At 43.5% G+C, this 144,179-nt stretch overlaps 1 protein-coding gene and 1 non-coding gene across 2 annotated transcripts; one reads left to right on the forward strand and one right to left on the reverse strand.

Moving 5' to 3' along the window:
• Positions 1–65,477: 65,477 nt before the first annotated feature.
• TNFAIP8L3 (TNF alpha induced protein 8 like 3) lies at positions 65,478–119,535 on the forward strand. Its single transcript, XM_058290175.2, has 2 exons — positions 65,478–65,732; positions 107,993–119,535. The coding sequence occupies exons 1-2, from the start codon at positions 65,681–65,683 to the stop codon at positions 108,553–108,555; spliced, it is 615 nt and encodes a 204-aa protein (XP_058146158.2). The 5' UTR covers positions 65,478–65,680; the 3' UTR covers positions 108,556–119,535.
• On the reverse strand, positions 98,207–98,370 carry LOC111767365 (U1 spliceosomal RNA). Its single transcript, XR_002799203.2, has one exon. It is a non-coding gene; the product is annotated as a U1 spliceosomal RNA (small nuclear RNA).
• Positions 119,536–144,179: the final 24,644 nt, after the last annotated feature.

The raw sequence follows: 144,179 nt of genomic DNA on the forward strand, positions 1-144,179 counted from the left end.
GTTGAAGGGGCTTGTGAGTCAGACAGACCTGGCCAAGGCTGATGCTTCCCGGTTCTGCAAACTTTACCATGTTATGGAAACGTGAGCCTATTAATAAAAAGAGGGTCAGTTACATGAGATGAGATGCATAAGACACCCAAGATAGTCCTGGTATCTAGCAGGTGCTCAACAAACATTGTTTCCTGTTCACTCTCACTCCATTTCTTTCTTCTGTATCAGGATTCCAAGCTGGGACCAATCTCAGATTTGGACACCCTTCACGTTTGGTGTTAGATGATGCATCCAACCAGCTAGTTGATTTGATTTACATGGACCTGAAGATTCTCAAGAGGAAAGAACCAGCCATGTAAACAATTGAGGTTCCAACTTATAGGGTCAATGAGAGGGGCACGGAAATTCATGGTGTGGGGGGAAGGATCCTAATTTTGAGGCAGCAGAGGCCTAGAGTCACATCAGATATCCTCAGAAATGCCCCAAAATTGGGAAGCAGACTTGGCCCAATGGATAGGGCATCTGCCTACCACATGGGAAGTCTGCCTTTCAAACCCCAGGCCTCCTTGACCCATATGGAGCTGGCCCATGCGCAGTGCTGATGTGCACAAGGAGTGCCGTGCCACGCAGGGGTGTCCCCCGCATAGGGGAGCCCCACGCGCAAGGAGTGCACCCGTAAGGAGAGCCGCCCAACGTGAAAGAAAGTGCAGCCTGCCCAGGAATGCTGCCACACACACGGAGAGCTGACACAACAACAAGATGACGTAACAAAAAGAAACACAGATTCCCGGTGCCGCTGATAAGGATGGAAGCAGTCACAGAAGAACACACAGTGAATGGACACAGAGAGCAGACAACTGGTGGTGGTGGGGGGGGGGGGGGTATAAATAAATAAATGTTTAAAAAAAAAAAAAGATGCTCAGAAATTCACGAGAGAAGAAACTTTGGAAGGGGTGCTAAGGCCCTGAGGTCAAGCAGGTAGAGACTAATGAAACAGTGAAATATAGAAGTTGCCATTAAAGTGGTCTCATGCATAGCCCAGCTGCTGAGGCCCGTAATTGCCCCCCACCTCCCACGCACCACCACGAGGACACCCAGAAGGTTGCTCAGAGTGAGGGACTGAAGGTGTTCTGATGTGAAGGGCAGGCAACCGACCATCACCAAAGCTGCTGCCCTCCTGGCTCCCTGAGGGAAGGCCCACGCTGCCCTCCTCACCTGCTGGCAGTAACCTTCAACCACAGCGCACAGAGCTCTGCCCGTCTGTAGCTCTGCTGCATAACCAGGGGCTCTCACAGAGCCACTTCTGACCGCCTGCTTGCCTGGGCAGCCTTCCCAGACTGCTCACCCTCCTCCTCCTCACCCCGTCTTTCCTAGCCCAGCTTGGCCTCCCTCTCTGTCTGGACATACAGATGACATTTCCCTGTAGTGACAACATCAGGGTGCTGGGGTCTAAAGGAACATACTTCATACACATCCCTAGTAGTGGACATTTGGGAGACTGGGGAGTGTTCCTTCTTCCTCAAGAGCTGGCACCTTGGGGAATGCGAATTCAGCCCGTGTGAGAGGCAAAGTAGTTCATCCTCGAGCTGAAGTCAGGCAGACACGCCTTCCCATTCCAGTTCTGCTACTCACCAGGTCCATCCCGTAGGCAAGCTCCTATGCCTCCCTAAACCTGTTTCCTCATCTGTCAAATGGCTGGAGTAGCAATCCCTGCTAAGGAGGAGTGACCAAGAGCCTGCAGGCCTGCAGCTGCCCTTGTAACCCCCGGGCTCATGCTCTAGCCCCTCAGGGCAGCTGGCCTGCAATATGACAAAGGCTCCTTATGCTTGGCTCCATCCAGCCTTAAGTAGCTTCCTGAACTTGGTTGATCCTTTGGAAATCCTCAGTGCCTCCCCATTGCCCACAGGGAATATACAGACTTCTGGCCCTGATGCTCAAACCCTCCAGGTGTGATGGACCCGTTCCCATCCCAGGTCATAGCTCCCCTGGCCCCCACTGTTCTATGTGAGTTTCACTCACTCCTACTGACTCTCAGCTTAGAAACACTTTCGTCCCCACTCTCAGTGCCCCTCCTTTGGTAAGCTCTTCCCCAGCCCATCCATGGGAACGGGTCACCCCTCTGTGGTCCATCAGCACTAGCCTGGGCCTCTCTCCCAGATCAGGCCGCTTTCCAGGGCTCGTGGTCCAGGCCCATCTCCCCATACAGACCTGAAGCAAGGAACGCTGTCCTGGTCATCTCTGTCCCCTCCCCAGTGCCGGACACAGCTTGTGGGGTCAATTAAATGGAATCACCACACAACTGCCTAATTATTCCATGCCTGTGCCAGTCCCCGCCCTCTTCATTTCAGAACCAACATTTTAGAAAAGGAGGGAAAGACCCCAGAATCACACATTGCTGTGCCCAGGTGAGCATTTTAGAAGTAACCAGAGGCCAGCTGTGCCCCTCCCTGTCCCTGGCTCTGGCCACACCAAACAGAATGTGCAGACTGCAGAACCTCACTGGTTTCCACCAGAGAGAATCACACCAGCATTTCCCTTTGTTTGCAGTTTTTCTGATGGCTTATGGGGTCATAAGGAGGGTCACACCACACAGCTCTCAGCATTTCCCTGGGAAATCCGCCCTTGGGCCCAGGGTCATCAGCTCCTGCCCGCTCACCACTTGCTGATCTCCCCACCTTCGGTAGCCCTCGCCCCACCCAGGGCGAGCCTCACCGCCCTCTGCTTCCTCTTCATTTCTGCTGGCTCTTGGTGCTTCCCACCCCTTCATTATATTCAGCTATCCCCTCCATTCCACAGGTTCTTGCCTCTGAACCTGTATATCCAAACGACTGGGCTCTCTGCAGCACAAAACCCATCGGAGATCCTAGCAGAGTATGCAAAGAACGTTTAGAAATATGCACAGCAAGGACAAGAACTGGATTCCGGAGAGTGGTCACTTCTGGTGAGGAGGAAGGGAGCAGTGGGGCTTTACCTTATTCATACTGTTTTCTTTCTTTAAAGCAAAAGGCAGGGAGCAGATGTGGCTCAAGCAGTTGAGCATCTGCTTCCCACTTGGGAGGTCCCTGGTTTGGTTCCCTAGTGCCTTCTAAAAACAAAAACAAAACAAACAAAAAAAGAAAACAAGGGAAGCAGATGTGGCTCAAGTGATAGGGCCTCTGCCTACCCTATGTGAGGACCGGGGTTCAATCCCAGGGGCCTCCTGGTGAAAAAGAAGAAGAGAAAGCATGCCTACACAGTAGGCCAGTGCCCATGCGGTGAGCCAAGTGCCCTCACAGCAAGCAAGTGCCTATGTGGCTGCCCATGTGGTGAGCCAAGTGCCCACGTGGGTGCCCATGTGGCAAGCCAAGTGCCCACGTGAGTGCCCGTGTGGTGAGCCAGTGGCCCTGTGAGTGCCCACATGGCAAGGCGAGTGCCCACACAGCAAGCTGAGTGCCTACGCAGTGAGCCAGTGCCCGCATGGTGAGCTGAGTACCCACACAGCAAGCCAAGTGCCCGCGTGGTGAGCCAGTGCCCACGCAAGTGAGTCACACAGCAAGATGATGACACAACAAAGAGAGACAAAGGGGAGAGTCAAGGTGAAGCACAGCAGAGACCAGGAACTGAGGTGGCGCAATTGACAGGAATCCTCTGTCCCACATCAGAGGTCCCCAGGATTGAATCCCGGTGAATCCTAGAGGAGAAAGACAAGAAGAGAAGACAAAAAGAGAAACAGATAAAGATCACACAGCGAATAGACACAGACAGCAAAAGCAGCAGCTTGGGGGAGGGGAAGAAAAAAATTTTTTTTTAAAAGAAAGCAAAAAAAGCAAATAACCAAAAAATGAACTCAGGGAAGCCAATGTGGCCCAGTAGTTGGGCCCTGGCTCCCCACAAATGAGGTCCTGGGTTTTGCAGCCCTGGTACCTCAAATAATAAATAAATAAATAAATAAGCAAAAGGCAGAGAGCTCTAAAGTCAATGTGGCACATGGGAAGTAGTGCGTGGTTGGCTATAATATTATTTATCTACATATGGCTGTATATATATATATATATATACATATATATCATAATTTTAAAATTTGAAGGTAAAGAAAAGAAAGAAAACCCTTGGGGATATAAATGCAACACATCTTGGTAACTAAGCCAGCGGTGGGACCCTGGGGCTTCTGTTCATTCTGGGGAGGATGGTTCCCACCTCAACCTGTTCCCCAAATCACCCCTCCAGGGAGGGCCTCCCCTCCCAGCTTTTCCGCGGTCTGCCCTGAGCCCTGCGCTCCTGCATTCCTGGCCTCCCGGAGCCCAAGCATCTCCCCTTCCAAGACTGTGCATGGCCCAGCCAGACCACGCACTCCCTGGACGTCTTCACAAGGGCCCAAGGGCCCCTCAAACTTAGTACTGCTGGACCACAGAGTCCACGAAAAAATAAAGCAAACAAAGGGAACTCTTACTGAAGCCGCAAACATTCTTTCATAGCTCATAGGAAGACTCACCCCTGATGCTCCCTGGAATATAACTTGGGCCCACTCTTCTCTGTCACAGAGATTTCATTTGAGCTTCTGGTTTCTGGATTCTGCCTGGCCAGCCTTTTAAATTCCTGGGCTGCTGCGCCTGAATCTCACCCCTCAGCCTGGGAATAGAAGGTGAGGAGGAGCCGTGGGTGCTGTCCCCTGGGCCTCTGTCTGCCTCCCCCATAAAGAAAGTTCCTCCAGAGCGCAAATCCCAAGCCAGGGGTGTGCTCTGCTTTCTCCTCTCGGCCCTGCTTGGCAAGATCCCCCTCTTCCTTTTCATTCATCTTCTTCTGCCTTCTTTTAATGAATTAAAATGTTAATCATTCCCCATTTTGTTGGCACCAAATGAAGTTGTGACCGCATAATGGAAGGAAGGGCTTTAAAAATAATAATAATAATAATAAACTTTTAATGAAGAATGACATAAAAAGTATACATATCATATGTGTTTGGCTCAATGGATTTTCACAGTGAACATAGTTGTGAAGCAAGTCCCCAATTCAAGAACCAGAAAACAAACTACCCCCCAGAAGCCCTGCTCCTGGCCTCTTCCAGGCATGATCTCCCCACCTAAAAGGAACCACTGTCCTGACTTCTGATAGCACAGACTAGTTTTGCCTGCTTCCGTACTTACTTAAATGGAATCTTATAGTGTGAATTTTGTGCCTGGCTTCTTTCCCTCAACCTTAAGTTTGCAAGTTTTAGACAAAGTGTTTCTTATAGGTGTGGTTCTTTATCCTCATTGTTGCACAGTATTCCATTGTGAAACTAGGGTTATATTGTATTTATCCCCTCCTGCTGACAGGCACTAAGTTTGTAGTTGGGGCTCTTATGAACTGTACTGCTATGCAGGGAGGGCTTTTCAAGGGCAGAGGCCTGTGTCCTCACAAAGCTTTTTCCCTCCATTAAGCCTGAGAAGATGATAGAAGAGGCCACAGAAGCTTGTAAAGGATTCTGGAAGGCCTGGCCATTTGGTGTCATGTGGAAGGGGGACATAGAGCCCACTGCCATAATCCCTCTCTCCCCCGAACTATGGCTTTGATACAGGGCTCCAAATTCCCAGTATACTAAAGTTACTCTTTTGGGTTAAACAGTTTCTCTAAGGTCACAGCTAATACTTATATAAGGTGGGAACTAGACTGAAATCTATCTGACTGGATTACTATTCTTCTCACTTTTTCTGTTGTGTTAGGAGGTCTGCCTCCCAAGGTCCTTATTAAAAGGAATCTATTATCAACACTAGAAATAGGTAATACCCATTAATACCCCAATATGGATTAGAAAAGGGAGCTCCAAGACTGACTCAATATTGATGTGATTGGGGTAGAGAACAGTGGGAGCTAGAATTGGGGCCAAGAGGGTACCGGCCTCTGGGAACAAAGGAAAGACATTGGAGGCCCCTGGGCAAGGGGTGGGAGTAAGAGAGCTGATGGGGGCTGTGTAGGTTTGGATTTCTATGACTTTTGTTATGTTCTAGTGCCAACCATACTATTATTGACCTCAGCTTTTCTATAAATAAATATATTAGAAAAGGAAGCTTTATATCCCTAATTTAAATCCCTACCAGAATCATTTGCCATAAATAGAATGGAACTGTAGAAAATAAATGCAATGAAAATAATAGCATGCTGTTAAATTCTAACTCAATAGTTGTATGCCAAAGGATGTGAGCCTGGGGCCTATTTTCTCTTTTAGAAGAAGAGATTAGCATAAATCAGGGAGGTATGCAAAACATTACTAACAAGTAAAATTTCTCCTTCACACAATTAGAAAGATTAGGAAACAATCAAAAAGGGAACAACTTTCACAACCTATGATTCAAAGTTATTTTATGTACCTAAAATTACCTCCCACACCACCAGTGGAACATGTCCTTAGGTAAAGAACTTCTGATGTAGAGAATCAGGGTTTGTCCTATTTTTCATTGTTTTCTTTTAAAATATTTTTTTATTTTTTTAATTTATTTCTACACACACACACACATACCCGCCCCGTTCCCCCGTTGTCTACTTTCTGTGTCTGTTCGCTGTGTGTTCTTCTGTATCTACTTGTGTTCTCATTAGGTGGCTCCAGGAACTGATGCTGGGACCTTCCGGAGTGGGAGAGAGGCAATTACTCTTTTGCACCACCCCAGCTCCCTGTTCTGCTACATATTCTTATTTTCTCTCCTCTTTGTCTCTTGTTGTATCATCTTGCTGCACCAGCTCTCCACGTTGGCCGGCACTCCTGCGCGGGGCCGCTTTCCTGCATGGACCAGCACTCTGCAGGGGCCAGCTTGCCCTCACCAGGAGGCCCTGGCATAGAATCCTGGACCTCCTATATGGTAGAGGGGAGCCCAATTGGTTGAGCCACATCCATTTCCCTGTCCTGTTTTTGTGAAGAAAATAAAAGCCCAAAACTCCAGCCCAGAGAAGCTATGAGAAATGGGAGTTGTGGCTGAGAAGCAAATCTGGAACATTTCTGGGAAAATAACAGCAAGTAGGGCCTATAGGGTGAGTAGGGAGAGTAGCCTGAGAAAAACAAGCATCTTCAGTCCCTGTGATTAGCTTTTTGAGATTAATTTTTTGAGATTAGACCTATTGAGAAAGCAAGAGTCATTTATAAGTTAGAGACAGAAAGAGAGCTAGCAGGTTCTGCTAATAGTTCCATCCTCTCTTCTCTTCTCTCTTCTTTTCTTTTCCTTTCCCAACCCTTCCCTTCCCTTCCTTTCCCGTCTTTCTCTTACTCTCTCCTTCTGCTTCTTTCTCTACCATTTTTGGTTGTAATCTGCCTACTAATGGGCATGAAGTACTTAAATAGGAACTATGAGCAGACAGAGGTCAAGGACGGCAACTAGTTATGGGAAATAATCAAAACCTAGAAGCCAGAATTAAAGACTGAAAATTTGACTCCCTAAAATTAAAAACCTCTTTCTATACAACTACAGCACCATTAAACAACATTTGAAAACAAACAAACAAAAAAAACTGCTGGAAAATGGTTACAATAGGGGCAACAATCCTGAGGTTAATACTCCTACCATTCAAAAAGAATGCCTAGAAATTAATATAAAGACAAGCAACTCAACAGAAGAAAGGACAAAATATATGGACAAGAAATTTTCAGAGTAAGAAATGCAAATACTTATCACATATATGAAAAGGTGATCAACCTCTCAGGTTATTGGAGAAATTCAAATTAAAACAAGAAGTTGTGTTTGACCAATTGTTTTGGTAAAATCTAAAGGTCTGATAATATCAAGGGATAGGCTTAAAGAAAAGGACGTTTTCCTCCATTGTTATTGAAAATGGGGTTTATTTTTACTTCTTTGGAAATCAATCTGATAAAGTCTATCAACATTTCAAATGTTCATCCCTTTTGATACAGAGATTCACCTTTAGGAATCTACCTTATGAAAACACAACACATTCAAGGATATTTGTACAAAAATATTTATTCCAACATTATTGATAATAGTACAAAATTAGAGGCATTCTTAATGACTACCAATAGATAAATGGTTATAGAAAATTCACACTATGGACTACTATACATTCAATTAAAAGGATGAGATAGGTTTGGACATACTGTGAATATTTTTGAGTAAAATCAGCAAGTTACAGATCATTATGAATATATTCATATATATAGATATATATTTATATTACATAGGTATATTTAGGTATATATACCTAAAAAGAGATCAAAGTGTTTAGAGAATGATGGGCTAAATACATTTATTTACTAATCAATGCTTACATGGTTAATATTTTTCAACTTATTTACCTTTGCATATTCATGCTGTTCTGGCCTTTCTAGTGCCTGTTAAAATATTACTTTAATGTTGCCTTTTGAAATTGCCTTCAAACGACCTGTCATGCAGGACTTGATAACTTTGATGGTGTCAAAGCCTCTCCTTCATGGTTTGTTTCCATCCGGAAAATAGCCAGAAGTCCCACAGTGACAAGCTGGCCATAAACGTTGATTTTAGTACATTTCTTTATGTTTCATCTCCAAAAATTGCTGTGTGGCAAGTGATGTACTAACTTGTATCCAGCTCAAAAGGCAACGTTCTCACACAATAACAGAGGTCAAGGCAAATTAAGCTCACTCACTGTGTCCTGTGGTGAGAGGTTCCCGTAATAAGCCTGACCTATGGACACCTTCCATCCCAGATATCTGTCAGTAGTGGTGCCACTCACCAGTCAATTTTAGCTTGCTTCCTGCATGTAGGAAAAGGTAGGTGGGAAGCCACCAAAATGTGGGGGCTTGATAAGGACTTTATTTCACATATAAACTTTCATATTATTTACATTTTTCAGCAAATATATACCAACTCAATTAAAAACATTCCCACGGATTAAACAATAATCAAAAGGAATAACTCATGGTGGCCATGTTTCTGTCTAATGGAGATGTTTTCTGCCTAGACACAATATAGAAGTTACTCTTTTTACCAAAGAAGCTAAGTTCAAAGCCACTACTACATCAGGCACAGAACACAGGGTGTTCGGTGTAAACATGCAAAAGAAGCAAAACTGCACAAGTTTAAAAAGAGAGTCAACTGGGGAATAATAAATAGCTAGTAGCAAGCATGCACAAAAAGGGTATTCAAAGTTACAATCCTTTTTATTTTTGTTTTTTTTTAAATTTATTTCTCTCCACCTTCCCCCCTGCCCCCATTGTCTGCTCTCTGTGTCCATTCACTGTGTGTTCTTCTGTGTCCACTTGCATTCTTGTCAGGCAGCACTGGGAATCTGTGTCTCTTTTTGTTGCATCATCTTGCTACGTCAGCTCTGTGTGTGTGTGGCACCACTCCTGGGTGGGCTGCACTTTTCACGCGGGGCAGCACTCCTCGTGAGGCACACTCCTTGAGTGTGTGGCACCCCTATGCGGGAACACCCCTGCATGGCATGGCACTCCTCGTGTGCAGCAGCACTGCGCATGGGCCAGCTTGCCACACAGGCCAGAAGTCCCTGGGTATTGAACTCTGGATCTCCTATATGGTAGGCGGACGCTCTATCAGTTGAGCCACATCCGATTCTCATAATTGATTTTAATTACCAATGATGGTGACTGCTCTGAGAGAGAATTTTGATCAAATTAAAAGCAAATCACTTTTAAAAGAATTTTGAAAGTAGTTTCTATCACTAGCTCTATAGTCACTCCTTGTTTGCCTTTACATGGTACTTTCGGCAATTTGAAATTGTTTTAACTATTTGTTTATTTTTCATTTGTTTATCTCCCCCACAGAATAAAAGTCCACAGGAGCAGGGAACTTATCTGTAAATCACAGTCTCTGGCAAAAAATAGGTGCTCAAATAAATTCGTTGGCTGAATGGATAGATGAATGAAAATAATAATAAAGACACGTATACAAAATTCATTAGAGATCAAAAAGTGCTGCAGGACACAAGAAGAGAAATTTGGACCAGAGAGTAGAGAGAATACTGGCTAAGAGTTTTCACTAGTTCCTTTGGAAAAAGAAATTGCAAATTATCACCTTAACGAAATCTATACTAAAAACTTATAAATTTCTGGGTATATTCATGCCCAAGTTAATACTGTGTAGATTTTTCTACTAATAATGTGAGCCTAGTATTTGGAAAGAGCATGGGTTTAGGGTCAGACCAATCTGGGTGTGGATCCCAGCTCCACCTCCATGGAGGAGTGTGTGGTCTTGATTCACACAGAGAAGGTTGTGAACACTGATAGAAAGTTGATGATTTTAGGGAATTGTTCATTTGGATGGGTGGTGATAACAGTACTTGGCTACATTTTATTTTTTGAGGATTGAACCTGGGGCCTTGCATGTGGGAAGTCCACACTCAACCACTGAGCCATGTCAGCTTCCCTGAGTTGATTTTATCATTTGTTTTGCTTGTTGTTTTTTCAGAGTACTGGCACCTCCCGTGTGGAAGGCAGGAGCTCAATTGCTTGAGCCACATCCACTTTCCTGTGGCTACTTTTAAAGTTCTTTTCTATGGAGATGGATGCCTTGTGGATGAAATGCTGTGATGTCTGGGATTTACTCTGGAATAACTAGGGTGGGGGATAGCTAGAGAATGGGATACAACAAGACTGACCATGAGTTTATCAAACATCATTTCATTCCCTCTAATTTTATACAAATTTGAAAACTTTTTCATTATTCAAAGTTTTCTAAAAAATCACAGTATGTATATATAGGTTAGAGTAACACACTAGCTGAGTGACTCTGGGTAAGTTTCAAACCCTCTCTGTGCTTCAGTTTCCTCACCTCTAAAATTAGAATAATAGTAATAGCTACCTATGGATTGCCATGAGGTTTAAATAATATAATATAGATGTAAAAGTTAGAACCATGCTTAGCATATAATAAGGACTCAGAAATTTAGCAATCATCAATATTATTCGGGAAGGAGAGAGCATAGATAAAGTCTGGATGCACATGTATCAAAATGTTAACAATCTAGTTGGAGGAATTATGGATGATCTTAGAATTATTTCTTTTGTTTAGTTGTATTTCTAACTGAATATTTATTTCATGTATAATAAGAATTAAGTTAGAATGTCTCAAATCCTTTTATGAATGAAATTAAATTATTAACCTAGTGAAAGTTTGATGGGCATGATATTGAATTAATCATTCCTTGAAAGCTAGCAAGAATCAAGGGAGGAAGAAACCACAGGATGAGTGGATGGTGGTGGCTCCAGGCCTGGAGAGTGAATACGGCTGGGAAGCATCAGCCAGTCCTTCTGAGAGAGGACAGAGGCCTCAGATAGCCCACCTGGGACACCTTGCCTTGCACTGCAGTCCTTTCTGCTTTCTGGCTCTTTCCTTCCATTACAAAAGCTCAGTTCTCACTTGGCTTTTTATTCTCAACATATTTCTTCCTTAGAAGAAAGTATCCTCTTTAACAGCCTCAAATGTTTTGTTCCAAGGACAGATCCCAAACACACATCTTCATTTTCTCCTGCTCAGGCTGTCTCCCAGCTGCCTACAGAGCAACTTCAACTTAGTATCCCTCTATTCACCTTAAATGTCCATAAATCTACAATGGTATGAATATTTTCCCAACCCCCAGTTACACTTATTTACCACCTTTCCAATTCTGCTAAGCCTCCAGTCTCCAGAGTAAAAACCTTCCTGTTCTTCTGCCCTCATATTTGATTCTATTTGACATCTATCTAGTAGCCTATCTTGTGCCAAGAACTGGGGTTAGAGAGAAGGAAATATGTGAGCTCTGCTCTCTGGAGTCAAGTGGTCATGCCAATCTTCCTGCCCAGAGTGTCCTTTGATAATTTTCCTTCATTGAACTCCTATTCACTATTCAATGCCCAGTCAAATGTTACTTCCTTTGTGATACCGTCTCCAACTTCTTCCTTTGGGACCTCTGCTTGGCACTTGTTACCTTGTATCATGATTACTTGCTGTGAAAGAGGCTTCTAATTGTCCACCAATATTTATTATCCTCTTCTCTTTCAAGGCAGTAGAGTCCCTAAAGTTTAACCTAAGATGTGGCCTCCCAGAATAAAGACTACATTTCCCATACTCCTTTGCACTTAGATGTGGTCATGTGATGTGGTCAAGTTCCAGTCAATGGGATGTAAAAGTGAGGAATACAATTTCTAGGCAGAAACTTTGAAGGGAAAGCGTATAGTTTTCTTTCACACTTCCTCTATCCTTCTTTAGAACAGAGATGTAGTGGTAAGCCGTCTTGGTTGAGGCAGATGAGGAAATGCTCTAGGGATGACAAAGCAATTTCCACTCATACCCACCATACAAACCTGGGGATGCCTATCTCCAGTTTGCTAAGTATAATAGAATTAAACCATTTTATTTAAGCCACTGTTATTCTGTGTCTTTGCAACATGCAACTAACCCTGTTTCTTAAATAATTTACTTGCCTATCTCTGATCCCCTCCCAAAGTTTACATAATTATTGAAGGCATTACATATATGTAATTGGAGTCTCAGAAGGAGAGGAGGAAAAGCATGAGGCAGAAGATATATTTGGAGACATAATAGATGAGAATTCTTAAAGACTAATAAAAATTCCTCAAAACACAGATTCAAGATGCTAGGGGAACTCCAAGGAGGGTAAATACAAGGAAAACCATATCAGGCACTGTATTAGTCAGCCAAAGGGGTGCTGATACAAAATACCAGAAATCTGCTGGGTGGTTTTTATAAAGGGTATTTATTTGGGGTAGGCGCTTACAGATACCAGGCCATAAAGCATAAGTTACTTCCCTCACCAAAATCTATTTGGAGCAAGATGGCTGCTGACATCTGCAACGGTTCAGGCTTCCTGGGTTCCTATGTTCCTGGGGTTTACTTTACTTTGGCTTAAAGGTTCCTTCCTTCCTGGGGCTGGCTTCTCTTTCCTCTGCATGCCAACTTCCCAGGGCTCCAGCTTAAGTGTTCACTATCAAACTCCAAAATCAAAACTCCAACATTAAAATCCCCCAACTCTGTTCTTCCCCATGCCTTTTATCTGTGAGTCTCCACCCACCAAGGGGCAGGAAATCAACACCCTACTGACACAAGTACTTAATTAAGTAAATCCCTTACTCCAGTATAATCTCATATGCCCAGAGGAAAAGAGGAGTCTATAAACATAATCCAATATTTGTTTTTGGAATTCAACAATAATATCAAACTGCTACAGGCACCTTACAATAAAACTCCTGAAAAGAAAAGACGAAAAGAAACTCTTGAACGCAGACAGGAAAAAAAAGACACTTTTAGAATTTACTTGTCCAGGGCTTTGCACAGAGCAAATCCTTGAAAACTATTTGTTGAATTAATAAATGGATGAATACATGAATAAACGAATGAGTGAATAATAGCTTGGATCAGTGTTTGACAGACTAAAATTACTCTGTAGCCCAGGACGCTGTGGTAGAAACAATAATAACGGAATGGGTTTCAGGAGATGTGAGTTCTAATTCCAGCTCTGCCTTAATTAGAAAGGTGAAATGAGACTAGCAACTTTCCCTTTCCAGACCTGTTTCTTTGCTGAAAATGAGGAAGTCAGATTTCTGCTCCTGATAATGGCAAAGTAGCTTGTTGCAGACCTGCCCTCCCACCAAGAAAAGCTAAACAAGATGCAGAAAACCAAAAAAAAAAAAAGCTAAAAGGTATTGGAAAAATGCCTTGGCAGCCAGGACTTGAGGAGACAAGGTCTCACAGAGAAAGGAACCACAATGCACTGAGTCCAGCAATCTGCTAGCACTTTTTCATACAAGGTATTTCCTGACTAATAAGCAGTTCTGGGAAAATAAATAAGAAGTCAATCCAAATATAGTGGCTAAGAGGTTAGGAGGTTGATCTTAGCTTTCAGCAGCTTCACAGGGTTTAGGAGACAAAAATTGGCATTTGGAGCCCACAAAGGGAGGGGTCTTTATAAACAGTTCAGACTTCTAGTTAGAACTGTAGAAGAGCTAAACTCCAGTAGTAAGAGAAAAATGGAAATAGTTTAGCTCTCTGAAAAAGTTAAAACCCAGGACTGAATTAGCTCAAGTCCAGGTACAATTAAACCCATCTGACCTTACTCTAACTCTCTGTAAGTAAATAAGTAAGTAAATAAATAGATAGATAAATAACTAAGTAAATAAATAAAATCATTTCTGGAGGAAGAAAATATCAGCCAGGGACCTAAATTATCTCGATAAGCCTTCATACACAATCTAACATATAATAAAAAATTATTAAATGTGCCAAGAGCCAGGATCAATAACTGAACACCACGGGCAAAAAAGCAGGCAGTGGAAATAAAGGCACAGGTGATATAAATAGTGGGATTATCAGATGTGGACTTTAAAATAACTATGATTAGTTTAAAAAAAAAAATCAATGATAACATAGAGAAATTTGCCAGACAACTTGGGACTGTGATATAGAATCAAATGGAAATTCTAGAACTGAGAAATGTAATAACTGAAATTGGGAACTCTGTGGATCAATTTAATAGTAGTTGGCACAGCAGAAGAGAAGATTATTTAGTTGTAAAACAGCAAATCTTCAAAGTGACAAAAAAGGATGAAAAATACAGAAAAAAGCATAAGACATACAAAACAAGGATACAAAAAAAATTGAATACACATGTAAGTGGACACTTAGAAGGAGAAGAGAAAGAACAAGAAGCAGAAGGAATATTTGAAGACATAATAGTTGGGAACTTTTCAAAACTAACAAAAAACCCAAGTCACAGATTCAAGGAGCTGTATGAATTCCAAGCAGGATAATTACAAAGAAAACCACACCTAGGCACATTATAATAAATGTTCTGAAAACCAAAACAAAGAGAAAATATTGAAAGCAGCCAGAGAAAAAGACCTATTTTCCCTTCTGAAGCAACAGTGAGATTGACAATCAATGTAGTAGTTCCTAAGGCTGTCCAAACAAATGACCACAAACAAGGTAATCGTAAACAATAGAAATTTAGTCTCTCTCAGTTCTGGAGCCTCTAAGTCTGAAATCAAGGTGTTGGCAGAGCTGTGTTTCCTCCAAAGGCTCTAGGGAAGACTCCTTGCTTGCCTCTTCTTAGCTTCTGGTGGTGACTAGCAATCCTTGGCATTCTATGATTTGTAGCTACATAACTCCAGTCCTGTCTCTGTCTTCACATGGCCTTCTCCCCAGTGTGTCTCTTTTTTTTTCTCCCATTCTTCTTATAAGATCAAGTTGGATTAAGGACCCACTCTTACTCCAATACTGCATTTTAACTACTTACATCTGCAATGACACTATTTCCAAGTACTGTACTATTTTGAATTAAGTGTTAGGAGTTAGGACTTGGACATACCTTTTTGGGGGACACAATTCAACCCATAACAACCAACTGGTTTTCTGATTCCACTGTATCTGCTATTTTGTCTTATTAGATTTAACTCTTTGTTGTAATTTTTCATAGTTGCTTTAGGGATTTACAGTATACATATTTAACTGATCACTGTCTACCTTTAAGTGACATTATACCACTCCACCTATAGTAAAAGACTCTTACAATGGTATACGTCCATATCTCCCCTCCAGGCATCTGTACAATTATTATAACTTTTAGTTCTACATTTATAGTAAATTCCACAATACATTTTTATTATTTGGGATTTAGCAGCCAGGTATCTTTTAAATAAATTTAAACAAGAAAAAAGTATTTTTTATTTACCTATATGTTATCATTTCCATTGCTCTTCATTCCTTTGTGTAGATCCAGATTTCCACCTGGTTTCTTTTTCCTTCTGCCTTATGAAGGACTTCTTCCAACATATCTTTGTGGTGCAGGTCTGCTGTTGATGAATTCCTTCAGCTTTTGTATATTTAAAAACCAGTCTCAAATGATTGGGCTTCCATCTACCATATGGGAGGACCCAGGTTCAATCCCTGGGGCCTCCTGGTAAATTCAGGCCCACGTGGTGAGCCACACAACAAGATGATGATGCGACAAAGAGAGACAAAGGGGAGAGTCAAGGCGAGACTCAACAGAAACCAGGAACTGAGGTGGCACAAGTGATAGGGAACCTCTCCACATTGGAGGTCCCTGGGATTGAATCCGAGTGAATCCTAGAGGAGAAAACAAGAAGAGAAGACAAAAAGAAACAGACACAGAAGATCACACAGCAAATAGACACAAACAGCAAAATAGTAGAGGGGGAGGGGGAAAATAAAAAATAAAAAAAAACAGTCTTGGAGTGGATATGACTCAAGCAGTTTAGCACCCACCTCCCACATGGGAGGTCCCTGCTTCAGTTCCCGGTGCCTCCTGAAAAAACAAAAACAAACAAGCAAAACAAATGAAAAAATCAACTTGGGGAAGCCAATGTGGCTCAGAAGGTTGAACGCTGGCTTCCCACATGCGAGGTCCTGGATTCAATCTCTGATCCCCAATACCTCAAAAAAAAAAAAAATAGAAAAGAGAGAAAGAGAGGGAGGAAGGAAGGAAGGAAGGAAGGAAGGAAGGGAGGGAGGGAGGGAGGGAGAGAGGGAGGGAGGGAGGGAGGGGGGGAGGGAAGGAGGAAGGGAAGGAAGAAAAGTCAGTTTTTATTTCACTTGTCATTGAATAATACCTTTACTGAGTGAGGAATTCTTGGTTGACATTTCTTCACCTCAGTACTCTAAAGATATAACTCCACCATCTTCTTCTGGCTTGCAGAACTTTGCTGTTATTTTTATCTTTGTTTCTCTGTGCCTTTTTGGTTTTCAACAAGTTGATTATACTGTGCCTTGGTGTCATTTTCTTCATGTTTTTATGCTTAGAGTTTGCTTAATTAGGAGCCATCTAGGAGGATACTGGAAAGATAAAGAAGCCAAAGGAAAACGATGAGTTGCTCACCTCTGTGACTGGCAATGGCACACATGCCCTGCCCTCAGGGCAAGTAGTCTTAGTGGAGTTCCAGGCTCTCTGCTCCCAATGGAGTGGGAAGGGGCATTCCCTGGGAGGAAGAGGGGTCTGGGAAAGTGGAGAGTGTTTTTTTGTGGTGAGTTTGGCTAGCTGAGCCTTCTTTGAACCTTGGAAGGACCCCTGACCTGACTGGGAGAGGGGAGAGGGATCCTCTCAGGTAGGTTGTCATGCCCAACTGCACAGGGAAAGAGAACTAGATCAGAGAGGGGCCAGGGACAGGAACCTAATCAGTAAGACTCTAACAAACTGAAAAAGTCTAAATGAGAGTTCCATTCACCAGCCATGTGGGATCAAAGTCCCCTCTCAGTTGAGAGGTATAGTGGGCATCACCACCCCAGGGTCCTCAGGATGGAGGAATAAAATATGGATTAGAGTGGACCTACTGGTATTCTACTATAGAATTATTGTGACACTAGCAATGGAAGAAATTGTATCATTGATATGGAGACAGTGGCCATGGGCATTGCTGAAGGCAGGAAGAGGGAAAAGGAGGTGTGATAAGGGGGCATTTTCAGGACTTGGAGTTGTCCTGAATGATATTACAGGGACAGATGCAGGACATTATATAACCTGCCAAAATCCACTCTATGGACTGGGAGACAGTGTAAACTATAATGTAAACTATAATCCATGCTGTGTAGCAGTGCTCCAAAATGCATTCACCAAATGCAATGAATGTGCCACACTAATGAAAGAAGTTGTTGATGAGGTAAAAGTGGGGGGTGTGGGAAGTGGGCATATGGGAACCTTCTATATTTTTTAATGTAACATTTTGTGTGAGCTATGTATCTTTTAAAAATAAATTTAAAATAAAATAAGACAAGGCAAGCACAAAATAAAACAAAAGCAAAAATAAAATACCTGAGGGAAAGGGGTCAGATAGCTTTCTGAAGGCTAATTAGCCTAAGGAGGCAATTTAGCTCAGTGGAGGAATTCCCACCTCACATATATGAGGTCCCTGGTTTGATTCCCAGAGATTGATCCACTGGGTTGTCAGGCTGGTACATTATGACAGGGAACATAAAGACATTCCTTTTGTTTTAGTTTTCCTTGGATATGTTATTTATTTTTATAGGTTCCTTCTCCCCCTCCCCCCCATTTTACCCTCTGAAACACAGTATATCACCTACAGAGGGCAGACTGCCAGGTGATTGATTGGTGAACACCAGCAACCTGAGAAGCTCCTTTGGGGCTTAAGCGGGAAGGCTGTTTTCCCTTGGTCCTTGTTTTTTGTTTTTCTAGTTGCTGCTGTCTTGTTTCTTGTTTGTTGTTTCCCCCTTTCTTTGTTTCCTTTTTTTTTCTTTTACCATTTTATTCTTCCTACATTATTTCATCTCTTCCCTTCATTTTTCTATCTTCTGTTTTCATTCCACCTTTTTTTTAGTTTGGTCTTCAATCTCTCTCTCTCCTCTCTCTCTCTCTCTCTCTCTCTCTCTCCCTTTCTCTTTGCTCTTCTTCTTTTTTTTACTTTTTTCTTTTATCTTATCCTCTCTTTTCATCATTCTTGCCTTTTAATTCATCTATATATTTTTCTCTATTTTGTTTCTCATTTCATTGTTTCTATAGAGTTTGCTTAATTCTTGGTTATGTAGGTTTATAGTTTTCATCAAATTTCAAAAAATTTTTGCCTTTTTTCTACAAACGTTTTTCTTTCATTCCCACCTCATCCTCTTCTTTAGGAACTCCAATTACACCTATGTTAGGTCACTATAAGCTGTCCCACAACTCACTGAGCTCTGTTCATGTTTGTTTCAGTCTTTTCTCTCTATGTGTTTCATTTTAGATAGTTTTCTACTGTTATGGTTTTTTAAATTTTACTTTTTTAAAAAATTTCTCTCCCCTTCCCCCCCCCCCCCCCACCAGTTGACTGTTCTCTGTATCCATTTGCTGTGTGTTCTTTTTTGTCTGCTTCTGTTGTTGTCAGCAGCATGGGGATCTGTGTCTCTTTTTGTTGCGTCATCTTGCTGCGTCAACTCTCCGTGTGTGCAGTGCCATTCCTGGGCAGGCTGCACTTTCTTTTGCATTGGGTGGTTCTCCTTACGGGGTGCACTCCTTGCGCGTGGGGCTCCCCTATGCGGGGGGCACCCCTGCATGGCACGGCACTCCTTGCGCGCATTAGCACTGCGCATGGGTCAGCTCCACATGGGTCAAGGAGGCCCAGGGTTCGAACCGCGGACCTCCCATGTGGTAGACAGATGCCCTATCCACTGGGCCAAGTCCGCTTCCCTACTGTTATGTTTTTGAGATTGCCAATCTTTTTTTTTCTGCAATGTTGACTCTGCTGCTAATCCCATCCAGTGTACTGTTCATATCAGACATTATACTTTTCATTTCTAGAGTTTGATTTGGGTCTTTTTTTAAACACATTTTATGTTTTTATCTAATATGCTCAACCTTCTAGTTTCTTGAACATACGGAATAGTTAAAATAACTATTTTAATGTCTTTGTCTACTGATTATATAATTTGTTTTATTTCCAGGTTGGTTTCAATTGATTGATTTTTCTCCTAAGAATGGCTTGTATTATCTTGCTTTTACACATGCCTGGCAATGTTTTATTGAATGCCAGACATTATGAATTTTAAATTGTTGAGTGCTAGATATTTTTATAGTCCTATAAATATTCTTGAACTTTGTTCCGGGATGCAATTAAGTTACCTGGGAATAGTGTGATCCTTTCAGGTCTTGCTTTTAAACTTCTTTAGGCAGGATCAAAGCAGTTAATTTTTCCCCCTGCTGAGGCAAAACCCTTGTGAGTACTCAACCTGATACCCCATGACTTATGAGGTTTTCTACTCTTTGGGGACATGAACTATTCTTGGCTCTGAAGATTGTTCACTCTGATCCTTTCAGGTGGTTCTTTTCCTAGCCTCTGGTAGATTCCTCTTACGTATTCAGTCAGCTGTCTGTAGATCTCCAGAGTGCATTCTCTCTCTCTATGCAACAATCTCTTCTCTGGTACTCTGTCCTATTAATTCTAGCTACACTGGTCTTCTCAGACTTCCAGCTCCATTTTGTCAACTTAGAGAGCTCATTAGGCTCTGTTTGGCTTCCCCCTCCCTGGAATTTTTCTTCAGGCAGCAAGTTGGGATAATCACTGGACTTACTTTCTTTATTTCCTCTTTCTCAGGGAGCACTGTCCTTTGCTGCCTGATGTCCAGTGTCTTGAAAATCACTGTTTTACATATTTTGTCTGTTTTTTTAGTTGTTTCAGACACAAGGATAGATCTGATCCCTTTACTCTACCTTGGACAAAAGTAGAATGGTAACCAACTTTTCAACAGAAATTATAAAAATCTAAATGAAATGACATTTTTAAATATGAAAGAAAATAACTGTCTACCTACAATTCTCTATCCAGCAAAAAGAAACACTAAAGGGAATTGTTTAAGTGGAAGTTAAATAATTCCAGATGAAAGCATGGAAATGCAGGAATGAATGAAGAAAAATAAAAAGGATAAATAAGTGAGTACATATATATTAGCAGTATCTATATATGACAATAGTAATAATATATAGTAGAGTTAAAACTATATGTAGAATTTAAGTACTGATAACCATAACACAAAAGGGGCAAAGTGAAGTAAGTTCTAAAATACTTCCCTTGCCGTGGAAGCAATAAAAGTACCAATTCATAGTAAAATCTAGTAAGTCTAGGATGTGTGTTATAATCTCTGGGTAACCACCCAAAGAAGAATAAAATAATGTATAATTATATAACAAGATAAAAGAGAGGGAAATGAAATGATAAGTATTTATTTTATCCAAAAGTAAATAAGAAGAGAAAAAGAACACAGAACAGGTGGGACAAAAGAAAATAAGAAGAGTAAGATGGTAGAATTAAACCCAATGTATCAATAGTAATATTAAATGCAAATGGTCTTAATATGCCAATAGAAAGAAAGAGATTGTCATAAAATCCAACTATATTCTGCTTATAAAAAGGACAAACTTGAAATATCAGGACACAGGAAGGTCATATAAAGAAAGGAAAAAGATACACTATACAAACTCTGACCTAAGGAAAGCTGTGCAGTTGAACTAATATCAAACAAAGTAGATTTTTGAGGTAAGAAGCAGATAAAGAGGAACAATTTATAATGACAAAAATTCTCATCTACAAGGAAGATATAATAATTCTAAATTTGGGTGCACCTAATAACACAGCTTCAAAAACATGAAGTGAAACTTGTCAGAACTTAAAAAAGAAAGAGACAATCCAGAGTCATGCCTCTCCCAGCAACCGATAGAACAAGGAGGAAAAAAAATCATAAAAATATTGAAGATTTGAATATCACAATAAACAAATGTAACCTAATTGACATTAAAGAACTTTGAACCCACCAACTGTAAGATACACATTTTTTTGAAGTTCATATGGAATATTTACCAAAATTGATCATATGCAGGCCATAAAGCAAGCCTCAACACAATTCGAAGGACTGAAATCACACAGAGTATATTCTCTGACCACAGTAGAATTACATTAGAAATCAATAACAAAAAGAAAAGAAAATGCCCAACTGTTTGGAAATAAAGCTACACTTCTAAAATGAGAAGATAGGCTCTCCAGGGTCCCTGCAGAGCTGATGGCTTCTGAGTCTGAGAGTCTCATTTGCCAACTTTCCACTTCACGCTGAGTGGTGCAGGCCTAATGGCCATCTTTTCCTCTTATCTTCAGAGGCTAATGGGATTGTCAGCCTTTACCACATTCCTTCTGAAAGGGAGAGAGAGAAATTCCCTCGGCAGAGTGGGATGAGTTCCTACTTGCCTCTCCTCCCTCCCTTTGCCTCCCTGCGTTCTGCAGGGATAATCACAGTCCCCAATAACCACTTTTCCCAATTCAGGGACTATGTCACATCACCAGGAAAGACTCACCAGGCCTTCCAGATTCCTGTGAGGCACTGGGAGCCCAATGGCAGCAGCCATTCTGTTTCCAAGGCCGATCAAAGAGGACAGAGGCAGCGACCTGGAAGGGGATGCTTCGGCTATGTGCAGACTCCTCAGGTCAGGGACCCAGGGAGACCATGAGCCTGGGGGCTGTCATTCTTCCCCCGAGCTCCCTGAGCTGGGCCACTGAGACCACCTTGCCTGAGCTCCTCATGGTAGCTGCAAGCAAGTCTCACAAAACTGGCATCCCTCTGATTGGGTAGGGGTTGGCAGGGGCCAGCTCACAAAACTGACAAGAGCTCTCCTCAGGTACCCTGTCCAGCCTTGCCATCAGCTTATTTATTGGGAAAGATTGGATACGCTTGTACACTATGGTAAACATGACTGACAGCACTTTAACAGGCATCTGACTCTCCTTCGTTCAAGATACATTATTAAGCTCCTATTCCTTGCCAGGCATTAGATAGACACTGGGGTTACAAAGAGGGATCGTAAAGATTTGTCACTAAGAGAATTAAGCCTTAAGATGTTGGGGGAAGTGTTTTCAGGATATCCATTGGGGCTATTCCAAGGGTCTGAAATATAGCAACTTCCTGAAATCAAAGCCTGAGCTATGGACAATCCTGGAGCCTAGGTGGGTTTAGATCTCATAGCTCCAAAGTGAAAACCAAGGAGGCCCCCCTCCCCCTAACACCAATCCCACGTCCAGTGCCCCTGCATCCCGAATTAAAGCCTGGGTTTGCTGGAGATCCCAGCAAAGCAGACACATCAATGTGGGGACACACTGGCAAAGCCATTCTAACCACAAACTCATCTTGGTGTCACAAAAGAGCCTCCTGGGACTAGGGCTGATGCTGAAGCCTGGAGAGGGCTCATGTGTCCTTCTCGGGTGCATTACACTTGCTTTTTCACAAGTGGAAAAAATGAGCAGAAGATGTGGTTCCTTGTGGGAGGAGGAGGCCTGGTGGCTTTGGGGACTGGGAAGAGGCGCCAGGGTTAATCTCAGTGGTCCAGCTGGGATAGGCAGTGAGGGACCACTAGCCCTCCCTGGAGGGTCTTCTGGGCCAGCTATGCACCTGTCCACAGGCTGCTGCTACCGCAGGCTTCACCTGGTTGCCCCTTGGTAGCTGTCTACCTGAACCCGCCTCTCCTCCAGCTCCCAGCACACCTGTGCTGGGTCAGACTGACCTCTCACTCTGGAGCCCAGCTGCTCCTGCAGGCCACAAAGCTGACCCACAACTCTGCCGCCCAGATGAAGTGACCGGAGGCTGGCTGAGAGCACATCCCATGGGCATCACTGAACTGAAGCGGAAGAGGTTGATCCTCCCATGGCCAGGTGAGGAGCAGGAACAGGGGTCTCCTGGCCTCCCCATCAGACTTTCCCATCAGTCTTTCCTCCTCTCTTTCCCTGTCCTCCACCTTATAGGTTCCCTGTGGAGCTGTGAGAAAACACACACACACACAGGCACACACATGCATGCACGTACACACACACAAAGGTGGCACACACACATGCAGGAGAACGCACCAGATGCAGAGCCGAGCCCTGACCCCAGGCGGGCAGTTCTGGGCCTTGCCCACGTGACAGTGCTCACTACCTGTTGGACTTTCCCCAGCCCAGGATAGAGAGCACATGGCCCTGGGTCCAGGGAGGGGAGGGGCCACAGGCTTCCCCTCCACACAGGTGGACCTGGGGCTCCCCCAGGGACCAGCAGCCAGTTCAAACAGAGGCAGGGAGAGAAGATGGGCTCCTTTCCAGCACCTTCTGTTCATCTGTGGGAATCTCTCAACGCCACTCTCACCCTGACGGCCAAATCTGACCTCTCAGTACCAACTGCCACCCCCTAATCCCAACACAAAGGGTGAGTAACAACTTTCTAAAATGGAAAATGAGTATGCCCTGCCCTACAAGAAGAAATCCTTTGGGAACAGCAAAAAGAAATTAGCCTTTACTAAATTTTTGCTGTCCATTTTCACCTATGATCTCATAGTGAGTCAGTAATAGTCCCCATTTTACAGTAAGGAAAACTGATGCCCACAGATATTAATTAAGCAAATTGCCCAAAGTCTCAGCATTAGTGAAGGATCTGGGTGAAATTCTAGCTCAGGTCTCCCTGGACTGGCAGAAAAAAACACCTCCAAGGTTAAGTTGTGACTTGAGAAAAAGACAGAATGTGCAAAGGGCAGAACTGAGTGGAAAAAGAAACACAAGGCATTCAAGTCTATAAAAATTTTTGAATTTTTGAATTTTTAAAAGAACAGAATGTATATATGGGATATGTGATATTGCTGGAAAGTTTCCAAAATATAATAGATTCCTGCCCTCTGCAGAGGGTTTTTAATAGAAGAGTGAATCCATCTCCAAAGTCCAAAGACCTGAGCCCATGATGGAATTGCTGTGTAACTTTGGACGAGCCCCTTAATTCTTTGGAAAGAAATCTGGTTGGAAACAGCCCAGAGTGAGTTGGCTGAGGAGGAAACCAGAGGCTGTGGGTGTGAATGACAAATTCTAGCAACATGGATGTGGAAGAACAGAAGGAAATGTGGCATCTGGAAAAAGTGGTGAGAGCTGATGGCGGACAGGTAGACGGAGTGATCATGGCTGAGCTAGGGGCACCTTGGAGCGGGTCAAGGAGTAGCCACCCATGAAGTCTTGGGTGGGGGTTCTGGGGAAGGATGGGAAAGGGCACCAAATTATTATAGTCTCCACGCTGTCGGAGACCTTGTTTGATTCTTTCATTGCCCCTAACAGGGCCTGGGGCATGGGAGGTGTTCAACGATGAGTTAAGAAAGAACAGATGGGAAATGACACTTTTGCTCAAATGGAGTAGGTAGGATTCTAAGAGGTTCCTGAAAGGCTAGTGTCTGAGGGCCCAACACAGTCCTGGCACAGAATAGATGCTCAATATATATTTGTTAAATTATAACAAATATTAATTTGTTATAATATTAATTTGATAATTAAGACATCAGGATATCTACTTTCTGACCCGACTCAGCTGCTCTGTGAACAGACAACTCAATTTACTCCCTCTGGATCTCATTTTCCTCATCTGAAAATTGAGGTGCTTGGGCCTGCCAACCTCCAGGTCAGGCACACTAAGGCTCCAGAGCTGAGGGGCCCACTGGCAGGAGCACACCCTGCATAGTTCTGGCTCTCCTCGCGAAGGGGAGAGTGGGGTCAGTGCCAGCGGACCACAGAGCCTGTGGATCAGAAGCCAGCCCAGGAGTCAAGAATCTTCTTCGAGGATTAGTCATTAGTGACCTCTGGGCTGGAACACAGGAGAGAGTACAGAAAATCTATTCTCTCTCTCTCTCTCTCTCTCTCTCTCTCTCTCTCTCACACACACACACACACACACACACACACACACGCTGCTACTTCTTTCCTTTTTCATCCTCCACACCAGCCTATCAACCGAGTAAAAGTTTCAGCCTGATGTGCCAGCTCAGAAAAGTCTAATCCCTGGCTCCCCAACAACACAAAGACTCCCACACATGTGACCCTGTATTATGTCAAGTGTGAGAATTATTTCCAGTCTGTTTTCTTCCTGCATCCCTCCTTCATCTTATGTGTCCTCATCAAGCCTCCTACAAGTGTCCAGGGCAACAGGCACTGATCCCAGAGTCAGGAAGTCCTGGGCTTGAACCCCAGTTCCATTACACAGTAGCTGGTTGACTTTGAGCATATCATCTAACTACTCTGGCTCCAGTCCCCTCATTTATGAAATTAGGCAATAATACCTATCAGCAGGCTTTTTGGAAAAATTAAATGAGTGCACAAATGAAAAAAAACCCTGCCCACTGTCTGGGGTTCAACAATATTAATTTCCTTTCTTGTCTCAGCTCTCCACAGATCTCCATCTCAACAGTCACTTTAGGAAATCAAAGATCACCTTTCCATTCTCTTGCCAGATTCACCTCTAAACAAAATTCTCAGATTATTCCCTTGCCCTTCCAGTCAGGTAAATCTTCCATTATGTTTCCTTGACTCAGACACCCTCAGTGCCACAAATCTCCCAGCACAGCCTCCCTCCAAGTTCAAAAAAGCTGTGTTCATTCATGAAAGCTCTATGGACCCCACAAAAGAGAACCTCAGAACCTCAGCACAACAGGAGAACATGCTGAGAGTGAAGCTTGATGCAGCAATATAAAATGGACCACATCAGCTGACTACTGAAAAACCCTCGCCTTAGAGATAGCACAAGGATGTCTGCCAAGTCTCCATCAAGGAGATGTACTATCACTACTCTCCTTCATGAAGCTGTTACGATTTTATAACAAAGGGAGCGTGTGTCTCCCTCGTAGACTCCTCTAGACGTTCCATCACAGCTTGGAACGATCATCAACCTTCATGTTAGTTGAAGCAGACCTGGAGACAAGGATTCAAGGGAAAGTAGTTTATCTGGGAGGTGATCCCAGGAAATATGAGAAGGGGAGTGGAGAATGAGACATGGAGGGTAAGGACATAAAGAATGTGCGACCAAAGCAAGTGACCACAAGACAATAAAGCTCCCTCCCACTGGGGGACTCTTGGAGAGAGTGGAGAACACACCTCAGAGTTATCCTAACCAAGAGGTTACTTGATTAGTTGGTTGAGGGCTGCCTCTAGGAGCTATGATTCTCAACACTGCTGGCTTGCCCTGTGTACAGGCCGAAGGGGGTCCTGTGGCTAGAAAGAGCTAAGAAACAGGTGTTTTCAACAGGCAGTCATCAAGGGTGTGGAGGTGCATGTTGGGCTTGTGAGCAGGGTGCCCACAGCTGTGCTGCGCTTTCTTGGGTATGCTCCCTGCTCACCACGCTGCCTTCAGATTATTGATCCAGTCTGCCAGGAAATCTGACATTGAAAGTGGGATCCTGGAGCGCAGTCAGAAGTCTTCTGGTACCTAGAAGGTATTTTTTTTTTTTAAAGATTTATTTATTTTGTATTTCTCTTTCTTTCCCCCTTCTCGCCCCCCCCCCCCCGACCCCAGTTATCTGCTCTCTGTGTCCATTCACTGTGTGTTCTTTTGTGTCTGCTTCTATTCTTGTCAGCAGCATGGGTATCTATGTCTCTTTTTGTTGCGTTATCTAGCTGCATCAGCTCTCCATGTGCGTGGTGCCACTCCTGGGCAGGCCTCACTTTCTTTCACACTGGGTGGCTCTCTTTATGGGGTGCACTCCTTGTGCATGGGGCTCCCCTACATGGGGACACCCCTGCGTGGCACGGCACTCCTTGCGCGCATCAGCACTGTGCATGGGCCAGCTCCACACGGGTCAAGGAGGCCTGGGGTTTGAACCGCGGACTCCCATGTGGTAGGCGGACACTCTATCCATTGAGCCAAGTCCACTTCCCCCTAGAAGGTATTTCACCCACTGTGAATTAACTAATTCACAACCTAGTTTGTAGATCTGACTCTTGCGAGTGATTAGATTCATTTCGCCAGAGCCTGACAAATAGCAACTCTTTTTAGGGTGCCAACCTATTCCAGGCTTTCAACATCTATTATCTCAAATCATCAGAAGTCCCCGAAAAAGAAGGTTTTGTTATCTCTAATTTACAGAGAAATTGAGGGTTAGAGAGACTGACTTGACCAAGGTCCATAGCTAGTAAGAACCAGAATCAGAATGCAGGTATATGTGAAACAGGGATATTTATGACGACAAAAACCGCCATTGCCTCCTTTACTCCTGGATGCACTTCTGAACCCACAAAATTGGGGTGAGATTCTGGACCCATGGGGATCCCACCAAATTGCAGATACCATTGAGGCTCCTCTCATGGCTGTGATGGCAGCCAGCCCCAACTTCACACACAGGTCTCTGTCTCACTCTAACCCTACTTAAAATTCCCACCAGGTTCTCAGCAATCCTTCCAAACTCCCCCAGCTCCTCAGTCTCAATGACACTATCCTCTCCTGCCACAATGGTCCTGCTAACAGTTATCAAGTCAGGCATGGGGCCTTAAGGGTCTGAGTCCTCTAAATAACCCTGAGAGGTGGGCACCAGTATCATCATCCTTGTTTCACTGAGAAGAAAATGGGGCCCTCACAGGCTAAGCAGTTTCCACTAGTCAATGGCAGAGCTGGGATTTGGGCCCTGAAATTCTGGCTCCAAAGCCCATAAGCTTTTACCAAGGAAGTGGAGCTCTCATACCTCATACTTTATAACAGACCATCCCTTCACATCCTTAATAGTTAATTTAGAGCCTGGAGAGATATGCCATTGTAATAGACGCTCCAAAATGTGATTTGCCCAACAAAAACATTGGTACACAAAAGGAGAAACCAGAACGGATTTCTGCATTAGTTTCTATTTTTGTTGTATTCTGCTTTTGTTTAATAATAAGGGGGAGGAGGCTGAGCTTGAGCACTCATCTGCAGCAAGAATTTTTTATTACCAGGCCCTGGAAAACAAAATGAGTTTTAATCTCTTCCAATTTTATTTCAACTTTGCCAGTGGACATCTGTGCTTGTGGGCTTGGAAGCCATAATACACGGCTAACACTTTCCAACAATTTTCTTTTGATAATTCCTCTGACAGTGAAGAAAAGGGCCTGAGCATGGATTAAACATCACATGACAATTCTTTCCCAATTTTATGTGGCAAACTGATACTTTTTTTATATATCAAGACAATAGGAGGGAAAAAAATGATTTATCAGAGTGGAAAAAGTGACAGAAACTCAGGCTCTCGGCCTAGCTCTGCTTTGACTATTTGTATGACTGGGGCAGACAGCTCTACCTCTCTGGGTCTATTTCTACAACTCAGACTACATGATCTCCAAAGTCTCCTCCAACTCCAAAATCTCCTGAGTCTCTGATACAAAATGATGCCAGATGACCTTCAAAGAATCAGCATCTTGGTATTAGACCTAGTTTGAGTTAACTTGGCTCACTGGGTGACATAAAAAATGAGCAGCCACAATTAATTGTGTACCTTAATGAGCATAAAAAAGGCAACATTTATGTCAGGGATCCCAAACAACAGGTGGCACAAGTGGGGGAGATGGGATGATCAGGGAAACAATAGGGAGCAGCGGGGACAGGGGTGAACTCTGAGATGTCAGCTCATGGTATCTCAGACGGGGGCAGCTGATTCTCAGTGCCCTCTACTGGCTGCCCTGTAGAAGTGCAGGCCCCATTGACCAGTGTCTCTGGCTTTTTAAGAAAAGCTATAATTCTAGATTTTAATGTGCAATTTCCCAATTTTTAAAATACTGTTGGAGCACACAGTCTGAGCCCACCTGGTATTAGGTAGATGGTCACCAAGAAGTTAAACCCCTTTGTGACCTGGACCATTGCAAGAACCACAGATGTCATTTCAATGCTCCCTCACACATGCATGGGAAGATCATGACATGGAGCTGCAACAGAAGTACAATGTCCACTCCATGTCCATCCACGAGGATGACAAGATCCAGGTGGTTGGAGGACATGACAAAGTTTAGCAAATTGGCAAGGTAGTTCAGATGTACAGAAAGACATATTTCATCTACACCAAAGGGGTGCAGTGTGAGAAGGCTGATGGAACCACATGGACATTCACCTGAGCAGAATGGTCATCGGCAGCTAAAACTGGACAGAGATCAAGGAAAGATTCTTGAATGCAAAGCCAGACTGTGACAATGTGGAAAAGAGAAAGGCAAATATAAGGGAAACTTATTGAGAAAATGCAGGAATAAATACAAGTAGTTGTACAATGACAGTTTAACTGTAGATTTTTTCCTAATCTGTGTTCTTTTGGAATTTTCAAGATGTTTCTGGAATGTTTCACCTCCCTCTTGTGTTTTTGGTACACAACTTTGTAAGTCTACTTTTGCAATTCTGATTAGTAATTTTATGAGTAAAATTTGAAATTATTTCTTAAAAATAAACAAACACACACTGTTGGGACCAATCATACTTGAGGTTCCACCAGGTAGCAACCCTGAGTTCTGTGCCCTGTCTCCATGCTCTTTTCTTTGTACCCAGAGCCCTCTGTGCTTTCTCTGTCAGGATAGGGCATTCATACTATTTATTCATCTGTCTCCCCACTGGACTCAGAGCACCCTGAGGGTCATGGGCTCTATTTCTGTCTTGAGGCAGCACTCAATGGAATGAAGGAATCTTAATTATTCACAACTTGTGGCAGTTTGATATTATTTATGAACTTCAAAAAGAGATATTGATTATGTTTGTAAATTGGTCTGTTCCTCTGGGCATAATACCCTTGGTTTAAATTCAAAGGCTCTACATTTGCTTTGATTGAATCAAGATTAGGGCTTTGATTTGACCACATCATTAGGGCATGCAGGGTTGAGTCCCTGCCCCGTTGGTGGGCTATAGAAATGGACACTCAATCAAGAACACAGAAGTAGATACACAGAGAAGATAAAGAATTTGGTACTGTGAAGTGGTGTGGTACTTTCGCAATTACCAAAATGCTAGAAAGGTTTCATAAATGGGTAAAAGGTGTTTTTTGGAGGAATTGTGAGATGCTTGATAAAAAAGGCCTTGATTGCTTTGAAGAGACTATTGGTAAGAATATGGGCACTAAAGAGACTTTTGATGACGCCCTAGAAGTAAATGATGAAACTATTATTGGAAACTGGAGGAAAGGCAATCGGTGTTTTAAAGTTACACAGAACTTAGCAAGATTGACTCCTGATGTTGTATGGAAGGCAGAATTTGAAAACTACAAGCTTGGACATTTAGTCAAGGAGATTTCCAAACTAAATGTGGAAAATGCAGCCTGGCTTCTCTTTGCATCTTATAGCAAAATGTTAGAGGAAAGAGATAAGCTGATAACTGAATTGTTGGGCACAAAGTAAACAGAAATTGATTCCAGAAATTCCAAGCCTCTGGAAATCAAGCCCCCAGATGATAGTGCCCCATTTGAGGAATTAACTAAACTTGGAACTTGTTAGTCAGAATTCAAAATGCAGTTATCCAGGAAAGACTTGTGGAAAGTCTTACTGTCTGATGGCTTGGGCCCCTGCTTCCTGCATTCTAAACCAACAAGTTTTTTGAGACAGCAGATGAACAAAATCACTGTCAGCCAGGGCTAAAAGGGACATGAAGGGGAGAGATGGAAGGGAAACTGGGGAAGTGGATTTGGCTCAATGGATAGAGCATCTGCCTACCACATGGGAGATCCATGGTTCAAACCCAGGGCCTCCTGACCCATGTGATGAGCTGGCCCACATGCAGTGCTGATGCACACAAGGAGTGCATGCCATGCAAGAGTGTCCCTTGCATAGGGGGGAGCCCCACGCACAAGGAGTGCGCCCCATAAGGAGAGCCACCCAGCATGAAAAAAGTGCGGCCTGCCCAGGAGTGGCACCACACACACACAGAAAGCTGATGCAGCAAAAAGAGACACAGATTCCTGGTGCTGCTGACAAGAATATAATCAGACACAGAAGAACACACAGCAAATGGAAACAGAGAGCAGACAACTGGTGAGGAAGGGAAAAGAAATAAATAAAAAATAAATCTTAAAAAAAAAAAAAAAAAGGGAAAGGAAAATGACTTAAAGAGGAAAACCATGGTAGCTGAGGTCTGGAATTATGAAATCTCCTTGGGCCAAGAGAAGGACACCACCATGTGTACAGGGAGGGTAAATTTGTCCAGGCATTTGAAGAGGGTAGCTGTTCCAGCCTGCTGTTCAGGGAGAGTTTTGCTGCCCCAGGCTACAGAAAAGGCAAAGCACATTCCCCAAGGGTTGGGGACAGTGAGGTCAACATCTCAGTGCTCTGAGAGGGGTGGACTTGTTCTCCATAGGTCAGGGAAAGTGTGACCAAAATCCGAATGTTCTTGGAGATGGAGGTCTGGAGCTCAGGCTCCACCCAGATACTTGATGAGGGTGAGAAAATGGCCACGGGGCAAGCCCGTGGAAAGGGTGGGTCCCCATGTGGCCTCAGGAAGAAGAATGACTATCAGACTTTGAAATCTAATGAAGTATGCCATGCATGTTTCCAGAACTGTAGGGGACCCATGACTAATGTTTCCCTCTCAATTTCTCCTTACAGTAATGCAAATGTTTATCATTTGTCCCTTTCTATATTGGAAGCAGATAAATTGTTTTGTAAGTTTCACAGATCTCAACCAGAGAGGACTTTGCCCCAAGACAAACCATATTTCTATAAACTTACAGTGATATAATTTTGTACTTAGCATTGTTACTGATTTAAGGTTGTTGTTATTTTTTAATATTGTAATGTCTTTTTGGAATTCAGAGGGTGGAGTGTGAATTCCAAAAAGAGATACTATGTTTTTAAACTGGTCTGCTCCTCTGGACATGATACCCTTTGATTGATTTAAATGCAAAGACTTTACGTTTACTTCATTAAATCAAGATTAAGGCTTTGATTTGATCATGTCATTAGGGCATGCAGGGTTGAGTTCCCACTCCCTTGTGGGGCTATCTAAACAGATGCTCAATAAAGAACACAGAAATAGATACACAGAGGAAGAGAGACAGTTCCTTAGACACAGCAGAGGCCCCAGGAAGAGAGATGAGCCATTCTCCTGATAGTTTACAGCTGGCCTTGTGAAAAGACCAGAGCAGCTGAGCCAGGAAAGAAATGAGCCCCGAGAAGAGAGACAAGCCCTATGCCAGCCTACAGATGAGACTGGAAGAAGCTGGACCCACGGAGCCTTAAGAGGGAAGAGAAAGACTGAACCCTCACAGACATTGCCCACCATCTTCCGTCAACATGTGGCAACAGAGTTTGGTAAGGAAGTAACCTTGAGTTGGACTCTTTAGGGTCTTGTAACTATAAGCTTTTACCCAAATAAATACCCTTTATAAAAGCCAACAGACTTCTGGTACTTTGCATCAGCACTCCTTTGGCTGACTAATACACAACTAAAGCCTCTTAGTCTCAATTCACAAGAACTTACCAAAGGGTGAACAGGAAGGAGGGAAACGACAGAAAGCTTGGTTCAGAAGGTAAGGGCATCAGGAGACCCCATGCTTCTCCCCACTCCTTGCGCTTCTGATGCTCCTCATTCATGCTCCATTACCCATTGAGCCAAACAATGATACCCACCAGGACCAGGACCCTGAGCTTTCCTTCAAGCTGCTATACAAGACAAAACTGACCCTGCCATTTTCAGCATCCACATGCATTGTTTACCTTTCTTACATCCTTTTTTTTTTTTTAAAGATTTATTTATTTATTTAATTCCCCCTCTCCCCCGGTTGTCTGTTCTCTGTGTCTGTTTGCTGCGTCTTGTTTCTTTGTCGGCTTCTGTTGTCGTCAGCGGCACAGGAAGTGTGTGCGGTGCCATTCCTGGGCAGGCTGCACTTTCTCTCGCGCTGGGCGGCTCTTCTTACGGGGCGCTCCCCTTGCGCATGGGGCTCCCCTACACGGGGGACACCCCTGCGTGGCAGGGCACTCCTTGCGCACATCAGCACTGCACATGGGCCAGCTCCACACAAGTCAGGGAGGCTCGGGGTTTGAACCACGGACCTCCCATGTAGTAGGCGGACACCCTAACCACTGGGCCAAGTCCGTTTCCCTATACATAGTTCTTATAAGGTCTTATCATGCTCCTTTTTCATTATTAATGCAATATTTTTGTTTTGTTTTGTTTTTTAAGCAGTTTATTGAGATATATTCACATTCTTAATGCAATATTCAGGGGAGTAACTTCTTCCTTCTCTGTCCCCTTCCACCCATACTCTGGCCAATGTCACCAACACTAAAAACCTCACTCTATATTCTTCAATTATACATAGATACATAGACAGGCAGAGATTGATGATTAGATAGATAGGTATCGAAAGATATTGTTAGATGATTGATGATATTTTAGCTACATATAGATAGATGATAGATGTATAAATGATAGGTAGATAGGTGATAGAGATAGAGATATAGATGATTATAGAGATACATAGCGATGAGATAGATACAGATTAGATAGATAAATAGATATTGTTACATGATTGATGAAAGATACAGAGATAGAGATAGGCAGTAGGTGATTGATAGATGATATATGATAGAGGATAGAGAAAGATAGATATAAATAAATAGATATAGGTAGATACATAGATACAAATTATAGATATAATAGAGATAGATATAGATAGATGATAGATTAGGATAGGTGGATATAGGTGGCAGATAGATGATAGATGATATATAGAGAAAGATAGATAGATATTGGTAGGTAGAGACTACACTTTGATTTACATTTTTTACAGGCGTCATTTTATGTACATTTCACTGATTCTTGATTCTCTCATTTAATAATATTTCATGAGAATACCTCCCAGTCAACTGTTTTAAAGCTGCAAATTATTCAACTATGTCCCTACTGATGGGAACTTTATGACTTATTTTTGTCACTATCAACAATGTAGCAATAAATATCCTAGGACATATCTATCCATACATACTACTTTTATTTCTGTGAGAGTGATTCCCTGTCATAGGATTGCAGGTTGAAAGGATGTATGTTTTAATTTTAATTCCTAATGCCTGATTGTTTTCCAAAATGCTGTGACATCTACATTTCTATCAGGAGTATATGAGTGTACTCTTTCCTGCTTCCCATGAGCTGTAGGTGTTACCACTCTTCAATTTCTGTCAATTTGATGGGTGGAAAGTGATAGCCCATTGTTACTTTTTCTCCTCCTCCTCCTCCACCTCCTCCTTCTTTTTTTACATTTTCCTATCTACCAGGGAGCTTGAACATCTTTTAATGTTTATTAGCCATTTGGATTTGTGCTTCTGTGACCAGTCTGTCATTATCCTTTGCCCATTTTTACTTGGAATATTTGCCTTTTGGTTATCAATTTGTAAATTATTAATCCTTTGTGATAGAAATAGGCTAGCAGTTCCCCAAACCTCTTTCTTCATCCTCCTTCTCCTAGGCACAGCTAGACTGTATGTTCCAGCCTCTCTTGGGCTTAGATATATCCATAGGACTGAGTTTTAGCCAACAAAGTATAGGTGGAAGAGACATGTGCCACTTCCAAGCCTGGTACATAAAACTGCCCACTAATGTCCCTCCACAGTAACCTGGGAAGCCATGTGTTCAGGATGGAGGTGCACAGAATGGAAGGAGCCTGGGTTCCCAAATCTCTACCTGGAGAGGAACTACCTGCCAAACAGGATCACTCACTGTGGACTCTCATGAGTGAGAAATTCTTTTCTATGTGTTAACCCAGAGAGAGTGATCAGTTTATAATTCACAGCAGTTAGTGGTATTCTAACCAATAAACCTCCCACCTGTCATACGTGTTACAACTATTTTTACCAAACTATCATTTCTTTATTGACTTTGTTTGTAGTAAAACTTAGATTTTAAAAGGCCTATCTTTTCTTCCACTAATGTGTTTTACAGCTTCTCTATTACTGGTCTGAAATGGTCTCTTGGGAGCTTTTTAGAAATATAGATTCCTAAAATCTATCTCAGAAAATTCTGCTGTAGGCAATCTGGAGTGGACCCAGGAAATCTAGATATTTTCAAAACTCCCTGGGTGAATACACTGCTTTCCCATGACTGGAAGGAATCACTTTAGCTGCTGCCACGATGGAAGTAACTCTGGGGGGTAATGACCAGACTTGTCACCCATGAATGTCTCTAAGAATAAGCTTACCTGTCTTCTAAAAGAAAGTTCCTTGAGGCATCTGGAAAGAGCCTAACTTGAAGCCATGTGTTAGCCCATCATCACGAGAAGGTCCTGCATTCAAATCCTGACCTCTCCACCTTCTAGTGTGTACCCTTCTGCAAGTTACTTAATTTCTCCAGACTTCCTTTTCCCTCTCCTACAAATTAGGGTCACAATAATTCCCTCTTTGTGATGTAATATCTACTTAATTTTCCGGGTCAACACAAAGAAAAAGAAACATGTAAATATATTTCATCCTAAACTTGGTGCATGGGTGGGGTCCAAGAAATCAGCTAATACAAGCTGGCCTAATTTTCAGTTTTGTCTGCAGATAGTTCTGTTGGACGTCTTCAGGCACTAAGTCTTTTTGGTAAAAGAAATACAAATTAGACATATTCATCATGCTAAAAAAAAAAGTATATGATTAGAGAACAGTTAGCTTTGCAAATACAAAAATATTTCAGGACTTCTCTGAATCTCTCCAAGCATACTTAATTCTGTGTGGGGATGGAGTTTGTAATATGTTGATGTACTTGTGTTTCTGTATGTGTATGAAGTGTGGTGAGTTGGCATATTTGTGTACGTGTGTAAAAAAGTATTAGATTAAGTGTAAAGATCATGAGCTCTTGAAAAAAGGTTTGGTTGCTGTGACAGTGACTCATGAATAACTGCTCAGAGCGATTCATGATGAATCCTCAGAAGAACAACTTAGGGAGCTGAAATTTATCGAGGGCCTGCCCTGTGCCAAACACTGAGCTAATGGAGTCACCTGCTATCTCATTCAACCCTTAAATAAGCCTATGAAATAGTGTGTAACTATTCCACCTTCAAGAAGGAAAAACTGAGCTCATAGAGTCTAATTCGCCCACAGTTACACAGCTATGAAAGGGTGGTATCAGAATGTGCACCCAGGTACAAGGTTTCTTTCGGGGTTGATGAAAATGTTCTAAAATTAGATTATGGTAATGGCCGCACAACTCTGTGAATATACCTAAAAATCATTGGATTATACACTTTAAACAGGTGAACTTTATGGTATGTAAATTATATCCCAATAAATCTGTTTAAAAAAAGAAAGGAACCCAGGTCTACCTGACTCCAAAACTGGACTTGTGTAAAATGCTTTCCAATTCAGAAAGTGCCTTCACTTCATTGTCGTCCAAACCACCGTCACCACCACCATCCCTCACAACCACCCAGGGGCTGGCCCCAGCAGGGTGGAATTCTCACAGGGCTGCAGGGAGGGGCAGGAAGGAGGCAAAGCCAAAACTATTGTATGGCCTCTCAGGCCAGATGGTCAGCAAAACCACAGGGGCCAGAGGTGGGTATCAAAGCTGGGACTTAGATTCGGGACCGTGTAGTGGAGGCGGCAGCCAGCCAGCTGGCGCACTTGAATACTCACCGTGACCTCCACGAAAACCTCAAGTCCACTCGCACAGTGGGCTCACTAGTCTTTGTTATAATCCACATCTGATGTGGACCCCCTAGAACCCCTCAGCAGTTTGCCTTTGGCTTTAGGGTTACAAGCAAAGGCTTTTGCAGGAAACTCAAATCCCTCAAGACCCAGGGCCTCTAGCCACGCTCAAAACGGCACAGTCTCCAGAATGTAACCTGATCTCCTCACACTTCTGCCATACATTGCTCCTTCTCTGCCTGGAAGGATCCTAGGCAGCACGGGATTCAACTTTAACATATTCTCTGTGTGCCCCCCTCCTCTCTCTCTTCCCCAGAGTCCCCATCTCGCCCTCCACTTACATTTCCTGTGTATCTCTTTTAGCATTTTTCAGACTACACTCTCACTTGTTTCCGGCCTTCTTCCCCTCTCTCCACAGCCCCATCACTCTAGCTCCACAACACCCACCTAGCTTATCATCGCTCGCCTGGACTCCCCACACACATTCTTGTCCCCTCCAATCTTTCTCCACACAGCAGCCACAATGACGTTACTGAAAACGAGCTCTAACGGTGTACCCTCAGCCCTGCTTAAAATGCCTCCCGGTCTCCCACTGCTCTCAGGATAAAGATAAACCTCCTTCCCACCACCCACCTGGGCTTATGTGGCCTGCTCCTACCTAGTCCTCCAGCCACGATGGGTACCACCCTCTGTCTCACTCTGGACTCCAGCTACTCTTTAACCCATTTCTTGGGTCCTTGAAGATGCCATCCTCCCTCCCGCCACAGAACCCTGTACAAACAGTTCCTTTGCCAACTTTTAACCCTCCCAGGCTCCCGCTCACAGAGTTACCTCCTGAAGACGGTGTCTTCAGAGAAGCCCTCCCTGACCTGGCCAGTTCTCCCCAGCTGATGCTCTCCTGGCATCATATCCCTCTACTATGGTATCAGTCCAAATTATGTTCAGCTGCATATCAAAGAAACCCACCTAAAGCAGCTTCAACAACAGAGATGTCAAGAAATCAGAAGCCCAGGCCTGATATGGCAGCTCCACTTGGTCATGAGGGGCCCAGGCTCCCTGTTGCTTCCCATTCCATCATCCTAAGAGGAGGCTTCCAGCCACCTGCTGGCTCAAGGCCTGCTGAAGCCCTAACTATCACACCGTTCTAAGCATTAGGAAGGAAGCTATGCCAAAAAGATGCACGCCTCTCCATTTAAAGAGACTTTGGATGTCACATTATGACAGTTCCATTCATAGCTCAATGGCCAGAACTTAGCCACAGGGCCATGCCTACCTAAAAGGGAATATGCAGAATATACCTTTTACACAGGTGATAATGTGGCCATCTAAAAATTGGGATTGTGCTACCAAGAAATGGAAAATGGATATTTGAGGCAATTATCATTATCATAATTATATGTTTATTTGGGTGACTCTTAGCTTGGTATCTGTCTCCTCAGTAGACTATTAGAAGCATGTGGGCAAAAAATTTTTTTCTGCTTTTGCTCAATATAATATGCATAGGGCTCAGTAAATAAGTGTGAATGAATGGATGGATGAATGAGTGGCCCTAGTCACACCTTTGCTTCCTTACCTGATAAATGCACATAATAATAGTTCCTATCTCATAGAATTGTTATGTGGATTAAATTAAATAATAGGGAAACGGACTTTGGCCCAGTGGTTAGGGCGTCCGTCTACCACATGGGAGGTCCGCGGTTCAAACCCCGGGCCTCCCTGACCCGTGTAGAGCTGGCCCATGCGCAGTGCTGATGCGCGCAAGGAGTGCCGTGCCACGCAGGGGTGTCCCCTGTGTAGGGGAGCCCCACCAGCAAGGAGTGCGCCCCATAAGGAGAGCTGCCCAGTGGGAAAAAAGTGCAGCCTGCCCGGGAATGGCACTGCACACATGGAGAGCTGATGCAGCAAGATGATGCAACAAAAACGAGACACAGATTCCAGGTGCCGCTGACACAAGCGGACAGAGAAGAACACACAGCGAATGAACACAGAGAGCAGACAACTGGGGAGGGGGACAGGGAAGGGGAGAGAAATAAATTAAAAATAAATTAAAAAAAAAAAGAACAAGTGACTTATAAAGGGGGAAAATCCAATTATCATCAGTCCATTCAACATTTGATTCTAGAAGAAAATGGAGTAACATGTTTAAGATATTGAAAATTTTTGTATCTAGCCAAACTCATCTTCATGTATTAAGGATACAGATAAACTATTATAAATATATATGAATTCAAAATATTCCTATGAGCAATCACTTTCTAAGTAAACCTCTAGAGTTCAGAAGTAAAAAGATTAGAAAGGTATCGATGTAAAGATTGAAGTTGAGCATTAAATATAGACTCACTTGTAGAATTAAGACCAAATAAGGATTTAATGCAGGGGTTCTTAACTGGGGATTCACAGATTTCAGGGGTTCATGAGCTTGAATTGAAAAAAATCAACTTCTCTTTATATTCTCTGACCTCTAATTGAAATCTAGCACTTCCTTCACTTAATGAATGCATGCAATAAATAAATTACAGTAGTATTTCTTTCACCTGACTGGCAAAGGGGTCCATGGACTAAAAATGGTTAAGAACTCCTGGTTTAAAGGGAGCGTGGTGGATACTGTGATACTCTTCCTTTAGGACTGAAGGTCTTATTTCCCCAGGTGCTTGGGAGTGCTGCACCTGCCTAGCCAGAAGAGAGTCATCTTATCCTAGGTCACGCTCTTTTCCTGAGGCACCCCAGAAGAACAAAGGCCTGAGGAGCAGGTGTGGCTCCACAACTGAGCACCTGCACCCCACCTGGGAGGTCCCAGATTTGGTTCTCCGTGCCTTCTAAAAACAACACAAAATTTAAAACACACACACACAAATATAAAAACCAACTCAGGGAAGCCATTGTGGCTCAAGCTGAGCACGGGCTTCCCACATTCGAGGTCCTGAGTTCAATCCCCGACAGTGGTACCTAAAAAAATTAATAAAGGCCTGACCTTGTCCCAACTGAGGACAATTCTGAAAGCCCACCCCAGCTTTGAAACTCCTTGTGGGGTAGATTGAAGTCTTTACTGAGAGTGCAACGCAGCCCATCTTTTTCCTCTGCCCAGTCCTTCTTCCTTTGGTTCCCTTACACAGGTATTAACCTTAGAAGCATGCTTTGATAAACTTGCTGAATACTAATCTCAATCTCAAAATCTGCTTCCTGGACACCCAATCTGTGAAGGGGAGAGAGTATAATATATAATGGTATTATGATCTGACAGTGTAAATATAGTACAATCATTTCTTAGAGGGACAATTAGGAGAGCTTGTGCAAAAAAGTCCAAATAAACAAACAAAAAACATTTAGGTCTTATCAATAATCACTAATGTTGGTAGGATTAGTGTAGTTATCCTGAGATGGTTATGCATGTAATACAGGATAAAGAAAACAACCACTTATGAGATAGTCTAAATCTATCATCTCCAATGATTGGAGTTATAGATGTATTATAAAAAAGGTAAACAAAAAATCTGATAACAGAGACAAATATTCTGTACAGAAGAATTCCAAATAATTTATGTAGATACTACCTCCTGAGGATGGGCTGTGCTTAGTGACTTGTTTCCAAAGTATAGAGTCTGGAAAGGTGGGAGAGGTGATCAAAGTTAAATATCAATAATACTTCAGCTCCTACACTCTGATTTATTGGACTTACTCCACTCAGCTAACATGGAGTTGAAGAATGTCAACCACCACACCATGGAGCCTAGAGTGCCTACAACTGAAAGCAGGAGGATTGCATCCAATATCCATGTGGAATCTAAACCCCCTCTTAACATAGATGTGGAATGGACACAACCAAGCCAAGGTCCACAGGAAGGAGGAATACAGTAAGGATCAGAGTGGATTTAATGATATTCTATTCATGAACTATTGTGGTTAATAATCGAGAAAATGTGGCATTGATGTGGAAAAAGTGGTCATGGTGGCTGCTGGGTGCGGGGAAGGGGAGGAAGAGAAGAGTTGTGGAGGCATTCTCGGGACTTGGAGTTGTCATGGGTGGTGCCCCAGGGACAACTGCTGGATGTTGTATGTCCTCTCGTGGCCCACTGGAGGGAAAGTGTGGGCTATGGTGTGGAACACAGGACATGGGGTGCAGCAATGCCCGGAGATGTACTCACCAGACGTAATGGATGTGACATGATGATGGGGGAGAGTGTTACTGGGGGTGGAGTGGTGGGGTGGGAGCGGTGGGGGCGAATGGGGACCTCATATTTTTTTAATGTAATATCTTTTTAAAAAAATGAATAAATTGAGTAGAATTTGGAAAAAATAAAATAAACAAAACAAAACAAAAAAAATATGAATAATAGAGCATGTTGATAGCAAGTACCCTTGTTATGATATGACCACTTCACCTCTGTGGTCTTCCTGCAAAAAACCTCTAACCCTAGTCTAAGCATGAGCAAAACATCAGACAAATCCAAATCAAGGGACATCACACAAAACACCTAACCAGTATTCCCCAAAACCAATCAACGTCCTCAAAATCAAGGAACGTTCACCTTATAACAATTCACTAAGCTCTATTTATAATTTGTTTTGTGAAGTTTTTTTTTCATTTGTGTTTTGCTTTACAATGAAAGGGTTAAAAATGAGCAAAAGAAATGTTTTTCATTAAGAGATATTGCAATCTTCAGTTAAGAAGGATGCCAGAACATCTAAAAGGCCAAGAAAGTACCGACTATGATCAAAGAAATAACTGCAGAAATTGTTCCAAATCTGAAGATGCTCACAACAAGGCATAAAGGAGTAACCCGTTCAGAAAACAGTTTCTATAAGTCCTTTTGACTAAGAAGGCAGTGAGCTGAAGCCATTGCCAGGGAGTTGCTCGTGGCTACTCAGCCTAAGCCAAGAAAAGCAGTTTCCTTTAAAGAGGAGGGGTCTCCCCGCAGTAGCCAAAGTAACCCTGCAGAGTCAGGGAACCCGAGTTCCCATGTTAGCCCAGCCATTGCCTCCTGTGTGACCCGGGGTGAGTCATCTAAGCTCAGTCTCTTATCAGCAAAATGGAGAGGGGGTGTTGAATGAGGTAATCTTGAGTCCCTTCCAGCTCTATCTTTATATAATTTTATGGTTCTAAAGCAGGTTCTTTCAGAGTGTGATCTGCCAACCACCTGTATTAGAATCACTGCTTGATTGAAAAGGCAGATCCTTGGCCTCTCCCTAAACCACTGAATCAGATGTTCTGGGGATGAGGCGGTAGGATCTGATTTTATACTAAAAGGACCTCATGTGATTCCTACACTAGTTTGAGGGCCACTGTTCTAAGGTACTTTCAGCTGGAGACAGGGAGAAGGACCTCGCTTCTCTTTAACTCTTCACTAATAGAGAGATGATTAATTCTTTTTATCTTCAGAACCACCTAGTGAGGGTGGTATCCCTGTTTTACAGGTGGAAAGGAGGCTCAGAGAGTCTTATTCACAGACCTAGCAAGTGACAGATCAGTCTGAATTGGAGGGCTTCTTCACAAAAACTTGGGCATGGAGGGAGGGAACTAAATTCACTGAGAAAGCTTCCCAGAATTGGAAAGATCCTAGCTGGGTGGCCCATTCTGCGTTCAGCACAGGCATACTGTAGAAAACACTTTCTACCTTTCCTGTGATATTATAAAGAAAAGACGGTGGGGGTGGGGAACAGGGTACTTCTGGGGAGGGATGGTCTGGAGATCTAGAAGAGCAAATAAGATCTTTCCTTTGATGAATGTGGAAGCAGTCAGAAGACATTCAAACACTTGTGGTTTCCTGGGCAGAGAAATAAGCAGTCCAGGATCGTTTTAAAGCCAAGCAACCTAAATATGGGCTTCCAGGAAAGTGAGTTCACAAGAAAAGAGACTCTTAGCTGGGCTCTGAATGGATGGGAGGCACAGAGCATGCATGCCGATGGCAGCGTGGGAGGACAGTGAGCCTGCCAGTTGTTGGATGGAGTGTTGGGAAGGGCCAGGCCAAGGATGGCGGTAGAGGCTTGAAGAGCAAGAGTCAAGGGCTTGCACGTTAACTTATAAGTGATAGGTAGCTACTGAAAGGTTCTGGATAACATAAGCCTTATAAATCACAGATCTCTGTGTCTAGTGTCTATTGTTTTAAAAATCACAGCCCAAACCATCAAAATTTACAAAAACAGAATTCCAACTTCTTACTTCCATCTCTCCAATTCATAACCCTCAGCAATGCCTCTCAAATCCCTTTTTGTTCCGAACATTCTACCCCAGAGCCTCTTATTTGCTATTTATTTGCCACCACATTTCTCTCTGTTCCTCCTCTCTCCCCACTCTTTATTATACAGATCAACTTCAGTTCTCTGGCCAAGGCCTTCTCCCTCTCCAGCCACTCTGCTCCAATCTTTCTACATCACCAAGCCCAGGAACCCCTCTGACAAATGGAAACTCTCCTCACTGTGGGAGCGGAGGCTGGGCAGACAGGGAGCAAAAGCCAGGGTGTGAAGACAGCACTGTCCTAATCAAGAGGAGAGACGGGGAGACTGAGAATCTTCAAGTCTAAATATATTTTATCCTATCACTGCAAGGTCGAGTGATGAGGACAAAGCGGGGTTTTAGGAAAACATCTACAACTATTAAGCTGACCCTCAAATGTTGACTGTTGCCAAAGATCCTAACTGTGATGAGTCACAAGAGAGAACCCTACCCAGATAAATGCAAAGTGGTGGTCAGGTAGATGGGATGTGACACAGTGTTGTGATGTTTGTGAGCCAGGGGATGGACAGACAAATTCAACCAGAAAAGGACAGGTGAGGGCGGGAGCAGTGAACCGACAGATTATGTGTCATTAGGGCTGGACACAAAGGATGGTGAATGATCAGTAACAATGACAAAGAAGACTAAATTTTTGTGATTTTTCTAAAGGTTAATGAGTCATGAGTCAACCACTTCAAAAAAAAATTGAAAGCTGTGATGTCTAGATCTTACAAAAATGAGGGCTTACAAATGTATTCTCATTGAAATGTTTTGAATTTTGAAATAATTTCAGACTTACAGAAAAGGCTTACAAGAATAACTATTTTGTCGAATATCCCTTAATTTGGGCTTGTCTGCTGTTCCATCATCATTAGATTCAGACTATGCACTTTTACGTGCAGGGAGGCCACCTAAGTGCCGCTCAGTTCCCAGGATCTCATGTCAGGAGGCAATATAGTTTCATTTGAAAATAAAATACAAACCTATTAGATAGCATGTTTGTTCTGAGGATGATTCTGTGGAAATTATGCTTAGATATAAAAACAAGAACACATAACTCCTAAAGGAACCCTAGCTGGAACAATTGTGAACTAAGGAGTTGTTTTCCAAGATGACACCAGAGCCTGGGGCTGTTTCCTTTCTATCTTAAGAAATTTTCCACATATTTATTCCTGAGTGCATTTAGCACTATTCAGCCTTTAAAACGTCAAAAATCCTATAATTTAAGGAACCAAAGTCCTTAGTAACATCTTTGGGATCCAGTGGTGGCTTTTATCCTTTTGTCTCCTTGTAGACCCCTCTGCAGCATTTGACGTCTGCAAGGGCCTCCCGGAGACACCCTCTCTCCCTGGCTTTTGTGAGCCTGCAGCCCCCACCCTCCTCCCTCCTTTCTGATTGCTAATCTCCAGACCCTCCCGAGGGGGCTGGTCTCCAAGACCCTGCCCGGGCCTTCCACGCTGCTCTTGCACTGTTCATGCTCTTTCCCTGGATAGTCTCCCCTGCCCCAGGGACTCATGAGCATCCCCCCAAACCTCCAAGACCCCTCATGCTGCTTTCAGCACCTAGTCCTGGCACACTGGCTAGACTTCGTTGGCCTTTGTCATTTCCCCATCCTTTGAATTGCCGAGTCCAAGGACTTGTACCTCTGAAGTCCCTGGTCCCTCTTGCCCCCACCCCACTGCCCCTGCCCTCGTTCAAGCCTCGCCTTTGCTTGCCTGAATTGTGACAAAAACCTCCCCACTGGGCTCCCTGGATCCAATCACTTGCCTTTACAAACTAACCCTCAAGATGTCACCAGAAACCCCTTCCTGAAAGACAGGCCTTATCATTCCTCTGCTGAAAACCAAACTTCAGATTTCCCAAAGGTCATTCCAGAAGACACTTGTTCTATGGGGTGTTACTAGCTGATAGGACAAAATAGGAAAAGCAGGGGAACTGATGGCCCAGACAAGTTTGAATTACTGAAAAACATTAGGTTAAATGAAGTTTATCAGGTTTCTTTCCTGCATATGCTGAAGGGTCCTTTTGAAACTCCAAGAGAGAGGTCCTATGCGCATCATTTCTCAAACTTATTTGACCCTGGAATTCTCCGATTTTTCACAGGGCATTTATACTTCAGGTAATGCTGCCTTAAAGGCCTACAATAAAGTCCCGAACACTTAGCTTCTTTTTTTTTTTTTTTTTTAAGATACCGGGGGCTGGGAATTGAAACCAGGACCTCATATATAGGAAGCTGGTGCTCAACCACTGAGTCACATCGGCATGCCTGAATTGGCTTTTTCATTTGTTTTGCTTGTTGTTTGTTTTTCCAGAAGGCTGCAAGAACTGAACCCAGGGCCTCCCATGTGGGAGGCGGGCACTCAATCACTTGATACACATCTGTTCCCTCAGGTCTTAACTTAATATTAGTCTTTTTATCTAGGTCAGTGGTACTCAACCAGGGGCAATTTTGCCCCAGAGAACATTTGGCAATATCTGTGGACATTTTTGCTTGTTACAACTGGGAAGGTACGCCTGGCTCTAGCTGGTAGAGGCTGAGGATGCTGCCCCCCATAACAAAGAATTATCCAGCCCAAAATGTCATATTGCCAAGGCTGAGAAACCTTCACCTAGACATTTTATATATTTTATCAAAAGAGTTCAAATGTCCAGAAGAAATCTACTCTGTTTGGAATAATAAGCATGCTTGAAAATCTCTACTTTGTGATTTAATACCTACAAGAGCAGGAAAGACAGTGGCCAATGAGTGGCTTTTTGTGCTCAGAGATATTGGGCCTGAACCACTTTTGAAGGGTGTCCAGCCCAAAGAAGACTAGCCATGGGTAAAGAATTCAGTTTGGCAGGACCTCAGGGACAATGTATGGGGGTAGAATGGAAATTCCTCTTGAGAAAGCTCCAAACCTCTTTGGTTTCCTAGCAACAGAATTTTCCTGAGATTTTTCTGATATTTGAATTTGCAACATCCTTATACCTATTTTAAATCGAGGCAACAAAAGAAATTAAAAAAATAAAAAGTGACGTAATAGAATCACAGCTTCTTGGGGAAGGAAGGAAACTGAAAGGACATCTGGTCCACCTCCAACCTACCCCTTCTGGTGCGTGGTGCCCCTGCTCCAACATCTTATGACTGCAGGGCAGAGATGTCACGATCACAATGATCTCATTTCTTTCTCCCTTTCCAGACTGTTCTGTTAGAAAGTTCTCTCTCCCAAGGACTGTACTCTCTGCTTTTTGCCCCTAATTCAACCCACTGCAGTAGTGCGGGGTGGGAGGTGGTTAGGGAAGGAGGCAGGTATGGAGAGGACGAGGGGATATGGAAACTGCTCTTCATCAAGAGCTTACAGGGCCCAGGCACTGTGCTTGGTGCTTCACACATATTATTTCTAACGTGCAAACCATCTCTCACAGCAACCTCAGCTGAGGGCCATGCATTGCCTCCCTGCCCCTGCCTGTTGTCTCAGCCCCAAGATCTATGTTCATATGGAAATATTTCTTTGGCACCCTTGTCCATTCATTCATTCACTCCTTCACTCAGCATGCATTTACTGAGTACCTATGGTGTGCTAGACCTGTGCCCAACACGGGGGAGACAACGGTGGGCAAAATGGCCTCTCAGGACAGGTCAGGGATGCCACACGTCAGCCAGGAAACCTTCCATCTGGTTGGCTATTGTTATTATCTGCAGCAAAATATCCCCAGGCTACTGCCCTGTAAGGTAGCCTCCGAAATCAGGAACACATCTCAGAGGAAGTGATGTCCAAGCCAGGTGGCTAAGCTGCGGCACAGAGAGGTACACCAGATGAATGGGAGACGCAGAGGATGACAGGCAGAGGGTGCAGCCTGTGTGGAACCCACGGGAGCACTCCAGGCATGGAATCTGGGCCCAAGGGCCGGAAGGAAGAGCATGAACCTGGGAGCGGGTCCTGGCGGGGTGGGCCTTGCTGGTCCGTGAAGGATCGGGGTCTTCAGCCAAAGGACAACGAGGAGTCACTGAAGCTAGGAAACAACATGATCGGATTCAAATTTCAGAAAGTCAGTCCTGAAGGCCAAGGAGAATGATGGGGAGGAGCAGAGAGGCTGGGAGCGAGGGTGGGAGGCCGCTGCAGTCCTCCAGTGGGGGTGCTGCTGGCAGTGGGGAGAAGTAACCGGGCGGTGGAGGGGCTGGGGAAATGCAGCCATCCCCATAAGCTTCACCAACTCTCTCCCCAAAATCACCCCAAATAAACAGTCAGATTTAAAACAGGATGTTTGCTCTGCACCCACATTAGGACATGTTTACAATTATCAGCAGGTTATTCCTTAAGCTCCCTATTATGGGTTGAATTGTGTCCCCCCAAAAGATTCGTTAAAGTCCTAACCCCCAGCACCTCAAAATAGGAACTTACTTGGAAATAAGGTCATTGCAGATGTAATTAAGGAAAACGAAGCCAGAATGGAGTAGGGTGAGTCCTTAATCCAACATGCCTGGTATTCTTAGAAGAAAAGGAGAAGAAACGCAGAGAGGAGAACACCACGTGCAGATGGAGGCACCCAGGGAAGAAGGCCCGTGTAGACAGAGGCAGAGAGTGGGGTTCTGCAGCTGCGAGGATTGCCCGCCACCACCAGAAGCCAGCGAGAGGCAAGGACGCCTCCTCCCTAGAGCCACTGGAGAGAGCAGGGCCCGCTGGTTTCGGACTTCTGGCCTCCAGAACTGTGAGAGAATAAATTTCTATTGTTTTAATCCCCTGAGTTTGTGGTCATTTGTAACAGCAATCTTAGGAAATGAATCCACCCCCCACCCCCTATATTGAAATTCTGTTTCCAGGCTGGGGAAATGTGGACATTTAGATTAGGCGGGACTTGGTACATGGCTATGAGGCACAAGAGAGAGGGAGGAGGCAAAGACAATTCTGGTCTCTGCCGTGAGCAGCCAGGAGATGATGGAGCCTCTCAGGGGCCACACGAGGGAATATGGTTAGTGGGCGATGAGCCGTTCAGCTGTGCCCAGGAGGAGCAGGGGGCGATTGCAGGTAGTCCAAGGGCAAGGAGAAGACTTCGGAGCCCCAGGAGTAATAGGGTGTGGGGAAACAACAGAAAGAAAAAGGGATGAGCTTGATAACAGATAACTCCTGTGACCCCCACAGAATCTTCAGGGACGTCTGCAAAACTCACAGAACGCTTGCCCTGATGGGTGTCCTGTGGAAACTGGAGTGTGGCTGAGTTTTGAGAGAAAATGGGATGTAGGAATCAGAAGCTGAGGGGACCACAAGACTGCCAGGCTGTGGAAATAGGTCGGCTAGGGAGGGAATTTCACCTAGAACGCAAGGAGAGGGACATCCCTAATTCACATCCGGGTTACATACATCCTGGATTTTGGTACAAGAGTTCACCTACAAAAAGGGATCCGTTGACCTGCCATCATCCTCCTTCCCCCCAAAAGTTTGAGAACAATTTCATCGAAGGTGCAAATTCAAAGGTAGAATTTTAGGCACGGGGGCAGGGTGTTGGGACAACCCTTGGGAGCAGAGGCGGCATTTGGGCACCTTGCCCAGCCCATGCCCCACAGGCAGCCGACTCCTCCCTTGTGCTCTGCGGCTGCCCCTTGAGAGAATGGTTTCCCAGCAGGGTCTGTAGATAACTCTGGGGACAGCTAGACCCTCACCAAGCTTGTCCGGGGCTTCACCAACTCTCCCTGCAATGAGGCATGAGGAGGTGAAAGGCCTGAGAGAAAGAGCAATAGAAAACAAATTATACTCTTCTGAGCTTTTCTAGAGGAACTGAGGGACACTGTGTACAGTTCTATGTTTTTGCCATTACTCCTGGAAAAATGGGTGTTGACTTTCCCTATGAGTTTTACATCTGGAGACAGAAAGAAAACAGATTTAAACACTTGCATAGGCACTTCCTAATGCGGAAAAATCTTGAAAAACCTTACAAGATCAATGTGGACATTTTTCACAAACATTCAAATAGTTTACTGAAAAATAATTTGCATTTTGAATGTCATATAAAAAGATTTTTATATCATTTACATTTTCATTTCAGGCTGAACTTGTTGAAATAGTGCTGTTTCATTTAATTTTGTTTTGTTTTTAAGTACAGCACTAAGCAAGAACAGGCCTATGTTGTACCTCCTGGATTTTTGGGGTACTTGCCTTGCACACACGTGCACACACACATGTGCGCACACCCCTTTAGGCTGAGAGAGGCTCATTTCTCACTGTAACCTCAATAGGCCTGAGACCAGACTGGTCCTTTGGTCCCCTATCCTGGGAGGGCCCGTGATGGCGAGGACCAGGCTGTACTTAGCTTTGTGCTCTAGACCTCAGTATCCAGAAGGTACCCAGCAAAGGTTTGAGGTAGGCCACGCAGCAGGGCCAAGAAAAAAGCATGTATACTTTGGGGAAATACTACAAATGCAGGCTTTTTTCTCTTTGGAATCTGGGAACTCCAGGCCAGGGAGCAGCACCGGTTTGGATGCTGGCTTCGTGGAGCCATCACGGGTGGAGGATGGTGGGAGAGTTCCTGGGACCTCCATTCCTGGTGGGTGAACCATGAGGCAGGATGCACAGATCAACTCTTTCCTGGAACCACATGCCTGGAACCACTGAACCTTCTGTGACAATCCTCAGTCCAGAACATCTTTCTACATACATCTAACTGTTAACTTTTTCTGGGAGTGGCCTTGTGACCCATCCAGAGGTTCAAAGCACAGGTTTTGGGGAAATTTGGGTTTCAAATAAAATTTCACAACTTACCCGTTGTATGACCTTGGGCAGATGACAACCTTTCAGAGTCTCCACTTCCTCATCTATAAAATGGGCATGATAATTGGTGATGCCTAGCTCATTGGGAAGTTGGGAAGATTAAATGAAATCTTGACATATGTAAAGCAGAGTGCCCAGCACAAACCAAATGCTCAATCAATTTCTTAAAGAGAGGAGAGGCTTAACCAGGGTGGGTCCTGGCCAAACCAGTTCCTTTCCCCTCCAGCAGCTCCATGTACAAACCAAACCAGTCAAACTTCAGGCATGGGGTGAGAGGATGGCTGAGGGAATGGGGCAACAGAGGTGTGCGGTACGGAAGCTGGGATGGGGCAGGGCTGGCGTCAGGAGAACTAACCTGCCAGGTAATTTGCTCCCACCTGGGGTGGGGCTGGGTGGGGCTAAGTGAAGCCTTTTGGGTCACCTCTGGTACAAAGGGAGGGTCCCAGGGCAGGAGCCTGTAGTAGGGAAGGTCCTTGCTGATGCAGAGCAGAGCGCCGGAGTTACAGTTCTGAGGAAATTGGCCGGGGATTTCCAGAGTCTCGTCTAGGTATACTGGGGCTCTGGATGGAGCCCCCTTTCCCTCTGGGAGAGAGAGTCCAGCTTGGAAGGTGCTTATCTGTCAGGGTTTATTCCAAGTCTTCCAGGCACTTGGGTTGGGGAGTGGAGAAATAACATGTGCTATCCACTCCACCTCCCAGACTTCTCACCCACCATCCCCTCCCTGTCCCCACCCAGCTGCCCAGGCCTCCTTGCTGCTCCTCAAACACACCTGTTGCTCAGACCCTTTGTGCTGGCTGCACCCTCTGCCTGGGAAGCTCCACCCATGGAGCGGGCTCACCCACAGTTTACAACTCTGCCAATTGTCACCTTAACCCGGACCACTTCCCTGCCCACCCTGTATAAAATATCGCACACATCTTCCCCATCCCTCCCACTCTCCAGCCCCCTCACCCTGCTTTGTTTTTCTTCACAGCCCTGACCACCATCAGACCCATTACACATTTACTGGTGAATTTGTTATTGTCTTTAGCTCCATGAGGCAGACACTTTGCTCATTCCTGTATCCGAGGGGCCTAATCATATTCCTGACACCTGACACAGTGGTGCTTGATAAATATTTATTGAATGAATGAATGAACTGCCAAACCCTCCCTTCTGGTAGGTAAAGGACACTAACTTTCTGAATTGCTCCAGAGCCAGCTAGGACAGAACCAGCATCTTATAAGGTTAATATATACTAGGTGCTGGTGGCCAGGTTGGGGTGGGGGAAGGGTGATTGCTGAGGTTAGAGAAAGCAACAGCTCACATGGCTCCTATGTACCTGCTTCCAGTATCCTCCCAGGGATATTTTTACTGGGGGACTCCTGTATAATAAAAAATTACTTTTGATTCAGTGGCATGAATTACACATGGTAGAACTTCAGGAACCATAGCCAACCAGGGAGGTGTTGAGCTGTTTGGCTCATCTCAAATCATATCCCTTTGTGCCCACTTATAAGACTAATAGTAACCAAAAATTCATTTAAGCAGGCAAGTCATCAGGGAAATTTGAGAGTTTAAATCAGAGTCTAGTGGTATGACATAGACAAATGACGGCTTGCAGTTAGAGTTTGGATGGAGCTCTTGCCCACATGTTGGGGTTTCTTCTCTCTGGTGCTTGAAATCACTGCCTGGTAGAGGACACAGCAAGCAGGGTATCATTGGAGTGAACAGTCCATGACATGAAATGCAAGTATGTCACAGCCCCACCCAAAAGCCCATGGAACTGATGCTTGCCCCATCTGTTCATGACTGAATCCATTGAGATGAATTATTTCAGTACCAGAACACATTTCTCTACTTCCCATCCATATGTGGGGCGAAATGTCAAACGCCTTGCACAGGCACTGGTGAGTGTGACGGAAACCTCCCCCACAGCCGTGGCCAACAGCCGAGCGGTTTTCCTGGGAGCCTACTTAAAGAACATGGTATTTTGTAGAGGACGGTGGGGCATGGTGCTGATAATATGCAAAGGGGGAAAGAAAACAAAACAGCCCTGACCAGATTCTGGAACTGTGAGCTCAGAAAGCAGGATTGTGTAAGGGGCCATCTCCTGCGGGCACGTCACTGTTCCCTCTCCTGTGGCCCCAGCCTTGCCTGCTTGCTGCACCCCAGGGCACTGAATCTCTCCTCAGCCCTGATGAGTTATAACAAAACCACATCCCTGTGGAAGGTTTTCATCTGCACAGCGCTCACATGGACAGGATTTGATCTAAGCTTGGGGAAGTATTTTAACTTAAGTGAGCCTCAAAGTTGGCATCAACACCCACCAAAACTGGAAAGTGAATGGGGTTTGAATCTCAACTCTGCCACGTAGCTGTGTGACCCCTGCACAAGTTTATTAACCATTCTGAGCCTCAGCTTCTTCATTTGCAAAAAATGACATTACTGTATACCCATGAAGCTGTTTTATCAGGATCAAATGAGATTAAATAAAATTGTGTACATCAAGGACCTTGAAAATACCTGGAAGATAGTAATACTTGCTCAATATTACTCTTCCTGCATAAGTGCCTCACTGTTTTGTATACTAAAGGATATATTAACCTAAGAGTGATTATTACTTCTCTTGACTTTGGTCTAGACCTCTCCCGTTAGCTGCTTGTATTTTTGTTTTAGAGAATGTGCAGGTGTTTGGTTTTTAGTTCTAATAAAATTACATATTGGCACTACTTCCGTTTAGTAATACTTTCAAATGCTAGAGTGGTTGGAAAGGAATTCATGTCTTCATTAATTCATTTATACTCACCTTGTTCCAAAAATAATTTGAGAGGACTTACAAAAATAAATACAACAGGTTACAAGGAGATAAGGTTAGTTGGTACTAGTTGGTCCTGAACTTCCTAGAAGCCAAAGCAAAGGAGGAAAGCTGAGCAGTGACAAGATGCACAGTGTTTGCAAGATGCCAGTTGCTTCGAGGAAACACATTTTTTCCTGTACTAAGGTCTAAGTGGACTCTGTCCCATCCTCAACAATATCCCTACAAAATAGTTGCCTTGTTTCCTGCCCATCGGTACAAACCAGGGCACTACACCTGAAGGCTGCTCAGTAAAAGATCCAAGCATGGTGGGTTTCTTCTGGTCTTACTTGTTTCAGGGGTGGGTTTTTATTCACAAGAGGAATCAATAAAATGTACAGCCATTCCAGTTACTATTGCTGCATAACAACCCCAAAACGTAGTAACTTAAAACAAGCATTTTATTTATTATTTTATTTTCATTTATTTTTTTAATTTTTGTATATTGTAATTTTTTTGAAGATATATACATCACACAAAAAAATGTTACACTAAAAAATATAAGAGGTTCGTGTATACTCCCCCCCCCCCCAACCTCCCACCCCCATTTTGTGGGCCAGGAATTCACACAGGGTACAGCAGGGATGGCTTCTCTCTGTTCCATGACATCTGAGGCCTGACCTGGGGTGACTCCAAAGCTAGGAGCACCATAGCTGGGGCTGTGGAGAGCTCTTACCTGACCCTGTGGTCAGGTATTCCTTGCTGCATGGAAGCCTCAGGGCAGTCAAAATTCTTATATGATGACTCAGAGCTCCAAAAGTCAGTGTCCCCATGAGCCAGGCAGAAGCTACATGCTACATGGCCTCTTCTGACTCTAGTCTCCGAAGTTATGCAGAGTCCCTTTCACCTCATTCATTTGGCTTCAAATAAGTCACAGACTCACCCAGATTCAAGGGGAAGGGACACAGACTCTCCTTCTAGATAAAAGGCGAGTCCAAGTCACATTGTAGATAAGTATGTGGGATGGGAGGTACTTTTGCAGCCACCTTTGGAAAATGCAGTCTGCCACAACATCCTTTAGGCAATCACCAATAAATATCATATCTTTTAACCAAACTTTAGAACAGACCTAAGGGGCTTTGACAGGTGCCAAAGACCATGTGAGGAGTCTTGGCTTGGTCCAAATGGGTATACGGAGGTTTGAGAGTCACAGTGACCATAAACCAAATGGATCAAGAGAATCCGCATCGAGATGGTTACGGGCATGCAGGCATTCAGTGAAAAGTGGCATCAATCCCTGAACACATCTGAGTATCAAGTAGGCAAATCACCCCCACACACGAATTTTCCACTTTCTTTCCAACTTCGTCTTATAGCTAAAACTCAAGCCAGAGACTGTGACCCAGATATAAATAGCCCCAGAGCATCATTATATGTAATTTGGGAAGGGTTTCACTGGTGTACATCTGTAAGCAATTCAGGAACACTTTCAAGCTGTGTTTACATGATATCAAACATCTGGATAAAAACTGAAAAAATAATCAATTTGGATTGGAAACAAAACAGAAGCACAAATTTCAGTGCATTGGCACTTGGAATGCTCAATTCAGAGCTGGTCCCCACGCCCCATGGATGAGATAATAGAGCACAGGAAGGGCCACTGAAACGGCCAAGGTGAGAAAAGGGGCTTCCGTGGGAAGGCAAACTTTAAAAAGGAACTCCATTATACAAACATGGGACGGGAAGGGATGAAATCAAAGACTGGAAAACATGATGGTATAAATCTTAAAGAACCAAAATGCTGGATCCAGGAGCTTTGAAGCGTGAAGGCAATGATTTTCGTTTAACTGAAAATCCACTAAATCTTTACTATCGGGGAAAGAGGCATTCAGAACACTCAAGTTCCCAGATAGCCAAGGAATTATTCCTTTAAGTATTGCAACCTATTGCCACTCTTTCAGGTAGAAACCTTTCTAAAATATGTTACTAATTTCCTAGCCCTCTTAAATGGTACACGCTATACCCAGACCACTGCTAGGGCCATCAGTATGAACCGTAATTATGCCACACCCTGCTAAGCGACCCTGGGCCCTGAGTTCTGGTCTCTGCTTTTCCAGTATTCTGGTTTCTCTCCTTCCATCATTCCTCAATTCCTCATTCTTGTGGCATGTCTTAGGATAGGTTCCCCAGGAACGGCTTTGAGTGCAAGTTGTCTCTCCGGAGGGAATTCCAGGAAGCACCTGTTGGGGGGCTAGGGAATGAGGCAGGGAAGGGAAGGAGGCCATTTCCGGCATATTAAAGCACAAGTTAACACCGTGGGCCGGGGGTCTCCGTCCCACTGGGACCTCCACAAGACGGTGCAGACCTGCCCCACACAAGGGGCAGGAACGCAGCATTTAGCCACAGATCCTGTCCATCATTCACTGAGGGCTGCTCCCGTTAACCCTTGGCACTCCCCAAAACCTGCAGAATGTGCAGTGAGTTCAGAGAGAAAGGGGGCAGGGCATGGACAGTGGCTCGTGCCTGTTTGGCGCAGCCCCTTCTATCCTCCCTTGTGTTTTCACACTTGACAGAATTTTTTGGTGACGGAGAAACATAGACTATGAGTGAGAACCTAAGGGAGTCTCCTTAAAGTAAAAGATACCTTTTCTGATAGCCTAGAGGCCTTTCCTTTCCATTCTTAAAAGGCGCTATAAGACAACCGGCAGTTTTAAAAAAAAGTTCTCTCACTCAAAGAAATTAATTTTTGAAGTAACGTAAGAGTCAATTAAACAGCAGGCTGTGTTAGGCAAATTCCCCTGGAGATGAAAATTGACTTCTTCCTGTTACCTCTACTAATGAAAAATGGTCAAAGCTCAGAAAGAGTCAGTATTCAGGTTGGGGCTCCTGTGCCAAAAGGAAATATGGGTGCAAATGGGGAAAACGAGGCAACACCCAAGTACACTGGCTTACACACTCTGTGGAGCACAGTCAAAGGGAAACTGGGGGTGAGTATACATGCAGGAGCCCCGCATACATGGGATGCCAGGCTATGGACAAATCAGACTAATCCCCTCCCTCATCTTCTGGGGCTTGGCCAGGACAGTCTCGGGCATCAGAAGGGAAGGAGGACATGTTCAAGGCAACTGAGATGACAAGCTGAAGATTCCCAGAAGAGGGTGGGACAGGCAGCTCCTGACTTATTTAAGACCACATATCAAATTTATGAAAAGCCAGGACAAAAATCCAGGTGTCATCACTCCAATGTGGCAGAAATTACCCAACACTTGATTGGCCAGAGGCAAAGCCAAGAAGATGTAGGTTCCAGGAATGCTGGGACATGCTGGTCAAAGTTCCCGTGAGGATAATTCAGAGGAGAAGGGCTGGAGGCCAAGCCAGGGAGTCAAAACCTGCAGCCCAGCATCTGGCTACCAGCAGAGAAGGCACAGGCCTTAAACTGGGGAGTGGTGGGGCAAGGAGCCCACGCACCAGGGATGGGGCCAAAGCAAACAGGACACCAGAGAAATCAAGTGCGGGTGCAAGGTAGGGAGCAGAGAGAGACTGAATGCATGGATGCAGGACAGGGTTGGCCTGTGCCAAATCCATCACTGCTTAGACTCCGGATGTCTGTTTTGATATGCATTTGGGGTTCGCCTGTGGGTGGGAAGGAGAACATGAGAGTAAAAAGACAGGATCTCAGACAAAAATGAATAATGATCTAGAGAACTTAAGCTCTGGCATGGGCGTAGCCAGATTTGGACAAGGCTGGACAAAGGGAGACGAGCCAAGAAGGTGTTGCAACAATCAAGACAGGAATAAAGAGCTTGGAGGAGGGAAGCTGTGGATATGGAAAGGAAAGGGTAAAATCAAGAGACTTGTGGAAGAAATAGCATTAGGATTTGATGGGCCTTTGGATGTCAAAGTGGAAGTATGATGAAAATAAGGGATTAATTTGAATTAAAAGCTTGGGGAACTGGGAGGCTAATGGCACCCTTGGCGATAACGGAGACCTTGGAAAGATGTATTTGGAGCTGAAATGGCATTGCACTGACCCCATGCTCCGTTTCTATACATAGGAGAGAGAGCATGATGAGACAATGACTCCTGGTTTCTGAGGCTTCCCTTTTTCCTCCCAGCAACTCCCATTTCTATTACCTCTTACAGCAATATCACCTACACTGAAAGAAGGCAGGTGTCCAGTATTGGGTCCTTGTACTTATCAATGTCATCAAGAGAAATTAAGTATGAGCTACAGAAATGTGAAGGGTGAACCAAGTTCTTGGAGTCTTGACAATTGTGTGACTGAGATAAAATCCACATTGTAAGTAACAGAATTTGGAAGGATAAAAGAACATAATTAAGCTGACTGGAAATATGGCATCAACGTGTCTGTTCTTGGGGGAAGGGTAGAGTAGTTCATTTGAACAAGGTCACCGTGACTCAAATATTTTATTGTAATGATCATACCCTGAAAGAACTTTAATAAATCTAACTGCTCATGAATGTTTAGATAACACAAATTTGGAGAGATTTGAAAACAGGCAAAGACTGATATTGAGAGTCAAAGGAGAAAATCATTGAGATACTGAAACCTTCCATCAGATGATATGTGTTAATGATATGAACTAAAATAAATTTGATATTCCTGGCCTTGGAAGGATTTCCCATCTCTGCCATAGTGTTTGAGGTGTTAGGATGTTCAGATCCAGCATTGAGAGATCAAGGAAGCAATAGAGATAGGCCTAGATGTCCTGCTAAGGGATATCATTAGCTTGTGTCCTTCCTCAGAGAATGATTAAAGGTTATGACAACCAGGGACAGATCCAGTGCTTGTAAGACTCCTCCCTTATAAGTCTAGATGGCTTCAGCTAGCAGACAGGTAGAAGGATTAATTAAAGGACACTGCCAAGGGAAGACTGGTGGAAAAGAAAATATTGGCTAAAGAGAAGAATGGAATGGAAAGTTGGAGAATACAGAGAAGGGAAGTGAAGGGAGGGATGGAAATCACTGATGAAGAAATTTTAAAGTCAGGTTGGTAAAGTCCAGCTTTTGATGACTTCCGTTCCAGGTAGAGATGGGCCCTGAGAATAGTGGCAAAGAGGAACTGAAAAGAAGAGAAAGATCAGTATTACAGATTGATTTGGGAGCTAGAAGTGGAAGGAGATGGAAAACTGGGTGTAGTGAAGGAGAGTAGAAGGCCTGTAAAGAAGTATGGCAGGATGCTGGAATGTCCTCAACTAGAACAGAGACCTGGGTTCTAGTTCCAGTTCTGTCCCTAACTTTGGACAAGCCCTTCCATCTTTTTGCACTTTTTCCCCCTATCTAATGTGAAGGGGTTAGACTGACCTTAAAGTTCCCTCTTCCTTCCACAACCTTTAATTCAACATAGAACTTATGAAATCAGAGACTTATGGAACCTTCCAGGTTGGAACATGTATTTAGATATTTTTTAGGAGGTACCAGGGATTGAACCCAGCATCTCGTACATGTGAAGCACACACTCAACCACTGAGATACACCTGCTCCTCCTGTAATTAGGTCTTCTAAGTAGACAGAGCTTGAAGGGATGGAAAAAGATGTCTCACACAACACCTGGTGAGCAGTATTTGTTCTGTAAAGTCAGTAGCACATAGGCATTGTTGAGCTGGTTTGTCATATCATTAAAAGAGAATTAAAAGAAAAAAACGAATTTAGCAGACTCAAATTTTCCTCTCATAGAGAAGAAGAGTGATTAACATCAACCATGGGTGGATGGTTACTAAAGATAAATGCAGGAGGAGAGCACCAACCTCACAAGAGAGAGTGGGGAAGCGGAGTTGGCCCAGTGGTTAGGGCGTCCGCCTACCACATGGGAGGTCCGCAGTTCAAACCCCAGGCCTCCTTGACCCATGTGGAGCTGGCCCATGCGTAGTGCTGATGTGCGCAAGGAGTCCCCTGCCACAGCAGGGATGTCCCCTGCGTAGGGAAGCCCCACGCGCAAGGAGTGCACCCTGTAAGGAGAGCCACCCAGCGTGAAAGGAAGTGTAGCCTGCCCAGGAATGGCGCCACACACACAGAGAGCTGACACAACAAGATGACACAACAAAAAGAGACACAGATTCCCAGTGCTGCTGATAAGGATAGAAGCGGTCACAGAAGAACACACAGCGAATGGACACAGAGAGCAGACAACTGGGGGGGGGGGCGGGGGGAGGGATGGGGAGAAATAAATAAATAATAAATCTTTAAAAAAAAAACAAACGAACAAGACAGAGTGCTGGTGTCGGGGTGAGGAGACTTGAGTTCCAGCCCTAACTCGGGCATGTCATTTCCCCTGTGCCTCAACTTGCTCACCTGCCAGAGGAGGATAATAAACCTACACTAAAAGGAATCCTGAAGGTCACCGACTCCGGCCTCCCACAACACCCTTGCCCATGGTCATCTGGCTCTAGTCACTAGAAAACTCATTCTTCTTCCTGTGTGTCTCTATCAATTAGGGTCCAACTAAGAAAATAAGAGGAAATGTAATGCCAGGAACTGGACACTCAGGTGGTAGAAGAGCTGAGAAGCCAAACACGGGACAGTGAGGGCTACGTCGCAACATATTAGCAATTACAGCAGAAAGCCAGTACCACCCTGGGCCGGAGGGCCAAAGGAAGGACCCTGCTACCAGAGCTCAGGGGCTGGGGTCCCCTAGTGAAAACTGGGACCACAGTGTGTCCATCTAGTAGCAGCTGGCACCACAGAGGAGAGGCAGCCACTGCCAGAGGTGCCTGAGATCTGAGGTGAAGAGGATCTGGAAGAATACCCTGACTTATTCCCTCCCCTGCCCTTCAGTCTTCTGCCTGTGCCCCTCATTGGCCAGATCCAGCTAGAAACCAGCTGGCAGAGAAGCCTGGCAAATGCAGCCTGTGGGCTCAGCCCCTCCTCCCCACTGTGCAGGGTGAGGGCAAGGAACGTGTCTGAGGACAAGCAGCTCAGGACTGGCACAAGACTCAAATTCTACCTTCCTACAACTTCTACCCAGGCTAGACTCTAGGCCCTTACAGATTGGAGGATATTCATCCAGTCATGCCTGGGTTCTTTCCTTCCCCAGCTGATGCTTGAACTTCCTCAGACAAATGATTTCCACTTCCCTCATGATCCTGGTTCCCCTCCTTGGGGAACTCCCTGGTGTTCTTCTTAAAATGTCCAAAATACCCAGGTGTGGGGTGGCCAACTCAAATTCAGAAGGCCTATTCCTGTCCTTCTTGAAGCAGTGCAGCTGCTATCCCACTGATGACTCATTTTGAACTTACAGACAACCAAGACTCACAAATCTTTTCCATAAGGTGCCAAGTCTTCCCTGATCTGTCCTAGAAGGATCATCTACACATTTGATAAACACGATCATCTAATTCTTCCTCTATATTACTGATTTTTTCAAAGTAGAATAGGTCAGAGCCAAGGACAAGAGCCTGTGTCACTCCACTAGAGACCTCCCTCAAATTAACTCAGAGGCATGAATCAAGGTTCACTGTAGACTATTGTTCAACCAGCTTCTGAACTACCTCACAGCAAGGAAACTATGCAACACTTCATCAAAAATAAATCACAACATATTGTATCTGTGGCAGGTGGTTTCCTTCACTTAGCCTGGAGCAGAGAGGGTACTCAATTAACACTTTTTACACTGAAGTTGAATAACCCTGATAACCCTGGTTTTAAAACATTAGTATGACTATTTTAGCAGGGCATGATCTTAATGAGCCCTTTTAGCTGCTGTTAATGGCTGTTTTCTTCTTTAAATGTTTATAAAACTGTCTGTTCCAGACTTTTACTACAGAGCAACAAAAATCTCACCAATCTAATATGCCTGGAATCCATTCCTTTCTTCCTTTTGAATAATGGGACAACACTGCCCACATCCAGCCTTTGCCAGGCTGCTGTGACAAATATCATACATGAAGTTGGCTTCAACAACAGAACTTTATTGGCTCATGGTTTGATGTTAGGAGAAGTCCAAAACTGAAGCAACAGCAAGGTGATGCTTTTCCCCAAAGTCTCTATCATTCAGGTGCTGGCTGCCCCTGTCCTTGGGGTTCCATGGCTTGTAGCCCTGCCTCATATCACTGGTGATGTCCTCTCCTTTCAATTTAGGGTTCCATTGACCTCTGGCTTCCAACCCCTCCTTATGGCTTCTTCTGACTCTGGTTTCTGGTTTCTTCACTTTAGAAGACTTCAGGAATCCAGATTACCGCCCATCCTGCTTCAGTTGGGCCACACCTTAACTAAAAACAACATCTTCAAGAGATCCTATTGAAAATGGGTTCAAACCTACAGGGACATGAATTAAGGTTACAAACATGGGAAGTGGCTGTGGCTCAACTGAAAGGCATCCTCCTACCATATAGGAGTTTGGTACCCAGGGCCTCCTGGACTGTGTGGTAAACCGGCCCATGTGTAGTGCTGCCGCATGCAAGGAATGCCATGCCACGCAGGGGGGTCCCCCACATAGGGGAGCCCCACGTGCAAGGAGGGGCTGTAAGGAGAGATGCCCCATGCAAAAAAAGCGCAGTCTGCCCAGGAATGGCACCGCACAGACAGAGAGCTGGCGCAGCAAGATGACGTAACAAAAAGAGACACAGATTCCCAGTGCCACCCGACAAGAACACAAGCGGACACAGAAGAGCACACAGTGAATGGACACAGAGAGCAGACAAAAGGGGTGGGGGGAGGGAAGGGGAGAGAAATAAATAAAAAATAAATCTTTAAAAAAAAAAATTACAAACATGTCTCCATTGGAATACATAATTTAACCTACCTCACCTATCCTCCTGATAACTGTAAGGACTCTAGTCATTACTTATGTGTCCTGGGTCTTGACTCCATCTTCTCCACAGTGGAAATAATATCGACTTTTCCCATGCTACAGAGCTGCTGTGAGGAGCCAGGAAGATGGGAAGGCCCTGGGCACAAGTGAAACAGTCACCAGGTGCCCCCGTAAGAGTGCAAAGGTCTTAGTAAGAACAGTTCCAACCCATAGAGCCACATTCTGCAGCCCCCAAAGAAAATGCCTCCAGTGGGACGAGAACCAGAGGCCAACAGGAAGTCTCCAGTGGGATGAATGGGTGATCTTGGTGCAACTGCTTCAGGCACTTACCAACAAGCCTTGGAAGCTGGGCCAGGGGGCAGCAGAGGTTGGACCTATAGTCTTTTCTTCACTCTTCCCCTCTCCTTCCTCTCCCTCTTTCTCAATTTCCCTCTACCTCCGAATCAGTGCTTTTAGAGACATTATAATGGCCTTAGCTACTCAGAAAGCTATTCCGTGGGCAGCTCGTGAGGGCAGAAGCTAAAGACATGGGAGAACAGCCTGATGTCCAAGATGCCAACTTCATCTACCCTCTGCCTCCCCCGCAGTGCCTGGCCTTAGATCGGGCTGTTCTGAAGACATGTGGACTACAAAGAAAGTGTAGAGGGAAACTTTCTATCCTTTCCTCATTCTATCTGAATCCCCTCCGGGTTCAACTGATGCTTGACCAGTGTAAGAATGAACTCAGCCCCCTCTCTACCTACAAAAACAGGCTGCTATACAAAGAGGGATATTTTCAAAAGATATGTTATCATTGATTGCAAGTGGTGGAATTAGGAATGGATTTTTAAAATGTGTTCTTTTTTGCTTATATGTATTTTCCAAGTTCTCTACAGTGGCATGCATTGTATTTTATATAAGGGGGGAAAAATCAATAAAGCTTATTTGGCTAGCCACAAAAAAAAATAGGAAAGGGCCCTTCTTTCAAGGCTGTCTCCCATGGCCTTGTTCTAGTGGATGGATCTGTGGCCAGCTGGGACCCTAATCTCCAGTTGCCTACAGCCCCATGGAGGCCAACATGGGACTATCCAGAAGCTTTCTTAAGACAAGTTTTTAAAAATGGGGACTGTCCTGGCCAACCTCTCATCTCACTTCAGTCCAGAAAAAATGGTGACTCCAGTGCCTGTGGGTTTCTGAAGCCAAGCAGCAGCCCTAGCACGTAAAAGGAACTTCCCTCCCTCCAAAGGTTTGCAGACAGCTCCCTTTCCATCCCACAAGAGGAGACAGGGCAGATGAGTCATAGCGCTGGCTCGGATAAAGAAGTATTATTGTGTTAGCAGAAATGGATCTACTTTATTATCTGTTTCTTGACACCTTCCAAATAGATATGCTTTTCCCACCAGACAGGCAATTTCCTTAAAAAGTCAACAATTTCACTTGCTGACGTTAAGAAATGACCAATAAGAGTTAGACATTCATATGTCTGAAGAGCAGCCAGGCTGAAAAGATGTAGTGGAAATACTGAGGAAGGTGGTTTATAACCCTCAGACTCCAGATTCAAGTCTGCAGAGTGATGCCATTCTTCTAAAAATATACAGAGGAACTACAGAAACCCTTTCCCCTTTTCTCTTTTCTGAGAGTTTTTTTTTTTTTTTTTTTAAAGAAACATGCTAGGACTGACTTGTAAAGGAGATTTGCTCCCTCAAATTTCACCGTTTGCATGAAGATGATGGTAGTGGGACCCTGGATTAAGAATTTTCTCCTCTTACACAGATTTTTCCATACTGGGAGAACAGATAAGGTATGTTTCTCAAGTGTTCCTCATTAAACATACACGCGTGCCAGCAGTCATTTCCCTTTGTCTTACTGTCCCATGACAACAGATTGCAGATCATAGGAAATTGGAATGGAGACCTTATTTAGTTTGGCTCTCTCTTCTCCATTGTTTAATTCCACATTCAATTTTTCATTCGTTTTATGTCTGTCTCCTTTTGCAGAAATATACTAATACTATAACCAAGTATAGGGACAGATAAATTAATACATGTTGTTCATATGAAGACTTGTTTCCTAGACTTTTCAAGGGCACTTTGGCCAGCTCCTCCCTCCCTGCTCCTAAGCATTTATCTCTGGGCCAGAATGTCATAGATACTGGTCAAGATTCAATGACTGATGGACAACATGTGTTATCAAAGTGCTATCTTGGTCCTTTGTTGCTCAAGTTCCAGTAAGTGGGCTTCCCTGTTTTCCTTTATCACTGCCATACATAGCTGTCTCCCTCACCCTTCAACCCAGACTGCCTGTCCATTAAAAAACAACAACCAAACAAAACCAAAAAAGCTTCCACCAAATGCCAGGAAAGGAGGTCTGAGGGGATAGAGAAAGTTTCACATTTCCTGTTGTTGAATATCAGGCACGGGCTTCAGAGGAAGCTGAATGCCTTCTCAATCCAACATGCACTGCCCTGTGAAATTATTAAGACTGCATGCAAAGCTATTACAGCAAACTTTTAAAAATTAATCCAGTTATTTGATTTTGATTATCAACTTTTATCCAAATTTTGCCATTTCCTTTTTCTTTCCATTTAAAAATGTAATTTAAAAATATTTGACGTCATAAATGTGATCCATTAAATATAAGAACTAATGCTCTGTCCATGAAAATGGCTAAGATTTTTGAACATTATGTGCCAGGCATTGGTAATAGCTTCTACACTTGTTTCATTTACTCCTTACAATCAACCAATAAAGGAGATGCCAACACACAAGGAAACAGAGGGAGGTTAACCCACTTGCCCAAGATCACAACACACCAAGTGTGTCACTCTTGGCCACACCCTGGAAATCTACCCGACTCTATCACAAAATCCATGAGTTTGGCCATCCAGAAAACTTTCTCTGAGATCACAAAGTATTATCACTTGATGAAGCCCACTCCTTCACTAACGAAGGCGGTCCCCAGATAGGCAGGAAGCCAAAATTCACCTGTGACATGATCATGCAGTTAGGAGCAGAGCTGAACATCAGATTTCAAGCCCAGCTCATCCACATCCTGGGTAAGAGACCACAGAAAAGTTACCTCCCCTCTCTAAGGCTCAGCTTCCTCATCTGTAAAATGGGGGTAATAATTTAAGTTGAACTCTATGAAATTGCCAACTTTCAACCACTTTTTTTAACCTCCAAAAAGCATTTTCAAATGGTCCAACCCAAATTCTTACAGTACAGATAAAATGAGTGCATACAGGAAACCCAGTATGTGGCACTGATTTTGTTTTGCTTGGGACAACCAATACGGTTAGCTTGCTTTCTCTGAGTACACCTTTTATGCAGAGAAGCCAGCCTGAATCATGTAAATATTGGGGCCGATAACTCGGGAAGAATTGCACGGATAGTTAAGAATTCATAATAATAACAAAGGATCTCCTGAGCCCTTGCTGCTTCGTGCATGCCCCAGTCCAGTTTCTTAATAAATTTGCAATTTTTTTTAGAAAGTTGGGGGACGGTCGCTGAGGAAGTTTAGGGCCCTGTGTTTAAACCCCACCAGACAAAGAAAAGGATTTTAAAATCGATTCTTGCCCTGGGATCGGCTGCACGAAGTGGCACGGCTCCTTGGCTGACATGGCGGGTCCAGCCTTGGAGGCAATGGCTCCGACTCACCCAGCTCTAGGAACCAGCTCAACCGCTGCTTCCCCAACCCGTCCCGCCCACGCTGGGCGACGACTAATGCCAGCAACCAGAGTTAGCATTACCTGCTGTGTGTCGTTTAATTCCTCTTTAGAAAAATCCCTCGCATGCCTTATTTATTTACTCCCCCACAGCATTCCTTCAAGGGGGCACTATTATTATCCCCATTTTCCAGATGAGGAAACAGAGAGGTTGAGTCACTCGCACGAGGTCCCCGAATTGAGGAGTGGAATTCGAACCCGAGTAGCCCCAGAACTTCCCAATCGGAACCTCTCCTTTTCCTTGGTGCGTAGAGGTGCTTTTTCATCTAAGAAGCCTCCAAACTTGGCCACACCCAAGGGAAGGGGCACTGCCTCTCCCACCCGCACAGCCATGCGGCGCGCAGCAAGTTCAGGGCTGTGGGCGCTGGGGGCCGGGAGCGGGGAGCGGCGCCGCCCCTGGGGTATTTAATCGCCGCCCGGAGCCCGCGGAGCGCGCGGCGTTCCCCCTCCTCCCGGCACGCGCCTCTCCGCCCTCCTCCCCACTCCCTCCGCCCCGCGCTTGCCTCGAGCGCAGGCACCCGCCGGCGGGCGCGGGGAGCCGGGCGCGGACGGCGGGCGGCGGGCGGCGCTCGCCTCTGCGGAGCCGCCCCCTGGCCGAGGCCACGGCGCACCGCCCAGCTCCCGCCGCCCTGCTTTCGCGCTCCGAGTGCAGGGCGGCAGCCCGAGCCGGGACGCCGGTCCGAACGCCCGGCGCACTGGCGGGCGGCTGAGGTCACCCGGCCGGCAGCCCACAGCATGGATTCGGACTCGGGCGAGCAGAGCGACGGCGAGCCCGTAGGCGCCGCAGGTACCGGGGGGCCGCGGCCGCGGGGCTGGGAGGGCTGGGGCCGGGGAGGAGGGGAAGCCGGGGCAGGAAACCGCGAGTATTTCTTCGAGCTGCCAGGAGGGAGGCCGATCCCCAGCAGCCCGAGCCCTTCCAGGCCCGGACCGGCGCTTGCTGTGAGTTTGCTTTGGGGCTTTCCCCCCAGTGCACTTGGGCGCGTGGGGCGAGAGGAGGTGGGTTGGCGGTGGCTGTCCGCGCTGCGGGACTCCTGCCGGGGCTGGGCCGTCGCGGCTGGGTGGGGGTGGGGCCGCGCTCGGCAAATACGCGTCCCGTAGTTGGCTGCAGCGAGGGTTGCAACACATTTACCTTTTGAAATAACTTTCCGAGCGCGGGCCGGGTCCTGGTACCCGGGGCGCCGGGGCCACGCTGCGGAGCGGGTAACCTCGTCCGAGGGCGTGTCGGGGGACTCCGGGAAGGAAAGGTCCGGGTGGTGGACGGCAGGACTTAAACGGAATCTGGCGGCTGAGCTTCACTAGGTTTCTAGGCGAGCCAGTGTAGACGCGCTCGCCCATCCTTGCCCGGCAGCGGGCGGAGGACGTCCCAGAACTCAGAGGCGGGGGCGCGCGTGAGCGGGGCTTCGCCTTTAAGAAGCCCCATCGGCTTTTCGCAATCGATAGTTACAGAAGCAATGGGATGCTTACCTAGGGGAAAAAATGTTTCTCCTCCCACGCCTCTCCCTGATACTGAGCAACAGGAGGAAACCACCCACAGCCTTGGGTCGACGAACCGCCCACCGCGCACGCACCTGGCACCGGCTGCCCTCCCCAGGTGCCCACGGCTCCCCGCGCCGGAGGAACCCAGAAGGCAGACCGGTGGCCGGCGGGGTTGGGACTCTCCTGGTACAGACCCAAAGCCCCAGATTAGTTCCCCACTTCTCAACGTCAGCTCGGAGGCCTGAGGTTGAAGGACAAGTGACAGGAGGCAACTCCGGCCGGGGCGGTAGTGTGAGGAAAGGCAGGCTCAGGAGCCCGGCCGGACAGTGCCAGGCGTTGTGCCAAGAGCCCTGCATCTCTTACTCCCTTTAATCCTCACCGGCACCCAGGAAGATGGTTATCTCCATTTTACGGAGACTCTGATAGGTTAAGCCTCACAGCCAGGAGTGCCAGGTCAGAGTGACTTCCTTTTCGTTACATCGTACTCCTCACAGGCGCTGTGCTCAACACCTTTGGGTGGGTGGGAAGGGGGGAAGGGCTGGCGAAAGGAAAGGTGGTCTCACCAAGATGCCTGCATGCAAGGATTCCTGCTTTGCCTAGGTATGTGTGGGTATAATTCATAAACGTGAGCCCTTTGCACGATTTTTTCCGTGACTATAAAGCACACAGATTTCCTTTCACAGGTGGCTTGTGGGTCTCCTCTTCATCATTCAAAAGTTCCACTGAGTGTTTCATGTGTATCTAAGTATTTTTTCAAAGCTCAAGAGGGCAGTGACATTGACACGGATGCTTTACTCTCTTCTGCTCCCTCTGCCGCCAGCTCTCCTACTTCTTGTTGAAGAGAAGGGGTAAGGATGCCTAGCAAAAGAGGAGTAGAGAAGGGAGCTGGGGAAGGAGAGAAACTCCAGAATAGTTTGTACCTAGGTGAGAGGGTTGGGAAAGAGCTCTGAAGTGCCCTGACACCCGATTCCAGCCACCATGCTGGTGTTCATGTCAGATTGTGTCAGAACGCTTCTGCCCAGCCAACAGCACAGGTTATCACCTCAAGTCAGGTGGGTCAGACGAGGAATAGGGCAGCCAGTTCCTGCGAGCTGTCACCATATGTGCGCGCCACGCTGTTTTCTACAGTTGTTTTCTCGTTCTTCCTGTGCTTGAATCTCACAAGTTGAACATTTATTCTAATGTCACAAGCCATTCTGCTAAATGGCATTCAGTCTCACTCATTTGCAGATCCTTAAAGTATTCTTCGTGACAAAGCCTAATAGGATGCTAATTTATCCCCTCGCTTATGGCTGCATTCTGTCCAGTGGAACCCCTTGTAGCAACTTCAGAGGCAGGTTGAATGACAGATGTTATCTGTTGGGACTGACCTTTGTCCTTTTGGAATACTTGGCACTCACTTGTGAACCTGTACCTATGCAAACCAAGTAGGTGGAGGGTTTGTAACTGAGAAAGACAACAGGGTAGGTGGAACCTCTTGGAGTATTTCCATGTATATCTGTGTGTTCTTCCTTCATAGAGAGTTGAAATATAAAGCTGCTCCCCCCCCCACCACCAGCACCCTTTCCTTCCCCAAATTGTGAAAAAGCCCTGCCTTAACAAGAACCTTATAAGATTAAAAGCCTGGACCCCGGTATCAGACAGTCCTAGGTTTTACTCTCCACCTGTTAGGCAAGCTACTTAACCTCTCCAAACCTCAGTTTCCCCATCTGTGAAAGGGGAAGGGTTTACAATAGTATCACAAGGGGCTGTAAGTATTAAATAAAATAACATGCAAGTGTTCCTGATAAATACTAACCATGCTAGCTGTTATTTTGAGTATCACCTGATTGGATTATTATAAGAATACTGCTAAATAAAGTACCTCAGAACTTTGGAAAATATAAATCACTAGGTATGTGTAAAATAATTAGTGTTGTCATTTTTTGCACATGAATATGATTGCCTAAGATTTGTTTTGATTCTCTCCTGTTCACTTTCTCGTTCTTTCTCTGGTGAGTGTACAATATGCATGTGCACCTGCCTATAGGTGTGTGTGTGTTTAGGGTTGTTGTTTTTTTAAGTTGCCTCTTCTCACCCACATCCATCTTCCAGATCAAGACATGAAAATGGGAACCGTCAAGCCTGCTGCTTTCCCCACCTCCACCTCCAGTTCTAGGAAAAGCTGTGAAAAGCAGAGAGCCCTTTCCCCAACCCACTGGCTAACCTGGAGATGGGAGGGGTCCCCTCTGGCATACCACTTCAAATGGAAGAAGAGGGGGCATCCACCCCTCACACTGGTGAGGTGTTTCTCTTCGGGTGGTAGGAGACACAGGAGATACTCACCATCCTCCTTTCCATTTTGGCTCATCACAGTCACCTTCCCAGTCACAAACTGGCAAAAGAGTGAGAAAATCTCTGCTGTCCACTCACTTTTCACTTTACTCTCCTCGGGACACTTTTCCCAAGATCTCCCCCACTGTATGCTTGCAGGTCTTTCATCCAGCAACACCCTGCAGCCAAGGGGAACACCGGGGGGCGGGGGGGGGGGGGCCGGGACAGGGACGGTGAGATGTCCCTGCAACTGCATCATCTGTTTTTCAGGAAGCCCAGGATGATGCTTGTGTGTCATTCTGCTGCCTGCAGCCCTGCTCTGCCTTTCTGTCATGTTATGGTTCTTTCTATGATTAGGAAGGAGGCAGGGTTTATGAAAGACTGGATTCATTCCAGAGACCCAACTTGGCAGCCTGTTCTTTGGCAAACCCACCACCGATCTCTCAGAAATCCTAGAGCTGAGTGTGTTAACTCGGCGGTGATGGAGAGTATTTCATGAGAGTAAACATTAGAGATATCAGCTTTTTCTCTTTCTGGCTCAGAGAACCAAGACATTCTACCTAGCTGAGGGAAGATGAGCTCCTTCCACCCACGACTGGATGGTGGGGGCAGTCATGGGTGTGCTTGTGGCTGGGTAGGTGGTGTGGATGAGCATTTGCATGTGATGAAACTAGGATGTGACAGGGGAACCTCAAAAGAAAAAGGAACTGGGAAAATCACAGGCTCTAACTCAGCCCTTCCTGTCCATCCCCTCTCCTGGTTCTTAAGTTTGGCCCACGTGAACAGAGTGACAAGGCGTGGGTAAGAGTTGATAAGTGGCCAGGAATAAGAGAGGCATTCTGGGAGTCAGACACAGCTTAACAAAGGCACAGATAAGTAGGGAGGCGACTGGAGTGGAAGTAGCTACTGGGGAGTAGTGGGAAATAAAATGAGTAAGTGGAGGAAGGGCAAATTATAAGACGATCTTAAAAACTTGGTCCCGATGGTTGATGATTGAGCAGAGTCATGATGATGAAAGCTGGCTTTTCAGAAGTCAAGTCTGGCAGAGATGAAGGGCAAGCATTGCTCAGGCGTGGGGCCTCAGCTACCAGGTTGTGGCCACATCGGGAGGGGGTGTTAGCATTAAGACAAGGCAGAAGAGGAAGGATTTAAGTGGCATTTCAGGGAAACAAACAGCAGAAGTTGGTGACAGATTGTACAAACGCAGCAAAAGGAGAGGAAGAGTGGAAGGATCCAGTGGCGTGTCGAGTTGGGATGAGGGCAGAATAGCTGAGTGCAAATACCCCAGAGGCTGGCAAATGCAGGAGAAAAGCTCATATACACATAAATGCCCCTGGTACCCCATCTCTCTCTTTCCTTCGGATACTGAGCAGTGATTTTTTTTTTTCTAAAACCTCTTTTCCCCTCCTTCCTGGCAGTGCATTGTTTGGGGGATCGTTAGGGTTGTGGGTTTGTGGATCTTCGTTGTTATGGACGTAGCACCGGACACATGGTGGCTGTTCAGTAACCTTTGTGCCCTGACACACTGATGAACTGGCCCAGTGAGGCCAGAGGCCACCTGGGGGTTATGTACCATTTAGCTATTAGTTATATTCCCATGTTTTGTTCCTGTTTGAACTTTTCCTGTCTCTTTGCTTCATCCAGACAATGAGATGTAGCTGCTTTGAGGGTAAGAACCTTGTCCTGTGCTTCTCCAGCTTCCCAAGATTTTATGGACTTAATAAATGCATGAACATCTTGAGGCGCCCCCTGAGAACTTTGCACTAAAAGGTCAGACTTGCAGCCAAAACCCTGTCCTGTAAAGCAGAACCGCCAAAGCTTTCCTTCAGTGTTTTGTTCATTTGTTTTATAAATCAGAGCATAATTTTAAGATTTCTTGTGCTTTCTGGGGTTCTGTGTTAGGAATTGTGGGAGAAAGCAAAGGGAGATAAGGGTACCATCTATCCTGTGCTCCAGGACTTGAAATCCAGCAGAGGGAGATGACACATGCCGAAAGCCACAGCCTAAGCCCAGGTCTGAAGACTTCTGAGCCCCCTTGGTCTGGGATTATACCCTCAGCCGCTTATCTGTTTACATGATTTCCCTGGACATCAGCCCCTTTCTTCTGGGTATTATGGTTATCCTTGTGCATGTCTCATCACCTGTACTCAACTGCTAGCTCCCTAAGGGTCTTCTTCATTTGTATCATCTCCCCCCACCCATGTGCCTTAAACACAGTGGTAAGTAGTTGGATAGATGGATGGATGGAGGGATGGATGGATGGATGGATGGATGGATGGATGGTATTATAGGTCGTTTCCCAGGAAGTAGACTCTGAGCTGGAGATTAGCATGCAGAAGGTTTATTTGGAACTGCTCTTGGGACCAACACCTGTGGAAGGGAAGGGAAAGCAGCCAGACTGACAGAAGGAGAAGCTGAGCTACAACACAGACTCGACATCAGCCTCAACCAACCCCACAGGGAGGTCTGAAGCAGGAATGCACCTTCACAACTGCTCTGAGTTGGGACGCGGGGGCCAGGGTCAGCAGTGGATGCAGGCCATCCCCAGGAAGGGGGTGTGACCTTGGGTGAGGCCATTCCCTTCAGCTGAGGGCGTCTGCTGGCAGCACTCCCAGCCTCTGCTGGAATGAGTCCTTTATTTATGGAAGGGAATCTGGGCAGTACATCACAGCATCCACTACAGGTGACTTCCAGAATTCTTCACGGATGCTTCTTTAGGGACTGGAGCCCCATCTTCCAGCACTGTTCAAGGGGGTCATTGTTGAGCTGTGAATTTTATCCAGACCTCTTTAGGATAGTTTAGATTGCTAGATTAAATTAGCCATTTTGTGTAGACTTCATAGTTCTGTGCCCATAATCTCATAGATAGTGGTTGATCATCTGTTTTGTGTTCACACTGCCAGTGGATTCCATGGTGGTATGCAGAAATGGAATTAGATGTGGTCCTGCCCTCAGGAGGTTTGCAGCCACCCAAAACAGTCTAAGATTGAGTGGTGCCAGCCAAAAATAGTATAGGATTTGGAGTGTGGGGAAATCCTTGTACTCTGGAGTCCTGGAGGGAAGATTTGATGGAGGTGAGCCCTGAAGGGGTGAAGGATTTGGGTGAGGGGAGATGAACGAGCCAAGGAAAAGCAGAGAAGGTGGTGAGCTGGGAGACTAAGAACCTGGCCTGGCTGAACTGGAGCCCTTCTGGGGATGGATGGGAGAAGAGGGTTGTTGTGCTCAAAACGTAAAATCAGATGTTATGGTGGTGGTTGTAGCCAATGTGTATGTTTCTGGAGATGGAAAAAGAGTGTGTGTGAGCGGGTACATATATAGTTCTATTTCTGTTATTTTTTTCTTTGCAAAAAAAAAAAAATGGCACCTGCTTTTTCATTTGTCAGCAAAACTAAATTATAGTCACACTTTCCATGGGCACGTTTCCCTAACTGATTCATTTTTCTCTAGAATTACCATTGGCTCCTATTTGAATTCACATGTAAATTTCTATAAAGACACTATATAAATAGTTTTGTTTTGTGCTTCAGTCCCTGGCCTCCAGTTCTTTATGTAACATGCCTGTGTAGGCGGGTGTTTGGGCTGTGTTCTGTACACATATAGGGATGAAAAAGATAGAGGAAAAAGATTTAAAAATTATTTTTCTGGAACAACCCAATCCCAGAAGCATATAAAGAGAATGAATACCCTTTTATTAAGGCTGCTTGAGGGAAAAAAAAAAAAAATATATATATATATATATATAAAAAATATGTCAGAAATGCTCTTTTTAGACAACTGCATGACACACATTCTAAAGCTGGTTTAGAACAATCTTCACATTCATATTTGGTTTCCTAAACATCATCGCCTGGGAATAGATTTGAGCCCGTTCATGGAAAATCTACTAGTGTACAGACTATAAAAATGGAAGGCTTGGCGGCACATAAAGTGCTAGACACACCCTAATAGAAACCAGTATTTTGTAACTCAGTTCCTGGGAAAAAAAGGAGTCACTTTGTCCAAATACCGTTTTAAATTCTTAAAAACCCACAGGGGCAGCCACTGGCTTCTAGGTTCTTTTTTCAAAAGTAAAATATGCTTTCTGGGAAACTGTTCTAGCCCCTGAAAGGAAGCTTTTTCATGATAAATAGCGTTATGGAGACTCCCAGTTTCTATTTTTATAGTAGAGGCATCCAGTTTCATGTGAGGGAGGGAATTCTGTAAAGGGCTATTGCTGTGAGCACACATGTCCCACATTCCAGATTTGGTACCTGTGGGTTATGCTGGGAAGTAAACAGATATCTGGATATAGTGGATGACAGGGAGGCGCCGGGGCCGTCTCTGGGGCAGACCACTGCAGCAGCTCTTTCCTACCACCTTACTGAATGAGTCCCCTTTGGATAAGATGGGAAGTTAGAGAGAAAAGATTGGGATTGGGGGGCTACAGCGTGAGAGAAGATAGAGTTTAAGAAGTTTCAGGGAACTGATGTAGCTCAAGTGGTTGAGCCCCTGCTTCCCATGTGTGAGGTCCCAGGCTGGATCCCCAGTACCTCCTAAAAACAAACAAATGAAAAAACCAACTCATTGGAGAACAGATGTAGCTCAATAGTTGAGCACCCGTTTCTCATGTACAGGATCCTGGGTTCAATCCGCAGTACCTCCAAAAACAAAAGAAAAGTTGTAGCAAATATTAAACAGGATAAGAAACTCTGAGGATAGTCCTTGTCTAACTAGAGACCAGTCTCAGAGGGCAGGTACTGGATGTAAATAATGATGATAATGGCTACTACTTACTAAGCTCTTGCCATGTATTAAGGACTGAATTGACTTTATCACTGCCTTCTGGGCTCAGTGCTATAAATAGCCCATTTTATATACCAGGAAGCTGAGGCACAGAGACAGTAACAAACTTGCTCAGGGTCATGTGCCTTGTCGGTGGGTCTGAAGCCAGTCTAGCTCCAAAGTCTGCCTTTGTATCAGGTGGCCTATGTATCAGGTTGGTGGTTGTCACCAGATGGCTTTGCATCCCCCACGCAGCTGCCCCAGTGCCTAGAACCCTGACTGTGGGCTCCCTCGGCAAGATTAGGGCATTTTATCTCCAGAAGGCCCTGTTTTATTTTTTAAGGATTTATTTTATTTATTTCCCCTTTCCTTCCCCCTCCCCCTATTGTCTGCTCTCTGTGTCCATTCACTGTGTGTTCTTCCGCATCCGCTTGCGTTATCCGGCAGCACTGAGGAACGGCGTTTCTCTTTTGTTCTGTGTCAGCTCTCCGTGTGTGCGGTGCCACTCCTGGGCAGGCTGTGCTTTTTTCACGCAGGGTGACTCTCCTTGTGCACAGCAGAACTGCATGGGCCAGCTCACCACAGGGGTCAGGAGCCCTGGGGATTGAACTCTCGACCTTCCATATGGTAGACGGACACTCCAGCAGTTGAGCCACGTCCGTTTCCCAAGAAGGCTCTGTTTTAAGCTGTAAACATTACCAGCACTAGCCCACTAACACGCGGGCATGGGTCACCTGGCACAGGCCATAGAACAGAGGGCCGGGGCTCAGTGGTTTGGGAGGGAGGGTGGGGAGAGGACGCCCTGGAAGGCCCCCACGGCCACGGGCATCTCCAGGGTCCAGGGTCACGGGGACCTGTTGGGCGGTGAGTGCGGCAAATGCCAAGAGGAGGGATTGAACAGCAGAGGTAAGAGCAGTGCCAAAGACAAACTTCCCCTTTTCCAGAGTGTCCTGAAGCCAGGGGTTCTTAACAAGAAGTCTGTGAGCTTGAATTGAAATACAAAAAAACCACATTCTTCTGGTTGGTGTGGGTGTGATATATTTATTAAATAATACACAGTTTTGTGTGGACTTAGTAAGGGGTCCGTGGCTTTCACATGACTGGCAGAGGGGTCTGTGGAACAAAAAAGGCTAAGAACCCCTCCCTACCTTAAGCCCTTTTGTCCCCACTCCAACATTTAGCATCATTTCACATGTAGAATCCACAGGAGTTGGATTCAAGGGGGAGAGAAAATTAAAAGAGAGACTGCCATGTAGTGAAGAGGATTTGAAATTCAGAGCTAGCCAACTTGAGTTTGGGTTAGCCCTGTGTTAGTTACTGCTTTTTAGTAACATTTTTTCTGATCATAGGAACGCAAGCTCATTGTAGAACAGGTGAAAACAGCACAAGGAAGAAAATTAAGTTGAGCCCTAAGAAAGGATGTCCTTTTCCAAAGGAAAGAGTATAGTCCAAAAGCAATCCTGAAGAGAAGCAAGAGGTTTATTTGGGGATTTTATAAGAGAGCAAGAGTTTCACCCCATACTCCCTCCCTGAAATGTTTACCTGGGGACACTAAAAACATCTGGCTACACTGCCAGGCAGTGTCAGAACCAGAACTAGAGGCCAGATCCTCTGGCTCCTCTCTTCTTCCCCAAAAACCTATGTAATAAGAGTTTTGGGTTTTTTTCCCCTCTAGGTTATTTTTTTAAATTAAAGTTAATAGATCACAAGGAACGTTACATTAAAAAACATAAAAAAAAAAAATAAGAGGTTCCCATATAACCCACTCCCCACTCCCACCTCATCATTTTTGTAAATTGTATTTTTTTTTGAAGATATATACATCACAAAAAAAAAAGTTACATTAAAAAATTTGAGTTTCCCGTATACCCCCCATCCCCACCCCACTCCTCCCACACCAACAACCTCCCCCATCACTGTGGCACACTCGTCATACTCAGTGAACACATTTTGGGGCACTGCTGCACTACACAGATAATAGTTTACCCTATAGTTCACACTCTCCCCCAGTACATCCAGTGGGTTTTGGCAGGATATATAAAGTCTGGCATCTGATCCTGAAATATCATTTAGAACAACTCAATATCCCAAAAATGCCCCCACATCACATCTCTACTTCCCTCTGCCTGCCCTCAGCAACTACTGTGGTCACTTTCTTCACCTCGATGGTAAAATTTCTTTTATTACTGGTCACAATAGTTTTATAGTAGAATATCAGTAAGTCTACTCTAGTCCATATTTTATTCCTTCATTTTGTGGACCCTGGTATGGTGATGGCCTCTCCACCTCTAGATCAAGAGGGGGCTTAGATTCCACAACAGATGATGGATACAATTCCTCTGCTTGCAGTTGTAGGCACTCTTGATTCCCTGGTGTTGTGGTTGACCATCTTCACCTCCCTGTTAGCTGACCTGGGTAAGACCAATGAACCAGAGAGTAGCAGTTGCCACTCTGCTGAGGCTCAGGGCCCAGCTGGCACATGGGCAGTCCAGAGATTCAAGTCTCCTGAGTATGCACCATCCTAGTGTCAATCACATGTTCAGTAAAAGTGACAGAAGAGGCATGTGTAGAAAAGTCACATCTGAGTCTAGCTCTATCACACTCAGGAGCACAAATTCCAAAGTAGGGCCCTCTGCCATGGCACAGGACTCCAAATCCATCTGCCATGACCATATACCCTGTGGATTTCCTTAGCCTTCAGGAAAACCAGTACCTAGGGTTGTAACTACTTTGGCTTTTTCTGGGGTCCTGCTGAGGTGTGCATTAAGTGCAACCCCTCTGATGACCTCCCGACTCTTTTTGGAAGATTCTTAACCATATCAACTCATTTGTCTGCCATTTCCCCCTTTTCCAGGTAAAAGCAGTTTTTAACACTTGATCCAACACGTAGGCTGAGATATTCTGCTGGTCTGAGTTGACCCTTTTATTCAAGGTCTCTTTCTAGTTGCTTCACCAGGTAGTATGGTTGGTAGTAATCCCTTGGTGCCAGGGAGGCTTCTCCCCAGGAGTCATGTCCCATGCTGGGGGGAAGGTAATGCATTTACATGCTGAGTTTGGCTTAGAGGGTGGCCACATTTGAGCAACATGGAGGATCTCAGGAGGTAACTCTTAGGCACCCTACAGCTCTAGACCTAGTTCATATTTCAGGCACACAGGCTCCTAAGCACTGTCATCAATATCCAGGGCTCATTATTGGCCCATCCTTCCTTGTTGATCTTTGCCGATGCCCTTGGGGGATTATTGTTGTTCCTTTGGGGAATGTGACAGAGCTCCCCTGGGTAGGAATTTAGCGCTTCCTCAGTTGACGTTTATAACTGTAACTACTAAAAAGATACCCAACATATATCGTAACATATTTATGTCTCCTGTATACATGCCCTGGAGAACTACCCCTACCCATGTGCACCCTATCAATAACACCCCACACCAGAGTTCCTCCCCTGCCATAGTTGAACCTCTCTGTGGTCCAAATCTTATTCAAGAATGAATCCTAGTATATTGCCAACTTCAATTAATAGGTAATTGAAATATAGTGATGGGTTTAAAGTTTAGAAATAGAATACATAGTAATTTAGAAATACTAAAATAAAGTAAAAATAAATTGGTATATTAATAAAATGAAAAATATTGTAAAACTTTGTTTCTAACATTTTGCCTTTTGTCACTGTAATAGGTGTTGCCCTGTATGTGTGGTGGTAAGGCACTTTCTTTCATTTCTTCCTCAGTGTCTACACTGTTGCTTTTTTTTTCTAATTTTTTATTTTATCTTCAAAAAAGTTGTAGATCGCAGTAATTCATATTCACAATATAGAGGACTCCCAGATTCCGAAATAGAGGGAATTGTGTCTCTTGAGAGAACTGCTGACTCCCAATTAGTTAGGGCAGTCTAGTATGTCAAGTCCTCAGCATTGTTGCAGTATCTGTAAATCAGGTCCCTCACGTAGTGAAGATTGATTGTCATGGTGTGCCCTGAGAGGAGGGGGAGAGAGGTATAGCATAGATGGAAGCAGGGCGACTGGGGGGCAATGGAAGTGCTTCACAAGATCATGCAATGATGGATAGAGGACATGTTAACTTTCAACTAAATTGTATAAAAATCTATAAACTAAAATGTAAGCCATAATGTAAAACATAAGGAAACTAAAATCTAGAAATTTGTACAGTCTAAAATATAAACAATAATGTAAACCAAAATGGAACCATGTTCGATAGCTATGTTTCAAAATCTGTACAACAGCTGCAGCAAATATAACATGAACATGTAAAAAGATCATTGCTCGGAAAGGGGAAAAGGATTTGATGTTGTAATAATAGTTTTAAAAAGTCATCAGTCTGCCTTATTGAATGCTACTTTGTGTCCAGAGTTAGTCTGGGTTTAGGTTTTTACTTTTTTTGTTGTTTAATACTTGAGAAGCCTTTGTTAGGCTTTAAGGATGCCCGCTAACAATTGGAAAGGTTAATTTACTTTGATCTAAAATAGCTATCAGGAATAGATTTATTGACCTCAAGTTCCCCAGTTATGCCTTATCTTTGTTTAGATTTATTTATTTTCTTATTGTAAGGAAATGGGACCCATTTAACTGTGCTAGGCCTCGCTACCCTTAGGATTTAACTTCATAATTCACCAATTTGTTCTTAATCGAGCAAGGCTGGCAGAGCTAAATTTATACAGAGGCAAATTTTAAGCCCAGAGGAGTTATCTGGTGGGAATTAAACCTGCCCCAGCTTCTGCCCTCGCTCCTCTGGTAGCTCCGCACCGTAATCACCGTGCCCCTGTGCCCGCTCAGCCCTGCTCTGATGAGCCCTCACACACTGACGTGAGGTGTTGGCGGACAGCGTGGGTGATGAGCCTGTGTCCTGCAGGCCTGTGGACAGGCCTTGGGCACTGAGGCTCCCACAGGCTCCCGAAATAAGAAGCCGCGGCTACGCACCACTGCGGCATCCTGCACCCTCACTCCCCTAAGGACTGGGGCCTCCTTCTCCACCCCTGACCCATATCCCACATATGAGTGACTTTCACCTTCTACTTGTTTCATTTGTACATTGATTTTGTGTCCTTACTGCCTTGCAATTAGAAAAACAAAGAGGACATCGACAAGCCTGTTACCACAGGATCATTAGCTTTTGGGAGGTATTGGCCTATGATCCCCTTCCAGAATCTATTCAATATTGAGGAGTTGTATGATATTAAATATAATGTGTGTGTTTCTGAAGGAAACAGACAGAAATTTAATTGAGGATTTCTTGTGCATCTTGAAGCTTAAAATACGGGAGCATATCGTGGTCCCAGTATTCTTTCTGCCTCCCCACTCCCTCACCTTTCTAGCCTGCCCATTAAATAGAGGCATAGTCCAGCCAGGCTGGAAGCTTGCAAGAAGCACGAGTGTTCACCCTTTACTCACACATTTGTCAGAGTTTTTAATCAAGTTCTAAGTCAGTCCAACCACTCTTAACGATTGATATCCCCTATCAGCCAGAATTTTGTCTATCTTGACTTTCTCGATTTTATGAAAAATGAAAGGTTTTTACTCCTACCAGATATAGAATGATGATATATAGACTGCATTTCAACCCTTCCAGAAAATTTCCTTCCATTAAAAATAAATCACTCTTTCTTAGTTTCAAGTGGAAAGCAGTATCAGTTCCCCTCTCAGCAGCCATATCTCATTAGTGACCATGACCACTGTGATTTTTAAAGGTGAAATCAGAGAATATGAGTGGCAGAATGATCACGCTGGGCGTGAATTCTTGGAGGAAGCTTGTGTTCTGCTGGGGAAGATGGACGAGCAAGTGTGGTGAGCACACAGGCATGATCTGCCAGAGAGCTGGTACCAGGCAGCCCCAGCCGGGGCGGTCAGCGCTGCGCCGAGGCTCGGGCGCAGGGTGAGGAGGTCGGTTCCCAGCCATCTTTGTGTTATGGGGGGGGGGGTGGTTGTTGCAGAGAAACAAACATCTCCACATAAAAATAGCTCTGCCCAATTGTCATAACCCACTGAGAGTGGTTGAGGTCTGAATAGAGTGTGAAGAGGGGTGAAGGATGGCGGTAATTAGGGGCTGAGAGCTGTAATATAAGCAGAATCAAAAGCTGGTAAGGGCCACGGCAGCCGTTCAGGTTGTCATGGAGTTGGGGTCATGTGGCAGGGGTGCCCTAGGATCAGGCCCGTTGGCTTGAGAGTCCCTTGCGTGCAGTCCGTCTGCCGGGCATTGCTGCCCTAGCCGTCTTGGGTCCCTCCACCTGGAAGGTAGCCCCTCTCAACCTTCAACTTCCAGAAAAGCCGAGACTATCACCCTCTCATCCACAGCCCAGAAGCAATTCCTCCCTGACTCTGCCCCCAGCCACCTCGTCTCCCTGTTCCCAGCTCTATGCCTCATCCTTGATGCCTTCCCTTCTCTTGTGGCATCTTGGACCCATTGCTCCTCCCCATTTCCTCTGCCTTGCCCCTCCCGCCCCCCCCCCCCCCCCCCCCGGCAAGCCCTCCTGGGTACCAGAAGGACTAAGGCAGCAGGAGCTACTGTGGCTGTGCCTTGAGACTGGTCATGAAGTAAAGATCTTTATAGCTTCCAGAAAGAAAAAGCAGGCCCTTACACGGGTGCTAGCTTTCTAACTAGCAACACTGAGAGCTACTCAGCAGTGGTGCCATGACTTTGAATTCTCAAAGCAAATGATTTCCAACATAGAGTTCTGAACCTAGACAAGCTATCAATCAAGTGTGCAAATGGAATAAAGGAAATAGGACATGTAAGATCCAAAGAAATGATCTTAACCATGTGCCCTTTCTTAGGGAACTGCTAGGTCAGGGGTTGGCTGGCTCAGGCCAGCTTGGCTCGGGAGGTTTGGCAACTCCTCTGCTGGACAATGTGGTCCACTGAAATTGGGCAGCAAATTAAAAAGGAGGAAACTGTGAGATCCCAGAACCAGGAGAGAAGGGTGAATGATGAAAGGCATTCCCAGGATGTATCAGGCATGGAAGGAAGTGCACCCAGATTTGAGCTGAGGGACAGAGGACCCCCAGAGGGCTCTCCAGAAAAAATATTGACGTGGTAGATGAGCTGACACATTTGAACTAATGGTGAAGAACTTTACACTCTGGTAGAGAACAGTTTAGGGATAAATTAGTGCTAACCAAACAGATAAACAGCTAACTAACCGAAAGAAAAATAGGACCATGTTTGACTCCTGGGAAGACAAAATGAATGAGAAAGGGGATCCAGTCCTAGAAGTCATTGAACACTACATGACTCAGCGATGATTGATATCTAAATCATAGGAATGTCATCACCGAGGTTTGATTTAACCAAAAATTGAAAATATAACTAAACTGGAAGGTGGAAAGAGAAATGACGGGGAAGAGGGCTAAATCCTTAACTTCCATAGTAGGAAGCTAAAAGTGAATAAAATTAAGAACTAACTGTATGAGCACATAATTTAAGCACATAGAGGTAATTATTGGTGAAATCAGTTATGATAGTTCAAAGTAGTTTGCCTTTCCGGAGCCTGTATCAGAGGTGGGCCAGAGGATACTGCATTTGGTTACAAGCCACAGAATGGCTCCACTCTTAATATAAGTTACCTGTGTTACTTTGAAAATACTTTTTTTCATTAAATGTAAAAGGAAATGCAGCAGAGGGGCTCGGTGGGGGCGTCTGGGGCCCCTCGGTGGAGGCAGCAGGCTTCCGTGTCCCATGTCCCAGCCTGCTCCGGTGGTCATTACTGTCCCTGACATAAGACTGAATACATTTCAACAAAATGTCAAGCCTGGCAGCCACTTACTCATGCCGTGAGTGTTACCTGTGTTTCCAATCCCTGGCTAGAGTCACCAGGATGAATAAACTGCAACTCCTGCCCTCCAGGAGCTCACAGAGTGCTGAGACATGTGCTGAGCCATCGGCGAGGGCCGATTGCTCTACACCATGCTAAGAATATACTAGAGGGAAAAGTGATTGCAGAGGCGAGTCGCCCAGAGGCCAGTAGCTCTTCTGGAGGTGACTCTCCGTGGAGCCCTGGAGTTTGAATAGAAATTAGGTGTGTGCTGTGGCAGCGGGTGGGGGAGTGTTCAGGCATGGAGAACAGAATGTGCAAAGCTGCAGAGGGTACCCAGGCGTGAGAGCGCCTTGTACCTGCGAGACCTGCCTGTGGTCAGGAGTCGGGGCTCCGAGTGCACGGGAGGTGAGGCTGGAGAGGAGAGCAGAGGCGAAATCGTCAGTCCAGGGGCCTAGCGTGCCACGCTAGAGTCTGGACTTTGATCGGAAGGTTATGGGAAGCTGGTGGGGCTTCTTTCTGGAGCAGCGGAGTCATCAAAGCCTGCACCAGCACAGTGTGAAGAACAGAATGGAGGCTGGGGTGGAGGCTGAGGAGACAAGATGATGGTCCTCCTGGGCAGTGATGAGGGTCTGTGCTTAGATGGTGTCAGTGAGGCAGAGAAAGGCAGAGGCATTTGAAGACGTTAAGGAGGCTGAGTTCACGGTCTAATGCCCTGTTAGATGTGGGAGGTGAGGGAGAGAAATCTGAAGGTGAAGGTGAGGGTGACTGGACTCTGGGCGGGCGGCAGAGCCAAGTGTAACACGAGGAGGGCTTGAGGGGGTTGGCGAAAGGAGAGGAGTGAAGCTTCGACAGGTGAGTGTGAGGGGTCTGTGCCAATCCAGGTGGAGGGTGGGGGGGTCTCGGGAACATATTTGGGAGGGATCAGGCACATGGGGAGGGGGTGACATCTCACACTCAGGTGAGAGCGTGTGGCAGAGAGAAGAGAGGACCCTGGGAAACTCTTGCTTAAAGCCTGGGCAGAGGAGTATAACTTGGTGGTGGCTGAAAAGAAGCAGTCAGAGGAGGAGGGGGACCAGGAGAGCAGAGCCTGAGGGAGGGTCCTTGCTGCTCCAGGTCAGGTAAGCTGAAGACTGGAAAAACCCGCGTCTCTGGGGTGCCGAGCAGTGCAGGGTTATGGGTTATGTATCCGGTCCCCACCCATGGATAGCCTGCAGAGCCCCTCACTCATGCCGTGACGACCAGTGAATGCTCTCCTTGTTTGCAGACACTCCTCAGGGACGATCGATCGGAAGATCGTTTGGTGGTGTTGGGGAGGGCAGTTGTTGTTGAGTTTGGGGTGAAAGCCAGGGAGGAACAGAACCACAGCTCATCTGTCTCAGTACAGCCACTTCACCCTGTCCCCGAGCCCCCAGTGCTCTCCTCAGTCCCCACGACCTGAGATTGCCGGGGGTGGAGTGCGGTGCAGTTCTTTGGCTGGGCCTGGGTGTGGTACAGGAAGGGCAGCAGAGGGCACTTGCATCTTGGGGAGAAAATGCTTAGAGCAAAATGGGGTGAGCCTCGGGGAAGGAGGAGCCCCCCTCTCTTTGGGGTGGTAAGGTGGGGGTGACAGGGATGCAAGGCCTCGTGGAAGAAACTGACCTTGAGGTTTTCAAACACCACTTGCAACATGGAGCTGTGTCAGCACAGGGTGGCTGAGGCCCCAGGTGGGGCCGGGACCTGGTGGTGCTGGCAGCCGTCCTGCTGGACCTGTGGGCCCTGAGGCCTCGGGGAGAGCCAGCCTGACCGCCTGGTCTCAGCCAGCACAAGGCATCAAGGCGGAAGGCAGGAGTCAAGAGCCCCAGGAAATAAGGGGGAGAGGGGAGAACATTTCGGAGGGTCAGTGCCTCAGCATTTTTAGTGAGAGGGAAAAGCAGGAGATGTTTCTTTGCTGAACCAAGGCAGCAGAGCAGGGAGAGAGCTTGGAGGGGAAATGGCATGGGAGAGCAAGCAAAGCTGCTAATCCGTTCCCACAGGCGTCGGCACACATCTCTGATGTGTGTTCAGGGCTGTTTTTTATGGATTAGAATTTTTTTTTAAATTTCTGATTCTGAAGGAGTTACTATTAAATTGGGAATAGAAACAAATTAGCAGAATCATCTAGTTCAGCTCCCTCATTTAGCAAATGGGAAAACTAGAAAGGTGAAGAGTTGGACCCCCTGGGCTCCTGGCGGGTACTTCGGCAGGGTCAGGACTGAGGCCTGTCTTTCCTCCACTCCCACTGCTGGCTCTGGGGCTAGACACAGGACCAGGGCTTGGCCACAGGACAGCCGTTCCCATGGACAACCATTCTCAGCGTTTTAGAGTAACCATACCTGGAGACTAGATTTGAAACACTGGGAACTAGTCAAGGAAGACTATTACAGTCCCTTTTTGTGGTACAGTTTTCCATTACCATGAAGGATAAGTAATTTTACGTCTACTGCCTTTGAGACAAGTGTGGGGAGAGTTCACTTTGGAAAGGAAGACTTGGAGAGAGACTCATTTGTGAGTAACTTCCCGGATGCCGTGTGTCCACAGCTAGTTTGGACCCCTTGCTCTTGAGCAGTGAGAAAGGGAATCCCCCTGGATTCACAGTGGTTTCACCAGAGTAGGGGGTCCCAGCCGAGCTTAGGAACCCACCTTGGGGGACCTTGCAGGTGAGTGAGATACCCTCAACAACATTGTAACTCTCCCCTGCCAGACACCATGGCACAAGTGCATATACAAAATGTGATCTGATTCATGTCTCAGACCTCAAGTCAATGAACAAAGCAAATTACTAGAGAAAATACTAATATGTAAGGGGTTGTATTAGTATGCCAAAGGGGTGCTGATGCAAAATACCAGAAATTAGTTGGTTTTTATAAAGGGTATTTATTGGGGTAGAAGCTTACAGTTACCAGGCCTTTAAAGCATAAGTTACTTCCCTCACCAAAGTCTGTTGCCACATGTTGGAGCAAGATGGCTGCCGATATCTGCAAGGCCTCAGGTTTCCTGGGCTCCTCTCTTCCCAGGGCTCATTTCTCTTTGGGCTAAGCCCCCTGTTTTCTCCACAAGGTCAGCTGTAGACCATGAAGCTTTGTAGGCTTTGCCTTTCTCTACAAGGCCAGCTGTAGACAATCAGGAGAACGGCTCTGTCTCTCTCCCCGAGACTTCTCTTCGGGCTCAGCTGCTCTGCTTCTCTGTGTGCTTACTTCCCAGACTGCAGCTCAAAACTCTAACCTCCTTTCTCTGCAGTGTGGTATTTCTGTGAATCCCTGCCCACCAAGGGGGTGGGGACTCAACATTCTACTGACATGGCCCAATCAAAGCCTTAATCATTATTTAACCAAGTAAACCTCTGAATCCAATAAAATCTAATATGCCCACAGGAAAAGACCAGTTCACAAACATAATCCAATATTGCTTTTTGGAATTCATAAATAATGCCAAATTGCTACAGGAGTGATATAAACAGTATATTACATGTGCCCCTTTCCAGCTGTTCCAGTTCAAATTGACTGAAATCCAAACTGTCATTATGTGAAATTCATATTTTACTTTTTAAAAACTCAGTAGAAAGAATATTGGGTAATGCATAGTGTACTATCTGCCAAATCGTCTCCATCTAAAAGTACTTTCTGCTTTTCTTTCCCTTATGCTTTCCAACCTCTCTAGTACAGCTAACAGGTTTTTTTTGTTTTGTTTTGTTTTGTTTTGTTTTGTTTTAAACTCCCTGAGCTGAGAGTTAATGTGTTCCTATATTAATCTATTTAGAGTGCTTTCCAGGAGCCTTAGTCCTTTAGGCTCACAAATGCCTGCTGCCTCAGACCATAGTTTGTTTATTTTTCCAATATAGACTGGAGTTTGTTCCATTTTATTGCCTGCTCTTTAACATTTTAAGTTATCTATCTACACTCCAAAAATTAAAGCATCAATCTATTTACTAATTTCACATTTTAAGTTGGCATCCTTCTGCAGCTCTGAATGCGGCATCCTACCAGTATGTATGGTGGTCTGAACCTGGGTGTTCGAGCACCTGGTATGGTGGGGAACCATTTTGGGAGCTGCCAGCAGAGAGCAGGGATCATCCAGAGAGACAGATGTAGCCTGTGCTATTCTGATCCCTGACAGATCCTGGGTATGAAAATAGCTTGTGAACGTGAAGGGGAGTGAATGGGGAGACTTTGGAGGTACTGCTGCTATGGAGAGAGGGTTCCTGCTGGAATTAAATCCCTTTGGGTGTGGGGGACGGGTGGCACATCTGGCCCCCCAGGTGGTGATGCTGATTGCCAGGGCACAAAACAGGCAGAGCCTGATGGACAGCTCCATGTGAAAGGCAGGTGGTGGACCTTGTACTAAGTCAAGGCATTTGAGTGCATTTAGTTCAGCCTGCATTTCCTGAACACATCCAGGTGGGTATCCTGGGCCTCAAAGAATGAGAAAGAAACCCTAAAATCATTGATTCAGTCAACAGATCTTATTGAACAACTTTGTACATAGCAGGTACTGTTCTAGTGTGAGGATACTCTAGTCCTCTGAGCACCAGTCCTCTAAGAACTTCGTGCGAGGTGTGGAAAGCAGCGAGCCAAATACAGTGCAGCAAGAAGGGCTGCATTGGAGCTGGGTATCAAGCCACCCTCCCCAGAAAGGAGGATGTTGAGGGTTCGCCAGGGGCTCCACGAGCTGAAGGAGGCTGGTGAGCACCAGCTATGCATCTTCCACCTGGATAAGGGGTCTACTGGATTCAGCTGTAGGCACAAGAGCTTCAGGGCATGGTTGGCAGTCAGAGGCACCATCCTCAAGAAGAGCCACCTTTGCTTTCAGGTACTGTTTGGCTCTCACTTCCTGACAATCTGCACCCAGTTGGGCTAGGGCAAAGCTATCTTTGTGAGTTGCCCTTTGGCTTCTGATTTGGAAAACAGACCTTTGAGGGAAGGGTTAGGATGGGGGTGGGCAGAGCCTGAGTTAGAGGGTCTGTTTGTGGGGCTCCTCTACAGTGTTCATGCGTTACTGGCTTAAGAAGGGACATTAGAAGGGAATCTTGCCATGTACCCATAGGGGCTACTTTAGACATCCATGACCCCATCATGCAGGCTGGTGCTGGGTTATTTGTTACTTTCTGTAGATACTTTTTATTGTTATAGCAAAAGCTGGAACAGTCTGAAAATCTACACAATAGGACCTTGGTAGAGGAAGTTGTAGCACATCTGTAGGTAGAATATTATGTTCTCATAAAAAATAATGTAGTGCATATATATTGGCATGGAAGACATCCTCCGTATGCTGAGTGGAAATGCAGATTAAAAGGATAGTGTTCAGTGATCCCATTTTTTGTGAATATTAAAATGTGTGCATGTGGAAGAATGTTTGGAAAAAATAGACAGTGTTAACCATGGGCACATCATGGGTGGGGGACTCATTTTCTTCCTTTAAGCTTATCCATCTTTTCTGACTTTTCACAGTGCTCATTTATCTTTTTTGTAATAAGTTTAGTAAAGAAAAAAATATTTTGAGAAATAACTCCTTAGTCTCCCCCTCTTAAAATAGAACAAAAAAAAGTACTAAAAATGATTCCAGTGGGGAGCAGATGTGGCTCAGGTAGTTGGGTGTCTGCTTCTCACTATGGAGGACAGTTTGGCAGTTCCTCAGGAAGTGAAGCTCAGAATTGCTATATGATCCAGCAGTCCCACTACTAGGTATACCCCAGAAAAATTGCAAGCAAGGATACGAACAGAGATATGCACACCAATTTCATAGCAGCATTATGCACAATTGCCAAAGGATGGAAGTAACACAAGTGTCCATCAACAGATGAGTGGAAAAATAAAATGTAGTATATACATATGATGAAATGTCATTCAGTTGTAAGAAGAAATGAAATACTGATGCATGCAACATCATGGATGAACCTTGAGGACCTCATGTTGAGTGAAATAAGCCAGATACAAAAGGACAAATAAGATGAACTAAGTTTAGTGAGCAGACTCATGAAGGTAGATATTGGAAGAGAGGATACTAGGACATGGAATGGGAGTAGAGAATGGTCAGCCAAAGCTTAATCTGCAGAATGTATAATTAGATTGATTGTAATGGTTTGGAAATGGACAGAGGTGATGGTGGCACAGCGATGTGAACATAATTAACAATGCTGAAATGTGTGAATGGGTGAATGGGTGAATGTGGTTGAAAGGGAAAGTTTTGGGTTGTACATGTTGCTAGAAGGAAAGCTAAAAGATAAAATGGGGAACTGCGTAACACAGCGAACTCTGGAGTGGCCAAAGATTGTGGTTAACAATACATATATATAAAAGTTCTCTTAGGAGCTGTAACAAAGTTATATCACTAGTACAGGGTGTTGATAGTGGGGTGGTATATGGGAAAAAGTGCACCTAAAGCATACCTCTATGGGATATAAGTGTATTCGTGTTGTCATAGGTATGTTTTCTGGATAGACAGAGGCCCACACAGTACCTAACAAAATATTAAACTTCCCTCCTGGGGCAGTTATTGCTACTTTCTCAAATAAGATGGCAAAAAAAACTTTGGAATATATAAGCCGTGCCTAATGAAAGAAAACAGCCAATAAGCCAAGCTCTTGATCTTAATGCTTGGACTTAAGAACTTTTTTCCTGTAATAATGAAACTACGCCTAATTATAATTAATCCTGAAAACCTCCTGTTATTCAAATGTGGCCTATCTCTAAGCAAACTCAGCAAATAAACCAACACTTTCCCCCACCCTACTCCCCCCAGCCTGGAACATGACTCCCAAGGATGAGCCTCCCTGGTACCAAGGGATTATTACCAAGCATTAATCAGTGATGCATTTGGAAAAAGACCTTGACTAAAAGGGGAAATATTAAATAAAACAGAATTTTTATGGCTAAGAGATTTCAAAGTAAGTGAGGAAGTTATTCCAGAGGTAATGCTTATGCAGGTCTCAGGCTGATTTCACAAATACCACAGTAAACAAAGCCTCAAACAAAAGTGCTCCCAAGGGCTCTAAGGACATCCAGACACCATAGGCAAGCCACACAGCCTCATGAAATTAATACCCCCTTGGTGGGCCCCATTTGGGAATATATGAAAATTTATATAGTTGTACTAATTTATCATTCCCCTAATCATGATTCTTCTACTTTTATTTAAACGTATAATTTTCAAGGTACATGTTAAATATATTTCTCAGATACTTAAATCTTCAGATTTTTCATATACCACTTGAGCCCTGATACCCAACAGAGTTGCAGCCAACTCCTCCTCTCCAGTTCTTCAGGCTTGCCCTGGACAACTAACAAAACCATGATGATGAACAAGTCCCATCCCCCAAACAAGCAGTATCTTCAACTGCAAGCAAAACAATTCCTTTTCTCTGCCCCATAATATTTCAGTCCCTTCTCAGCCTGAAGCAGTCAGAGTGGACATCATCCCAAATCTCTCAAGACTGAGGACTGAACAAAAATAAGGAGTGTAACCATGGACCAAAGCAGATTTATTGTTATTGTAGTTAATTTCTTGTGTTAATGGATTAATTTGTAACATTGATATAAAAAATTTTAAAATTAAAAAAAAACCACAATGAGATACCATTTCAGACCCATGAAAATGGCTGCTATTTAAAAATGGAAAATAAATGTTGGAGTGGATGTAGAATAATAGGAATACTCATTTATTGCTGGTGGCAATGTAAAATGGTGCAGCCACTGTGGAAGACAATTTGTTAATTACACAGAAGGCTAGGTATAGAACTACCACATGACCTGGCAGTCCCACCTCTGCGTACCCAAAAGAATTGAAAACCGGCTCAATCAGATATTTGCACAACAATGTTCATAGTGGCATTATTCACAATTGCCAAAAGATGGAAGCAACCCAGGTGTCTATCATCTGATGAATTAATAAAATATGATATATACACACAATGGAATACTGTTCAGCCTTAAAAGGAATGAAGTCCTGATACTTTGGACAACATGTAAACCTGGAAGATGTCATGTTGAGTGAAATAAGCCATATACAAAAGGACAAATATTGTATGATCTCACTGATCTGAAACAGTTAGAATAAGTAAACTCATAGAGTCAGAATATAGGTTAGCAGGGGATGGAGTGGGCATAAGGAATGGGAAGTTAAGGCTTAAAATGTACAGTTTCCTATTTGAAATGATGTTTTGGCAATGGATAGTGGTGATGGTAGCACAACATTGGAACTTATACTACACAAACAGTGAACCATAAGGTTAACCATGGTCTTTAATTAATAACACAATTATGAAAATGTTCTTTCATCCATTGTAACAAATATTTCACACGAGTGCAATGTGTTGGTGGTGGGGTGCTATATGGGAATCCAGTATTTTATGCATGATTGTTCTGTAAACCCACAACTTCTCTAGTAAAGAAAAAAATATGCAAAGAGCTAAAGGAAAACATGAACAAAGAATTAAAGGAAATCAGGAAAGCGATAGATGAACATAAAGAGAATATCAGTAGAGAGATGGAAAGTTTGAAAAGGAACCAACCAAACAGAGCTGAAGACCACAGTAACAGAAGTTAAAATTCCCTACAGGGGTTCAACTACACATTGGCACTGGCAGAAGAAAGAATCAGTGTACTTGAGTTCATTCAGTCTGAGAAGCAGAAAGAATGGAGAAAAGTGAACAGAGCCTGAGAAATCTATGGGACACCATCAAGCACACCAATGTATGCACTGAGGGAGTCCCAGAAAGAGAAGAAAAAGAAAGGGTAGAAAGAACAGTCAAAGAAATAATGGCTGAAAACTTCCTAAATTTAATGAAAAACATGAGTATACACATCCAAGAGACTCAGCGAACTCCAAACAGGATAAACCTAAATAGACCCAAGCTATGGCATATTATAATCAAATTGTTGAACACCAGAGATACAGACGGGATTCTGAAAAACACGAGAGAAGCCACATGCCACATACAAGGGAGCCCTACTCAGATTAGGAGCCAATTTCTCATTGGTAACTGTGGAAGTAAGAAGCAGTAGGAATAACATATTTAAAGTGCTGAATATCATAGATACCAGTTTATATAGATTTATTCAGGGTATTCATGGAACTTTACCAAATGATCCTAAAATTCATTTGGAAGAATAAAGGCAAGAATGGTCAAGACAATTTCTATGATGAATAAGATGAGGGGTGTGGGGTGGGACTGGAGTTTCCCCATGGCTATCGAAACTTACTATAAGTTGTAGTAATTAAAAGAGTATGGTATGGTACAGAAATGGGTAACTAGACCAATGAAAAAGAGCAAAAAACTCAAAAACATCTGGGCAATATGGAAATTTGATATGAAAATATGTTCTAACAGTTCAGCAGGGAAAGGATAATAAATTGAATAAATTTAAAGGAAAAAAAAAAGATTCCCTACCTCACACAATACTCACAAACACCGGACAAATAAAAGACTTAAATGTGAAAAGCAAAACTAAAAACTTTTGGAAAATACATGAGATTCTTTTATCACCTCATGGTAGGAAAGGATTTGAAAAACAATATACAACAGCCACAATCCATAAAGGAAAATATTGTTTGATATATTTGACTATATTAAAATTTATTATTTCTAAGAACCATCCTAAATAAAGTTAAAAGACAATACTACACACTGAGAAGAATTAATCAGCAGAGGATTAGAATTCATTCTATCTAAAAACTCCTTTAGATGAACAAGAAAAAGACATGCAACCCAGCTGGGGAAAAAATACATGAATAATCAATTAACAGAAGAGAAAAACCTGAGTGCCCAATAAACATGAAAATATATTCAGTCACACTAATAATCAGGGAAATGCAAATTAAACAAGATATGGTTTTGTTTCCATCAGACTAGCAAAAATTAAAAAGAGGGACTCTTTGAAGTGTTGATGAGGAAGTGGAACCACAGAAACTCTCAAATGCTGCTGCTGAGAGTGAAAATTAGTGTAGTTTCACTGAAGAGCATCTGGCAGCTTCTGGTAGAGGATGTGCCAATCACATTCTAAGTAAAGAACCCAAGAGACTGGTGTGCCCAAGGAGACAGGTCTGTGGACTTTTTTGCCTGTAGAAATTGGAAAGAACTTAACAATAGGAAACCTGGATATATAATATATTCATAAAAGCAATAAATGACTAACAAGATAAATCTTGAAAGCATAATGTTGAATGAAGAGTGGTAGAAGGATCTGTGTAGTATAACACCTTGTAGGTGAAGTTTTAAGATACTCTAAATAATAAAATGTGGATGAATGCATATTGATGTTGTAAAAGTATAAAACATGGGACAAAGACACATCAACTTAAGTGTAATTTGCCCTAGGGAATGAGAAGACGAGAGCTGAAAACAGGAAGCTTCACATGAACGCCCTCTGTCCATGAGAGTGAAATATTAAGATTTGTTCATTCTGCATGGCGGCTACACAAGGCACTTGTTTTGTTATCTTTTTTTTGTATATTTGAAATGCATCCTGATTTTTTTTAAATCTAAGAAAAAGCCTGCTTCCTTGCTTTTCATCTTGTAGTGGGCAGTAATTGAAAAGAGTTGATATTTGCCATTTCTTGGATGGCAATTTTGTGTGGTAGCACAGGATGCTGGAGTTGCTTCCTGTGCCTGAATCCCAGCTCTGCCACCTCCCAAGTGGGCAACCTTACACAAGGTTGCCTTGGTTCCCTGGAATGTAAAATGGGGATGATAATGATGACGATGATGATGATATTAGCACCTATTTCATAGAGTTGTTGTGAGAATAAGATGTTACTGTGCATGAAGCATTTAGGAGAGTGAGCACTACATAAATGGACTCTCTTATTATTATGCCAGAATGTATGTCCTACCACCCAGAGAGACACTAGTTATTTGTTACATGCCAAAGAGAGAGAATGAACAAGCTTTCATTAAAAAAGAAATCATGTAAGTAGATGTTTTTAGTAGTGACGGTTGCTCTTCTAATGCAGCAAGACAAAAATATCTCTCAGAAATCCAAATTGGATTGAGTTGGAAATGATTCACCCCCTAGTGACTTCACAACTATCTGCTTCAATTAACTCTGGTAAGTAAAATTATCAAACGCACATTAAAGTTTCAGAGCTGGCTGTAAAGTCAATACGAAAAATAAAATCATTGTGTAACTCTGTTGAAATATATAGAGTCCCCTCTAAAAATGAAAGCTACTTCTATCTTCAGGTTTTAATGAATATATTCTATCATATAATAAGGCTTTTGTATTTTTAAAAATGTGAAACATAAATTCTCTTGCTAAATGGGATTTTAATTTGAGGCCTATTTAATGTTTCAAATAAGTGAGAAATCAATCATTAGGGAGCCAAGGGTAATGTTCTGAGATCAGATGCAAGAAGGCAAAGACAGCAGGCTTGTCTGGAATTGGTCTAGACTTGGACCAACCTGTGCAGCTTTGAATGAATGACTTAAATCATCAGCTGTCCTTCATCTGTAAAAATGGGACTCACTGGACTCACTGTACCTCTTTTGTAGGATTGTTGAAAATATTAGCTCCATGGTGTGAACTGCCTCAGGTCTTTCGTCTGTGCTCGGTAGTTATCATAATTGAGTACTGATTGCTCAAGGCTGATGAGTGAGTGGATTGAAAGTCTACAACAAGATGAGAGTAGGAACTGAAAGCTTTACAGCTGACCCTGCCAGTCTCTGTTAATATCACCTGAAATAGTAAGTTATGTCAAGGCCCAGGAATATTTTGAAATGAGAAAAACTTGGTTTTCATCTTTAAGATGATTAAATGCCACCTTTAAAGTTCTTCAATGCAAGATGTTGAAGTGATCTGAATCTGTTTTCCTATGAGAAGTGCCCTGTTGCAACTACTATTGCATCTGTATGTCCTTGCCCAGAACCCTTAAAATATCTGATAGAGCTAGGATATATCCTCATGCCTGACCCCCCCCCCCCCCCCCCAGAAAACTCAATCTCCATTCCTAGTGGCCACTGCATGAATGGATCTCTAGGACTGTGCAGCCACCAGGGAAAGCCAAAACTTTGTGCTCACTCGCATGCCTGAGCCAAAGGCAAGATTTCAGAGGCACCCAAGCCCAAACCTAGGAGGCAGGATGACTGACCATGTGGCAGAAGGGGGAAGGTTGACCAGTACCACCTCCTGTTCTGCATTTGGTTGTCTCTAGCAATTCCGTCCTCCTTCCTCCCCATCTCCTCCCAAGTCCTACTGCACCCAGGCCTGCCTCTCCCTTCCCACGCTAATTTTTTTAGTAATCAAATTCTTAGTGGTGGAAGGAGGGGCAGGTTGGTGTGAGCCGAAAGGGGAGAGAGAATCCCTGTGGAGGTTACCCTGTGGCTCTGATACACAGTAAGCTGTGAGCAGAGACTACACTCTAACCAGGAAATAGGTATTTGCCTTTCAAAGGAAGAACCTGTTTACCCCTCAGGAGCCCTTCTTAGCAAATTATTTCAGGAGGATGAGCCTTTTCACCATCTCTTACTGGGAAGGAACAGAGTTTGGATGGGCACATCAGAAGCTCAGGGTAGGACAGGCTGGGCTGAGATGCTTCCTGGACAGGCTCCTGCGGCCATCTCCACCCAGATGCCCCACACAGCACCTCAGACTCAGCATGCTCAGGTCTTAATCCATCTCCCACCACTACCACCACCACGCTGGTCCTTCTGCAGAGATTCGTATTTCAGTCAGCGCAGTAATTGCCTCGTGTCCCAAGCTAGGAGAAACACGGCATCACCCTTGACTCATCCCTCTCCCCGTCTCCTGTCAACCATGTGCTTGCTGCTCGCTGGGCACTCCCGGTCACCCAGGACAAGTTACAGACCAGCCAACAATGCAGTGAACTGTCGCTGATTGTGCTGTCTTCCAACTGCCTTGGGGAGTATCTCAAGGCAAGTAAAAGTGTCTTACTAAAATTTTTGGAATTTTAAGGGCCCATTTTTTTTCTCAGACGGATTAGACCATTACTTTTACCTTATAAGGTGGCTGGGAAAGCTCTTACTTCCATTTTCTCGCTGTTCACATGGGCTTGCAGGATCAGGGTATTGTCTCCAGTTCTCAGTTTGGTTTCTTGCAGGAATCTTTTGAAGTCATTGGTCCATTTTGTGAGGGTTATTTTAGTTAGAACTAAGCAATATAATCAGTGAGTCTGTTTAACCAAGCACACATAAACATATGCTGTAGTAAGTCAAGACTGCTTAGCGGAAACAAACAAGTGAGGGATACAGCGTGGCTGTGTACAGTGTGATGGGGAAGACCTTCCCTTCTTCCCCCTGAATGCCACACACCAGTGGGAGACCAGGGTCAATCTGTACATTAAGTATTAGTAAAGCATGATTTATCTCTTCAGGGAAAAAAGTAAACATAAACAGAGTTTCTAATATTTTCAATTTGCATACCCCATTGAGGTGCCTGGTAGAGGCTCCTATCTCAGAGTGATGGTCACCCCACCCATAGGACCCAAAGGCTGCTCATTTCTTGTTGCAGGTGGTAGAAATTTGGGGGCCCCAAGTCTCCCAGCAACAGATATGAGCCCAGGAGAACCGTCTTCCAGGCAGGTGACTCCCTTGGCAACCAAGACAGCTTCAAGGATGTGCAGGGTGTGCAGGGTTTCCCATCAGCCAGAAAAATCCATTCTTCACCCCTGCCCGGTCATCTAAGTTTTCCTGTGATATCTTTCAAAGTATCCCAGAATATCTTTCTTAAGCCTCAAGAATTCTGTCTCACTCAAGTATGAAAAGGATTGGGCCAAGAAAAGGCATTTTTCATGAGCTGCTAAGCTTTGATCATTTCTGCATGGTAAGGATGGGATCAAGGTTTTCACTTGTCCTTGACACAAGGGTCCCACTGTCCCTTGACTAGTTCGTTGTACTTCCTCTATGGTATTTCTTTAATATTCCAAGGGTATATGAGCCACGGTTTTATACAAGGGAAGGACAATATTTTCTAGTATGACTCTACTAGAGATGTATCTATTCAGTTAGTCTTTCTGGAAACCATAAGTATTTTCGCTTTGCATTTCAAAACACTTCTTGGGAAGCAGACTTGGCCCAGTGGATAGGGCGTCCGTCTACCACATGGGAGGTCCATGGTTCAAACCCCGGGCCTTCTTGACCCGTGTGCAGCTGGCCCACGCGCAGTACTGATGCACGCAAGGAGTGCTGTGCCACGCAGGGGTGTCCCCCGCGTAGGGGAGCCCCACACACAAGGAGTGCACCCGTAAGGAGAGCTGCCCAGCGTGAAAGAAAGTGCAGCCAGCCCAGGAATGGCGCCGCACACACGGAGAGCTGACACAGCAAGATGATGCAACAAAAAGAAACACAGATTCCCATGCCGCTGACAACAACAGAAGTGGACGAAGAAGAAGACACAGCAAATAGACATAGAGAGCAGACAACTGGGGCAGGGCGGGAGGGGAGAAAAATAAATAAATCTTTAAAAAAACAAAACAAAACACTACTTAAGGCTCCTTAATAGTTTTAACCCCGCTTCTACTTCGGGACAACCAAGAACTAAGACAGGCAGTGTGTTCTCATTACCATGGATATCCCACCCCGCCCACTACCTCATCCCCACAGCCACCCCATTCCCTATCATTCACCAGAAAGCAGAAAAGAAAATGGGAGGGGCTGGGGAGGGAAGCATATTACTCCCTCCAGTGACTACTGGTCTCTCCGCTGGCTACTGGTCCCTAATAATAGTGAAGAATGAAGCCTCCTGGGGGACATGACAGGTCCAGTCTGCTGTTCTGGATGTATAAGCAGTTGAGCACAAGGATGAGTACATGTCATGAAATGCCAAGTTGAAAGGAGTTTGTGAGGCTGCTCCATCTCAGGGAGCCTTGCTTTAAGGTTTTTTGCCCCCAAATGTGAGTGATTGAGTTCCAGAAACCTGGACTGTCATGAATCACTCTGTCCCAGGCCTTACCCCTCCCCATGTCATTAGGGCTCCCCTCCCACCTCTGTACTCTACCTCTGTACCCTGGGTCGCCTGCCTTGGCCAATGGTGCTTATTAGCACTACAGATTATATTTTTCACAGGATACCATCTCCACTTCTAATTTATACTTAACACTTTTAACTAATTCTCTTCCCTGCCATCATCTTAATCTGTTTACAGAAACAAAGTGACTGTGTGTGCAGGCGCGTGGGCACACACATACACGCACACACGTACATGCTGGCTATTACAAATAACTTCTTATTTTATCATTTCAATATAGCTGTTCATACTTATGCACCAGTTCTCCATACACTCCTGAACCACAGGCAGAGAAACTACAGAGTCCTGTCAAGAAAAGGAGGGAATAGTTGAGGGCTGTCCGCTAGCCCCTCCCCACTACTGCTGATCCTGGGCTGATGCTCAGAACCCATCGTATTTTATAGCTATCATTAACTTTATTTCCCCAAAAGTTTATTACCATGCGAAAGCTCATCTGCTGCTCTTCTGCCCACTCACCTAGCTTGGTGAAATTTTCTTGCTGTTTATCACCAACAACTTGGCATTTCACCATCTGGGAGAGCTTAGTGTTTTCTAGAAACGTGGAAACATCACTTGTGCTTCCGCTGAACATCATTTATAAAAGCATCAACTTGGGAAGTAGACTTGGCCCAGTGGATAGGGCATCTACCTACCACATGGGAGGTCCGTGGTTCAAACCCTGGGCCTCCTTGGCCCGTGTGGAGCTGGCCCACGTGCAGTGCTGCTGCGTGCAAGGAGTGCCCTGCCATGCAGGGGTGTCCCCTGCGTAGGGGAGCCCCACGCACAAGGAGTACGCTCCGTGAGGAGAGCCACCCAGCGTGAAAGAAAGTGCAGCCTGCCCAAGAATGGCACCACACACACGGAGAGCTGACGCAACAAAAAGAAACACAGATTCCTGGTGCTGCTGATAATGATCGAAGCGGTCACAGAAGAACACACAATGAATAGACACAGAGCAGACAACTCGAGGGGGCTGGTAAGGGGAGAGAAATAAATAAAAAATAAATCTTAAAAAAAATAAAAATAAAGCATCAACTCAAACTAACCCCAGCACTTTCCATACAGTGATGTATCCACTTAAATGGTCTTTTGCTTTCTTTCTCCAAACTACTTCATTCCTATTGTCGTGTTATCTCCCAACATAGCTCTGGTACTTTTCCTTTCTTTGTAAATGTTCTAAGGCACTTATTCCAGAGCACTGCCTTCTTATTTCTCTCACTTGAGCTCGTCCCATCAATCTTATTTAAGGAAGCCCCAGATTCCCTAAAAGGGTTAATTTGCACTTCCTTAATCTTGTCTTATTAGGCTGCCCAGGTGAGCCATACTATAGCAGTATAATCATATTTTTATGTCCATTCTCAGGGACTCTGAAGTATTTTTTAAAATCCATTACCTTTCATAGTTGGAAATGGGAACTTTTGTTCAAATATGGTTAAGAGAATTTTCCCTGGCTAAGAAAGGCTTCCTAAGGCTGGCACACAGGAATAAAAGAACAGTTTTGCCAAGATCTGTCCTAGATCTCTTGATGTTTCCCCAAACAAACAGGCTCACAAGTGAGTGATTTCCCCAAATATTCCAAGCACACTCCTAAACTTGACTCACACTCCTCCTCTCAGCCCACAGTGTCCCTCGCTGGCAGGTCGCCAAGGGAGTCCCTCTGTGGAATGCTGAGACAGAATTATGAGTGGAAGCAAGCCCAAGACTTCCATGTGTGAGAAGTCTTCTCAGTAGGATGACCCGCACCCAGCTCTCCACTGGTGCATACACCCTCCCTTAAAGCCTGTGTTATGTTATGTATTGATCTATTGTCTTTTGCCCTTTCCTTTCAACCTGCAGAACTCTCTTCACATCTCCTCTAGGTCTGGTCTAGTGGTGGACTGCCTTGGCTTTTGGCTGGAAATGTCTTAATCTCTCCCTCACTTTTGAAAGATAGTTTTGCCAGATATAGAATTCTTTTTGTTGTTGTTGTTGTTGTTTAACCAGGGGAGAGCATGAACGCAGTCCCACACTACCACAAATTTCACAGTCGAGTTTCCTACATTTGGGGAAATCGCAGGGGTCAGCACATCCGGAGTGCAATGGATAAGCCTCACCCTGGGAAAGATATAGAATTCTTGGTTGGCACTTTCCACTTTCAGCACTTTAAATACGTCATCCCATTGCCTTCTTGCTTCCATAGTTTCCGATGAGAAACTTGCACTTAATCTTATTGATGTTCCCTTATATGTGTAAAGGAGCTTCTCTCTTGTGGCTTTCAAAATTCTCTTTCTTTGGTGTTCACCAGTTTGATTATAATATGCTGCATTATAATATGCTGCATTATAATATGCTTGTTTAAGTTCATCCTGTTTGAAGGTCATTAAACATCTTGGATATGTACATGCATGTCTTTTGCTAAATTTGGGAAGTTTCTAGCCATTATTTCTTTGCATATTCTCTCTGCCTTGTTCTCTTTTTCTTCTCCTTCTGGGATTCCCTCAGTGCATACATTGTGTACTTGATGGTATTCCATAGGTTCCTCAATCTCTGTTCACTTCTTTCTTCTTTCTACTCCTTACACTGAATGATTTCACTTGTCTTCGCTCAGGTTCACCGATTCTTCTGCCAGCTCCAATCTATGGTTGAACCTCTCTAGGGAATTTTTTACTTCTGTTACTGTGTTCTTCAGCTCTGTTTGGTTCCTTTTCATAATTTCCATTTCTTTATTGATATTTTCTTTGTTTTTCTGACTTACTGTAGTTCTTTGGCCATGTTTTCCCTTGACTCCTTGAGCATACTTAGGACCATTTTTAAAAGTCTTTGCCTGGTATGTCCCAGGTCTGTTCCTCTCATTGCTTTTTTTTTAAAGATTTATTTTTATTTATTTCTCTCCCCTCCCCACCCCCACCCCAGTTGTCTGTTCTCTGTGTCTGTTTGCTGCGTCTTCTTCTTTGTCCGCTTCTGTTGTTGTCAGTGGCACAGGAATCTGTGTTTCTTTTTGTTGCGTCATCTTGTTGTGTCAACTCTCTGTGCAGCACCATTCTTGGGCAGGCTGCACTTTCTTTCACGCTGGGCAGCTCTCCTTACAGGGTGCACTCCTTGCACGTGGGGCTCCCCTATGCGGGGGACACCCCTGCATGGCATGGCACTCCTTGCACACATCAGCACTGCACATGGGCCAGCTCCACATGGGTCAAGGAGACCTGGGGTTTGAACCGCGGATCTCCCATGTGGTAGATGGACGCCCTAACCACTGGGCCAAGTCCGCTTCCCTCTCATTGCTTATTTTTAATGCTTTAATTTTCTCCTTTGCCTGGGCCATCACTCCTTGTTCCTCTGTATGCTTTATAATTTTTTTTGTTGAAACTTGTACATTTTGATATTTTAATGTATTATCACTAAAATTTAGATTCTGGAAGTATTTGTTCCTTAACCTTGTATCCAGCTAGTATCCAATAAGTGTTACTGGCAGAGATTTCCTTGAATACCAGGAGCTAACAAAAAAAAAAAAAAAAAAAAGAAAAGGAAAACAGAACATACCTTTCCAAGTCTTTGCAGATTCCATCCTTCAGAATTTATCCATGCAATGAGTTTAGAGAATAGCTCCAGGACAAAGCATAAAGGCCACCCTGATCCTTTCTGTACATGTCTTACCTTGGGCATGTTTGTGTGGCCCTAGGAATCCCTTTTTAAATGATTCCAAATTACCCCTCTTCCATAGGAAACAGCTTCTTCATGGTCCTGGGCACCGCACTGTATGACCCCAGGCAACCTAACTTGGCTGCCGTCCCACAGTGTTCTGTTCAAAGAGTTCAGTAAGCCACTTTCTACATGCAGGGCAGGTTCTGGGATAGTCTCTCAGGCCGCCTCTGGACAAAGTGGACCAGACATGTAAACCCCCAGTATCTGCATGAGAGTTACTGTGCTCCCTCCAGAACTGGAGCCAGGTATCAGCACTGGGAGCACAGGCCGGTTCTCCTCCAAGCCAGTGAGTGGTAGGGAAGCGGCAGCCAAGGTGCCATGAGATTCTACTGCTTTTAATTAGCCTTTCTTGATTTGTTGCTTGCCCTTTTACTACAGTCCTTTAACTATTTCCTGAATCTTTGAGAAAGTTGTGTTCTGCCAGTGCTGGTTGTTAAAAGTTTCTGTTGGGGGACATAACTCTATAGCATTTCACTCCACCATCTTGATGAAGACAGAGCATCTTAAACATTAGTCTTCTGCCCTCTCAAATTTTTTGTGTTACTTCTTTCTTCTTCATTTTGTAAGTCAGAGATAGATAATGTGTGGCTCAGGAATAGGATGACCAGCTTGTCCTGATTTGCCTGATTGTTCTCCAATTTTAGTACTAAAACTCCTGTCTGTAAACCTCTCAGTCTTAGACAAACTAGGACAGCTGGTCATCCTCCTCAGAGTCAAAAGGAATTAAACTCTTGCTTAAATAAAATTGGGAAATGCTACATCACACTGTTGACACGTTCTACCCATTCCTCTCTGGAAGACTGACAAAATACCATAATGTATTAAAGAAATGTTTTTATAGAAAAGAATCTGTTTAATTTTGCCTAACTCAATGTTTCCCAAACTTATTCAGTCAAGGAAATCTCCCTCCACTCCCCAAGGAGCAATACCACATAGAATTTTGCTGCCCTTATAGAAAATGTGCTCCTATAGATGTGTATATCTCTGAAAATTCAGAAACTTCCCACAAGATGTGCAGAAAAGCAGAGCTCTGAGAGAATCAATTTACAGATCCAAATTTCTTTTTCTGTTTTCAGTACATTTTCTTTTCTAAAACTCATCTTTCTGAGAAGAAACCTGAAATCAGGGCCTGGTTGATCTCCCTTACTTCCACTGTTTTAATCATGGAGTTCTCATCCATAAGAAGCTTAATATGACACATTACTCCAGGGTACAAAACCTCGCAGGTCTAACAAAAGCGCATTGTAAAACTCTGGTGTTGGCAAAACTTCTTTTAATCAAGGCACCACAACCTTCCCTTGCCTATTCATTAGGAGTTGAACTTCCAATAAAATTTTATTTTTTATGTTTAATAAGTATTCATCAACATTTTAATATTCTTGAAGATGGGGAGGTGTTGGATTCCTCTAACTTCTTGGCTATGTTGCATAAAAGAATTTAATTTCATGCCAGTTTAGTTAGGCCAGTAAAAAGAATTTATTGGGAAATGGGAGGAAAGAAGAAAGCTTGCTGAGATATGGGAGAGAAGGATGGGAATACATACTGAGATTTGGTGTGCGCTCCTCTTGGCAGAAAGAGTGAGCTTGGCCTTGTGTGGTTACCTTTAAACTATTAATTATTCCTCCCCCTTGCTAATGCTAAAGGGTAGGGGACAACGGTGAGGACTGTTTGGAATATCCAGGGCCAAGGGGAGGTCCAGAAAGAGAAACTGGGACCTCAAGGTTAAACTCAAAGTTGTAGCCATGTTCTCTGGCAGCCATGCTGTGGCTTGTTCTCACCTCATTTCCCTGGCTAACTTGCCTCAATGCCGCCCTCAGAGAGTTTATGCCCTTATTCTTAAGAGGGTGCTGAGAGGTGATGGTCATTCTTATGTAGTAACTTCCTGCTGGTTAGGGCAGTAGTCCCTGCCTGACAGAGCGTAAACCTCTCTGGCTTTTCTATTGAGGCCAAGGAAAGATGATCTGACACTGTTTGGAACTGGCTGAAATCCCTGCATGACTAATATCTTGTTCTGGAAGGTGTTGATTCTGGAAGAAATAAACTTAGTTAGAATTTTGAAGATACTTGGCCACACTAAAAGGATAAAGAAGATGGTGGTAAGTGTACCCAAAAAGGGGGGCCAGCTATGACATACTGAGCCATGAGAGTGAGAAAGACCAGGTACCTTCAGAGGCTGCATCCTCCCAAAGTTGATGGGAAACAGCATTCTTCCTTGAGTTCTTTTATGCTATTGGTTAATTTTAGGGAGGGATTGTGGTTGACCTGCTGGGTTTGGGTATAAACTGCTAACCCCAGTTTCCACAGCAGTTGTTATGCTTAGGATAGCTAGGAGAGGTATGAAGAGAGGCACTGCCCTAGACATAAACTCACAAAGACAGTATAGGCAACAACAAGACAGGTATATGGCAAGCAAAACAAAGACAGGATTTAAGAGAGCCAGTCCTTTCTTTCATAGGCACGTTCATTAATTACTTAGAAAATGAATTAATTTACCAGGACTTTTAACATGTTCAGTGTCCCTCTGCATATGCTTTCAAAGAGATATCATCATAATCATCAGACAGATAGGTACTTAATATCAATCAATGCACAAATTCCTGTTTGAGCTGCAATTAATAGATCTAAGTTCCAGGTTTGTAATACCTGGGGCCACTCTGGGGGCTGTATTTCATTGGTTACCTCCAAGCAAGGGTTATATCCCTACAAGGGCTTTTCCCTGGGAAGGATTGGATTGTTACAAGGAATAGGCAAAGAGCAAGGAATAGTTAAGAACCTTTTAATCTCAGGGCATTTCCTCATCCCTTTAAGGAGACATGGCTACATGGCTACATGGTCTCTGGCCCTCAGATCTGTCTGTCCTCTCCTTCTCTCTTACACAGGTTGAACTGGAATTCAGGGTCCCATACAGAGCCCACTCTTGGCCATACTGTGGTCACGTGGTGTGGCAGGAAAAGATTAGCCTCTTCTTTTTTAGGTAGGTTGTCCCAGTTTTTGAAAAGACACCCCAGTGGGGAGTCTGCTGGAATGGTGGAAGAGCCACCCATTATCCTAGGGGAGGATAAGACTGTTCATCAGTCTGAGGGCATCTCACCACTCGTCCTGACTGAACCGATTGCTAACTGAGCCAGCATCCTAGAGTCGGGGGCACAGTTCACTGTCCCTTGGTTCTGGGGATCGGGAGCCTTATGTCTCTGGGTGTCCCCAGAACCTTAGAGGTCATGGAGGTATCTGGGTCCAGCTTCCATACCAAACACCCAAGCCAGCTGACCCTAGGAAAAGGGGCTGGCTAGGCACCTTTCCTTTGCCTACTTTGCAGTGGTCTTAGGACCTGGCTAAGAATGAGCTCACCCCATAGCCACTCCTAGGAGTTTAAATGTTAAACCCAACATTTAAAGCCCATAAAAGAGCTAGAGACTGTTTGTCCTGTGACTTGCCAGCAAACATCCTCAGGGACCCTCCTCCCCACACCCCGCACTCCCCCCAGACAATCTCCAGGTTAGGTGGGAGAAGGAGCAAAGCCTCAGGATACTGCTGAGGGTGGAGCGCATACCTCGCTAACATGTGCATTTTTAGTTTCTAAGGCATTCTAAAGCATCTCATAGACCCAAAATGAGAACAGCAGTAGTTGCAAGATCAAAGGCACTTTTAATTAAAAGGAGTTAACTAGCGGTCTAAGGAAACCACAGATGATAGCCATTCTGAACTCACAGAAAGGACTTGGTAAACTCCCAGCAGATTCCTTCTCCACTCAGGCTATATGCCCAGTCAGGTCTCAAGGGCAGTTTCACTCACCATCCAGAACTTCTTGGATCTATATGGGGTGAGGATTTGCCCCTGCCACCTCTGGAGAGGGAGCTGAAAGTCTGGGCAGGCCAAGTTTATGTCCTGTGGGAGCCTATCCAGAAACCCCTTTATCCAGGAACCCCCTTTAAAACAGCAAAACCAAAAGAGGGCACAGACAGGCCCTAATTAAAACTCACCAGTCTCTGGAGGGGGTCAGGGAGCACTACTCACTTATCTTTCTCTTGGCTGGCTCACCAAATAAAGATGGGGAAGTATTGGCTTCCTCTAGCTTCTTGGCTATGTTGCATAAAAGAATTTAATAACATGCCAGTTTAGTTAGGGCAGTAAAAAGAATTTATTGGGAAATGGAGGAAACGAAGAGAGCTTGCTGAGAAATGGGAAAGAAGGACAGAAATGCACACCAAGATTTGTTGCAGGCTCTTCTAGGCAGAGAGCGCGAGCTCTGCCTTGTGAGGTTACTTTAAACTATTAATTATTCCTTCCCCTACTAATGCTAAGGGAAGGGACCCCAGCTGTTATTGATTACCCCACCAATAGTGGGGCCAGTGTTGAGGACTATTTGGAATATCCAGGGCCAAGGGGAAGTCCCAGAAAAAGAAACTGGGACCTCAAGGTCTCAGTGAGGTTTTGCAGCCATGTTGTCTGTTGGCCATCCTGTGGCTTGTCTTCTCCTCGTTGACCTGGCTAACTGCCTCATTCTTAAATTGTATCAAAAATAACCTTAATGATAACTCACTCCAGGAGAACTTTTTTAACACTTGGAGGTTGTTGGTAACCAGAATAGTATGATGGAGTCATCAAGTAAAATTTTTTTCAAGCATAAAGCATGTATTAAAGTTCTGCTGGTGAAATAGAATAGAGATAAAATTTCAAGGAGAAAAAAGAATAAAATACTCGCAGTTGTTTAAAGAACATCCTGCTTGTGTAGTTTTTAAATGGATAATGATGGATATTATATCACTGTCGTATTTTTATTATATTGGATACATTTAAAAGAGGGATTTAACAGGTTAATTTGAAAATGTCAGTAAGTACGGTACCTAGAAATTTTATCTGTATTAGTCAGGGTTCTCCAGAGAAACAGAACCAAGAAGATATAGCTATATATTTTATCACACAGAGGTCTGGCAACCATGGTAGGTGATCAGACTGGGCAGGAATATTATTTTACTCAAACTCGGGAAGGGAATGAATATATAGATGTATATATGCATATATATATGTATGCATATATACATATAGAGAGAGATTTTTTTTTATAAGTAATTGTGGACAAGACTGAGCTCCTTAGGGCAGGTTATAAGCTAGAAACGCCAGTGAAGGTATTGAAGTCATTACTCCAAATTCTCCAGGGGAATCTGGCTGGTTGGAAATTCTGGCAAGAGCCAATGTTGAAGTTGAGACAGAAATTCTTCTGAAAGACCTCCAGCTTATTCGATGAGGAGACTCCCCACATTGCAGAGGGCAATCTGCTGTGTTGATTGTGGATACAAGGTCCTATCTATGAAATAGCATCATCGTAACAAGCAGGGCCAGTGCTTGACCAAACAACTTGACACCATAACCTAGCCAAGCTGACACATAAAATGAACCACCGCAGTATCTTTCCCAACTATTTAGCATTAAAGTGAAAATTACTTTCCATCAAATTAAAAAGTATGCAAGGAGGTACATAGTTTTTAAAAATTCTTATGAGGGTATATGAACAAAAGATGTGAGCTCTAGAACAGAATGTTAGAAATGGTGGTGGTAGAAAGAGCAGAGCTTGGAATCAGGCTAGCAAAATGCGCCTGCTTCACCAGACATTTAGAGGGAAAACAGCAAAGTTTGGTACAGAGTCAGCACTCGGTTCATTCCACCAGCACCTGCTCTGTGCTGCCAGTGTGCTAGGCAGTGGGCAAACAGTAGGCCTTAAACAGACAAGAAGGCCCTGCTCTCCTGGCACGTACTTTCTAATGAGCACTTATTTAGCAGATCCATTGCTTCCATGTAATTCGTGTGTGCTGCATATCTAGGGAGCCTTTAAAAATATTTTATTCTCAAGCAGTTTTTAGGAGCTGTGACTACAGTGAAATGACTCATTCTTTGATTTTTCCAGAAACAGACCCATCTAGATTGTATTGTTTCCATCAGAATAATCACCTGAGGGGGCATATCCTTATTTCAGTGACAGGACCATTACTCAAAAATCTTAAAGCTTTTTTCTTTGGAACTGACTTTGAAGCACGCAGCACAATCTTTTAGACAGCCCTACTGCTTGTAAATATTTGTCTTTGGAGGACGAATTTGATCTTTTGGGCACAAAGGTCATTCGCCTAGCGGTCTGATGGCCATGGTAGTAATCAGACTGAGCAGGAATATTATTTGTCTCAAACTCTGGCAGAGCTGAGTCAGGAAGTTGGGGCTTTTTCATGGTAAACCAAGAGCCAGGAAATGCCATTACTTCCTTTTATGTCCTGCACGATGACTGTGGTTTGCCCCCAGGCTTGACGATTAAATCCTGGCCATGTCAGGGTCTCGTGGCTGTGGAGTTTCTTGAAGACTCTGTGGTCTCTGACTTTGGGGAGAGCGCTTCCAGGGTTATGGGTGCCGTGGTGCCTACGGCTTTGGTTCTGCTGGTCCTGCTGCATCTACCCCTCTCCAGGCCTGTAGCCAGCAAAGGCCCAAGTACAGAAGAAGTAGCTGTCCTGGAAGGACAGGGTTCCAAGGCTGGGCCAGTCTGAGAGGGGGCAGGCATGTGGAGGGAATGCTGGGGCCTGTGTTTAAATTGTGTTTGTTTTTTGAGTCTGTGTCTGTAGGGCCTGAGTGTCCAGTGATGAATCACTGTCCACTGAGGGAATGAAGTTGGGAGGGAATACAAGATTTGGAGGGGCCAGAACAGGCAGAGCAGAAGTTGGCATGCCTGGCCCTCTGTCTGTCTGTGCTGTCTCTCATATCTGTCACTTCCATGAGGCCATGGAACACTGGACAGAAGCTTTAACTGAACCCTAGGGTTCTGTGAGATCCTAGAGGGCCCTCAATCTCAAAGGAAGCTCGACTTTTCTTAGTAGAAGTTTGGTGTGCACTATACTGTTTTTCTTATTCTGCAGTATTTCTGTTATTTTTACTCCATCCCTGTGCCTAAAACTGAGCTAGGTGCCATGGGAGACTTTGTCTCTGTCCTCAGGCAACTCAAACCCCCTTGGGAAGATAAGAGTAATAGGCATACATACTGTAGTCAAGGATGGCCAGGGAGTTTGGTATCAAATGCCAACTCCAGCCAACTGGCGACTCCATGGAGTATATCATCAAATCTAAAATACCATCAGTTGTAGGATAACATTTTTTATATGCTCTTAGGAAAGAGAAAAAGTGCTGCTAATTAAAGTAGAAGCCATTGCCTTCTTATTACTTAGAGTTTTTAATTTATACCTATTGAAAGAGCAATTTTAGACTTACTTAGACATAGTGGGTTTGTTTTTTTTTCTTAACATATATTGCTTCCTTCTTTCATTTAGAGGAAAGTGTCAGTGAAATAAATTGGTTACAGTTTTTCTGTGGCTCCTTCACATTCAGAATCTGATTTATCTGAAGCTTTTTTGACTCAGAATCTCTGATGTCTGTGTTTTCTGCAAAATGCCATTCTCTACACCATCAAGAGCATTGATGAGGCACTGTTTCTTACAAGAGTGCTCTACAATTATTTCCTGGCTTTTCTCCCAAATGGGACACATTCTGTAAATTGACGTGTACAGAGGTTATGACAATCATAGCTCAGCTGCCACCTGGCAGCAGTGACTGTAAAACACATCCCAATTTCCAAGATGTCAAATATGGAAAAAATGCAACCTAGACTCAATGAGGTGTGGATTCTGAGACTTAGTCAAAAAGACTGCCATGATGATCTGCAGTGAAGATGGAGTTGGCATTAGTGCTAGCATCTTGCCAATAAGCAATAATCTGCTCCTGCATAATTTGCAAAGCGGAATGATTACCAGTGCAATTGCAGTTGTCTTTGAGCTAGTAGTCAGGAAGACTTTATTCATGAAGTAGGTTTTAAAGGTGAGATCTGGCCTGGATAGGAGAAAACCATTTCCAGCAAAGGGAAGAGTGTGAGCATACTTTATAGGTTCAGAAGTGGAAACAAGCATGTCACATGGAGAGGGCAGTGGGGTGGGGTTTAATTAGAAAGTTGTGGGATAGAAAAGCTTGAACTTTTACTCAAGTGCAAGTTAATGTGTTTCACTTGCCAAAACAATAAATAGTTGTCACATTTCTATAACTTTTCTTTCTTTACTATAGGTCCCGATGTCTTTAGTTCAAAGAGCCTTGCCCTTCAAGCCCAGAAGAAGATTCTGAGCAAAATAGCCAGCAAAACTGTGGCAAATATGTTGATAGATGACACCAGCAGTGAGATCTTTGATGAGCTCTACAAAATCACCAGAGAGCACACCCACAGCAAGAAGGAAGCCCACAAGATCATGAAAGACTTAATCAAGGTGGCAATCAAAATTGGGATCCTCTACCGAAACAACCAGTTCAACCAGGAGGAGATTGTTATCGTGGAGAAGTTCAGGAAGAAGCTGAACCAGACCGCCATGACCGTCGTCAGCTTCTATGAGGTGGAGTACACCTTCGACAGGAACGTGCTCTCCCAGCTTCTGCATGAGTGCAAGGACCTGGTACATGCCCTGGTGCAGCGACACCTGACGCCCAGGACCCACAGGCGCATCAGCCATGTCTTCAACCACCTGGCAGATGTGGAGTTCCTCTCCACCCTCTACAATCTGGATGGGGACTGTAGGCCCAGCCTCAAGAGGATTTGTGATGGAATCCATAAATTGCTAGATGAGAAAGTCCTTTGAATGCCTTCCCTCCTTCTGGACTTGGCTACTTTAAAGTTACAGCACCCAGTGTGGTCCAGGTGAGAATCAGAAAAACAAGAGGAAACCCATATCAGAGATGTCAACCTTCTGTCCTAGTCATTCTTCTGATGCTAATGCTGTCCTGACATCAAGTGTGTGTAACCCCAGAGTGCTCTGAAGAGGTCTGTACTTAAAATCACCTTTGTTTGCAAGCTCAAAAACATTTAATCCATTCTAAGCAGTAAGGCTGCTCTGCTCATCAAGGTGAGGTCCATTTAACAGCTCCCCTTTGGAGTGGAAGGAGACCTGACCAGGAGTGAGGAGCATGGATTGGGTTCCCAGCTCCTCCAGTTACGACCCTGTGTTCTTTATTCTGGAACCATGATGCCTGCCTGCCTACCTCACAGGGCTGTTGTGAGGATCAAAAGAGATGATGTGTATTCCTGCTTTCCAAAACTCTAATGCAAGGTCTTACTATTTTCTTTCCTAGTATGAAAGAGATAAACCTGGATCTAGACTATTAAGCAGAGTAGAAGAAAAGAATAGTATCTAATAGGCTGGGTTTGCAATCTGTCTCTAGATGCACTGTTTCAAACAAAATAAAGACAAATCCAAGGTGTGAAAAAGTATAGCTTCAAATTAGGAATATGCTTTCATAAAAGCCCTGTTTTCTAGGTCTTAGATGTGCAGGTCTGTGATCCTACAGAAGGAGATTTTCCATGGGGCAGGGTGGGCTGTGGTGGGGGGAATAGTTTCTCATCCATAGCGCAGAAGTGACAAAGTACTGTGCTACTGCAGGACTGGCCTTGCCTCATCTGGGAGGCGCCATCCATGAGGCACAGGGAGGGTTTATTCGGTATACCTGGGAGAATAGGACAGAATGAACCCCTGTCCATCTTTCTTGGCCCTTCACAGTCATTTTGTGCTATTTTCTCTGGTTCGTTAATAAATTGAAATTACCCTTCAAACAAGAGATCTTGGAGTTGTGATTCCAAAGTAAAATTTCTTGAAGTTGGATATGTTAAGAATAACAGGATTAAAAGAAAGAAGAAAATGAAAGCACAAGAGCTCTGCACTTAGGCTGACAGCAGCCTCAGATCTTAGGGGAAGGAGCCTCAAGGGGAGCAAGCCTGGAGCAGAGTCTGCATGTGGGTCAGTGGGAAGCCAGCACACAGACATGGGTGCTGCCCCAACCACTTTCTCTGCATGTATCACAGCCTGGCTTTCACAGTGATGCATCTTGCATCTTTTCACCCTAGTCTTAGGATGAAAATGTATGGTAATATGTTTATTTCCTTTTAATATTGTCTGGAATGTGCCACTTTGAAAGACTTGCTTCTCCTCCCACTCTCCCCTCTGTTCTTTTGTAACTGATGATAGTGTAAAAATACCATACTAACTCAGCCCCATGGCTTATCTCACCCGTGGTCTGTCCCCAGCAGGAGCATCTCAAGATGGTTTGTGGGAGGGTGTGGAATGATGTCCATTGAACCTACACTGGCTATTCACTCTTAACTGGCCGCTGTGATCAACATCAATGCAAACCATCCAACAAAGTTCTTTAGCCAAAGTCTCCCTAAATTAGTTCATAGGAAGGATGTCAAGTGGGGACTATAGAATAGTTAAATCAGCCCCTGTTTTCCATATTTGCTAACCATGGCCTAGCCTTTCCTCAAAGATGCAAAGGCTAAACAGTGATGCACATCTGGGCTGAGGTGGCAGGTGATTTTTGGGCAGTGCTGGGGGAAGCTTCTGGCAGCAGGTCCCCCTTCCTTCCCACCTGCTTGCTAGGCAGAGGTTTAGCAGAGATGAATTTTCAGATACAGAGTCCTGAGTGCCTGGCCAGTGTACTCTCTAGTTCTAGAGATGGTTCTAGAAGCAGGTTCTTTTCTCATTAAGTGAGTGGGTCTTTACAGAGAATTCAGACCCAGAAGGAATAGGTGGAACTCTCTTCTTTCCACACAGTAGAGAAGAAGGGAGGATCCCCACCAGAGAGGGTTGCAAGTTATCCCACTCTGTAGGCCACAGCATACAGCACTGGTGGCAAAAGAGGACCACATTGGGTTCTGGTGCCCATGAGTCTCTGAGGAACCAGGCCCCTTCTGTTCTGGCCAGGGAAAGATCAGCACTTCTACCAGTAGGTCTCAGCAAGTGCAGTGGCAGAGTGTGGAACCAAAATATATTCTTTTGCCTTAGACTTCTCCAGTGGATCCTCTCTTGCAAGGCCAGCTGGTGTAAGCTGAGCTTATCAACAGTAATGTATGGGCTGCCTAGGCACAAGTCCTCCAAAAACATAGAGCCAAACCAATCCCATGTGTGCATTTTAAACATACCATTGGCATCTGAACTGAGTTTTATCTCCCAAGTTTCATCAACCAGCCAAAAAGCCTACAAAGTTAAAATGCTCTACATAACAATATAGTGACCAAAAAAAGAATCTCATGACACAGTCATAGTGGTATATCCTAAGGACTCCAACCACATCACTTGGCCCTGAAAAACCTGTTTGGGCTGAAAAACATGGAAGTCTGCAGACACTTTCAAAGACAGGACTCTAGATGTACATTTATGCTCAGAACTCTGCAGAATTTTCAATAATGAGGATCTACAAAAGCAAAGTTATTATAGAATATCTACATTTAGATTTAAAAGGCTACCATTTCACACAATTGGGAATGGTAACTAATTTCAAAGAAGCAACAGTGAATAAAAAAAAGAAAATCACTCAATTGGTTAAGCCCCACACAAACTTCAGAGAGCAAAGCCAAAGGTTTGACAAAAGTTTGGCTCAGTCAAGTATAGAAAGGCAACTCATTCTTTTAAAAGGGTTGGGGAGGCAGGAGTAGCATGTAAGTCATCTGGAAGCATCACTGGGTTCTCGACCCTCCCTGAATGCTCAGCTCTGTCCTGTGGGAAGACCCCACAGGCTTGTGCTGAAATTTCCACCTGCCCCTTGGTCTGTGTCCTTTCTCATGTATCTAAAACCTGCAGAAACACCTTCCCTGCCTGCTGCCATCTGCCATGTGCCTGGATCATTCTTCCTCCCTGCATTTACATCTGTGACTCCTGACACCCTCAGTAACTCCAGGTCTCTGCACAGTGACAAAGCAGAATGAAAAGACTTTTCCATCTGTGCTTCTCCTCCTAGCTCCCATCTCCCCCATCTGTACAAGTTTCAGAAGCAAATCAGTAAATTCGCTGGCTGTTCCAATGAACTTGTATCCATTTATGTTTTTTTTTTTTTAAAGGAGCTCAAGTCAGGCCTACATACTTCCTGCCCCCAATATCTTTGGGGCTTTTTTTTTTTTTTAAATCAATGTGGTCCCAGATGTCAAGAACAAAGCCAATCTGAAAATTCTAGATCAGCTTACTTTGACTTAGTTTAGGAAGATGTAGCATTAACAAGAGCTGTTCAACGATAGAATGGGATGTTGAAGATAGAATCATGAATCAGATGGGCCCTGGAGGAGAGGGGCACCAAGACTCTCCCAAACTCAGGGTTGTAGGGTCTAATGGATTTCTTTCGTTCAGTCTGACCCTACTAACTGAGCCATAGCCCAAGCTCAGCCAACCTCCTGTTCTTTCCTTAGATGGAGGTCATGCTTATTAGGGAGAAAGACTCTTCTACAACAGTGTTCCTCAAAATGGCATCTTTGGATCCCTAAAATTTCTGAAGAGAAGTGCAGAGGGGATCTGTGAGTTCTAAAAGGAGTTTTTAGGTTTTTGCTTCATTTTGACATCTTGAAAAACATCAAAAGCAACGTAAGTACATTTTGAATCATGTGGGGATGACTATCGATAGCCAAGTGATGCCATCTGGTTTCAGGTTCTGAGTTTCTCTGTGTTTAAATGTCATTAGTGCTGATTGATTACCTCAAGTAAAAGAAAAGAATTTAACCTAATGCGTTTCTCATAGTAGGCCTGGCCATGCCCTAGGGGTCTGCAGACATAGCTTTGAGGGGGCCTCAATTTAAGTTCTCAATTTTAAGAAACATTGCTACAACTTATGGAAGTAGAAGATTGTGGAGAATGAGTGTCACCTTGCCCATGACTGACAAAATTGTAGGGGCTCAAAGGTTAAGGGGTGAATGAGTGGGGGCGGGCATACAGGCTTTTTGCAGAAAGAGGGGGGCTCCTACATGTCCTGTCTGCCCTTTGAAAACTGGCAGGAAAGACTACCACATAGAAAGCAGAGAACTGACCGACCAATCCTGGCAATGCTAATCATTAATCTCAAATTCAAATGAGTGGCCATCCCTGGATAAATCAGGCACTCTTCCTCCCATGAAACGGAGTAGAGGAGAAATCTGGTGAAGAAGAGAAGTCATCTGCACTTGCCCCCAGCAGCAGACTCACTGGTGTGCAGACAGGAGTCCCAGGCATCACGAGTTTGTGTTGCTCCAGCATCCTGGGAACTTACTCCTGACAAATCAGGTGCATGGCACTCAGATACTGATGGAATCAAATTCCTCCGAGTCCCATAAAAAGGGCCAGCCAAAGCAAGCACTGTCCCATGCCCGCAGCACCTCTGGTGCTGCCACTACCCTTTGCTTTCCCTCACCTGTCATTTTGCTGAGCTGAGCTGGGCTGGTCTCTATAGGCAAGGGGCCCTGGCAGCCCACCCAGGCTGCCAGGCCTCCCAAGCAGTGATAGAGAGCTCCTTTTAGCTGACTACTAAGGCCATTCTGGGCCAGTTCCAAGGACAAGGGAGTGTGGGGTTTGGCTCCCACCTCGAGGAGGTGCTGGGTGGGAGCCAGAACTTGGCACAGAATGAGTGCTGAAAGCTAGTGGAGAAGGGGCAAATAGGTTATGCTGCAGAGAGAAAGACTCTGCAAGGCTCCGTCACTTGTGAAGGAAGAGCTCATGGGCTGGTCCCCAGACTGTGATTTGAGCTCCTTCTGCCTCCCAGGCCTCCCAGAGCAGCCGGCCTCCCTTCCAGGTGGGTCTTGTTTCCTCTCAGTGATGAACAGGGCTGCCCCTACTCTGTGTCTCACAACTTCATTTTAGTAATAGATTGTTGGGTTAAAGGTGTTACTTTGGGTTTTGTTTTCTTGTCAGCTCCCACAGGCAGCAGAAAGTGTAGAATATGAAACTAGCCTTGAGGCAGGAGTTTCTAGTTCACTGTCTCATTAACCTGGTGATTTCCTTATACTTCACCTCTTTGAGCCTCACTTTCCTCAACTGTAAAAGGAAAGAGTTGTAATAAGTCTCTAAGAACCCTTCTAGTTCCATAGTTCTGTGTTCTGAGCATCTTAGGAAAGAAGCTCTGGACATTTCTTCATTGTAGGTTTCTTAGAAGGGAAGGTAATTAAACAAAGCAGTACCTTCCAAATAGACTGACAAATGGCTCCTCAATGAAATTCTTTAGGACTTTTAATCATAGATCTAAGTTTATGGATTTCAAAGGGAAAAGCTTTAAACCAGAATATGCAAAGTAAATTCCAGACTCCATAAAGACCTGGGAACTGCACACTGTGGGCCAAGGCAGTGGCCAGTCAACCACTCAGCAGGAGCCTGCTGGGATTCACCCCTACTGAGATACACATTTCAGTTGAAATTGTGTCAGACTCCAGTTGAAATTGTGTCAGACAGAAAGTGTATCTGTCTCTGGACAGATAACAAGAGCAAATTCATGAAAATATCATTACTGTTTTGAGTCAAATATCATTGGAAATAATCAGATTTATTTTAAATATATTAATAAAGCCAATCCCCCAAAAAATGAAAGATTTTGTGGAGATCTAAGACTGTATTAGCATATAAAAGTTGATCTTTTCCTCCCAATATTACAAATAAGAATTTCTCAGTATTGGATTTACTCTACAGTTTTGGATTCAGAGCAAGAAAATTCCAGTTACAGACAGATTCTGACTCTTGGTGCGGAACTGCATGCTAAGTCGAGCCTCCAGCATCGTCTGTGATCCCCACCTCGACTTGCCTTAAAAAGCCCCTCAATTTCCTTAACAGGGGTGGTCTTTATGGGGAGGTGGATTCTGTGCCATGTAAGGAAGACCAAGCTGACAGCAAGAGTTGCCTGGGGTTGGCAGCTGCCTCATCATCCTGCCTCCCACCACTGGGTGCAGAGAAAGACAAGGGCCCTTTGCTGGGGGAGCTATAGGAGAATTCAGGCATTACATAGTGCAGGTCCTCAAAGTGCAGACCCACCATGAACCACCTACATCAGAATTATTGGAGATGTGGGAATGATTCTGTTAAAAATGAAGAACCCACATCCAACCCCCAGAACCTCTGGAGGGAAGGTCTGGGAAAATGCAGGTCAAAAGCTCCCTGGTGATTTCTAGACGTGGTAACTGTGCACTGACCCCAGGCTGGATTTGAAATCCTTTGCATCTCAAATTCTCTCGTTCTCAGGAAATGTAATTCCCTCGGAATTATTTTTACCTCCTGCTTTTCCAGCTTTGAAATTGAGACCATCCCATTTCCCCTTGTGTCCATGAGGCACCCTCTGGGACGTGCTCACCCCTATGCTGTTGTCCTCCTCATGTATTGCCTCCCCAAGTTCTCTCAGCAAGCCTTGTCCTCCCCAGTTGCAAGCACCTGAAGGACCGCTGCCTACTCTGCAGTGGGTACAGTCAGTGATCCCCAATGCCCAGAGCCTAGGCTAGGCTGGGAAGAGTGGCACGAGGTGACCCGTATTGTCCTGGCAAAGCTGTTTCACATTTGCTGCATTTTCCCCCATTTCTCATCTTTCAATTAATATACCTTCTAAATCATTCTCTGAATTTTTTCTTCTAAGTTCAGTGATCTCTGATGCTGAAATGCTCAGAATTATATTTAGTCCTGTTTCCCCAGGAAGAATAAACAGGGTCCCTAGGGGGCACATTAAAAATGTCTACCTGCTAGTTCCCTCTTTGGCTTTTTTCTTTCCAAGCCACCCTCTCCAGTATTGCTGAACGACCTGCAAACACCAGCGTTAGGAAGGATTAGTCCTGGAACCTAGAAGTCAAAGGGGTCAGAAAGGGCCCCCTGGGTTACATGCCTTTCTTTCAGCTAGTGGAGAAACAGAATTTTTAAATAGAGCCTGGGCTCAGATCAGCCAGCCGTGAGGTTCATGACTGGGAGGGAGAAGAGGAGCCAGGGAAATTTCCCAACCCCAATGGGTACAACCCCAAGTGGTACAACACTATACATTTGTTGCCACATGGTTGCAAGTTGATCAGGACTAACCTATCCCTTCACTGCCCTATTTAAGCTCTCTTTGAGCAAAGGAGAGCTGCCTTTTACCAGAAGGAAAAAAGAAAGGGACTTCATCTCATAAAGAGACCTTAGAGTCAAGGGGACAAAAAATAATTAGGGGGCTCCGGTCACGTTGTGGAGGTGGAATGCTCACAGGCCTCCCCAAAGGGCCAGTTTCCCCTCACTGCAGGTCCTGTAGCCCAGGGCTATGGTTGCTGATTTACAAGTCCGCTCCAGAGTTGAGGAGGGCCTTGCAAAAGTGAGGCGCTGCCCCAGGCCTTATGTCTCTAATTGACAATCACCTCCCAGCTGCTGAGTCAGGTTCTCAGGCCCAGTCTGGCCACTTCCTCCAACTCAAGTCCGCAGAATTCAGCAGGTCCCTCTCTCCATCCTACGTCTAGAGGTCCCTTCCACTATCATTTGGAAGGAGCAGGGAATTTAAAATATTTTTTTCTCCTGGCTGCTCCACACATGGGTCATCTGCCTGACTGCCCCTTGCCCCTGCCTGTCTATATGTCTGACCTCCCGTCTCCCTGCTCCACCCCACTCCTTTGGTGTTCAGACCATTGAAATCATGAATTCGGCTCAGCAAAGGGCATCAGTCCATGTCAGGACTCATCAGTCCAGAGAAACCAGGACTTTGTAATGCGGGCTCATCTCTTCAAATCTCTCTAACTCCTCTTCACTATTTTGTAGGCACTCATTTTCACATTTTCTGCCTAATTTTCTACCATGTGATTTTAAAAAAACAGAGAGAGACCTTCAGCCAGGGCATGGGGGTGCACACACACTTGTGTATGTACAAGCACTGTTTCTTTTCTAACTTCCAACTATAGCAAAAAAAAATTTTTATTCCCTTCTAAAAGTTAAATCCACTTGGCAAATTTCCCCAAATACTTTTTTTAAAAAGATTTACTTCATTTATTCATGCCCCCCTCATTGTTTGTGCTTGCTGTCTGCTCTCTCTGTCCATTCATTGTGTGTTCGTCTTTTTTTAGGAGGCACCAGAAATCGAACCCGGGACCTCCCATGTGAAAGGGAGACGTCCAGTCGCCTACGCCACATCCACTCCCAGCTTGTTGTTCTCTCCTTGGGTTTCCTTGTCATGTCATCTTGTTGCATCATCTTGTTGTGCCAGCTCACCGCATCAGCCCATCACATCAGACCCCAAATTCTTTGAGTTAACTGGAAACAATAAGATTGACTGAAAGATTTTTGGCAAAAGTATTCATCTCTAAGAACTTGAGCAGGGGAAACCAGCCCATTAGCACGCATGCTTGATGCCTCTGAGCCTGCAGCGAGCCTCAGACCATTGCTAGTGGAGGGAAAAGGTAGTGACATTTCACCTTCCACCTCACCTCTTCCCTCATCCTCTGATTGACACTGGTCTAATTAACATCAAATTGGTATGAGGGGAGATTCTAGGCCCCTTCATCCAGGAGGAAACTGCAGCTTGACTGAGCTGCTGAACTTGATATTTGTAAGGAACAGATTCCCTGGCTCTCCTCCCCCACCTAGTAAATGCCCAGGAAGAAAAGGCCGATGGGAGTGGGTGACCCGCACAGTTGTGGCTGGCCAGTTCCTTACTGGCCTGTGAGTTCCCAGAGGAAACGCAAACAAATCAGACCGTACTTGGCTGCTGGCCAATGAATCATTGAACTTCTTCATTAAAATGTCTTTAAAACTTTGCGGCTGGCCCAAATCTTTTGCTCCAGCATAGTAACTGCTGGACCTCAAGTCTCTCTGTTTAGGAAAGCAGTGTGTCTGTGGCATTTGAATAAGGGTGTTTATGTCAGAAATGGTTCCCTGCGTTCCACCTGGTTCTATAAGGTCATTATCCTTCCCAAAAATCTAGCCTCTGTTCCTATACCTCTTATAGCTACTGTTAGGTGTATTTATTAGTGAATGTCCCTAACTCTTCTTTCTTGTAAGCCCCCAGTTGGGTCTTTTGAAAGGCCATAGAGGTTGATGAGTTTCCACTGAAACCAGGACAAGAGAACCAAACTCTCCAGCAGGAGGTGATTAAAAAGTATTGATTACTGGTATTTACTAACCACTGTGGTCTGGCGCTACTGCCATTTAAAAAAAAAAACTAAGGAATTGGTGAGATCTAAGGCATAGCTTTTTCTTGTCTGCAAAATGATTGATGAGATTCTTTTTTCATTCTGCTTTCGTTGCTGCCTGCTTCCAAAGCAGAGTGTATGCCAGATACCTGCTCTCCAAAGCCACATCTCTTGCCCTTATAATAGAGGACTCAGGAGAAAGAAGAACCAAGTTTTCCAGATATAGGCATTTCCCTTAGTCCCATATGTTCTCCAAATCGATACCCTCACCACTTCTACTTCTGCATCTTCCTGGAAATAATTTTATTGAGTCCACTCTGAATCTAAAAAAGGAAATCTGGAGCTCAAGGCAACTGTTAGTAAACCACTAAGCAGGTTTTCTTTTCAAATGACCATATCACCATTTTACCTATCCAACATGGACATTTAAATTCAAACAGCATACAGCTGCAGGCAAGAGTCCCGTCCACCAGCCATGTGGGATCAAAGCCCCCTCTCAGTTGAGAGGTGGAATGGGCACTGCCGTCCCAGGGTCCTCAGGATGGAGGAATAAAGTATGGATTAGAGTGGACCTACTGGTACTCTACTATAGAGTTATTGTGACTCTAGCAATGGAGGAAATTATATCACTGATGTGGAGACAGTGGCCACAGGAGTTGCTGAAGGTAGGGAGAGGGAAAAGGATGTGTGATATGGGGGCGTTTTCGGGGCTTGGAGTTGTCCTGAATGATATTGCAAGGACAGATGCAGGACATTATATATTCCGCCATAACCCACTGAATGGACTGGGAGAGAGTGTGAACTACAATGTAAACTATAAACCATGCTGTGTAGCAGTGCTCCAAATTGTGTTCATTAATTGCAATGAATGTACCACATTAATGAAAGAAGTCGTTGATGTGGGAAATGTGGGGTGTGGGGAGTGGGGCATATGGGAATCTCCTATATTTTTTAATGTGACATTTTGTGTGATCTGTGTATCTTTTAAAAATAAATAAAAAACATTTTTTAAAAAATTTCAAACACCAGCCTGAACCCGCCAGTGGACCTCATGAGGATACTAGATTTTAACCTCCACAACCTGATATCTGCCTGCTCCAAACCTGTAACACATCTGGAAAGTTTTCTCCAGAGAATCCTAATAGCTGGAAAAGTAATGTGAGATCAGGGAGGATTCCAGTCTCACATAAAGAAGAGCGAATCACAGATCAAATCTTAGACATATTTTTTTTAGGAAACTGTAGTGAATGATCATTGCTAACCTATTTCCATAACTGCTCCCTTAATTAACAGCTTGGTAGACTCAGGCCCAAACTGTTAATTTTCACCTGAATGACTTTTAGTGACAATAGATGGGAACCAACTCAGCATTAATTTTCTTTTATGGCACACTTCCAGGCATGTCACAGGGCACTGAGTGTTGTAAAATAGAATGTTTGTTACTCTTAAAGTACCAGCGTAAATTTATATGCACATAAATGCAGTGGGTCTAGTATCTTTGGATACAACCAAATCATTTATAAAAGTGGACATCATTAACCAGAGGAAAAAGGAGGTTTTAAAGCTGCTTGCTCTTGGAGTCTCTAGTCAGACAGCCTTTCTTTTTGGACTGGTAGCAATTCACATACCATCATCTCAAAAAAGATTTATATTAGCCACCCATAACACAATTTCACATTCTGTCATAATATTTGTGAATTAAATGTGATACTTGACTTCATTTTGTTCTGTTTTCATTTTTTCCCCATCATTATATTCATATATTTACATGGAAATTTCAAAAAATCACCAGAACTCGGTTGGGAGTAGGCAAATTATGAGACCAGATGAAATAACATATTCATAGATATTTACGGGATTGTAACTTTCTAAAGCACTATGAAGGCAACTCCTCATATGAAGCTGTGATTGCCAGTGCTAGTGTTTACAGCAAGACATAAATGAACCTGTTGAATGCCTATTTGGGGTAAAGGATGCTTTAGGGCTTTGAAGGAATCCCGTGCTGTGGGTCACTCTGCTTGACATTGTTTCTTCTTCCCAGGAAATTCTGGATAAGCCATTTAAGAGGAGGCTGATTTGGAGAGAGGTAGCCAAGGCTACATGTGAGGGGTGAAGTCACTGTCACCTGCCCAGGTAAAGAGTGGATTCAGATGCTCTCATGTTGTAGCATGTCCTCCCTCAAGCTGCCTTGAGGCAGCTGGGAATTCACAAAGTCATGCATTTGCTTCTACTCCTTTCCTCACCCCTCTCCTTCCTCTGCCTCTCTCTTTGTTCTAGGTCTCCCTTCTGCCTAATCACTTTGGAGTTCACACACAATTATCTGCCCTAATCTCTCCATCTTCACTTTGTAGGGACATCCATCCCTGCCTCTCCCCAGCCATGAAGCCAAAGTCCTCCTCCATCCTACATTTTTACTGCTACAAAATGGCATGTAGCTATTCTGCTGATCAATAAGCCTTGCTTGGAAACCCACTTTAGAAAAATAAGTGCCCAAAACCCTCTGCTAGTTTCAAACTATAGCATATCTGAGCCCGTTTTGCCTTGTTTTCAGCTTCCCAAATTCTGGTCAGTTTAGGAAAATGGAATTTTCTCAGCAGCAAGAACCAGCTTTATATAAGCAGTGCATGCTTGGTGAGGTTTTAAGAGTTGCCAAGAAAGTCATTCTTTTGAGAGATTCCATTTTTGGGGACCTCCTTTTTTGAGTAAAGCATCATATTACCATAAATTTCTGTGCAAAGTTCAAATGTTCCTGAGGATACACAATTGTTCGTTATCATACCAGAACGCCTTAGCAAAACAGGATGTCAGAAAGCCAGCTGTTTTCTTGGGGAAAAATGTTAATGAGACACTGACGTGGCAATTTTTGTTAGGAGATAGATGGAAGATGTATGAGACACACAAAATTCAGGGAGGGTTGGCTCAATCCCCCCAAGTAGATTACAATAATAGAATGATATGGGCAACGTTAAGCACCTAAGGACCACAGGCCACCAGTTGCTAGGGGGTATGTTTTACCTCAAAGCACTTCCAAGAAGGGAGTCAGTCACCACTAGAGACAGGGAAACCATATATCCTGGTTTGCCGAGGACAATCCTGATATAATCCAGTTGTCCTGAAATCCCATCTTTATTAGCATATGTCCTGGAATTGTCATCTTTTCAGGAAGTATTATTATTAACAATTGCATTTAAATGAGCTGGGATGGGTTTGGTAGATTTCCACTTAGTACTATCAGTTTCCACCATGGTTTCTGTTAGAGGCCTATGTGCAATGAACAGATTTCTCACTTTACTACTAAGGGAAGATGGCCAGCTGATTTCTCTTTTCCCAACTTTTTCCTGACACTACATAATTAATACCCCCCCTTTCAAAGATGGCTTCCACAGTGTGCACTGATAAAACACTGGGGTTTTTTTTAAGTGCACTTCTATACTAGTGACTAGAGCCAGCTAATAGCTTGTCTTGGGAGACTGTGGAAAAATTATTTGTCACTGTTATCAGCCTATGGTACCTTAGCTGGTGCCACAGTCTCTGCAATGAACAAAGTATCCAGACCACTAATTGGAAGGGCCAGCAAGAAGTTGTTAGAATTTGTGTAACTGAAATATGTGAGGGGAATAGCAGTGGAGCATATAAAAAAGGTTTTCTGAATGCTCTTGATATTATGATTTTGTCATTTTTATGTGATGTTAATCTATAAATATATATTTTATTGTTTGATAACACTTTTATATTTTGCAATATATCCTTTCAGCAACAATGAACTCAAAAATGAATGTAAATTGATAATGAAAAATTAAGTACCAAATTTCAGTTTCTCAAGAAAATTGTTGATGAATATGTAATTTGCACAAAATGTTTGTAGATATTTAACATCCGCTATTGTGATATTACTGACTGCACGAGAATTAGAAGATAAATCTACAGGGAAGTGAATGTGACTCAGGTGACTGGACTCCCACTTACCACATGGGAGGTCGCTGGTTTGGATCCTGGTGCCTCCTAAAGTAGACAGCGAGCTGGCATGATGGCCAGGCGTGGCAAGCTGACACAACCAGAGTCACAAGAAGAAAAAAACCATAATGGGAGACACAACAAAGCAAGGAGCAGAGATTCCCAGTGCATCCTAAAGAAGACAGCAAGCTGATGCAACAGGCATATGCAGCAACAACATGATACAGCAAGAGATGTGGGGAGGAAAACTGAATGAGAGACACAACAAAGCAGGGAACAAAGGTGGCTCTAGCAATTAGGCACCACCTCCCACATCAGAGGTCCTGGGTTAAGCTCCCAGTGCCTCCTAAAGAAACAAGGAAGACAGACACAGCAAGTAAAAAACAACAAGGGGGTAGGGAGAAATAAATAATTTTTTTAAAAAAGAAGACAAATCTACAAAGAAGCGTCAGAATCAGGAAGCAGATGTGGGTCAAGCAATTGGGCTTCCGTCTACCATATGGGAGGTCCAGAGTTCAATTCCTGGGGCCTCCTGGTAAAGGCAAGCTGGCCTGCACAGGAGCGCTGGCCCGCACAGGGGTTCTGGCCTCTACAGCAAGCTGATCCAAGCAGAGAGCTGGCACGGCAAGATGACACAAAGGAGAGACAAAAAGAGACCCAACAGACCAGGGAGCTGAGGTGGCACAAGAGATTGAGCACCTTTCTCCCACTCGAGAAGGTCCCAGAATCTGTTCCTGGTGCTGTGTAAAGAGAATACAGGCAGACACAGAAGACTGACACAAAAGAATGACACAGAGAACAAACACAGAGAGCAGACAATGGGCGGGGCAGGTGGGAGGATAAATAAATAAATCTTTTTTTAAAATTTGCTTTAAAAAAGTGTAAGAATCAACTTCAAAAGTTAACAGCTATTATAAGATGACTACACCCAAAGACAATGATTTACCCTGGGCAGCTACACAAGGTGTGTTTACATATCACTCTGCAAAACACTCTTCACTTAGATCAAATGAGTCCCCTTTTAAATTGGTTTTGCCCATTTTCCCTTCTAAGTTTTTTCCTATGAATAGACAAAAACTTAATTGATAGCAGAACTTTGCAAAAAGTTAAATACAAGTTTAATACTAGTGTCATCAGATGCTTCAAATGCCAATAATTTCTCAAATTTTTCATTTAATTAACAGTTTTAAAATGTTTATTCTGTCAAAAGTGAAACACCTGACATTTTTATAACTGTTACTCTAAATTCACATTGAAGATAGAATTATTTATTTTTGCAATGATAATATAAATACAAATTTGATAGAGTGTAGCATTGTGGTAAAATAAGTGTTTTTAATAAATTAACAATTTATAGAGCAATAATATCTTTGGAAGGGACAGTGGTGCACACATAATTCATAATACAATATCATTAATAAATTGTGACATTCTGCCATTTGAAATGGAAACTGTAGTTATCAAAATTTACATATATTTATATGCAGAATAACTGAACTACAAATTTTTTGTGATAAAGGTTATGTTGAATTTTTTTTAAATGGCCTCAGTATGGTAGTACATACTTCTCTCTTTAGTATCCATCATTAACCAGATTTCAAATGTGTTGGAGTCTTTTTTTTTTTTTAAGGAGGCACCTGAGATTGAACCTGGGACCTCACATATGGGAAGCAGGAGCCCAACCACTGAGCTACATTCACTTCCCATGTTGAAATCTTTGAAGAATTACTTTTGAAGTCAACTTAAGTCTCCAAAATGGCATTGAACTTTTACAGAGATGAGACCTCTAAATTTTGGTTTCACTTTGTTCAAAATCATTTGGAAATCTTCCTCAAATGAAGTGCTAAAATTTCAGTTTTTGAAGCTTTTATCAAAGTGCAGTTATGGAAAACAAAGCTTGCAATCAGAAAGGCAATGAAATATAGTTGTATAAAATCAAGAGAGAAACTGAACCAATTAAATGATAAGCACATAAATGGTATGCAAGATTTAATTCTGCAATTCTATAACTGTACTTTGAAATATTTTGACTTACGGAAGGATCTTTTGATGAAGCTCCAATTTGTAATTGAGTAAATTTATATTCTATAGTAATTCGATAGCATCTAAATTTGGGGGGAAAACACTCGAAAAAGGCATACACAAAAATAATTATTTGGCAAGTTGTTTTATAAAAATATTTGCCAAGGAAAGATGCCCTAAATGGAGCTGAAGAACAATATCTGTGAAAACATTTGATTGAAATATTTACAGTTTTCAATACAAAATAAAATGAACATATCCTACGTGTAGTAGAACTTCATGAGTTTACCTCAGCACTTATACCTCAGGTACCTCAGCACTTATACAGATAATAGCTCTTAATTAAAAATATTAGGGTCAAAACTTCCAACAAAGAAAAAACCCAGAACCACATAGCTTCACTGGTGATTTCTACAAAATGTTTAAAGATGTATTAACACCAAGCTTTTCAAACTCTTCAGAAAAATAGAAGAAAAGGGAACATTTCCTATCCCATTCTATAAGGCTGGTATTAACATAGCAAAGTCAGATAAAAATGTCCCAAGAAAAGAAAACTACAGACCAATATCCCTTATGAATATAGATGCAAAAAAGCTTCAATAAAATTCTGGCAAACTGAATCCAACAGCATATACGAAGGGTTGTACACCATGACTAAGTGGGATTTATCCCAGGAATCAAGGTTGGTTTGATATATGAAAATCGATCAATGGAATACATCATATTGGTAGAATAAGGAAAAAAACACAATTATCTCAAAAATGCAGAAAAAGCATTTGACAAAATCCATGATAAAACACTCAACAAACTAGGTATAGAAAGGAAATTCATCAATCCGGTAAAAGGCATCTATGAAAAAACCCACAGTTAACATCATATTTAATGTTGAGAAAATGAAAACTTTCATTCTAAAATTAGGCTCAAGACAGGAATGTACATGCTTGCCACTTCTGTTTAACATTGCAGTGGTGGTTCTAGCCAGAGCAATTAGGAAAGAAAAAGAAATAAAAGACATCCAAATTATAATGGAAGAAATAAAACTAGCTCATTTGCAAATGGCATGATATTATATATAGAATCTACAAAAGTATCTATTACATAATAAACAAGACCAACAGTTACAGGATACAAACAAACAAAAAAAGTTGGAAATTTATACACTAACAATGAACAATCTGAAAATGAAATTAAGAAAACAGTTCTACTTATAATAGCATTAAAAGGATTAAAATACTTAGGAATAAATTTAACCAAAGAAGTGGGAGATTTATTCACTGAAAACTGCAAAATATAATTTAAGAAATTTAAAAAGATATAAATAAAAGGAAAGATGGTTCATGTTCATAGATTGGAAGACTTAATATTTTTCCAAAGGCAATAGTCCCTAAATTGATCTATTGGTTTAATACAATCCTTATCAAAATTCAAAATGCCTTTTTTCCCCCCAGAAATAAACAAGCAGATCATAAATCACATCATGGGACACAGAATAGCCAAAGAAATCTTGAGAAAAAAGAATGAAGTTGGAGGACTCACATTTCCTGATCTCAATGCCTAATACAAAGATAAAGTAATCAAGACAGTATGGGGCGGCAGACTTGGCCTAGTGGTTAGGGCGTCCGTCTACCACATGAGAGGTCAACGGTTCAAACCCCGGGCCTCCTTGTCCCGTGTGGAGCTGGCCCATGCACAACGCTGATGCGCGCAAGGAGTGCCCTGCCACGCAGGGGTGTCCCCTGCGTAGGGGAGCCCCATGAGCAAGGAGTGCGCCCCATAAGGAGAGCTGCCCAGTGCGAAAGAAAGTGCAGCCTGCCCAGGAATGGTGCCACACACGGAGAGCTGACACAAGATGACGCAACAAAAAGAAACAGATTCCTGTGCCGCTGACAACAATAGAAGTGGACAAAGAAGACGCAGCAAATAGACACAGAAAACAAACAACTGGGGCGGGGGGGGCGGGGGGGGGGCGGAGTGGGGGAAAGGGGAGAGAAATAAATAAATAAATAAATCTTAAAAAAAATAAAAAAAGACAGTATGGTACTGGCATATGACAAATATAAGCAAATGGAATAGAATTGAAAGCCTGGAAATAAATCATACACTTGGGCTCAAGATGCCAAGGATGATTCAATGAGGAAAGAAAAGCCTTTTCAGCAAGTGGTGCTGGGACAACTGTATATACATATGTAAAAAAAACTGGATCTGGACCCCTATCTTACACCATAACAAAACAACTCAAAATGAATTGAAATTCTAACTATAAGTGCTAAAATGATGAAACTCTTAGAATGAAACTTAGATCATGAAAATCTTCATGACCCTTAGATTAAGTAAGAGTTTCTTAGAAATTATATAAAAACATCAAAGAAAAAATACATAAATTGGACTTCATCAAAATAAAAACCTTCAAAGGACTCTGTCAAGAAAGTGAAATCCAGAATATATAAAGAACACAACTCAACAATAAAAAGACAGATAACCCAATTTTAAAATTGGCAAAGGATTCAAATAGACATTTCTTCAAGGAAGAATTTTTAAATGGACAATGAGCATATGGTGAAAGGTTCAACTCATTAATCATTAGGGAAATGCAAATCAAAACCACAATGAAAAACCACTTCATACTCATTAGGATGGCTATTTTTAAAAAAAAACACAGACAATAACAAGTATTTGGTGAGGATGCAGAGAATTGAAACTCTTATACATTGCTGGTGGGAATGAAAAATGGTACAGCTTCTGCAGAAATCAGATTAGCAGTTCCTCAAAAAAGTAAGCATAGAATTATATTATTCAGAAATTCTATTTATAGTTATAGGTGATGATAAGACTAATGTGTCACCTTGGTCAGTTGCTTGCCCAGTTGTTTGGTCAAGCAACCACTGGGCTAACTGTAATTTAGGGCATTTCATGGACTTTAATCATCAGTGAGTTGATTGCATAGCTGGCTTGTTGTATCTATAATCAACTAAAGAGATTGTCATCAACAATGATGAGTGACGTGTCATCCAATCAGCTGAAGACCTTAAAAGGTGAAGTGATTTCAGCATTCAGAGAGAGAATTCTCATCTATACTTCAGATAGACAGCATCTCCTGAGGAACTCATCAAGGACCTTCACGAGAGCCCTAGTTTGCAGCCTGCCCTACAGAATTTGGACTTGTGCATCCCCACAGTCTCATGAGAAAATTTCACAAAATCTCATACTATTTACAGATCTCTCCTGTCAGTTCTGTTTCCCTAGAGAATGCTGAGTAATACAGCTTGGTATCAGAAGTGGATCTTGAAAAACAGAATCTTAAAAATGGAATTTCTAAATTGGTTCTGGGATTTTGCAACTGGCACTCTACTCTGATTCGATTCAAGGACACTAAAGACTCTGTTTCCTATAATCAGGAAGCCACTGACAGTCCATGTTGTGAGTTGGCAATAGAGATACGCAAAATATCGCTACTCCATACAACTACTTCCATGATTATAAGAGGCAAGGATCTGGGTGAAAGTATTTTTAACACTTTAATAAAATTTTGTGGAATTAAAATCTACAGTGATGTTGGCTGGCTGTTCCTAAATGTGCTGGTCACAATTACAAAAGAAAGGGATGAGAATAGTTCTAGGAAGATGGCATCAGAGTAGGCAGGCAGGGCTCAACTCTTCCCAAAAACAATGGAAAAAGAGCCAAAAACTGCCCACAGGATCTGCTTTGAGGTCATCAGACCAGGACAGTGCAGCATTAAACCCAGGAGGGTGAGGGACAGAGAGATGAAGAACCAAAACAAAAAACATGAGTTCCAACCCCCATGGCAGCTGAGAAAGGCTCTCATCCCTCACTCTCAAGACATTAAGCCTGGATAAAACCCCTGGCTCACTGCAGCCAACTGAGAAAGGAAGACACATCTTCCTCCCTGTAAGCCGATACAAGGGAAGAGGGAGGATGAGTCAGAGGGCATCTTTCAGTGAAATCAGCCAGCAAAATCCCCTTTGAGTCTGAGTTCTGGCCAGACCAGAAACACTGAAAGCAAAGGTTTGTTGACTAGCCTATCTGCTAGCCAATCAGGAAACTGCATGGAGAAAAACTACTTTTAGTTCTTTCTTAAACACCCAGGGAGAAAATCTCTGCCCAATTAGTGAGTCCCTGGCCTGATTTTGATAACTCAAGCTAGGCTATTTTAAAGATTCAGAGTAAGTTGAAACAAAAATTTTAAAAAGCTCTTCTCCTCCATAAAAATAGCTAGATGATAGGCTGAAACAGCCTGGAAGAAGATCTTCCAGGGCTTAGGACACCAGGTGAAGGCTGGACACTGCCCAGAGGAGAAAGGGACAAAGGAGGGGAATCACAACAACAGAACTGTGTTTTGAAACCAGTGACTGCTTCTGCCGGCACTTTCCCCCATACTAAAGACACTTTAGAATACTCAGGCATCTGGCATGCAGCTACAGACAAAGGGGGCTCCAGGGATCCACTAGCCTAGGAAAAGGGTGAGAGAGGGACACAGCCTAAAGCTGACACAGCTTCTGACCCACAGATTTGGTCTGTGTGTCCCACCAGCCCTTCTAGGCCAGAAGGGACCATGCCATAGTTTGCTGTGGGAGCCAGCATAGGACTGGAAATCTGGCCCTCTCAATCTCCCTCTCTTCTAGCCAGGACTGATTGTTAAGGAGGCACCTCCCCAGGAAAGAGGGGAAAGAGGGACACAGTCAAAAGGTGACAGCTTTTGACTCACAAATTTGGTCTGCTGTGTCCCAGGAGCCCTTCCAGGACAGGTGGGGCTGTGACATTGATGACTTGAGAGCCGGCAAGGAGCTAAATATATACAACTTCCCATTCTCCTTCTCTACTTACCAGGACTGACTCTTGGGGACATAGAAGGGAGTGGAAATATTTACTTCTCAGGGGAAAATGGAGGGGGATGCCAGAGAAGGCTGGAGAACTCTTTCTGAGAAAGTTTGAAATACAAGGCTCTTAGCCTCCAGGCAGGAAGCTCCAATATGTTGATTCAGTCTGTGTTGGAACAAACACTCTTACCAGGCATTCAACTGAGAGGGCTGCCATAGAACTCCACCTACTGGCAGACCAAGGAAATGCATGTGAGAAAATTAAAATAAGTAAGGGAGGGGTTTTCTGGCCTTTATAACCTCCCTCCCCAAGGCCCTAGGCAGTGGATCTGCAACCAATTACTGAGTCCGGAGTCCAGTTTTGGACAAGAAGCAGGGACAACCCTAATGATCAAAGTTGAGCCAAGAATCAAAGAGCAGCATAACACATGGCCTCCTACCACTAAATTCTTACAAAAGAGAAAGAAATTGAGCATTTGAGTAAACTACATCCTAAACAGATGCCTAGACATCAGCAAAAATTATGAATCATACTAAGAAAATGGAAGACATGGCCCAAGTAAAGCAATATATCAAAGCCCCAGAAGACACGCAGGATTTGAGAGAACTAATTAGTGGATGCACACAAATTTCCCAAATCAAATTAATGAGTTGAAAGACAATATGGCTAAAGAAATTAATGACATCAAGACAACAATGAACAAGTAAAAGGGAGAATTTGAAATCCTGAACAGAAAAGTAACAGAGCTCCTAGTAATGAGACACAATAGGTAAAATCAAAAACACATTAGAAAAAAAAAATTAGAAAATAAAAACATCTTAGAAGCACACAATAGCAGACTCAAAATAATAGAAGAAAGAATAAGTGATGCTGAAGACAGAACAGCTGAAATTGAAGAGAGAAAAGAACAGAGAAATAAGAATGGGGAAAAAATTGAGCAGGAAAAAATGACAACTGAAGGAGTGCTGAGTTCCTAGCCAGGGGAGCTCTATCGCATTCCCCAATGGAACAGCAACAATTCCCCAAGTGCAATGGCAAACACCAATAAAGAAGGATGGTCCAACAAATGAGCCCTTGATACTGATGACTATGCTTATGAGCCTGTGCGCCTGTAATACGAACTAGGCCTAGAGCTGCAGGGGGCCTAAGAGTTACCTCTTGAAAACCTCCATGTTGCTCAAATGTGGCCACTCTCTAAGCCAAACTCAGCATGTAAATGCATTACCTTCCTCCCAGCATGGGACATGACTTCCAGGGATAAGCCTCCCTGGCACCAAGGGATTACTACCAAGCACCAGCTGATGATGTAACTGAAAAAGACCTTGAATAAAAGGGTCAACTCAGACCAGCAGAATATCTCAGCCACATGTAATATCAGGTGTTAAAAACTGCTTTTTGACCTTGAATAAAAGGTGGAAATGGAAAGGACAAATGAGTTTATATGGCTATGTGTCTCCAAAAAAGAGTCGGGAGGTCATCAGAGGAGTCACGCTTATGCACACCTCAACAGGGTCCCAGAGAAAGCCAAAGTAGATACAACCCCAGCTACTGTTTCTCCTGAGGACTACAGAGACCCACAGGTTCAATGGTCATGGCAGATGGCTCTGGAGTTCAGTGCCATGTCAGTTGGCCCTACTTTGCAGTTTGTGTTCCTGAATGTGATGGAGTTGGACTCAGTGATGACCTTTCTACACATACCTCTTCTGTTACTTTTACTGGACCTGTGTTTGGTGCTTGGGTTGGTGTATACTCAGGAGACCTGAATCTCTGGACTGTCCATGTGATAGCCAGGCCCTGAACCTCAGCAGACTTGCAGCTCCTACCCTCTGGTTTATTGGACTTATCCAGCCAGCTAATGGAGGTCAAGGCCAACCACCACACCAGGCAGTCAAGAGTGCCTACAACTGCAAGCAGGAGAATTGCATCCATCATCTGTACAGAATCTAAGCCCCCTCTTGATAGAGAGGTGGAGTTGTCCTGGGTGGTACTTCAGGGACAGATGCTGGACATTGTATGTCCTGCCATGGCCCACTGGGTGGACGGGGAAGAGTGTAAACTATGATGTAAACCATTATCCATGTGGTGCAGCAGTGCTCCAAAGTGTAATCACCAAATGCAATGAATGTCCCACAATGATGAAAGAGGTTGTTGATGAGGGAGGAGTGGGGTGAGGGGAGTGGGGGATATATGGGGACCTCTTATATTTTTTGAATGTAACATTAAAAAAAATAATAAAGCGAGAAAAAAAATTGAGCAGGGGCTCGAAGAGTTGAGTGACAACATGAAACACAACAACATATGTGTCATGGGAGTTCCAGAAGAAGAAGAGAAGGGAATGGGCCAGAAAGCACATTTGAGGAAATAATAGCAGAGCATTTCCCAAATCTCATGAAAGAAATGAATTTACAAGTCCACACCATACCCCAATCAGAATTAATCTGAATGGACCTACTCCAAGACACATACTATTCAGAATGTCAAAGATAAAGAGAAAAGTCTCAGAGCAGGAAGGGAGAAGCAAATCATCACAATACAAGGGACCCCCAGTAAGACTTAGTGCAGATTTCTCATCAGAAATCATGGAGGTGAGAAAAGAGTGGTATAATACAATTTGGATACTGAAAGAGGAAAACTGCCAGTTGAGAACTCTTTATCCAGCAAAATTGTCCTTCAAATATGAAGGTGAGTATAAAATAGTCACAAACAAACAGAAACTAAGAGAGTTCATAAAAAACAATCCACCTTTGCAGAAAATATTAAAGGAAGCCTTAAAACCTGAAAGAAAAAGACAGGAGTGAGAGGCCTGGAGGAGAGTACAGAAGAAAGAATAGCAGAAAGGATAACCAAAAGAGTAAAAAAGACAGACAAAAATATTATATGACATATGAAAACCAAAGAATAAAATGATGGAAGTAAATAATGCATTTACAGTAATATCATTGAATGTGAATGGATTAAACTCCCCAATCAAAAGATACAGGCTGACAGAATGGATTAAACAAAAGACATGAGCCATCCATATGCTGCTTACAAGAAACTCACCCTAGACCCAGGGATAAAAACCACCTGAAAGTGAGAGGTTGGAGAAGATACTACATGCAAATAGTAACAAAAAATGAGCAGCAGTAGCTATACTAATAATGGACAAAATAGACTTTAAGTGCAAAAAATTTATGAAAGATACAGAAGGCCATTATATATTAATAAAAGGGACAATCCACCTAGAAGATATAACAGTCATAAATATCTTACAGACGGACCTAACCAAGGTACCCAATATACATGAGACAAACTCTGACAAAACTGAAGGGAGAAATAGACATTGCTAAAATTATTGTTGGAGACTTCAACACTCCCACTCAGATCATTAAATAGAACAACTGGACAGAAGATCAACAAGGAAAAGGAGAACTTGAACAATATGATAAACAAGTTAGGCCTAACAAACATATACAGAATGCTGCATCCTAACTAAGCAGTCTATACATTCTTCTCAAGTGTCCATGGATCGTTCTCCAGGATAGACCACATGTTAGAGCACAATGGAGCTCCCAATAAATATAAAAAGATTAAAACTAGGGAAGCAGATGTGGCTCAAATGATAGAGCTTCCACCTACTATATGGGAGGACCTGGGTTCAATCCCTGGGGGCTCCTGGTGAAAACAGAAGAAGAGAAAAGCATGCCCATGCAGTGAGCCAGTGCTCATGTGGTGAGCCAGTGCCTGTGCAAGTGCCCATGTGGTGAGCCAGTACCCGCACACGTGAGTCATGCAGCAAGATGATGATGCATCCAAAGAGACAAGTAGAGTCAAGGTGAAGTGCAGCAGAAACCAGGAACTGAAGTGGCACAATTAACAGGCATCTTAGTCAGCCAAAGGGGTGTTGATGCAAAATACCAGAAATTGGTTGACTTTTATAAAGGTTATTTACTTGGGGTAGGAGTTTACAGATACCAGGCCATAAAGCATAAGTGACTTCCTTAACCAAAGTCTATTTTCACATGTGGAGCAAGATGGCTGCCGACGTCTGTGAGGGTTCAGGTTTCCTGGGTTTCTTCCTTCCAGGGTCTTGCTTCTCTCTGGGTTCAGGGTTCCTCTCTTCCCATGGCTTGCTTCTTCCTGGGCTCAGGGTTCCTCTCTTTCTGGGGCTTGCTTCTCTTTCCTCTGTGAGGTTACTTCCTGGGGTTCCAGCTTAAGGCTACAGCATCAAACTCCAACATCAAAACTCCAACATCAAAAATGCTTAACTCTGTCCTTGCCATGCCTTTCATCTGTGAGTCCCCACACAATGTTCTACTGACCCAAGAGGTTTACATAATTACTAAGTCAAAAAACCTTTGACTCCAATGTAATCTAATATGCCCAGAGGAAAAGATCAGTTTACAAACATAATCCAATATTTCTTTTTGGAATTCATCAATAGTATCAAACTGCTACAATGGTCAATTGGTTTTTGACAAACCTACCAAGTCCATGTTAATGGGACAAAACCATCTTTTCAACAAATGTTGCTGGGACAATTGGATATCTATAACCAAAAGAATGCAGGAAGACCCCTATCTCAGTCTCTATACAAGAATCAACTCAAATGGATCAAAGACCTAAATATAAAAGTCAGGACCATAAAACTACTAGAAGAAAATGTAGGGAAACATCTTTAAGACCTTGTAGTAGATGGTGGTTTCTTGGACTTTATATGCAAAGCATGCACAACAAAAGAAAAAAATAGATAAATGGAAACTTTCCAAAGTTAAAACACTTTTGCACCTCCCAGGAAAAGGCAGCCAACTCAATGGGAGAAAATATTTGGAAATCACATGTCTGATAAGGGTTTAATATCCAGGATATATAAAGAGATGTTACAACTCAAGACAAACAAACCAATAAAAAAAAAATGGGCAAAAGACTTGAAAAGACATTTGTCCAAAAATGAAATACAAATGGCAGAAAAAAAAAAAACATGAAAAAATGCTCAACATCACTAATAATTAGGGAAATGCAAATTAAAACTACAATGAGATATAATTTCAAACCAATCAGAATGACTACTATTAAAAAGGTAGAGGGAAACGGACTTTGGCCCAGTGGTTAGGGCGTCCGTCTACCATATGGGAGGTCCGCGGTTCAAGCCCCGGGCCTCCTTGACCCGTGTGGAGCTGGCCATGCGCAGTGCTGATGCGCGCAAGGAGTGCCGTGCCACGCAAGGGTGTCCCCGCGTGGGGCAGCCCCACGCGCAAGGAGTGCGCCCGTGAGGAAAGCCGCCCAGCATGAAAAGAAAGTGCAGCCTGCCCAGGAATGGTGCCACCCACACTTCCCGTGCCGCTGACGACAACAGAAGCAGACAAAGAAACAAGACGCAGCAAACAGACACCAAGAACAGACAACCAGGGGAGGGGGGGAAATTAAATAAATAAATAAATCTTTAAAAAAAATAAAAAATAAAAAAAATAAAAAGATAGAGAGGGAAGTGGATGTAGCTCAAACAATTGAGCTCCTGCCTACCACATGAGAGGTCCTGAGTTCAGTTCTTGGTGCCTCCTAAAGAAGACAAACAAGACTACAAACTGACAAAATGCGCTGGTGTGGTGAGTTGGTGCAACAAGAGACACAAGGAGGAAAACATAATGAGAGACAAAACAAAGTATGGAGTGGAGGTGGCTTAAGTAATTAGGCACCTCCTTCCCACATGCGAGGTCCCACTTTCAGTTCCTAGTGCCTCTTAAAAAGGAAGATGAACAGACACAGTGAGTGCAAACAACAAGGGGGAGTGGTGCAAAAAATATAAATCTTTAAAAAAAAAAGAAAACTACAAGTGTTGGAGAGGATGTGGTTCCCAATGACTCCTCAAAAGTAAAACTGCACACAATAAACAGACACAGCAAATGCAAAAATAGGGGTGGTGAGAAATAAATAAAATAAATTTTTAAAAAATACATTAGAGGCACATAAGAGCAGATTGAATTTCTTGAAGAAAAAAAATAGTGACTTCAAGGAGAGAATTTCTGAACTGGAAAAGACTGGAGAATAGAAAGAGAAAAGAATGGAAAAAATGAAGCAGGTCTCAGGGAATTGAATGACAATGCAAAATGCACAAATATACGTATTATTGATGTCCCAGAAGAAGAGAATGGAAAAGGAACTGAAAGTATATTTGAGGGAAATATGACCAAAACCTTCCAATCCCTATGAAAGACATAAATATAAATAACAAAAAAAAAAAAGTACCTCAAACAGAATAAATGTGAATAGAAATAGACCTACCCTGAGACACCTATTATTCAGAATGATAAATATCAGAGATAAAGAGAGGATTCTGAAACCAGCAAGAGAGAAGAAAAGAATCACATACAAGGGAACCTCAATAAGATTAAATACCAACCTCTCATCAGAAACCACGGAGGCAAGAAGAAAGTGTATGATATATTTAAGGTACTGAAAGAGAAAAAGTGCCAGTCAAGAATTATGTATCTGGAAAAACGGTACTTCAAAAATGAGGGTGAACAAAAAGAAGAAAGGAAAAAAAAGAGAGTAAGGTCAAAGTCTTTACAAACAAACAAAAACAAAGACAGTATGTTACCAAAAGACCTGAATTACAAGAGATACTAAAGGGAGTGTTGCAACCTGAAAGGAAGAAAACAAGGCCAAGAGACTTGGAGAAGAGTGTAGAAATGAAAATTATTAGGAAGGGTAAATTTAAGGGTAAAAAGACAGACAATAGTAAGATCTGACAACAGAAAGAACAAAATGGATGAAGTAAGTAATGCCTTTTACAATAAAAACATTGAATGTTAATGGCTTAAACTCCCCAATCAAAAGACATAGATTGATAGAACTGATTTTAAAAATACGAGACATGTATATTTTGTCTACAAGAAACTCACCACAAACATAAAGACACAAACTGGTTGGAAGTGATAGGTTGGAAAGAGTTATTCCACACAAATTATAATCAAAAAAAAAAAAAAAAAGCTGGAGTAGCAATATTACTATTGGATAAAATAGATTTTAAGTGGAAAACTGTTATAAGGGATGAAGAAGGTCATTATATACTAATAAAAGGGACAATTCACCAAGAAGTAATAACTATAATAAATATTTATGCACCTAACCTGGGTTCCCCAAGATACATGAGAGAGAAATATTTGTCTCTACAATAAAGTTGGAGATTTCAATACACGACTCTCAGTATTGGATAAAGCATCTGGACAGAGGATAAAGAAAGAAAGAGAGAGCTTGAATAATATGATAAATGAACTAGACCTAACAGGTATTTATAGAGCATTGCACCCCAAAACAGCAAGATATACATTCCAAGTGCTCATGCATCCTTCTCCAGGATAGACCACATGTTGGGTCACAAGACAGGTCTCAATAAATTTTAAAAGATTGTTATTATACAAAACACTTTCTCTGATCATAACAGAATAAAGCAGGAAGTCAATAATGGATGGAAAAAGAGAAAATGCATAGATATCGAGAGATTAAATGAAACACCCTTAAATAATCAGTGAGTCAAAGAAGAAATTGCAAGAGAATTCAGTATATATCTTGAGATGAATGAAAATGAGAACACAACATATCAAAACCTATAAAGGCAACACTAAGAGGGAAATTTATAGCCCTCGATGCTTACATTAAAAAAGAAGAGCTAAAATTGAAGATCTAACTGCACGCCTGAGGAACTGGAAAAAGAACAGCAAACTAATCCCAAACCAAGCCAAAGGAAAGAAATAGTATAGATCAGAGCATAAATAAATGAAATTGAGAACAAAAACACAATAAAGGGAATCAATGAAACCAAAAGTTGGCTCTTTGAAAAGATCAATAAAATCAACAAACTCTTAGCTAGACTGACAACAGAAAAAAGAGAGAAGATGCAAGGACATTATATATTAATAAAAGGGGAAATTCACCAGAAAGAAATAATCATAAACGTATACGCACCTAACCAGGATGCCTGAAATTACAAGAGGCATTCTATCAGTCAAAGGGGTGTTGATGCAAAACACCAGAAATTGGTTGGCTTTTATAAGGGGTATTTATTTGGGGTAGGAGCTTACAGATACCAGCCCATAAAGCATAAGTTACTTCCCTCACCAAAGTCTATTTTCACGTGATGGAGCAAGATGGCTGCAGATGTCTGCAAAGGTTCAGGCTTCCTGTGTTCCTCCCTTCTAGGGTCTTGCCTCTCTCTGCATTCAAGGTTCCCTTCTTCCTTGGGCTTGCTTCTCTTTCCTCTGTGTGCTTACTTCCCAGGGTGCCAGCTTAAGTCTTCAGCATCAAACTACAAATCAAAACTCCAACATTAAGAACCCTCAACCCTGTCCTTTGCCATACCTTTTACCTGTAAGTCCCCACCCACGAAGGGGTGGGAACTTAACACCCTAATGACATGGTCTAATCAAAGCCCTAATCATAACTTAATCATGCCCAGGTACAGACCACATTACAAACATAATCCTATATCTATTTTTGGAATTCATAACTATATCAAACTGCTACACTCCACCCTCTGAATTGCAGAGTCATTACAATATTTAAAAAAAACTTAACTCAGTAACAATGAAAGTACTAAATCATATCACAATCAATTTAAAGAAATACAGTTTGTCTTGGGGCAAAGTCCTGTCTGCTATAGACCTCTGAAACTTACAATTTATCTGTTTCTAATACACAAATGGACAAAGAATAAACATTTTTTTATTCCAATAAGGAGAAATTGGGAGGGAAAGATGAGTCATGGGTCCTCTACAGTTCAGTAAGCCTACAGGGTATTCTCCATTCAATTTCAGTCTGAGAGTCATTCTTAAGATGATGGTTTCTTCTCCTTGCTGACTTATGGGAACCCACCCTTTCCACATGCTTGCTCAATGGACATTTTCTTGGTTCCACCCTAATCAAGCATCTGGGTGTCAACCAAGCTCCAGACCTCTCCCTCCAAGGGTGTTGGGGTGATTGCCACACCTTACCCAATCTTTGGTTTAGAGTCTTAACCCCGCTAGCACAGTGATGTGAAGACAACATTTTCCCTAACCTTTGGCATAGAGGCTCAACCCTCTCAGAGCAACAAGTTGACCACTTGGCCTTCCCTAACCTTTGGGAGACAGGTCCACCCCTCTCAGACCTTTGGGATGTTGACCTTAACCACCCTAATCCATGGGGAATGTGCTCCACCCTCTCTGTACCCTGGGGCAGTAAAACTCTCCCAGAACATTGGACAGGAACATCCATGCTCTTCAATGCTGGGGCAAACTCACCCTCTCTGTAGATATGAGTGGGGTTCCTCTCTTGGCCCAAGGTGATGTCCTAATTCCAGATCTCAGCTTCCATGGTTTTCCTCTTAAAGCTGTTTCTCCTTTCCATGTCATTTTTATTCCAGGCTGACAGTGGATTTGTTCATACAGCTCTCGCAAAAACCTTGTTGGTTTAGCATGCAAGAAGCAGGGGTCCAAGCCATCATACAATAAGACTTTTCACAGGTCTTTCTGAGAAAACTGCATCTTCAATCCTGATTTACAAGTTCCAAGATTAGTTAAGTCCTCCAATGGGGAACTTCCTTCTGGGAGCTTGATTTCCAGAGGCTTGGAATTTCCAGTATTAATTTCTCTTTTCTTTGTGCCTGACAGTTCAGTCCTCAGTATATCTCTGTCATCTACATTTTGCTATAAACTGCAAGCAGAAGCCAAGTCATATTCTCTGGGTTTACTTTGGAAATTTCTTCAGCTAAATGCCGAGGCTCACCATTTTCAAATTCTGCCCTCCATACAACACCAGGAGTTAATCTTGCAAATTTAAACACAGATCACCTTTCCTCCAGTTTCCAATAATAGTCTCATCATTTACTTCAAAGGCATCATAAAAAGTCTCTTTAGTATCCATATTGCAATCAACAGTCTCTTCAAAGCACTGTAGGTTTATTCTTTCAAGCATCTCACAATTCCTCCAAAAAAAAAATCCCTTACCCATTTATAAAACCATTCCATCATTTTGGTAATTGCAAAAGCACTTCCCCACTTCTTGGTACCAACTTCTGTATTAGTCAGCCAAAGGGTGCTGATGCAAAATACCAGCAACTGGTTGGTTTTTATAAAAAGTATTTATTTGGGATAGGAACTTACAGATACCAGGCCATAAAGCATAAGTTACTTCCCTCACCAAAGTCTATTTTCACATGATGGGGTAAGATGGCCAGTAATGTCTGTAAGGGTTCAGGCTTCCTGTGTTCCTCCCTTCCAGGGTCTTGCTTCTCTCTGGGTTCAAGGTTCCTTTCTTCCTGGGGCTTGCTTCTCTTTCCTCTGTGTGCTTACTTCCTGGGTACCAGCTTAAGACTTCAGCATCAAACTCCAACAATAAGAACCCTCAACTCTGTCCTTTGCCATCCCTTGGAGGGTTGGCCCAATCAAAGCCCTAATCATAACTTAATCATGCCCAGGTACAGACTACATTACAAACATAATCCAGTATCTACTTTTGGAATTCATAACTATATCAAACTGCTACAGGCAAACACTGGCAAAACTGAAGATATAAACAGATGTTTCTACAATAATAGAGACTTCAATACACCACTCTCAGCATTGGATAGAACATCTGGGCAGATGATCAAAGAAGAAAGAAAGAGCTTGAATAATATGATAAATGAGTTAAACCTAATAAATATATTCAGAACATTGCACCCCCAAAGAGCAAAATATACATTCATCTCAAATGCTCATGAAACTTTCTCCAGGATAGCCATATGTTGGGTTACAAAGCAGATCTCAATAAATTCAACAAGATTGAAATTATACAAAGCACTTTCTCTGATTATAATGGAATAAAGCTGGATATCAACAACAGGAAGAAAAATGGAAAATTCATAAATATATGGAAATTAAACACATCTTAAATAATCAGTGGATCAAAGAAGAAATTTTGAGAGAAATCGATAAATATCTCATGATGAATGAAAATGAGAACACAATGTATCAAAGCCTATGGGATACAGCCAAGGCAGTGCTGAGAGGGAAATTTATAGCCCTTAATGCTTACATTAAAAAGAAAAAAGAGCTAAAATCAATGACCTAACTGTACAGTGGAGGAACTAGAAAAAGAACAGCATGTCATCTCAAAGCAAGCAGAATGAATGAAATAACAAAGATCAGAGCATTAATAAATGAAATTGAGAACAAAAAACAATAGGGAGAATTAACAAAATGAACAATTGTATGCAAAAAAAAAACCCCAAAAAACTAGACAATGTAGATGAAATGGAAAAATTCCTAGGAACATATGAACAACTTACACTGACCCAAGAAGATATAGACCTCAACAAACCAATCACAAGTAAAAGGATTGAAATATTCATTGAAAAACTCCCCAAGTGTGGCAGTTTGGGCATTGCTTATGAATTCCAAAAATAGATACTGACTATTGCTCGTAAACTGATCTTTTCCTCTGGGTGCATTAAATTGCATTAGATTCAAAGGATTCACTTTTAGTTTATTAAATCAAGATTAGGGCTTTTAATTGGCCATGTCATTTGGGTGACTCAGTTATAGTTTTAGTATAACCTTTTATGGGCTATATAAATGGATTCTCTATCAAAGACAAGAGTAAATACATAGAGAGGAAGAACACAGAGAGTTTAGTTTTGGACACTGTAGCCCTGGGGAGAGAGTCAAGCCATTCACCTGATAGTTTGCAGCTGAAGAGACCAGAGCACTGAAGAGCTGAGAAAACCTGGAAAGAAATGAACCGTAGGGAGAGAGACAAGCTTTATGCTAGCCTACAGCTGAGATTGAAAGGACCTGGGACCACAGAGCCTTAGGAGGAAGAGAAAAGGCTGAACCCTCACAGAGACCAGCAACCATCTTGTTCCAACATGTGGCAAGACTTTGGTGAGGGAAGCAATTTACATTTTATGCCCTTGTGATTGTAAGCTTCTACTTCAAATAAACACCCTTTATAAAAGCCAACTGATTTTTGGTACTTTGCATTAGCACCCCTTTAGCTGACTAATACAACAAAATAAAAAGCCCAGGACCAAATGGTTTCACAGGTGAGTTCTACCAAGCATTCAAAGATTTAATACCAGTCTTATTCAAATTCTTCCAAAAAACTGAACAAGAAGAAACACTACCAAACTCATTTATGAAGCCAATATCACCCCAATACCAAAGCCAAGTAAAGTTATTACAAAAAAAGACAATTACAGATGCATTTCCCTAAAAAATACTGTATTAGTCAGCCAAAGGGGTGCTGATGCAAAGTACCAGAAATCTGTTGGCTTTTATAAAGGGTATTTATTTGGGTAAAAGTTTATAGTTACAAGACCCTAAAGAGTCCAGCTCAAGGTTGCTTTCTCACCAAAGTTAGTTGCCATGTGTTGAAACAAGATGGCAGGTGATCTCTGCAAGTGTTCAGCCTTCCTCTCTCTCAGCTACAGCATGGCATAGGGCTTGTTTCTTTCCAGGCTGAGCTGCAAACTATCAGGTGAATGGCTCATCTCTTTTCCCAGGCGGCAGAATCAAAGTTCTCTCCTCTGCCGTGTCTATGGAGGTCTCTATCTTCCTTTGTAATCTTCCGTGTCTATGGAGCTCTCTCTCCTCCTGTGTATCTTCTTGAGTGAGTTCCCATTAGATCAGCCCACCAAGGGGGCAGGGAATCAACCCTGAGTCACACCCTACTGATGTGGTCAAATCAAAGCCTTAATCTTAACAGTTTAATCAAGACATGTCAGCTGAATCTAATGCATTCAAAGGGTATCACACCCAGAAGAACACACCAGTTTACAAATGTAATTTGTCTCTTTTTGGGAGATTCATAAATAATATCAAACTGCCACAAATACAGATGCAAAAATCCTCAACAAAATACTTGCTAATCAAATGCAACAACACAGCAAAAGAATTATTCATCATGATCAAGTGGGTTTTATACCAGGCATGCAAGGATGGATCAACACAATAAAATCAATCAGTGTAATACTCCACATTAATAAATCAAAGAAGAAAAATCACATGATCCTATTGATTGATGCATAAAAGGCATTGGATAAAATACAGCATCCTTTCTTGATAAAAATGCTGCAAAAGATAGGAATTGAAGAAAACTCTCAACATGATAAAGGCCATATGTGAAAAACCCATAGCTAACATTGTACTCAATGATCAAAGACTGAAAACTTTCCCTTTGAGACCAGGAACAAGACAAGGATGCCCACTGTCATGACTCTTGTTCAGTATAGTGCTAGAGTTTCTAGCTGGAGCAATAAGGAAGAAAAAGAAATAAAATCAGAAAGGAAGTAGTAAAATTTTAGCTCTTCACACATGATATGCTCCTATACCTAAAAAGTCCTGAAAAATCTACAACAAAGCTGCTAGAGCTAATAAATGATTTCAGGAAAGTGGCAGGATACAAGGTTAATATGCAAAAATCAGTAGTGTTTCTGTACTCTAGTAATTCACAATCTGAGGAGGAAAATTGGGGGAAAAAATTCCACTTACAATAGCAACTAAAAATAATCAAATATTTAGGAATAAACTTAACCAAGAACATAAGGACATCTTGTATTCAGAAAACTACAATGCATTGATTAAATACATTTAAAAGACCTAAATAAGTGGAAGGACATTCCATGCTCATGGATTGGGAGACTAAATATCATTCAGATGTCAATTCTAACCAAATTGATATACAGATTCAATGCAATCCTGATAAAAATTCCACCAGCATTTTAAAGAAATGGAAAACATAATTATCAAGATTATTTGGAAGGGAATAACCAGAAACATCTTAAAAAGGAAGAGCAAAGTTGGAGGACTCTCACATCCGGACTTTAAATCAAATTACTTAAAATCATATTAGCTACACTGGTAAAAAGAGTATGGTGCTGGCATAAATATAGACACATAGACCAAGAGAACAGAACTGATGGATCAGAAACAGACCCTTACATCTATGGTTAAGTGACTTTTTACAAAGCTGTCAAACCCACCCAGCCTGGCAGAACAGTCTACTCAACAAATGGTGCTTGGAGAACCGGATATCTGTAGCCAAAAGAAAGAAAGAAGACTCCTATTTCACACCTTATACAAAAATTAACTCAAAATGAACCAAAAACATAACTACAAAATCTACAACCATAAAGCTCCTAGAGGAAAATATAGGGAAGCATCTTCAAGACCTGTTGTTGGTGCAGCCTCTGTGGAAAACAGTTTGGCAGTACCTCAGTCAGCTAAAATATAGAATGACCATATGATCCAGCAATTCCTCTACTAGGAATAAATCCAGAACAACTGAAAACTGTGATGTGAACAGGCAATTTGCACACAATGTTCACAATTGCCAAAAGATGGAAACAACCCAAGTGTCCATCAACCAAAGAATGGATAAACAAAATGTGGTATATATATATATATGATGGAATATACTATGCTGCTATAAGAAGAAATGAAATTGGGACATATATAATAACATGGATTAATGTTGAAGACTATATTAAGTGAAATAAACCAGACACAAAATGACAAATATTGCATAGTCTCACTAATATGAACTAAATAGGAAGAATAAATGCATGGAGTTAAAACCTAGAGTAAAGGCTATTAGGAGATAAAAGGAGCGCTGAGAAGATGTACTGATGCTTAAATATATATGGAAGTTTTAGTTAACTTGACTGTAAAAGTGTGGAAATGGATAGAGTTGATGGTAACTGTATTAGTCAGCCAAAGGGGTGCCGATGCAAAATACCAGAAATCAATTGGTTTTTATAAAGGGGTAGAAGCTTATAGTTACCAGACCATAATGCATTAGTTACTTTCCTCACCAAAGTCTATTGCCACGTGTTGGAGCAAGATGACTGCTGATGTCTGCAAGGGTTCAGGCTTCCTGAGTTCCTCTCTTTCCAGGGCTTATTTCTCTCCAGGCTTAACTGCTCTGCTTTCTCCACAAGGCCAGCTGTAGACTTTCAGGCAAATGGTTCATCTCTCTTCCGGGGGCCTCTGCTGTATCTAAGAGAGCCATCTCTCTGCTCCTCTGTGTGCTTATTTCCTGGGTTCCAGCATTAAACTTCAACTAACTCCTGTGCCTCGTTGTTTTCTCAATGTCATAACGATGTGGCCCAATCAAAGCCCTAATCATAATTTAATCAAGTAAAAGTGAAACCTCATACTAATCTTGCTAAGCTCTTCCAAAAAACTGAACAGGAATGAATGCTACAAAATTCATTCTATGAAGCCAATATCACCCTAATACCAGAACCAGATAAAGATACTATGAAAAAAATACAGACCAATAACTCTAATGAATATAGATGCAAAAATCCTCAACAAAATACTTGCAAACTGAATCCAAAAACACATTAAAAGAATTATAAACCACAATCAAGTGGCTTTTATCACAGATATGCAAGGGTGGTTCAACATAAGAAAATCAATTAGTGTAATAAACCAAATTAATAAATTGAAAAAGAGAAAAAACACATGATCCTCTCAATTGATGCAGAAAAGGCATTCAAAAATACAGCACCCTTCCTTGATAAAAACACTCCAAAAGATAGGAATAGAAGGA

Source organism: Dasypus novemcinctus, chromosome 3 (genome assembly GCF_030445035.2).
Source record: "Dasypus novemcinctus isolate mDasNov1 chromosome 3, mDasNov1.1.hap2, whole genome shotgun sequence".
In the NCBI taxonomy this organism is placed as follows: domain Eukaryota; kingdom Metazoa; phylum Chordata; class Mammalia; order Cingulata; family Dasypodidae; genus Dasypus; species Dasypus novemcinctus.

What these genes read in the sequence shown, in the direction of transcription:
- TNFAIP8L3 (XM_058290175.2), top strand. Translation starts at nt 65,681, where the DNA reads ATGGATTCGGACTCGGGCGAGCAGAGCGACGGCGAGCCCGTAGGCGCC. An exon ending in CGAGCCCGTAGGCGCCGCAG is followed by an intron (nt 65,733 to 107,992) that starts GTACCGGGGGGC and finishes TCTTTACTATAG; the next exon opens with GTCCCGATGTCTTTAGTTCA.